Source organism: Capra hircus, chromosome 9 (genome assembly GCF_001704415.2).
Source record: "Capra hircus breed San Clemente chromosome 9, ASM170441v1, whole genome shotgun sequence".
Taxonomy (NCBI): domain Eukaryota; kingdom Metazoa; phylum Chordata; class Mammalia; order Artiodactyla; family Bovidae; genus Capra; species Capra hircus.
In genome coordinates this window covers 15,935,992-16,080,170 of record NC_030816.1, presented here as the reverse complement: position 1 = coordinate 16,080,170, position 144,179 = coordinate 15,935,992, and the positions used below count along the sequence as shown (strand labels likewise).

Below are 144,179 nucleotides of genomic sequence, written 5' to 3'. Positions count from 1 at the left end.
CCAAACTGGTTTCTATCATGAAATTTTTTTTTGGTCTCTTCCTTTCACTTTTAGCCTTGAAAAGCAGTGGATCTACTTAGAGAACTTTATCTGAACTAATAATATTTTTCTTTCTAAAAGACATAACAGCTCACTAGAAAAGATTCTCAAAGGAAAACAGTCTCACAATAACTATGCTATAAAGAAATACTAAGAGAAACAGGACATTTTAAATGTCATTCAGCCAACTGCGTGATTCTCATTCATTCAACATTTCATTCGAGCTCTGTATCTTCATGCATATTCTTTCCAAAAACATGTTTGATATGTAAACTAAAAATCCAAATCAATGAATACTCAGCTACAGGGTTTGATAAGAATTTTTGTTATATACAAATTAGGAAAGCAGCTAATCATATTTGACATTAAAACAATACAAAAGTTTAAAAACAAAGGAATAAACTGTGAACAGAATACTACTGCTTTATGGTAGGCATTAAATATATCCAGAATAATTTATACCAGGTAAGAAGTCAAGAATGTTGATTTTATTTTTTCCAAGATTATGTGGTCTATACCATTTACTGTATGTATTGAAAACTCTAATTTAGAGATTGTCTTAGATACTGCTTTTTGTACCGTTATTTTACTCTTTATTTTTCATGAAAAAAATATTCTAGGGACTTGCATATATGGCCTTTTTTTTTCCTTCATACACTGAGCTTCATCACTTCTCTTCTAAATATAATCTCTTATCCCTCCTGAGTAAATCAGGAATCAAGAAAAAAATTATTTTATTCCTTTAGCTGCTCCCATTGTCTATAGGATAATGTTCAGATTCTTCCCTTCCTCCATTTGAAGTCATGCCCCTTGTTTTCTTTTACTTTCCTGCGTATCTTTTCACTCAGGTAGAAAAGCCTCACTCATTCAACTCTCCATTTTGCTCATATTCAGATCTGTATCATCCTTCAGTAGAAGATTGTGGTAGTCCAAGTGTAAGCTGATAGAATCAATGAATAAGACAGAATAGACACTCAGAGGTTGTTTGAAGGTAGAAACCAATTAAATTTCTTTCTTGCAAAGTCCTAAGTTATAGAGGCGAAGAATAGGCAGGGAGAGGAGAAGGAAATCTGAAAAATGAAAATAACACTGTCTTGTACTACTGTTTGAAGGCTTCAGTTTTATGTATCCTAAAATCTCCTTAGAGTGAAAACTTTTTTCATATTTTTTCTTTATACTTACACGTTTTTCATAGCTGTAGGCATTCAACAACACTTGTTAAATGAATGAACAACATCAATTTTTCCTTGATTGCCACTTTATTACTATTTCCTTTGGTCTAAAAAAAATCTATGAATGTTCACATGTAAGAATTAAAGATTTTAAAATTTAAAAAATAAAAAAATAAATAAAATTTAAAAAAAAACACTTTATTTATGATAATTTGAATGGAAAAAGTTGCAATGCTTGGTAATATCAAGCATTAGAGAAGATAATGATCAGATGCAACATTTGCATGAGGGCTAGGGTAAGCTGAAACAACCACCATGGAAAACAGTTGGGCATTGCTTTATAGAGACAGAATGTGTATGGCCCATAACCTAGAATTTCCACTCCTAGAGAAATTTTTACATAAACACAAGAGAAACTCTCACACATGTCTTCCAAAAAGCTCACAGTGGCAATGTTTATAGTAATAAAACAGAATTTAAAAAATCCAATGGTCATCTAAAAGAAGCTAGATAAACTGTAGTGTGCTCACACAAGGAAAATAAAACAGTATAGATACATCAACTACAATTTGCAACAATATGGATGGCCTCTTACATATAGTAATTACAGTATGATGTTATAGCTCAAAACAAGCAAAATCTAATACTATAGCAGCTAGGCATAGTACACTTTTTAAAATTTAAGACAGAATGACATATCTCTGTGTTGATTCTCAGGGTGCAGAGAAGAGGACGGAAGCAGCTGGTTCCGATGTAAAACGTTGGTAGCATTTTTAAAAATTCAATGAGTTCCTTGGTGTCTACGGTATAATGATACTTTAGAATTCACATATAAGTTATATCTATTCTTGTTATGTAGCTGCTGCTGGTGCTAAGTCACTTCAGTCGTGTCCGACTCCGTGCGACCCCATAAACGGCAGCCCACCAGGCTCTGCCGTCCCTGGGATTCTCCAGGCAAGAACACTGGAGTGCGTAGCAAGTACCATATTTTTTAACTGATAATAAAAAAAAGTTAAAAAATGGCATCCTAAAAAAAGATTTTGTTTTTAGGAAAAAACTTGTTACAGTTAAACGTGAACATAATTTGAAGGTCCTACCCTAGTGAAATGGCGATGTAATAACAGCTAACAGCGACATCTGACAGTGCGAGATGGGATTATACTGAATTTACTGGATCCATTATTTGGGTTTACTTCATTAACTTATTTGCTCCATCAAAGTACTCTAAACAATAAACTTAGTTTTTCCAACATATGGGAAGAATTAGACAGAAAAATCTTTTATTCACATTGTCATGCCCAGAACAATCTCTTTGTTTAAGCAGAATACTGGCTTTTTCCTCGAATCTATCAGGAACAAGGAGGAGGGGAAAAGTTATGACAAACATCAGTTCAAGTAATTTGGTTCGGTTTTTCTTTGCATTTTTAGGGCAACTTTGTTACAAAGAGCTTTCCCAGAACTTTATGTTGTCTGATTGTGATACAACACCTTTACATTCTGATTTAATATGAAGTTTAGCAGAAACTGCAGTGTACCTTGAAAATCTTGAGCCCATACTTTCTTGTTTTCTACCAAGAGATTCTGTCACTATTCTTTCATCTCCTTGGCTATTCTAGCATACTAGCATCATACCTGCCAGTCTCTTTTTCCGTCTCCCTTAGGAAATCATTCTAGTCCAGAAAAAATGTTGGCGCTCTAAGGTCATATCAAAAGTAGAGCATACCCTTGAATAACAACACAACACTTCTAATGGAGGTGATCTTTATATCACTTTATATCAGGAATTTTAAATATCCACTTTTCTATAATAAGTTTTGTGACCCCCATGTTTTGGGGGATTATGTCTTAATTTTTTTATTCGTGAAAGTAAAAGATATGAGTGAACGCCTCAGCAAAAAGTTGTCAAGCAACACAAATCTACTACTACAATGACCAGGAATTAGAACAAACCCAGGAAAGTCTGCTTCATTTGCATCTCTAAATTTTATACTTACTGTAGGAGAGAAATCAATAAGAGGATTGCACAGAAATTAAGCAACCAAGGGTTAGAAATTTCTGAATCTCCTAAATGTCTTGAAGAGTTCTATTCCTTCTTATTTCTTATGCACCGTAGCCTTTCCCTTTGTCTCATTCAAATTTACAGATGCAAACTAAAGAGATACTAACCCCATAAAAGTTAACAAGTGTCAAATCAATAAACATTTCCTGAACAGTATAGTAGATCAAAAATAAAAGTCTGCAGCCCATGCCCTAGTGTGTTTGAGAATCAGAAGTCTTGTTTTAAGGCATCCTTCCATACCCAAAATCTCTGACCAGTGGTCATACAGCCTCTGGTGACAGGCAAAGCATCACCATTAAGGGGGCCCATTCCATCACCGGACAGCCTTGTTAGAAAATTCCCACATTAAATTGTAATTTATAGCTTTATAATTTTCCTACTTTTGCTCTTTACCAACCTATTATAATAACAAACCTGTCCTCATGTTTCTATAAAGGTTTCAAAATAATGACTATTTAAAATGCCCTCTTTCTTGCTTTCCTCCCACTGTAACATTCCCCTTAAGGATGTTTTTCTTCAACAGGGTTCTCATTTTGTTCTCCTGCATAGCATTTTTTCAATATAACTCTAAAAACATGATACCCAGAGCAGATGTACTATTGTGGGTGTAAATTATCTTACACCACAGACTCTAGACTTGTATTATTACAACCAAACCTAATGCTAGCTTTTATGTAATTCAGTAATTATTCATTCACCAAACATTTACCAAGTAACTAAATGCCATGCTTTAGGCTAGGCCTTGGGGATTCAAAATCAAATAGTCTCTGCCCTCAGATAATTATACTATAAGCACATGGGAACTTTATGATCATTTAGAACCCTACTTCTTTTTCATCGGTACTTCTACAAGCAGATCACCACATTTGTCTACTAATAAAGTAAAAAAATTTTCTCCAGCACTGATGAAGTTCTGACTTCAATCACAGCATTCCCTTTAAGAATGACAATTTTTAATTCTGGTTCCCTTTTCTGCATAATCTATTTATTATCCCTTTAAACTTTTAAATCAACTATTAGGAAAAAAATCACTCTTTCACCTTCTTAAATGGCTTTTATAAAAATGAGTAGCTTGGAGTCAAGGACAGACACCTATTTCTACCTCTCTGCTTTATGTAAATCACCAGGCAACACACCTTGGGTACAATGTTTTTAAATGATCAGAATGTATCACTTCCGTCACCAAGCATATCAAGTGCTCTCAAGTTTCGCTGTGCACATGCTTTCCTGATTTATCACATTAGTAACTCTAATACAGAAGGATATAAAATAAATTATGGCTTGTTTCCAATGAACTTATTTTGAAGCCTTATGATGTCACAGCCTCTAAAATTCTCCAAAGTGCTCACAGTTTTTTTTGTTTGTTTCTGCATTCTAAACTTTTGCTAGAGATTATGTTCCTAAGTCTTATTCCCAAGATTTAGGAAACTTCCATTTTTTCAGTATATATGCTGACATATTTATTAAAGCATAAAGATATAACAAAAATAATTTATAATAATACATATAGTTGAGTCACATGGAAAACATTAAAACTCAGTAAACTTTAATAAAGTTATATATAAGAATGGCATATTAAATTGAGACTGAAAAAAGACACTTTAAAATGGATACATTGTGCCAAAAAGAGTCTGACAGAAAACCAATATATTAGCAAGAGACAGATAATAAAGTTGAATCTGCTCAGTGTGTCACTCAACAGAGCTGGATTCTAAATCCTTATACTGGACTTAAACATCTCTTTTCATCTTCTGGAAATTTAACAATTAGCTGTCTACAGTTTTCGGTCACTTTTCACCTCCCACCCCTTCCCAGTCACCACCCCCCATAAGGAAACTGTGTACTTGAAGGAGGTCAGTAACGCCAGATGAAGACAGGGACTTGTGGTGGGAAAAGAAATGTCTGAGAAGAGGACGCCTCTGCAGCCTGTGCAGCCGAGATTGTCCAACTTTTCTTTCAGTTCCCCACTTCAAGAGAAAACTTAGTAGCCCAATAACCAAAGCACATACAACTGAAGTTTCTCTGCTTGAAGGAACGGAACCCCTCTTCTAGGAGCTTGCCTCTCACACTTTCATATGCATATGAATCTCACCTGAGAATTTTGCTAAACTGCAGTTCCCAAATCAGTAGGTCTGTGGTGGAGGTCCAAGATACTGTATTCTAACAAAGTCCAAGGTGATGCCCATGTTCCGACCCATGGACCAGACCTTGCAGAGCAAGACCCTGGGCCATCTTCACAGTATTACCAAGTTTCCCCCAAAGAATTATATTTCACGTAGCCCTAGCATTTCCACTTGTTTTCTCATAGCTGCCATCATCTCTGTTTATGGTAAGCACAACTATGCCCCCAACAATGACAAGTGCTAATATTTATAACTTGTGAGTATGTTAGGTTTACAGGGTAAAGGGGAATTAAGTCTGCAAATGGAATTAATGTTGTTAATCAGCTGATCTTAAAATAGGGAGGTTATCCAGGTATATCCAATGTAGTTGCAAAGTCCTTAAAAATGGAAGAGTAAGTCAGAGGAAGAAAGAGACCTGAGTCTTGAAAAACCATCATGGTGATACAGCATTGCTGCTTTTGAAAATGGAGAAAGGGGGCCAGGAGCTAAGGAATGTGAACAATCTCTAGAAGCTAAAAAAGGCAAGGAAGCAGATTTTTCCCTAGAGCTTCCAAAAAGGAACATAGTCCAGCTAATACCTTGATTTAGCCCAGCAACCGGTGTCAGACTTCTATCCTACGGAATTGTAAGGCTGTTTTAAGCCCCTAAATTTGTAATGATTTGTCATAGAAGCAATAGAAAAACCAGTATACATGCCTCATGATGTTTTTCACTGAGAAACCAAAGAGCCAACTCTAATGATCTGTTATAATATCATGGCTCTCTCTCTCTCTTGCAGCCAAAGATGGAGAAGCTCTATACAGTCAGCAAAAACAAGACTGGGAGCTGACTGGCTCAGATCATGAACTTCTTATTGCGAAATGCAGACTTAAATTGAAAAAAGTAGGGAAAACTGCTAGACCATTCAGGTATGACCTAAATCAAATCCCTTATGATTGTACAGTGGAACTGCAAACTAGATTTAAGGGACTAGATCTGATAGACAGAGTGCCTGATGAACTATAGACAAAGGTTTGTGACATTGTACAGGAGAGAGGGATCAAGACCATTCCCATGGAAAAAAAAAATGCAAAAAAGCAAAATGGCTGTCTGAGGAGGCCTTACAAATAGCTGTGAAAAGAGAAACAAAAAGCAAAGGAGAAAAGGAAAGATATTCACATTTGATGGCAGAGTTCCGAAGAATAGCAAGGAGAGATAAGAAAACCTTCCTCAGTGATCAACGCAAAGAAATAGAGGAAAACAACAGAATGGAAAAGACTCGAGATCTCTTCAAGAAATTAAAGATACCAAGGGAATATTTCATGCAAAGACGGGCTCGATAAAGGACAGAAATGATATTGACCTAACAGAAGCAGAAGATATTAAGAAGATGTGGCAAGAATACACAGGAGAATTGTACAAAAAACATCTTCAAGACCAAGATAATCATGATGGTGTGATCACTCATCTAGAGCCAGACATCCTGGAATGAGAAGTCAAGTGGGCCTTAGAAAGCATCACTACGAACAAAGCTAGTGGAGGTGATGGAATTCCAGTTGAGCTATTTCAAATCCTGAAAGATGATGCTGTGAAAGTGCTGCACTCAATATGCCAGCAAATTTGCAAAACTCAGCAGTAGCCACAGGACTGGAAAAGGTCAGTTTTCATTCCAATCCCAAAGAAAGGCAAAGCCAAAGTATGTTCAAACTACAGCACAGTTGCACTCATCTCACATGCTAGTAAAGTAATACTCAAAATTCTCCAAGCCAGGCTTCAGCAATACGTGAACCATGAACTTCCAGATGTTAAAGCTGGATTTAGAAAAGGCAGAGGAACCAGAGACCAAATTGCCAACATCTGCTGGATCATGGAAAAAGCAAGAGAGTTCCAGAAAAACGTCTATGTCTGCTTTATTGACTATGCCAAAGCCTTTGACTGTGTGGATCACAATAAACTGTGGACAATTCTGAAAGAGATGGGAATACCAGAGCACCTGACCTGCCTCTTAGCAACAGTTAGAACTGGACATGGAACAACAGACTGGTTCCAAATAGGAAAAGGAGTACATCAAGGCTGTATATTGTCACCCTGCTTATTTAACTTCTATGCAAAGTACGTCATGAGAAACACTGGGTTGGAAGACCCACAAGCTGGAATCAAGATTGCCAGGAGAAACAACAATCACCTCAGATATGCAGATGACACCACCCTTATGGCAGAAAGTGAAGAGGAACTAAAAAGCCTCTTGATGAAAGCTAAAGAGGAGAGTGAAAAAGTTGGCTTAAAGCTCAAAATTCAGCAAACTAAGATCATGGCATCTGGTCCCATCACTTCACGGGAAATAGATGGGGAAACAGTGGAAACAGTGTCAGACTTTATTTTGGGGGGCTCCAAAATCACTGCAAATGATTATTGCAGCCATGAAATTAAAAGCTGCTTACTCCTTGGAAGGAAAGTTATGACCAACCTAGATAGCATATTCCAAAGCAGAGACATTACTTTACCAACAAAGGTCCATCTAGTCAAGGCTATGGTTTTTCCAGTTGTCATGTATGGATGTGAGAGTTGGACTGTGAAGAAAGCTGAGTGCCAAAGAATTGATGCTTTTGAACTGTGGTGCTGGAGAAGACTCTTGAGAGTCCCTTGGACTGCATGGAGAGCCAACCAGTCCACTCTAAAGGAGATCAGTCCTGGGTGTTCATTGGAAGGACGGATGCTGAGGCTGAAACTCCAATACTTTGGCCACCTCATGCGAAGAGTTGACTCATTGGAAAAGACTCTGATGCTGGGAGGGATTGGGGGCAGGAGGAGAAGGGGACGACAGAGGATGAGATGGCTGGATGGCATCACCGACTCGATAGACACGAGTTTGAGTGAACTCCGGGAGCTGGTGATGGACAGGGAGGCCTGGCGTGCTGCGATTCATGGGGTCGCAAAGAGTTGAAGATAACTGAGTGACTGAACTGAACTGAACTGAGACAGTATTTGAGTGACACTTTTCCCTGAATTGCTACTTCATTGTAATCTATGAGTTGTGTGTTCACTGCAGGGGTCTCTCTATAGAAGTCAGTGATTCCTGCATATAACAGTACAGTATACTTTATTGTACTAACTCAGCATCTGGATTTTTTTTAGCCCAATTGTTTTGCTGGTTTTAGAATAAAATTTTCTACTCAAACTAATTGCCTTGAGTCTGACTTTAAATATAACATTTCATTGTTTTTTAGTGTTCAAAAATGTATCACCATTACTGGTTTAAAACAATTTTTTGAAAAACCATAAAATGATTTTTGTTAGTATTCTTCTTCATGGAATTTAAAGAGACATTTGCCACATTTACCACCAAATTAGTTTAAATATCAGCATAATAAGCTTTCCATGATTCTAAGATAGTTAGAATTTTGGTTGAAAAGAACCAGTACAAGAATAGAAATTGAAAGCATCAGGAATTGGGCCTCTTACATGAACAATCTTTAACTTCCTAGAGATCAGGGGTGGGAGGGTCAGATGATAGTTACCATTTTTTAGCAATAACATATTTTCACTTAAGGTATATACTTTTTTTAGACATAATACTATTGCACACTTAATAGACTACAATATAACGTTAACATAACTTTTATATGCACTGGGAAACCAAAACATTAATGATTTGGTTTACTCAATATTCACTTTATTGCAACGGTCTGAAACTGAACCCACAGTATCTCTGAGGTGTGCCTGTACATGAGTAAGGAGTCCATGAGGTCACAAATTCTCTATAAATAATTCTAACTCCAATCTAACTAAATTTGAGGACATTACAACTGTTTTCCTCCAGATCTCTTGAGCCCCAGTTTAAATATCCTGCTCCTTCTGTTACATTACATTTAAACAAGTATTTTAAAATAGGTAATATTTTGACAAATGCCTGTATATTACTGCCTCAAGAGCAAATTATTAGTTAAACAAGCAATTAGATCAAATACAACAGTCAAGAAACACAATCAACTAAGTATTTGCTAAACAATCTTGCCTGAGATTAAACAAATATATACGCCAGCTGACATCTGTTTGATTCTGTCCTCCTAAGTAAAAATTGGTACTTTTGACCTGATATTTTTGTCCTATTAACTGTGATCAAAGCATCCTATGGCAAATTGTACATGGATCATCGGAAAAAAGAAAGTCTGCTGAAAACTAGTTAGATCAAATCACGGGAAGGAAAGATTTATTTATTTTAAGCATAAAATTAGTAATGTTGAAAGGTTTTGTGTTTTCTGAGTTTGTTACATCTGTAGTGAAAACAATATGTTTAGCACCATATATTGAATTTTGTTACTTTCAATGATCTTATGTTGCCTTTTTTCTATAGGGCAATATAATTAATATTTTATCATGTTTATCATTAAAAACAAAAGAATTTATCATTAGTCTTTTTCAACCTGTGACTTCATTTTTTCTTGTTAAGTAACAAAATTTTAACTAGTTAAGTGTCATTTCCAATTTAATCATGAAAGCAAGCAGAAAAACATAAACAAACTCACCTAAAGATTTGGATTGCAAAGTTTTCTTTTCCATGAAGGGAAGGCTAAGTAAGGTAAGTGGCTATGTGTAACTCAAACTGTGAAACACCTCTAGTTAAAGAAATGCTTATTTATACATAGCTACAGAAAACTGAAGCATATTAAAAAAGAATCAGAAGTACTCTCAACAAAGAATTTCTTTAATTTTTGATACAGGCCAAGCTCTTCGTCTTTGAGAAATAGTTTGTACAGAGAAGTGTCCCAAATTCTTCCAACAGTGCAGTTCTAGCTGCTCCAAGTAATACATCTTGTCCTTTGTACATGAGAAAGTGTTTAGTAAAACCAGATGGCCAACTGTTTTGCTGTTCTGAAGCACTTAAAACTGGCAAGAAGATATTTGAGGTCAAAAGCCTTACAGATCATAATGACAGGAACAGATACTTGAAAACTCTGGTTCATCCATAATTAGATTATTTCCATTATTCTCCACCCAACTCTTATTAAACCACAGTTTGTTATCTGAAAAATATTATTCTAACACACATAGAGCTCAAATCTCCTCCATCTCCACCTTTGTGAAAGTCTATACAAGACCTACACCATCATTCGAAGCACTCAGGAACCAGTGAGGAATTAAAACTAGATTTCAACTCAGCATTTAATCAACGTACCTTTATTACTGGATATACTGAAGGTCATCCATGAATATTTAACTCAGAGAGGTGCACCCATGTGACAGGACCCAGCTTGACTATAAAATCTATATGCAAAGACAAATGGATATTTTAAGCCAGGGCTTCCCAAAGGAATCGCTTGCTGCTGCTGCTGCTGCTGCTGCTGCTGCTGCTGCTGCTGCTGCTGCTGCTGCTGCTGCTGCTGCTAAGTCGCTTCAGTCGTGTCCAACTCTGCGCAACCCCAGAGACAGCAGCCCACCAGGCTCCCTCATCCCTGGAATTCTCCAGGCAAGAACACTGGAGTGGGTTGCCATTTCCTTCTCCAATGCATGAAAGTGAAAAGTGAAAGTGAAGTCGCTCAGTCGTGTCCGACTCCTAGCGACCCCATGGACTGCAGCCCACCAGGCTCCTCCGTCCGTGGGATTTTCCAGGCGAGAGTACTGGAGTGGGGTGCCATTGCCTTCTCCCAAAGGAATCGCTTAGTGATCTTATTAATAAAATGACTCTAAGTCAGCAGCTCTAAAACAGGGACTGAAGATATGCATTTCTAATAAGCTCTTGAGTGATACCAGTGCTTCTGGAATGTGGCACATTTTGAATAACTAATTTCCTGGGCTAGACAATGTTCAGAATTCTATTGCTGCGCTGCTCCTAACTTTTCCCATGATTCCTCCCCAGCCCACTTATTCTCTTCTCCATGACCCACTTTTATGACACCACATCCCAACACCCCTTTTATTAACTACTGGTGCAGCCATTCAGTTTGTCACTTTATCTCTCCAGCTGCCATGTTCTTCATCTTAGTGGAAGAAACATTTCATCTTATCTTTTATACTCTCTTGCCTCTGATTCTGTTCCTTCATTTTGACATCACCTCCAGAGCTTCTTGTCCAGATAATAAGAGTGAAGAGAAAGAATAAAAGAAGACACTGATATACCAAAAGGAAGGATAAGTTAAGAAAGATGCCTTTGCAGAATCTGAAATCCATTTAAGAGTTATCAGATAGTTAAACCTAAAAAATCTGGTTTCAGAGAAAGCTTACATGTGATCAACCAGTGATTAGAGAAGGGAAAGTAATACCAGCAGACTAAATTAGGGGGCTTTGTCAGAAATAGGAGGGATAAACTCTGCTTTAAAATTTGTATAAGAATTAGATTGGTGACGTGGTGTGAGGATAACATTCAAAGGAGAGAAAACAGTGTTAGCAAAGGTGCAAGGGTGGAAAAGTTTAAGCAAAAGATTTGAGGAGATCAGTGAGTACACCCATCAGAGAGATACAAAAGGGTAATATAAAGTTACTGAATGCCAAGTTAAAAAAATTAATTCTATTCATTGGTTATGGAAGGCAGTGAGGTTATAGCTCAGAGTGACATGTCTGGAATAATCTCCCCACATTGCCGGGGACAGTTCTAGTTTACACCACTGACCGGACATAATTATCATAATTATTAATATCCTCCCTTTCATTGTTCAAAGTGATCCGGTTTGAACAGTAAATTACATAGTTGCCCTAGACATAATGAAATTAGTATTTCACTCAAAGGGATTAGAATAGTGGTGGAAATGGCAACCCACTCCAGTATCCTTGCCTGGAGAATCCTGTGGACAGAGGAGCTTGGTGGGCTTCTGTCTGTCCATAAGGGCTGCTGTCCATAGGGTCGCATAGAGTCGGACACGACTGCAGCGACTTAGCGTGCATAGCACAGCATACAGTGAATAAGCCCAAAACGTGTGGTTCACAAGTGGAGAACTGTACGCAATGCTAAGAGTGTATTTTCTTGGTGTGGTTATGCTGACTGTTACATGTGGATCAAACTTTTATTGTAGTTACATATATGTCTTGGATTTATAAAATATAGATAAATTAACCAAAGTTGTTAGTCTCTCAGTCGTGCCCAACTCTTTGGAACCCCATGGACTCTAGCCCACCAGGCTCCTCTGTCCATGGGATTCTCCAGGCAAGAATACTGGAGTAAGTTGCCATCCCCTCCTCCAGGAGATCTTCCCAACCCAGGGATCAAACCTGGGTCTCCCACATTGCAGACAGATTCTTTACCATCTGAGCCACAAGGGAAACCCCAAATTAACAAAGTACCATGCCAATTTATAGATTCCGTTTATTTCATGAACTTTCAAAACTTGTGTTTTGAATTTTTCAAAATACAAAATTCAGAACGAGAAGATCAATGAAGGGTTGTACAGAAGTAACCTCTGAATTAGAACATATTGAGAAAAATTAAGAAGGCAATGGTAGTTTGGGAGACGTGCATGAAAAGAAAAAAGTCGAATGAAGAATCAACAGGCCTTAGAACTTATCTGGTTACAACAGGCCAGAGACAGGAAAACATGAAGAATAATTCTGAGCTTTAGGCTTAGATGTCTGACAATAAGAAACATAAAAGGGATTAAGAGAAGGGAGGAGAGTTCAGAAGATGAGTTGATGGCATGACCTTCAAATGGATATATCCAATAGGCACTTTAATTTTTGCCTAGGAACTGGATCCTTCCCATTCATTTTTCACTTATAAAAGTCATATTTAAATTGTCTGTTATCGCTTACATATTTTTGATCTAGAGAAAACTCAGTAAAATGACCCCTCGTGCTTCTGTGGAAATATCAGATTTCTGGTTTATAGGCCCAACTTCAGAGACATGGAGGGTCAAAATATTTATGTGATTAACTTGACATTGCTTTTTCAAAATAAAATCATCAACACCAGGAAAATTATGAATTTCAAGGAATGGTTCACAATATGTCATCTTAGATATAAAAGCCATGTCTGAATTCTATAAAAGAAAGCAATTTTCATTAAAAATTGTAAATGGAAAAGAAAAATGGCTTGATGTATGCATGCAAGGATTAGTTTGTCTTCTTTTTTACCTAGATTCAGTTTACATCAGCAATATATTCTTGCTTTCTTCTCTCTTCTTCCAGTTTCCAAGCCAGATATAATTGGGGTTTGCTATTATCTGAACAGGAAACGTATGAGGGATTGGGGGTGGCAAAGTCTACCCTTATGGCTCTTGTCAGTTCCCTAAGTTCAGACTGATCAGACTGCAAATCCTCTAGTGGGCCATATATTTCCTCTTGAGTCTGACCAGAGACCTGACGTCCATACTCAAGACCACCCTCACCCTTGTTTTCCATCCTAAGTTCTAATGGCATTTCAAACTAAATCTTTTGTACTCTTGGATGCTTCTGGGCTTCTTACCACCCAAATCATGATGTTAAAGCAGGAAAAATAGCTTAGGGAGCACACACTCAGTTTATAGATGAGAAAACTAAGCCCGGATAGTTTAAATAAGCAAAATCATATAGCAAATTGGTGGCAGAATTGAATCTAAAGTCAAATGTTGTGTCTTCTAGTTCAAGGATTTGTTTACCACAAAAAATGTTTTCCTTAGCTGTGGTCTCAGCACTGAGACCAAATTTAACAATAATTGTATTTTGATCTTTACCATTTATATATATATATTTCATCCTATCATTCGTATCTTCTCTGTATGTTTCATTTACAAGATACTGGTCATTCATTTTCACCTGAGATACTCGTATGGTAAAATGTAACAGCTACTGAAGCAAATCACTAAAAACAAATTAAATTCAAGTGACAGAGAAATAATATATTACCAATTTGAAAGGACATGGGAAACCTAAATGATGCTCAGTAACTATTAGAATGAAAAATCAGAAATGGCTCAAATACGCTGTCACCTTAGTAATGTTCTTGGAGAACTGCTACCATCAAGGAAAAGTTTCATGCAGTTTTTACAAGAAGTCAGAACTTTAAGATTTCCCAGGAGCACAGAACTAATTCAGTTGTAAAATACTGATTCAGAACTGTTTTCAAAGAATAATTCCTTATTCTAAGTTGCCAACGCTGATGCTCCAACAAGCTGAAACCCATTCTGTGTATAGACTTCAATTCCATGTAAAGATAAATTAAACAAGCAACAACACAAATGCTATAACCCAACCATGATCATTGCTACCAAAAAAGAAAAAAAAAAATCATAGAATTCCAGAGTCTCAAATGTACATCTTGTTCCAGCAATAACCCACATGAATTTTGTCCTTTCCCACTGAAAACCAAAACACTAATTTAAGTGCTTCAAAGCTAGTATGGTTTTTGTGCAAAAGACTTCTTGGATGCCTGACAGGGAAATAAATCAAGAGATGGTGAAAAAAAAAATGTTTTGCACAAAAGAGTAAGGATTTAGAATCCAGGTCAATGTATTCTTTCCCTCGCCTTTTTCTACTTTCCGTAGCGAGTCCCAGCGGAGAAGACTAGGCATAAATAATGAGACAGGAAGAATGAAAATTTGAACATCTAACCTCTCAAAGCCTCAGTAGAAATATATCAATAGAAAACAAAGATAAAAGCGGAGGCTTGCTTGATCTCCCAGTTACTCTCAGGAGTGGGTGCTGGGTTTTGGTAAAAACTTTTTTTATGTGTGCATCTTTAAATAGAGAAAATAGAAATAAAATAAAATATAAAAATAACAAGGCTTCTTATAAAATGCCTTTATAAAATTAACAAAATCAACCTCAATCAGAAGAATTATTAGTTTTTGGGGGGTTTTTTTGCATTGAGGAATATACTATATAGACTTCTGAGCTAATGAAAGGTAAGAAGATATTTCACATTTATGTCCAACGTCAGGAATTACTATATCTCTGTTGGATGTTTTCTCCATCAGTAAATTTAGAGTGGCTTGGATGATCTTTTTTCTGACAGTTTTAATCCTGCAAATATTCATTGTAATGGCAAAAAGCCCAAATGTAGATGAATCCCCCTTGCTACACTTCCGAAAAAAATCTCAGGATGAAAAGTAACCCAATTCATTGAAAAGCTATTGTGTTCCTGGTTTTGATGCTGAGGGCATTAAATACAATATTTATAGCAACCTTAGGAAGCAGATATTATTGACGTTCTGTTAGAGACTATCATGACTCAACTGAGCCAATGAGGAGTATGAGAATTCAAACCTAAGTGTGCTGCCGCTAGTAACTGCAGGTAATCAAACAAGTGTGTGAATTAGACAATGATTTATTCCATTTACTCAAAAGACCATATAAGCTCATTTAATTGCATTGGCTGATAACTACAGAAAAACTGCTTATGTAATAACTTTAATAGGTAGGCTATTCTGAGACGGCATCATGATTATTTTTTCCTTAAAACATCACTGATGACACACAAGTAATAAATTCTTCTAAGTAACTTAGCAAAATCCCCATGCTATTCAGTGCATCATATTTGTGAAATGCATTTAATTGCTCTCTTCTTTCCCCCTACATTTCCTTATTAGAATGAATAGTTGGCGATAAGATGATTTCACAGATGAGATTCCGAAGAACTGTTACAAGATGAAACTTGAAGTTGATTTCTGTTAATAGATGTGTTTGCTCCAACCTGCAGTTTTACACAAGCATGTAAGGAACAGCCAACCAGAAACTCAAATACAGCCTGTGACCAAGGAACAGTGTGTGTCTCTTCATGACACTCTCAGCACATAGAGAGAGCTAAGTTATGTTAACCTGATTGAAATCAAGCTGTCATCAAGTGAACTGTCTGGACAGAATGATCTATGAACTCTTGATGGCCTCTCCAAAAACCCAAGAGTTCTCTGTATGCATTAGTTCCAAATATAGTCATATATTCAGTTACCAAAAACCTCAGACATGCATGAAAATGTTAGAGAAGGGCTTCAAATCTACTTTCAATCCAGAATCACTTTCTGACTTATTGGAAGAGGATGACAGTGTTGGTTACTCGTTTATCTTGCTGAGAAGGCAATAATCCACATAATATTCAATAATCGGAATCTCTTAAAATAAGATATTCCTCTCCTTTAAGACCCTGAACTTTACTTTCTTCAGAAAGAAGCGTTTGGTGTTAGATTCCTCTTGCTCAAAGGACGTTACTGCTGAGTGAAATAAGAAAACTATATTATTTAAGCATGGCAGCCTGCTAGGCAGCACATTTCTGAGGGGTTATCACAGACTATACTTTAGGTGACTCTTGTAAGGCCCGAGGTCAAAAGCAAAATGACTCACAACAACTGTATAAGTCAACTAGAAATTATTTTGTTTGGCTTTCATATTGCTGTTGTAAAATGAAATTAATATAGACTAATACAGAAAAAATCTAGTAGGTACTTTCTCCTCATGTTCGCAATGCTTGGTTAAAAGTACCACAAGGTAGAAACCATAAATATAATGCTCCAGCTTAAACAGAAATTCTGTAGCTTGTACTTGGTTTATGGCCACATACTAAGTAAATTGGCCACTGATACCAAGAACATTGTCAAAGTCACTAATGTGACAAGTGACTTCGCCACTAATGAGGCAAAAAGACCTTGTGTACAGTGAGGCAATGGAGAAAAACATGGCAACCCACTCCAGTATTCTTGCCTAGAGAATCCCATGGACAGAGGAGCCTGGCGGGCTACAGTCCATGGGGTCACAAAGAGTCAGACACGACTGAGTGACTAACCACAGCAGTGAGGCAAAGAAAGGGAAAGTGTTTTCAACACATTCAGAAGAAAAATGTTAGCTTCTGAGAACGTTTAGAGAAGATTTCTAATCAATTTCCAGTGGGTAATTTTGAGTTACCTGCTTGGGTATCTCCAGAAAGCTACTCATGAAAACTAAACCTGTTGCCAAGGAACCCTCTACCTGTTCTACCTGGAATTTAGTAAATTTCAACACAGAAAGTGAAAAGGCCTAGTCATAGATTAAAAACATGTATACTACTAGTAGTAATAAGTACCATTTCATGAGTACGTGTTACGTTTCAAGAACTTATCATTCATTACCTCATTAAGTCACTTACCTTTGTTTTAGGAAAACTCCACTTTAGAGATGAGAAAACTAGAGTTTTGACATCAAATAATGTCTTCAATCACTTGAATATTATCTCCATCAGGACCTATATTGTATAATTTACTAATGTATCCTCAGGGTTTCTCAGGCAGGAGACATAAGAGATGCGGGTTCAATCCCTGGGTCAGGTGGGGAAGATGCCCTGGAGAAGGGAGTGGCAATCCACTCCAGCATTCCTGCCTGGAAAACCCCATGGACAGAGGAGCCTGGTGAGCTACAGTCGATAGGGTCACAATGAGTCAAACACGACTGAAGCAACTTACCAGGCACGCACCTTCAGCTCCAGAAACAGTGCCAGGCACACACATGTGTACGATCGATAATTGTTGATGGACAGTCTGAACAATTCCAAAGTTGAAGGCACTTTCTCCTGTGTGCCATGCTACTTCTCCAGACATGTAGGAAGATAAGGAAGGAAGGAAAGCAGGAAAAAAAAAAGAAAGAAGGCAAAAAAGGAAGAAGAAAAAGTATTATTTTCTTAGTGGGGAAAAACTTCTATATTTTTAACTGTTTAAACAAATGGGAAATTTTTTAATTAAAATGATTTATAGTATTATGTTAGTTTCAGGTGTACTACACAGTACTTGATATTTGCACACATTCTGAGATGATCACCAGAATAAGCATAGGAACGATCTGTTTCCATACAAAGCATTATAATATTACTGACCACATTCCTTATGCTGTGTTATTGAAATACATCCCATAGTTCCTCACCTTTACAACTTATAGTTTGCACCTCTTAACCCCCTTCACCTATCTCTCCCCACCACATCACTTCCCCTCTGGCAATCACTTGTTTGTTCTCTGTATCTGTGAGTCTGATTTTGCTTTGCTTGTCTGTCTTGTTCTTTAGATTCCACATATAAGAGAAATCATAGGATATTTATCTCTCTCTGTCTGACTTATTTCATTAGCTTAATACTCTCTAGATCCTTTCATGAGGTTCCCCCCACATGGCAAAGTTCCAAATTTTTATGGCTGAGGAATATTCTCAGGTGGCACTAGTAGTAAAGAACCTGCCTGGCAATGCAGAAAACATAAAAGCGCAGGTTCAGTCCCTGGGCTGGGAAGATCCCCTGGAGGAGGGCATGGCAACTCACTCCAGTATTCTTGCCTGGATAATCCCACGGACAGAGGAGCCTGGTGGGCCACGGTCCACAGGGTCACAGAGAGTCAGACACGACTGAAGCAACTTAGAAGCAACACAATATTACAAAATTAACTTTCCCGCAAAGAAAACTCTATTTCATTGTGGCTCTCTTTCTCAGCTACATCTAATCAATAATCCATGCTTATCGATTTTTTCTTTAAAACTTCTTCTTGTGTCAATCTCTGTCTTCCAAAACCACCTAGTCAAAGCCTTTTTCAGGTTTTGCCTGAATTAGTGTTGGGGGGGCGGGGCTTCCCTGGTGACTCAGACAGTAAAGAATCCACCTGCAGTGTGGGAGACCTGGGTTCAATCCCTGGGTTGAGAAGACTCTCTGAAGGAGGGCATGACAACCCACTCCAGTATTCTTGCCTGGAGAATTCCCATGGACAGAGGAGTTTGGCAAGCTATAGTCCCTGGGGCCGGAAAAAATTGAACATGACTGAGCAACTAAGCATAGCGCAGCACAGCACCTAGGAAAATCCTGAATTAGTATGATAGCTTTTAAGTTGTGAGTCTGCTTTCTTTCTTTCACACTTAAATATGTTATTTAAGGAATTTCTTTTATTCATTTGCTTAAAACAATTTCAGGATTCATCTTTGTCAATAGATGAGGTCTCAGCTCTGTTGAGAGTCCATTTTCCTCAGGTCTACCACAGGTTTATCCCATGAAGCAAAGCACTGACTACCTTTCCATATTATCCCTTCAAAGATGTTTCTGTAGAAGATAGAAATAACATTTCTTTCCCTGGAGCAAAGTGTAGGCATGCTACTTTCTAATGTAAAATATTCAGGTCCCCTAAACTTAGGAATCCTCTTCTGTAATGAAACATACTACGTGTAAAGGTGTCATTTGGCCCTCTCTGCATCACCCTATGGGAATAACAGCTCAAGGAACTAGCACCCAAAATACCGATATTTCTATGAGTAATAGCTGATATTTCTTTGAGTAATATACTAATATTTCTATGAATAATAAGTTGTCCTTTATCTCTAACTAAGGAATTTCATGTCTTAGGCCAGCATCCTTGAAACTGTAGCAGACTAAGATTTTAGTTAGCAAATAGAGTAAAGTTTCAGATTCTTCACTGTTCTTGAGAATTAAAGTCATCTAGGGAGACATTTAAAAACACCATGTCTAGTTGCCATCAAATCAATTAACTCAAAATCTCTGGAAATGAGCCCTAGATTCTGTCTCGTTTAAAACTCCTAAAGTAATTCCCGCGTGCAGCCACATTACGGTGATCTATAGGATAGAATTTGCATTCAATGTCTTCTAACTCAAGTTTGCCTTTTCAAACTCATTTTCCAAGTAGAAAATAGGACACCAATAGAAGAGGAGACTAAGCTAGAGAAAGAGAGACATCTTCACAAGGGAAAACTGAAATATGGAAGAAGGGCTAAACAAATACAATGGAGAGATTCTGAGGGCAGAGAGAGAAACACATAAAAAAGAAAGAGGTGCACCCAGTATTGTCTGCTGTTGAAGAAGTCATTAGAAAAGGAAGAGATATCTGATGATTACTAGAGCCCAACAACAACTGAAAGAGGAAAACAGAAGTGAAATCTCAGAAAAGAACAAAGGAATGATTCCCCGAAGGAGGCCGGGATCCTGGAAACTATTAAGAAGTGGTTTCTTAAGCTACAAATACTGACCCCATTGTAAATGTAATTGGGAAACAAACTCTTGAGGACAACAATACTAAATTGTTAAAGAACATAAAAATCCACACAGATTTGAGAGGAGAACATAGGGATTTATCACAGTAAAATACTCCGAGAATTATTAGGTGAGTTTCAGAGTGGTACAGTGCCCTGAAAGCGCATGCCAGAACTATGGGTGAAATTACGACTCTGGGGATGGCAAAGCCAAGAAGGGGCACATTAAAGTGGAGTCAGGCAGGACCAAAGCAGACGAAGTCTGAGTTAGATGTTGTTCTGATGAAGAGTAGCTCCTGGGTAGGATTAATCAAGCCAAAACATATTGGAGAAGAAATATTTGGCAACCTAGGTTTTGGCAGTCCTGTAATCTCACTATACCACTGTTAGCAGCTACAAATAATCTGGATGAATAGGGTAGAAATAAAAAGAATAAATTAAAAAGAAAAAAAGTGAACAGATCAAGCAAACAGTATTAGAAAAAAGGCAAATAAATGCTTAAGAAATTGATTAAAAATTCAGTTGAGATTCTCTGAAGATGCAACCAAACAGTAGAGATAAGTGAAACTAGAGACAAATATTCTACAACTACAGAAAAAGATTCATGGGAAAATAATGTTACGTGAGATCTGGAACATTTAAATACTAAGTACAATGTCCTAAAGAATAGGCCCCAAGAGGTACAGGTTTCAGAATTATCAGAAGGGTCTTCAGTTGAGAAATCTATTAAAAGTGATTCTCAGGCAGGTACCAGGCAAATCTTCCCTAGCAACAAGTCTCTGGAATTAGGGAGTTCATATTAAAAGGAAAAAACAGGTACAGGTCTGAAAATGCCTGCTGACAAGACATCAGATGACTGTAGCTCTGAACAGAGTCCACACTCATTAAGCTCTGGAGTACCAGAAGCATATGATTCAAAAAGAAAATGAAAATTGAAAGAGTTTAAATACTCAGAAGGTAAGGAAAAACACCTCAAATGAGAACTATGGGTCAAGGTTGCCACCATAATAGCTTCTAAGCTTGGAGAAAAAAATACAGAGTACATGGATACATGTGTAGGCATGTGTGCTAAGCCGCTCTGTTATGTCCAGCTCTTTGCAACCCCACAGACTATATAGCCTGCCAGGCTCCTCTGTCCATGGGACTCTCCAGGCAAGAGTACCGGTGTGGGTCACCATGCCCTCCTCCAGGGGATCTTCCCAACCCAGGGATAAAACCCGTTTCTCTTAAGTCTCCTGCATTGGCAGATGGGTTCTCTACCACCAGCACCACCTGGGAAGCCCACATGTATACATTCCACTCCCCAATTCTGGCCATGGGACTGTGACAAAATTACAATATTGTCTCTTGCTAGAAGAGATCTTAGGCTTTCATGTTTCCCATTTGAGGATTTGAAAGAACTAAGGGTGGACAGGAACTGCAGGAAGTCCAAACAGAGTAAAATGTAACTTTCTTCTCTCAAATACTACTTAGACTTTGGCAACACTAAGTGAAAGGCCCTGGAGACACACTTTTGCTTGGGATCATGCTCTAGGAGATGGGAGTTGGCCCATTTTCTAAACTGAGTGAATGAGGGCTTGGTGCTCAGATGATTTTTTATTCTGTTAACTATTTGAACACTTATGGAGACTTAACTCTTACAACGCTTACATGTTTTTTGGTGAAGAAAAACTAGCCACAGATGCTAAAGAAAACCTGACTCAACCCAGGAACCAGAGAGAGAATAAAAAATTGGGGGAGACTTAAGGTCCTTTGATTTTACACTAACTTCAGCAATATAATTTGACCCAAAACTTTATGTCTCCAGAATCTCCCTGAAAATGTTATGCAGAGAAGGCAATCATATTCAATTTGGGGACATCTGTGTTGATAACACTCATTGTAGTTGCCAGAGTATCTTTTATTTATTAATTTTTTTTTTTACTTTTTAGCTATATTGCACAGCATCCAGAATCTTAGCTCCCCAATCAGAGATCAAACCCGCACCCCTAGCAGTGGAAGCATGGAATCTTAACCACCAGGCTGCCAGCGAAATCTCGACCATAGTCTTAATGGTTAAGACATTAAAACTTAATGATTTTAACCCAATGGGTTAAAAACAACAAAAACAGTACCTCCATGAGTTCAGTTCAGTTCAGTTCAGTTGCTCAGTCGTGTCCGACTCTTTGCGACCCCTTGAATTGCAGCATGCCAGGCCTCCCTGTCCATCACCAACTCCCGGAGTTTATTCAAACTCATGTGCATCGAGTCAGTGATGCCATCCAGCCATCTCATCCTCTGTCGTCCCCTTCTCCTCCTGCCCCCAATCCCTCCCAGTGTCAGAGTCTTTTCCAATGAGTTAACTCTTTGCATGAGGTGGCCAAAATATCGGAGTTTCAGCTTTAGCATCAGTCCTTCCAAAGAACACCCAGGACTGATCTCCTTTAGAATGGACTGGTTGGATCTCCCTGCAGTCCAAGGGACTCTCAAGAGTCTTCTCCAACACCACAGTTCAAAAGCATAAATTCTTCGGCACTCAGCTTTCTTCACAGTCCAACTCTCACATCCATACATGACTACTGGAAAAACCATAGCCTTGACTAGACAGACCTTAGTTGGCAAAGTAATGTCTCTGCTTTTCAATATGCTATCTAGGTTGGTCATAACTTTCCTGCCAAGGAGTAAGCGTCTTTTTAATTTCATAGCTGCAGTCATCATCTGCAGTGATTTTGGAGCCCCCAAAAATAAAGTCTGACACTGTTTCCACTGTTTCCCCATCTATTTCCCCTGAAGTGATGGGACCAGAAGCCATAATCTTCGTTTTTTGAATGTTGAGCTTTAAGCCAACTTTTTCACTCTCCTCTTTCACTTTCATCAAGAGGCTTTTTAGCTCCTCTTCACTTTCTGCCATAAGGGTGGTGTCATCTGCATATCTGAGGTTACTGATATTTCTCCCAGCAATCTTCATGGAATGTGGCAAATAGAGAATGGGGAGAACTTAGTATACCCGACTGACACGTTTGGGAACAAGAACCAGACAAAGAGAGCTGAGATCCTTCTCCTCCTCGCCTCCTTTTTGGGAACAATTTATTTACAAAGAGTACACATTATCCTCTCTCCTTAACACAACTGAACCATTACATCTCTGCCCCAGGGGAGGAGGCCTGCCAGAGTCCAGACAAGCCTGTGGGTTGGAAAGTTTGGATATTTACGGGATTCAATATTTATGGGGTTCAGTATTTTTGCTACATACCCAAGATGAGTGTCCCAGCAGCTCTGGCAATAATAAAACATTTAGATTCTCCCTGGCTAGACTTCTTTGTCTGTCCCAACTGAATCAGAGTTAAAAGGAAAGACTCAGATGGAGGTTACACACTGCTTGCCTCCAAATTCTAGATCTCTCTGATTCTAAATGTTGAACCAGCATCGTAATGCCTCACATCAGACAGGTCTGGTATTCATCTGACCCAAGTAGGTATTTCAATGTGACCCTTGAAACAGCATAATCACAGCAGCAATAGGGAAAAGTTACTGTATAAGCATGGATAAGATTTAGTGATAGGTTGGCGCCATTTTACTATAATTACGATTGGATAAAATTGTATAAGCCTCCCAGGTGGTGCTTAGTAGTAAAGAATCCGCCGGCAAATATAGGCGATGCAGGTTCAATCCCTGGATTCGGAAGATCCCATGGAAGAAGGCATGGCAACCCACTACAGTATTCTTGCCTGGAGAATACCAAGGATAAAGGAGCCTGGCCAGCTGCAGTCTATGGGGTCGCAAAGAGTCAGACAAGACTAAGTAACTAAGCAGTAGCAGCAAAATTGCATAACTGAGATATGTGATCGTGACCCCTAGAACAGCATAATCATAGCAGCAATAAGGAAAGTTACTGTGTAAACATGGATGGGTTTAGTGATAGGTTGGTACCAGTTGGACCCAACCAAACTCCTGCCTGGCCACACCACTATCAGCATCAGTGGCACATGACTATGGACAGAGAATGTAAGCTTTCTGATTCAAACCCTTTGCTTACATTCATCAAAGAACATAAAAAGGACATCTAAATGCATGGTCCACAAAAACAGAGTAGAATTTCTGTTTCCTGAATTCTCTCACTCCCCCCAAGGTTTCCAGAAACTCTCAGTCACTAAATTCCCAATGTTTTAACCCAAAGATTTTTTTTTTTTCTGCCTCCTCTTGTGTCTAGTTCTTCTTCTCTATCTGGATGCGGGGCTTCCCGCATGCATCAGTGGTAAGGAATCGGCCTGCAAATGCTAGACACCCAGGTTCAATCCCTGGGTTGGGAAGATCCCCTGGAGAAGGAAATGGCAACCCTGTCCAGTATTCTTGCCTGGGAAATCTCATGGCTAGAGGAGCCTGTAGGGCTCTAGTCCATGGGATAGCAAGAGTCAGGCATGACTGAGTGACGAAACAACATCTGATGCTCCTGAAATTTTTCAACAGACTTTGACATCCTGAAGGATGTCATCTTAAATGTCCATGACTTTTCTCCTTAAGAATCAGCCCACCGATTTTATCCTTTCCATTTCTGCTCCTGTTCTCATTACTTGGCTTCACAAACAACCTAAAATCCTTACTGGAAATGCCAGGATCTCTTTGGCAAGTGGTTGAGGGGAAGAGGCTAAGTGAACAAGGCAGAATCCTCTTCAGGGGAAATTAAAGAGGTATAACTGAAAACACAATTTTTCTGCTGCTGCTTAGTCACTCAGTTGTGTCCAACTCTTTGCAACCCTATGGACTGTAGCCCACCAGGCTCCTCTGTCCATGGGAGACAGAAGTAAGAATACTGGAGTGGGTTGCTATGTCCTCCTCTAGGTGGTCTTCTCAACTCAGGGATCGAACCCATGTCTCTTGCATCTCCTGCATTAGCAAGCAGATTCTTTACTACTAGCACCACCTGGGAAACTTATACAATTTTATCCAATCATAATTGCAATAACAAACATAATTAAGGTTTATTATATGCAAGAACCACTATTACATGGACTATTTCTCTTGATGTACCAGTTCTTTGAGACAGTTGCTAATACTATTTCTGTTTTTGAGAGAAGGGTACTAAGTCTTAAGGGTACTAAGGATATGAAGGTTTGGGCATTAAGCACTGCCCAGGGTCATGAAGCTAAAAAAAAGAGAAGCCAAACCTGTAAGCTGGGTCTGCTGACCTGGGGACCCTTAACCTTCTCACATCTTGCATAATCCCTGACAGCTTTTCTCTTCTCTTCCCATTACCTTCCCCATGAATTCCAATTTTTTTCAACATTTTCAGTGCAAAATAACAGGAGTCTGAAAGTGTTTGGAGCAACACACGGTATATGAAAGCATGGACATGGTGCCAGCACGTTGTCTGCCCTGGAGTAATATTTGCTCATTAGATTTATAATGTGTGTGTCAGTTGCTCAGTCATGTCCAGCTCTTTGTGACCCCATGGACTACAACCTCCCAGGCTCCTCTGTCCATGGATTTCCCCAGGCAAGAATACTGGAGTGGAGTGCCATTCCCTTCTTCAGAGGATCTTCCAAACCCAGGGATGGAACTCTGATCTCCTGCATTGCAGGCAGACTTTAACGTCTGAGCCACCAGGGAAGTCTTTGACTTAAAATATTTAAAGCAAAAGCAAATACCTCCATCCAGTTCTTAAACTCCAAATCAGTTGCCTCCAGTTTTCTTTCTGCTATAAAGTACATCATTTCCCAATCCTTCTATCCCAAGGTCATGACATCAATCTGGAGTCCACTCTCACAGAATCTGTTGTTGGTGTTTCCTACTGATTTTTTTTTTAAGAATGCGCCTCTTATCAATCTTTTCAGGACCCCCTAGTCATGCCTAGTCTAGACTCCCATCAATTTAGATCAAGAAGCACCATGGTAGCACCTTAATTGGATTCCTGTTTCTAGTTTCCCAGTTACAATAGATTTGACACATTACATTATCAGCTTTACACCAACACTTCAATGGCTCACCATCGCCTTTAGACTAAATTTTTCATCATTTTGTCACAATCTGGCACCTACATCTCAAATCTAATATCCTACTGACCCCCAGATCAAAGACTCAGCTACAAGCTGCCTTGCTCATATTTCTCTGAAGGTATGCTTATATTTCTTTCTCCTAAGTGAAATGCACATTATCGTTAATAAACAAAAATGGGTATATCCTTACTCACAATTAGAGATACATTAGTTAAAACAATGAAATACAATTTTAAGCCAGCAGATAGACAAAGACAAAATTAAAAGGTTGATAACATTCAGTGTTAATAAGGAGGTGAGGAAAAAGGCACTCTAATTCACTGACAACACAAATTACTTCAGTGTTTGGAGGCTATTACTAGCCTCAAAACTTAAGGGCATTCACAAAATGCCCTTAAAGGGCACTCTCTCAAAAACTTAAAAGGCATCTGTTATAATTCTTGTGCTATAAATCTAACACAATTAGATTATATGCCTATATATATATATTATATATATATATATAGGCACACACAAACACACAAAAAGAGGGCATCAGAGGGCAGACACACTGAAACCATACTCACAGAAAACTAGTCAATCTAATCACACTAGAACCACAGCCTTGTCTAACTCAATGAAACTGAGCCATGCCTGCGGGGCAACCCAAGATGGGCGGGTCATGGTGGAGAGGTCTGACAGAATGTGGTCCACTGGAGAAGGGAATGGCAAACCACTTCAGTATTCTTGCCTTGAGAACCCCATGAACAGTATGAAAAGGCAAAATAATAGGATACTGAAAGAGGAACTCCCAGGTCAGCAGGTGCCCAATACGCTACTGGAGATCAGCGGAGAAATAACTCCAAAAAGAATGAAGAGATGGAGCCAAAGCAAAAACAGTACCTAGCTGTGGATGTGACTGGTGATAGAAGCAAGGTCCGATGCTGTAAAGAGAAATATTGCATAGGAACCTGGAATGTCAGGTCCATGAATCAAGGCAAATTGGAAGTGGTCAAACAAGAGATAGCAAGAGTGACTGTCGACAGTCTAGGAATCAGCGAACTAAAATGGACTGGAATGGGTGAATTTAACTCAGATGACCGTTATATCCACTACTGCGGGCAGGAATCCCTCAGAAGAAATGGAGCAGCCATCATGGTCAACAAAAGAGTCTGAAATGCAGTACTTGGATGCAATCTCAAAAATGACAGATTGATCTCTGTTCGTCTCCAAGGCAAACCATTCAGTATCACAGTAATCCAAGTCTATGCCCCAACCAGTAATGCTGAAGAAGCTGAAGCTGAACGGTTCTATGAAGACCTACAAGACAGGAAGCCAAAAAAGATGTCCTTTTCATTATAGAGGACTGGAATGCAAAAGTAAGAAGTCAAGAAACACCTGGAGTAACAGGCAAATTTGGCCTTGGAATACGGAATGAAGCAGGGCAAAGACTGATAGAGTTTTGCCAAGAAAATGCACTGGTCATAGCAAACACCCTCTTCCAACAACACAAGAGAAGACTCTACACATGGACATCATCAGATGGTCAACACTGAAATCAGATTGATTATATTCTTTGCAGCCAAAGATGGAGAAGCTCTATACAGTCAACAAAAACAAGACCAGGAGCTGACTGTGGCTCCGATCAGAAACTTCTTATTACCAAATTCAAACTTAAATTGAAGAAAGTAGGGAAAACCGCTAGACCATTCAAGAATGACCGAAATCAAATCCCTTATGATTATACAGTGGAAGTGAGAAATAGATTTAAGGGCCTAGATCTGATAGATAGAGTGCCTGATGAGCTATGGAATGAGGTTTGTGACACTGTACAGGAGACAAGGATCAAGACCATCCCCATGGAAAAGAAATGCAAAAAAGCAAAATGGCTGTCTGGGGAGGCCTTACAAATAGCTGTGAAAAGAAGAGAGGTGAAAAGCAAAGGAGAAAAGGAAAGATATAAGCATCTGAATGCAGAGTTCCAAAGAATAGCAAGAAAAGATAAGAAAGTCTTCCTCAGCGATCAATGCAAAGAAATAGAGGAAAACAACAGAATGGGAAAAACTAGAGATCTCTTCAAGAAAATTAGAGATACCAAGGGAACATTTCATGCAAAGATGGGCTCGATAAAGGACAGAAATGGTATGGACCTAACAGAAGCAGAAGATATTAAGAAGAGGTAGCAAGAATACATGGAAGAACTGTACAAAAAAGATCTTCATGATCCAGATAACCACGATGGTGTGATCACTCATCTAGAGCCAGACATCCTGGAATGAGAAGTCAAGTGGGCCTTAGAAAGCATCACTATGAACAAAGCTAGTGGAGGTGATGGAATTCCAGTTGAGCTATTTCAAATCCTGAAAGATGATGCTGTGAAAGTGCTGCACTCAATATGCCAGCAAATTTGGAAAACTCAGCAGTGGCCACAGGACTGGAAAAGGTCAGTTTTCATTCCAATCCCAAAGAAAGGCAATGCCAAAGAATGCCCAGACTACTGCACAACTGCACTCATCTAACATGCTAGTAAAGTAATGCTCAAAATTCTCCAAGCCAGACTTCAGCAATATGTGAACTGTGAACTTCCAGATGTTCAAGCTGGTTTTAGAAAAGGCAGAGGAACCAGACATCAAATTGCCAACATCCACTGGCTCATGGAAAAAGCAAGAGAGTTCCAGAAAAACATCTATTTCTGCTTTATTGACTATGCCAAAGCCTTGATCCACTGTGTGGATCACAATCAACTGTGGAAATTTCAGAAAGAGATGGGAATACCAGACCACCTGATCTGCCTCTTGAGAAATCTGTATGCAGGTCAGGAAGCAACAGTTAGAACTGGACATGGAACAACAGACTGGTTCCAAATAGGAAAAGGAGTATGTCAAGGCTGTATATTGTCACCCTGCTTATTTAACTTCCATGCAGAGTACATCATGAGAAACGCTGGACTGGAAGAAACACAAGCTGGAATCAAGATTTCTGGGAGAAATATCAATAACCTCAAATATCCAGAAGATACCACCCTTATGGCAGAAAGTGAAGAGGAACTAAAAAGCCTCTTGATGAAAGTGAAAGAGGAGAGTGAAAAAGCTGGCTTAAATCTCAACATTCAGAAAACTAAGATCATGGTATCCGGTCCCATCACTTCATGGGAAATAGATGGGAAACAGTGGAAACAGTGCCAGACTTTATTTTTGGGGGGCTCCAAAATCACTGCAGATGGTGACTACAGCCATGAAATTAAAAGACGCTTACTCCTTGGAAGGAAAGTTATGACCAGCCTAGATAGCATATTGAAAAGCAGAGACATTACTTTGCCAACTAAGGTCTGTCTAGTCAAGGCTATAGTTTTTCCTGTGGTCACGTGTGGATGTGAGAGTTGGACTGTGAAGAAGGCTGAGCACCGAAGAATTGATGCTTTGGAACTGTGGTGTTGGAGAAGACTCTTGAGAGACCCTTGGACTGCAAGGAGATCCAGCCAATCCATTCTGAAGGAGATCACCCTGGGATTTCTTTGGAAGGAATGATGCTAAAGCTGAAACTCCACTACTTTGACTCATTGGAAAAGACTCTGATGCTGGGAGGGATTGGGGGCAGGAGGAGAAGGGGACGACAGAGGATGAGATGGCTGGATGGCACCACCGACTCGATGGACATGAGTCTGAGTGAACTCTGGGAGTTGGTGATGGACAGGGAGGCCTAGCATGCTGCGATTCATGAGATCACAAAGAGTCAGAAACGACTGAGCGACTGAACTGAACACAAACACACGAAAGTGAACGTGAAGTCACTCAGTCGTGTCTGACTCTTTGTGACCCCATGGACTGGAGCCTACCAGGCTCCTCTGTCCATGGAATTTTCCAGGCAAGAGTACTGGAGTGGGTTGCCATTTCCTTCTCCAAGGGAATCTTCCTGACCCAGGGATCAAATCCAGGTCGCCTGCATTGCAGGCAGACACTTTACCATCTGAGCCACCTGGGAAGCCTGCACACATACATATATACAAATTTACTTACTATTAAAAATATTACCTAGGAAACAATCCAGAGGTCAAATAACAAATAAGTTACCAGTTAAATGGGGTTTCTCTAGTAGCTCAGCTGGTAAAAAATCTGTCTGCAATGCAGGAGACCCTGGTTCAATTCATGGATTGGAAAGATCCCCTGGAGAAGGGATAGGCTACCCAATGCAGTATTCTTGCCTGGAAAATTCCATAGACAGAGGAGCCTGGCAGACTACAGTCCATGGGGTCACAAAGAGTCGGACACAACTAAGAGACTTTCACTTCACTCACCAACTAAATAAACTGTGATGCATCTACACAATGGTACACTGCACTTTTGGAAACTAACAAATACATATAATTGACCTATATGTGCTAATATGGGAAATTATTTATGATGCATGGTTAAGTAAAAAGAAAAAGTTGCTGCAATACCATCAATGAATCCCAAGGGAATTATGCGACATTAAAAAAAAATCGCAAAAGTTTAAAACTATCAGTCAATTCAGTTCAGTTCAGTCACTCAGTCGTGTCTGACTCTTTGCAATTCCATGAACTACAGCATGCCAGGCCTCCCTGTCCATCACCAACTCCCAGAGTTCACTCAGACTCATGTGCATCGAGTCAGTGATGCCATCCAGCCATCTCATCCTCTGTCGTCCCCTTCTCCTCCTGCCCTCAATCCCTCCCAGCATCATAGTATTTTCCAATAAGTCAACTCTTCGCATGAGGAGGCCAAAGTAGTGGAGTTTCAGCTTTAGCATCATTCCTTCCAAAGAAATCCCAGGGCTGATCTCCTTCAGAATGGACTGGTTGGATCTCCTTGCAGCCCACTATATACAACTCTATTTATAGAACATTTATTAAATAACAAAATTATAGAGATGAGCAGGTTAGTGATTGCCAAAGATGAGAGACTGAGGTTGCAAGTGTAACGGGACATGGGAGCCTTGTGGTGACAGAAAGTTCTGTACTATGTTTCTGGTGGTAACTACAAGTAGCTGCATTTGTGATTGAATTGCATTGAAGTACACATCCAAACACACTCACACGTAAATGGTTGCATATACAGCTAGCAAAGTCTGAATAAACTCTGCAGACGGTACCAATATCAATTTTCTGGTTTTGACACTGTACTACAGATGATAACATCGGGGAGGAGTAAGTGAAGGGTGCATGGGACCTTCATGTACATATCTTTGCCATTTCTTGTGAATATATAATTATGCCAAAATATAAAAAATTTTAATAAATATGCAGGCACTCTTTCTGTGCTCACAGCTGTGCAAGTCTTACTAGAATGGAAGGCTGAATATTGTTAGTACATTAAGAGGGAGATCATTTTTTATGTAAAGACCGTTAGAATTGTAGAGCTTACTAATATAATCTTCTAATCTCTTAATAAATTTTTTGTAAACAAAAATAAAAAGAACGATTTGCAAATAGATGAGTGGTTATATCTCATTGGTGTAAAATATATGAATATTTATGTATAAAAATATCAGGGAATACCCTCAGCTAGGTCTTAACACTGGCTACCTCTAGGCAATGTGTGAGGAAGAGCTGGGAATAAGAAGGGGGAATTTTTTTATGTTATCCACTTCTGTATTATTTAACTTTCTTTTGTATTACCATGTATTTCTTCTATGATCTGAATATCATGAATTTCTTCTATTGATCAGGAGGATAATGGTTAGGAAGAAACTTAAAGGGAAAAGTAAGGGGAAAGAAGGAATTTCTTCCTCGGAACCTTTGTTCATCCCATTTCTTCAAGGCTCAACAGAGGGCCTGAGGTCTCAACAGAACTCTGAACTCCAGAAGTATTTTAGTTATTGTCTACGCTATGGATTTGGGATTTAGAAAAGTCTTGCTGAAAATATTAGACCCTGGAATAGGTAGGTCTCAAGAAATATTTATCATGGCAATAGTAATACTTCATATTTCCTAAAAATGGATTGCTCACAAATTACCTGCACCACATTATCTACCATAGAGAGAACAACAAAGAAGATACTAATTTGAAAAACATGGACCTTACTTAAGTAATGAGTTTTATATTAAGTTTTAGTCTTAAACTTCTGAGTCTATTAGTCATTCAAAAGAAAACAAAATGCAATCTTAAAGAATTATTCAGGTGTAATACAGAAACATTTTAGGGTTATTTGAACACTGCTGCTTCTTTTAGGAAAACAATGCTGTTTTAAAAATTAAAACCCAGATTAACACCTAAAAAGGGACTCTTGTCTAGCCATACCAATCCACTTACCTTATGATTTCTTGCAAAAGCCTGCCCTGCACTCTTGTGGTAGCTTCTGTCCTATGCAACAAACAGAGGAAAATTAATCCAAACCGTGTAGATCAGGCATTCAGGCGTCCTGTATCTTTCACTGATGTTAGGGAAGAGATGGGACTGGCTTAATGTCAGTAGCAGTACACACCTCCAAGAGCTAGTCTGAAGTACCTGAATCTAGACCTAGTTTGCATTCTATGTTGATAGTTGTACGCTTAATGATGTCACGTGATAATATTTGGATACTTATCATTCACTTGGAAAAGCTGAAAGAAATGGATAAGATATATTAATTTTTTTTTCATTGAGGGCTAGAAATTAATTTTATAAAAATACCAAGAAAAAATGTATACATACCTGCATTTTAGTATACTCCAAACAGTTATTATATACATGCCACTATCTCAAAGATATGACAAAATGTCATCTCAGTTATTAGAGTATATAGATAGAGAAGATTTGGTTTTATTCAGATGCAAGATAAAATCAAGAAAAGCTTTAGGGATTTTCTGTTGATTTTCCAACAACAAAAGAAGCTGTGTTTTGTGCACCATCTAGAGGAAATATGTAAAATTTATAATGAACATAGTATTGGTAATAGAAGCTGAGTGAACAATGTCATCATTGAAATTATACATAGATAATATTTTCATCTACCTGAGATGATTTTCAGGTATTCCTACGGAAATATGACTTCCAATCTTATCAAGATGAAGTAGATGCCAGTTGAAGTCTAGCATAGTCATTTTTGCAGTTACTAAAAATGTTTTCTTGAACATAATTTAAACTAATTTCCCTTACATGTGTGTCTGCTCTGTTGCTCAGTCATGTCCAACTCTTTGCAACCCCCTGGACTATAGCTCGCTGGGCTCCTCCGTCCATGGGGTTATTCAGGCAAGAATACTGCAGTAGGTTGCCATTTCCTACTCCAAGGGATCTTCCCACCCCAGGAATCAAACCCGCGTCTCTTGCATCTTGTGCACTGGCAGATTCTTTACCCCTGAACCACCTAGGCAAATTCCTAGTTTCCCTTAATAAATTGGAAAGCCGACAGCTAGATTTTCTTCGAACATTAAACCAAAGTCTATTATTTATTTAAAATTAAATGGGAGGGGGGTTCAGGATTGGGAACTCATGTACAACCGTGGCTGAGTCATGTCAATGTATGGCAAAACCAACACCAGTATTGTAAAGCAAAATAAACTAAAAATAAAAATTTAAAAAAAAAAACAAGAAAAGAAAAATTTTAATGTAACACTTATGTTACCAACAAAAAGTTTAAAATACAAGGAAAAACCTTCCTCTCTTTTATTCTCCATACCAAAAAAGAGAAGGAAAAAGAATTTAATTTCATCACCAAACATTTTTATCAAATATCTTTCTGGGTCTCATAGCCTCTATATAGCAGAATTTGTTAAATTAAAAATTAAATAATAAACTAAATAAATTGTCTAATTATAATATTTATATAAATTAATTATATTATATTAATATATTTAACTAATTAAATATATACTATATATTTTATAAAATAAATTATTTAATTATAAATTACAAATTTATTATAAATTAAATAATAAATTAAAATTAATTAAAATTAATGTTACATTACTTTCTATGGGTAAACAGTTTAAATATTCAACTGTGTCTTTCTGGCATATATTCAACTTATTTTTTAGGAAAAATTAATATTACTTATAAACACTTTTTTTTAATGAGAAAACGCTCCTTACTCTTACTATGTTATACTGAAAATACTTTATCAAGACTAAAACTCTATGTCTTCATCTCTTCTCACCATATACTCTCTCCCTAATTAGTCTCATTCAAAACTAAAAGTCTCAGTTAGTAGTTATATGCCACCCACTTCAGATTAATATCTGTAATATAGATCTTGGGCTTCCCTGGTGGTTCAGATAATAAAGAATCTGCCTGCAATGTGGGAGATCCCAGTTCAATCTCTGGGTCAGGAAAATCCCCTGGAGAAGGAAATGTTAACCATTCCAATATTCTTGCCTGGAGATTTCCATGGATAGAGGACTCTGGAGAGTTGGACACGACTGAGCGACTAACACTTTCACCTTTCCTTTCAATACAGAGCTTATATAATACATCTACATACTCAAAAACCAATTCGGCGATATTCCCTTGTATAAATGTACCGCATCTTTATCCATTTCACTGTGGATGGCTGCGCCCATGTCCTAGCTACTGAAAATAGTGCTGCGGTGAACACTAGGTGGCATTTGTCTTTTTGAACTATCATGTTCTTTGGATATAAGCCTAGGAGTGGATTGTTGGATCACGTTAGCTCTATTTTTAGTTTTGTAGGGAACCTCCATCCTGTTCTCCATAGTGCCTGTGCAAGAGTTCCCTTTTCTCCACACCCTCCCCAGCGTTTATGGTTTGCACATGGCCAGTAGGGACCTGTTGCATAGTGCAGGGAACGCAGCTCAGTGCTCTGTAGTGACCTAGGCGGCGGGAAGTGGGCGAGGGGAGGGCCACGAGGGAGGAGATACACGTATACATATAGATGATTCACCTTATTGTACAGCAGAAAGTAACACAACACTGTAAAGCAACCATACCCCAATTAAAAAAAAAAAAAAAAAGCCAGCTCAGCGTCTCTCTTTGCATATCTCAAGGACACTTCAACTCAACATGTTCGGAACCGCCACGTTCTTTCCCGCAAGCCTGCTTCTTTCGCAGCTCCCGTTTATTTAGGCTACTACAACGTGAAACTTGAAAGTCATCCTTAAAAACTACCTCTTCCCTGCTCTTCACTGCATTGTCCAGACCACTAAATAACTCTCAACTGCTGTCCATTTCCGCTTCTGCAGTCCTAGCTCAGAAAACCAACAGTTCTGAACTGGGCGACTGTCCTAACATCCGAATTTATCTCCCTTTGTAAATACTTTTGCTTCTTCTAGAACATACTTCCTCCTACTCCATTTTAATACAATCACCTCATTCTCAGCTATCCTCAGAATTTAACTCAAATTCACTTTCTCAGGGAACCTGCCCTTTAAGATTAGGCCACATCCTGGCTCTTATCTGCCTGCTTTGGCATCCTTACCAGCATAGAAAAACTCTCTGGTTCTGCTTATCATTATATTTTCAGTGCATGGAATAGAGTTAGTAAGCCCTCAATAATATTTCTTCAATGAACAAATAAACAAATGAAAAAAGCCATTTTTGTCTTCAGTCCAAAAAAAAAAATCAAGATGAAAGATAAGAGTACCTACATTTATCTCCTCTTTTTCCCAAGACTCAGTAAAAATAACACAGAGGTATACTTAAAAATAACTATACATGAACAATGAAAAAGAGGTCGAAAGCAGTGCACTCAACAAATGATTGCAACAAATTCTGGGGGGGGAGCAAATGGTGATGAACTAGTGAGTAATGAAGCAAATGAAGATGCTACAAGTATGCACACACAGTGGGCTGCAGTAGAAAGCTAATCTGCCCAGTGGAATCTAGATGCCTGAGTACACTGTATCAACTACAGTGGAAAGTAGAAGTGAGGCCTGGCCAAAAAAGTGAAGCAATTCATTGAAAGTCTTTAAGGAAAACATGTTATGTCCCCGCACACCCTCCTCTCTCATCGAATGTCTTTCTCAAAAGGTCCAATGACCTAGCATTCACACTCATCCCAAAGGTGGGTAAAAAAAGAGAGAAAGAAAGGAGGAAGAGAATGAAAGGAGGAGGGACGAAAGGAAAGGAGAGGGAGGGAGGAAGGGAGGAAAAGAGAAACAATGAACAGGAAGAAGGGAAGTAGAGGGTGAGGGAGGGTGAGCAGGCAAGAAAAGAAGGAGTAAAGTAACCACTCCTCTCCATACAAATAGAATACAATGCTTGAGAAGAAGTAGGGCAGCTTGTGTGGGAGTTGCAACTCTGACATTTGAGTCCCAAATTATAACCTGCAGCTCCCCACCCACACACCTGAAAACAAAGCTTGTCAGGGCAGTGACCGCCTTTGACAAAAACTCACTCAGCTGCTATAAATGGACAAGCAAGAACCACCAAATATCTGAAGGAAAAAAAAACCCTGTACTATGAATGAGAAAGATCAAAATAAGCAAAAAATGACTCTAGGAAAAACAGGGGCAATTCATCAACAAGTGGATTAAAACAAAAAAAAACTTCTTATTACATCCTAAGAAACATTCGATAAGATATCATATCTATTGCATTTTTAACAAATAAAAAACAAAGACAGGATGCTATTAAAACTCAAATAAAAGAAAGCAAATGTGTTACAATATACGTCAAGTTAAAATGCAAATACTAAAACTCTCCCAGTGTAGTTGAACTAAAAGACAAAAAATCAAAAAATGTAAAACAAAACAGATAATTATTCCCAAATGCCCAACATTAGAAAGAAAGAACAGAGATCATAGAAGAGATGTGATAATAATAAATACTAAAAATCATCCTAGAAGAGATCTCCTACAGCTCAAGTATTTCAGTGAAAGTCTGCAGAATGAAACACCCCATAATAGGGCTTCCTTGGTGCCTCAAATGGAAAAGACTCTTCCTCCAATGCAGAAGACCTGGATTTGATCACTGGGTTGGGAAAATCCCCTGGAGGAGGGCATGGCAATTCACTTCAGTATTCTTGCCTGAATCCCCATGGACAGAGGACCCTGGTGGGCTACAGTCCATGGGGTCACAAAGAGTCAGACACAACTGAGCGACAAAGCACATAATATGTCTGGCTCAATGACTAAAAGGAAGACGTTCAGAGTCATTTCATTTTGAAACCTCAAAGCAATAAATCAAGAGAATATACTTAAAACTCCCAGTGTGGAAATAAAAATAAGTTCCTTAAAAAGGGAACAAAACACAGACTGTCATCAATATTATCAGCCATACTAGATGATAGAAAACAGTGGATGAATGTTTAAAATTCTGAGGGAAAATGATTTTCCACCTAGAAGCTTATGTACAGCAAAATCATCCATGATACGTGAGGGCGGGAACAAGAAACACTTTCAGACGTGTATGCAATCAGAAAGGTTAGCCACCATGGTATTTTCTGATGAAATTCCTTTTAGGATATACATCAAGAAAAAAAAAAAGAAGAAGAAGAAGAAGGGATAAGCCAAGAAAAAGTAAAATGCCAGCAAAGAGCAGCTCCTACTCAGAAGGGCAATGACCGTAAACTGCAAGGCAACAGGGCACCAGAACAGCAAGTCATACTGGCTAGGCCCGGAGGATGATGGGAATCTCCAAGCAGGAGAATTTGGTGGGGGAAAAAAGCCCACAGCATCATAGAAAATATGATGGGCAGTCTCAACAGAATGTAAAATGTAATAAAGGCAAATGATTCAAGGGAAAAAAAATAATCAACTAGAAACTCTACAAGAAAGAAACAACTGTAAAAGGCAAGCTAAATACAAGACACTTCTTGACTCTTCAGTCAACAATATTTATATTTTACACAATCATTAATAACATTGTCTATTGACTTTTCTATTTCAGAATCAACTTATGGACAAAGTAGGAAAATACTGTGGTTATAGAGTACGATGTAAGGGGTGTGAACCTTGAAAAAAAATATAAGTTCAGTATCCAAAAGTGAAGGTGGAAGAGAAAGTAGAAAAACTTACTGTCCATGTTTACTGAGAGGAGTCAAAAGATACTCAGGATATACCTTGTAGATACTCTATATAGTTAGACAAACAAAAAATCAAGGTAGTGAAAAATCATACTACCTAAAAAACTAAGACCTTCCCAGGTGGCACTAGGGCGGAACCCGCCCGCCAATGCAGAAGACATTAAGAAATGTAGGTTCAATCCCTGGGTTAGGAAGATCCCCTGGAGGAAGGCATGGCAACCCACTCCAGTCTTCTTGCTTAGGGAATTTCATGGACAGAAGGGCCTGGCGGGCTACATACAGTCCATAGGGTCGCAAAGAGTCAGACACAACTGAAGTGACTTAGCATGCATGCATGCAAACTAAACTAAATATAACACAGTAAATTAGGCTTTTTTGAGAAAAATATATTGAGAAGCAGGGGAATACTGGAAAGCCTGCTAAAAACAAGCTAAATCCTAATGTATCATAGCAAGAAGTCAATAAAGAATAAGATGGATAAATCTAGCAATAGATATATAAGCAGATTTTAGACATATCTTAGAGAAGATGTATTAACTTTGTGAGGGCTAAAACAACCACAATACCTGTTTCCTCATCTGTAAAATAAGAACAATAATAGTACGTACTATTGTGAGGTGTTTATTGTGAAGATTAAATGAGTTAATACACATAAATCTCTTATCATCCCTTGGTGTCTTCAAGGTATTAGTTCTATAGCTTCCTCAGATACCAAAATCTGTGGATACCCAAGTCCCTTATGTAAAATAATGTGATTTTTGCGTATAACCTACCTCATCCTCATTTACACTTTAACTCAACTCTAGATTACTTAAAATATCTGATACAATGTGAAGGCCATGTGAATAGTTAAATGTGCATAACAAATTCAAATTTTGTTTTTTGGAGATTTTTGGAATTTTCTCTGAATATTTTGGATGTAGAATTGACTGAATCCATGGATCTTAACACACGAGTACAGAAAGACAACTGTATTGCCTAATATATTGTAAGCACCACATACAAATGTGTGTATGTATATTTGAGGCCTCTTGATGAGTAATACTGATGAATATGTGGAAGAGAGTCACAGGGCTTTTAATTACTTACCCTTCACATTATTTTAATTCTTTAAAAAAGAATTAGTAGTGCTCTGATAACAGAAAAAGTATTTGTTTATAATAACTTTCAAAATCATGATTTACCATTGATTAAGGTTAATTCCAAAGCTTAAAGGTGCCAAATTTGGATTTATATGAATTTTTAAGCTGTGCTGTAACAGTAGTAACTGCTGCTGCTGCTGCTAAGTCGCTTCAGTCGTGTCCGACTCTGTGCGACCCCATAGACGGCAGCCCAACAGGCTCCCCCATCCCTAGGATTTTCCAGGCCAGAACACTAGAGTGGGTTGCCATTTCCTTCTCCAGTGCATGCAAGTGAAAAGTGAAAGTGAAGTCTCTCAGTCGTGTCCAACTCTTTGCGACCCCATGGACTGTAGCCCACCATGCTCCTCCATCCATGGGATTTTCCAGGCAAGAGTACTGGAGTGGGTTGCTAGTGCCTTCTCCGTAACAGTAGTAAAGATCTCTATAAAGTCAAATCGAATTAAGGATCAACATGAGTGCAACTAACCCAAATTCTCATCCTTCTATGTATGATCTCCATGTAAAAATGTTTAGTTGCTCTCTTCCTCCTTGCTATGCACATGGACTGTTCCTTTCTTTTTCCCCTTCATTTCCTTTCATTCCTCCGCACCCCAAACCCCGCACCCCAAACCCCGCCCCCCGCCCCGCAACCTACCTACCCCTTTTTCTCTTTCATTGTCTTTGTCCTCTCTGTACTGGTGGCCCTGCCTCAGTTTTAGGATGTTAATGGCCTGTCTTATGGTGCTTACTTATTCCTCTTGGGATTATTTAATACTCAGTGGATTGGTGACCGTGGAAATAGTTATTTCAGAAATTAAAATGTATCCATCTCTATAATATAGTTATTGTAATACCTATTATAAATGCGATTTATTCTATATTATAACTCTGGAATGGTTTCTTGGCATCTCAGAAATGACCACACTTTTAAAATTTAAGAAAATAGCCTTTAAAAAGTGCTTAAATAAATTTGAACCACACTCTAAGAGTATTACAAAACTCTGTGAGTCATTGAAATATTCAGAGAAAGCATGTGACTTTAACATCATCTGCTGCAGCTGCTGAGTCACTTCAGTCGTGTCTGACTCTGTGCGACCCCATGGACGGCAGCCCACCAGGCTCCCCCGTCCCTGGGATTCTCCAAGCAAGAACACTGGAGTGGGTTGCCATTTTCTTCTCCAATGCATGAAAGTGAAAAGTGAAAGTGAAGTCGCTCAGTCGTGTCTGACTCTCAGCGACCCCATGGACTGCAGCCTACGAGGCTCCTCCACCCATGGGATTTTCCAGGCAAGAGTACTGGAGTGGAGTGCCATTGCCTTCTCCATTATCTAGACACTTAAAAAAATACCTACAAATAGAACCACTTGCTATGTATTCATGTTTTACCAATAGTTAATATAAAACTGATACTAACCAAGGGGAGAAAAATCTGATCCTAAGGAACACAACTCTCTGAAGCACTGTATTCAAAGAGGTAGTTTATTTTAAGAATGGGCAATTCTAGTGCTGTGATTGTGGAATTTAGGAAATTAATCATATTAAACACCATTTGGAGCTTTTGACAATGATATTCAGCTTTCTTTAATAGAAAATTTTTTTCTTACAAGAGAAAAACTAACAGGTGCATTTCCCGATCTCAGCAGTAACGCATTGTGAACAGCAGAGGGAGTCGAGGGCACAGGCGAGGCTGTGAGTGTCGGTGAGTGTAGTATCTCACCACCACAGCTGGTACTCTTGGCAGGCGTGCATAGGCAAAGCTTCTCACTGTGAGGGAGGATAAAGTATACTGACGGAAATAATCAAGAGATTTCCTTATTCTCAAAACTAGAATGAGAAATGCTAACTACTTTCAATGAAGTGCGTTTTTGCCAAATATTATTTCTTGGTAAAATATAGTTAGGAAAATATTTTGTCAATTTATTTTTTTTAATATTTTGGAAATACCACTTGCAAATTTCTCACCACCTCAATGACAGTCATCGTGTCATCAACCAGTGCAGAGTCTGGAATCCTCATATGAAGTCTTGCAACCCTTGGTGGGAAGTTCAGTTCAGTTCAGTCACTCAGCCGGGTCCAACTCTTTGCAACCCCATGGACTGCAGGACGTGAGGCCTCCCTGTCCATCACCAACTCCCGAAGTTTATTCAAACTCATGACCATTGAGTCAGTGATGCCATCCAACCATCTCATCCTCTGCCTTCCCTTTCTCCTCCTGCCTTCACTCTTTCCCAGCATCAGGGTCTTTTCAAATGAGTCAGTTCTTTGCCTCAGGTGGCCAAAGTATTGGAGATTCAGCTTCAGCATCAGTCCTTCCAATGAATATTCAGGACTGATGTCCTTTAGGATGGACTGGTTGGATCTCCTTGCAGTCCAAGGGATTCTCAAGAGTCTTCTTCAACAATGCAGTTCAAAAGCATCAGTTCTTCAGCTCTCAGCTCTCTTTATAGTCCAACTCTCACATCCATACATGACCACTGGAAAATCCATAGCTTTGACTATGTGGACCTTTGTGGGCAAAGTAATGTCTCTGCTTTTTAATATGCTATTTAGGTTGGTCATAATTTTTCTTTCAAGGAGCAAGCATCTTTTAATTTCTTGGCTGCAATCACCATCTGTAGTGATTTTGGAGCCCCAAAAAATAAAGTCTGACACTGTTTCCATTCCTTCCCCATCTATTTGCCATAAACTGATGGGACCAGATGCCATGATCTTAGTTTTCTGAATGTTGAGTTTTAAGCCAACATTTTCACTCTCCTCTTTCACTTTCATTAAGAGGCCCTTTAGTTCTTCTTCACTTTCTGCCATAAGGGTGGTGTCATCTGCATATCTGAGGTTATTGATATTTCTACTTGCAATCTTGATTTCAGCTTGTGCTTCATCCAGCCCAGCGTTTCTCATGATGTACTCTGCATAGAAGTTAAATAACCAGGGTGACAATATACAGCCTTGACGTACTCCTTTCCCAATTTGGAACCAATCTCTTGTTCCATGTCCAGTTCTAACTGTTGCTTCCTGACCTACATACAAATTTCTCAGGAGGCAGATCAGGCAGTCTGGTATTCCCATCTCTTTCAGAATTTTCCACAGTTTGCTGTGATCCACACAGTCAAAGGCTTTGGCATAATCAACAAAGCAGAAGTAGATGTTTTTCTGGAACTCTCTTGCTTTTCTGATGATCCAATAGATGTTGGCAATTTGATCTCTGGTTCCTCTGCCTTTTCTAAAACCAGCTTGAACATCTGGAAGTTCATGGTTCACATATTGCTGAAGCCTGGCTTGGAGAATTTTGAGCATTACTTTACTCGCATGTGAGATGAGTGCCATTGTGCGGTAGCCTGAGCATTCTTTCATATTGCCTTTCTTTGGGTTCGAAAACTGACCTTTTCCAGTCCTGTGGCCACTGTTGAGTTTTCCAAATTTGCTTGCATATTGTAGTATAGCACTTTCACAGCATCATCTTTCAGGATTTGAAATAGCTCGACTGGAATTCCAGCACCTCCACTAGCTTTGTTCATAGTGGTGCTTCCTAATGCCCACTTGACTTCTCATTCCAGGATGTCTGGCTCAAGGTGAGTGATCACACCATTGTGATTATCTGGGTCATTAAGATCTTTTTTTTGTATAGTTTTTTAATGTATTCTTACCACCTCTTCTTAATATCTTCTGCTTCTGTTAGGTCCATACCATTTATGTCCTTTATTAAGCCCATCTTTGCATGAAATGGTCCCTTGGTATCTCTGATTTTCTTGAAGAGATCTCTAGTCTTTCCTACTCTATTGTTTTCTTCTATTTCTTTCCATTGATCACTGAGGAAGTCTTTCTTATCTCTCCTTGCTGTTCTTTGGAACTCTGCATTCAAATGGGTATATCTTTCCTTTTCTCCTTTGCCTTTCACTTCTCTTCTTTTCACAGCTATTTGTAAGGCCTCCTCCGACAACCATTTTGTCTTTTTGCCTTTCTTTTCCTTGGGGATGGTCTTGATCCCTGTCTCCTGTACAATGTCATAGTTCATCAGGTACTCTATCAGATCTAATCCCTTGAATCTGTTTCTCACTTCCACTGTATAATCATAAGGGATTTGATTTAGGTCACACCTGAATGGTCTAGTGGTTTTCCCTACTTTCTTCAATTTAAGTCTGAATTTGGCAATAAGGAGTTCATGATCTGAGCCACAGTCAGCTCCTGGTCTTGTTTTTGCTGACTGTATACAGCTTCTCCATCTTTGGCTGCAAAGAATATAATCAATCTGATTTCAGTATTGACCTTCTGGTGATGTCCTTGTGTAGAGTCTTCTCTTGTGCTGTTGGAAGAGGTTGTTTGCTATGATCAGTGTGTTCTCTTGGCAAAACTCTATTAGCCTTTGCCATCTCATTCTGTACTCCAGGCCAAATTTGCCTGTTACTCCAGGTATTTCTTGACTTCCTACTTTTGCATTCCAGTCCCCTATAATGAAAAGGACATCTCTTCTGAGTGTTAGCTCTAGAAGGTCTTGTAGGTCTTCATAGAACCATTCAACTTCAGTTTCTTCAGCATTCCTGGTCAGGGCATAGACTTGGATTACCGTAATATTGAATGGTTTGCCTTGCAAACAAACAGAGATCAGTCATTTTTGAAACTGCATCCAAGTACTGCATTTTGGACTCTTTTGTTGACTATGAGGGCTAGTTCATTTTTTCTAAGGGATTCTTGCCCACAGTAGTAGATATAATGGTCATCTGAGTTAAATTCACCTATTTCAGTCCATTTTAGTTTACTGATTCTTAAAGTGTTGATGTTCACTCTTGCCATTTCCTGTTTGACCACTTCCAATTTGCCTTGATTCATGAGACCTACATTCCAGGTTCCTGTGCAATATCGCTCTTTACAGCCTCAGACTTTACTTCCATCACCAGTCACATTGACAACTGGGTGGTATTGTTGCTTTGGCTCCTTCTCTTCATTCTGGAGTTATTTCTCCACTAATCTCCAGTAGCATATTGGGCACCTACCAACCTGGGGAGTTCATCTTTCAGTGTCCTATCATTTTGCCTTTTCATCTTGTTCATGGGGTTCTCAAGGAAAGAATACTGAAGTGGTTTGCCGTTCCTTTCTCCAGTGGACCACGTTTTGTCAGAACTCTCCACCATGACCCGTCTGTCTTGGGTGGCCCTAACAGGGCACGGCTCATAGTTTCACTGAGTTAATCAAGGCTATAGTCCATGTGATTAGATTGTTTTCTGTGATTGTGGTTTTCAATCTGTCTGCCCTCTGATGGAGAAGGATAAGAGGCTTATGGAAGCTTCCTGATGGGAGAGATTGACTGAGGGGAAAACTGGGTCTTGATCTGATGGGTGGGGCCATGCTCAGTTCAGTTCAGTTGCTCAGTCATGTCTGACTCCTTGCGACCCCATGAATCGCAGCACGCCAGGCCTCCCTGTCCATCACCAACTCCCGGAGTTCACTCAGATTCATGTCCATCGAGTCTGTGATGCCATCCAGCCATCTCATCCTCAGTCGTCCCCTTCTCCTCCTGTCCCCAATCCCTCCCAGCATCAAAGTCTTTTCCAATGAGTCAACTCTTCACATGAGGTGGCCAAAGTACTGGAGTTTCAGCTTTAGCATCATTCCTTCCAAAGAAATCCCAGGGTTGATCTCCTTCAGAACGGACTGGTTGGATCTCCTTGCAGTCCAAGAGACTCTCAAGAGTCCTCTCCAACACCACAGTTCAAAAGCATCAATTCTTCGGCGCTCAGTCTTCTTCACAGTCCAACTCTCACATCCATACATGACTACTAGAAAAACCATAGCCTTGACTAGACGGACCTTAGTCGGCAAAGTAATGTCTCTGCTTTTGAATATGCTCTCTAGGTTGATCATAGCTTCCAGTAAATTTTTAATCCAACTTGCTGTTGAAGGGTGGGGCTGTGTTCCCTCCCTGTTATTTGACCTCAGGCCAAACTATGGTGGAGGTAATGAAGACAGTGGGGACCTCCTTCAAAAGGTCCCATGCACGCACTGCTACATTCAGTGTCACCGACCCTGCAGCAGACCACCGCCGGCTACGCCTCTGCCGGAGACTCCTGGACACTAACGGGCAAGTCTGGGTCAGTCTCTTGTGGTGTCACTGCTCCTTTTCTCCTGGGTCCTGGTGCACACAGGGTTCTGTTTGTGCCCTCCAAGAATCTGTTTCCCAGTCCTGTGTAAGTTCTGGCAGCTCTATGGTGGGGTTAATGGCGACCTCCTCCAAGAGGGCTTATGCCACACCCAGGTCTGCTGCACCCAGAGCCCCTGGCCCTGTGGCAGGCCACTGCTGACCTGCACCTCCACAGGAGATGCTCAAACATAGTTCTGGCTCAGTCTCTGTGGGGTCTCTGGGTCCTGGTGTGCACAAGCTTTGTTTGAGCCCTCTGAGCGTCTCTGGCAGGTATGGGGTTTGATTCTAAATGTTATTTGCCCCTCCTACCATCTCGCTGGTGGGAAGTGAAGCCAAATCAAATTATTTAACTCAGGACTTCTATTAAGAAAGACTTGTGAGGGTACAAACTTACTCCCACAATTGAGACATTTTAAAATTCCTGTCCACTTCTCTTTTCTCTATTGTCTCATGTTTTTCTCACATTCTTTTTATATATTTCTTTTCCTTTGTATTTTACTTTTAATTTTTCTTTCATTTCCACAACTTTTTCTCCAAATGAAGCCCATGTGCTCTTTTCTATTTTTATGTTTTCTTCCAGTCACATTTTATTTCAACCTCTGTTTTTTATTGCTCTTTAATTTCTTTTTTATAATTTATTCCTTTTTTTCATTCATCATATTCTTCCATCTGTAAGTTTCTTCTTTTATAATTAGCAATCTTTTTTAATAATTAGCAATTGTTTAGATTTTTTTCCTTCTTTTCACATTTATTTAACATGCTACCTCTTTTCCACTTTTGTGAAGTGGAAAGAACAAAATCAGCTGCTATAATCACTAATTTACTTTAATTTTTATAAATGCTTAAGGCATGCCTACAGTACAAAAAATAGGTACCAGGCAAGAGGGTTGGGGGTAGCAACAAGGGATGAATGAAGAAAAGAAAAAATAAAAAGACATTATTCATTTCCTCTGTTATTTATAATACAGTAAGAAATAGACACAAATAGGGCTTCCCTGGTGTGGTTCAGTGATTAAATACTCTCCTTTTCCACTAAGGCATGGGTTTGATGCTTGGTTGTGTAAGTTCCGCATGCCATGATGTGATAAAAAAAAATAGACATAAACAATTATGAAGGCAAAGAAACAGATGCAAATAAATACCAAGGTGGTTTAATATCAGTACTATCAGAAAAATGTAATCTTTCTGCGGGATATTGAGGATTAACATGAAAACTCTTTCTAAAGACACAACCTTTGTGAAGAATCTTGAGGGATGGAGGAATATGGATGAATGTAAATAGAAAGCAAAGCGGACAATGCTGCTGCTGCTGCTGCTGCTGCTAAGTCGCTTCAGTCGGGTCCGTCTCTGTGCGACCCCATAGACAGCAGCCTACCAGGCTCTGCCGTCCCTGGGATTCTCCAGGCAAGAACTCTGGAGTGGGTTGCCATTTCCTTCTCCAATGCATGAAAGTGAAAAGTGAAAGTGAAGTCGCTCAGTCTTGTCTGACTCTTCCTGACCCCGTGGCTGTGAACAATACCATGAAGTAAAAGAGGGGAAAATGCAATCGTGTTAAAGTATGGGGTTCAGGTGGAAGAATACCAGGGAGGTTGTATGTTTTGTCACACAATGAGGATGGTCCATCTGCAATACTTACAGTAGACTCTGCCTTTCAGTTAACCTCTTCCACTTCTGTAGATTTGGTAGGAAAGACTGAGTATCACAACCACTAATTCTCATCCTTTCTTTGCCTCTTTACCTCTAGGTAAAATGGAATAAATAGTACTTAATTCATGAGGGTTTTTTGAGAATTAAGTGAGTTAATAAAAGTGCTGTTCCCAGAGGGTTTCCCTTGTGGCTCAGGGGTAAAGAATACTCCTGCCAATGCTGAAGACTCAGGTACGATCCCTGGGTCAGGAAGATCCCGTGGAGAAGGAAATAGCAACCCACTCCAGTATTCTTGCCTAGAAAATTCCACTGACTAGAAGAACCTGGTCAGCTACAGTCCATGGGGTCACAAAGAAGTCAGACACAACTTAGCAACTAAGCAACAACGGTCCCCAAAACATATTAAGAGCTATCATACTATCTCTTACTTCTGGCGTTTTTGTTATATGAAGGGTTAATTGAGGTCAATTCAAATAGTGCTCTACACTCTTTCCATGAAATTTTTTCTAATCCAACTCATTCTGACTTTAATTTCACTGTGCTGCTAGACAGTGATACCTAGTTAATATTTATTTTCTTAATTATGTATTTTCATTTTGTATCTTCATTGGATCACATATTCTTTTTGGCACATCCCACAAAGTATTGTATACTTGACTGATTTGTCCATGAAACTAATATAATTGAGGATACTTGAGAAACACTGGAAGAAACATCAGCTAAACTGATCAATGTATTCCACGTCTTAGAAGTGAGTAAGTGACTAGGATGACATGTAAGTCTGCACACTTGTTAGTGGAAACTGAAAATTATAAATAAGCTCTGAAGAAATCTGAGAACTGCTCAAATAAATAAATAGCTGTCTCAGGGTTACTTGACAGTATCCGGGAACATTTGTCAGATATTTACTGTTACATATCTATCCACAATGAATTCATTATTTGATTGAAATTTTCACAACAACCTTATGAGATTTTGGGAGTTAGGCTCAGACAGTCACTCTGTCAATAATGACAAAGCTGGGGTTCAAATCCGTGTCTACCAAACTTTTAATATGTGCTATTCTATAGCATCTTCCATTAATAGAAGTAAGATGAATTGAAGAAATAATTTTTTGGAATAAACATTTATATTACACAGGCAAAATGATTATGGAAATACATACAAAGGGGGAATAAAAATCAAAAGGCATATGTCTAGAGTTATCCAATGAAATTTAGCAAGAATTATCAAATGTAAAAAATTAACTAATATAAAATATTAGAACTCTGTAGTTTTATTATAAAGTCTGAAATCATTACACTGAAATTTTTCAAAGGTGAAATAAATGATTTTTTTAATGGGTGGTGTGGAAAATCTTAGACACATGTTTATTGAGGGAACAAATAATAACAATAAAGTTCTTTGATTTTTAAAGGTCAACCTAAACTTTTTATTGACCCCTTAGTGGATCATTTCTTTGATAACTTGGAGTAGGGTTAATAAAGTGTTTTCTTTTTACATAACAAGTACTGCTTATTCATTAAATCTTTTCAAGCTAATGACAAATATTACAGAGTAAATTTTAATTTTGTTATCAAGAAATAAGTTTCTATTCACCTAGGCTTACAACAATGCCATAATATGTCACCATAAGCCTTTGGTTATTAAAATGAAAATATTAACAGCCATTGACCAGAACACCTGACCTGCCTATTGGGAAATCTGTATGCAGGTCAAGAAGCAACAGTTAGACTGGACATTGAACAAGAGACTGGTTCTAAATTGGGAAAGGAGTTCGTCAAGGCTGTATATTGTCACCCTGCTTATTTAACTTATATGCAGAGTACATCATGAGAAACGCTGGGCTGGAAGAAGCACAAGCTGGAATCAAGATTGCTGGGAGAAATATCAATAACCTCAGATATGCAGATGACACCACCCTTATGGCAGAAAGCGAAGAAGAACTAAAGGGCCTCTTGATGAAAATGAAAGAGGAGAGTAAAAATGTTGGCTTAAAACTCAACGTTCAAAAAACGAAGATCATGGCATCTGGTCTCTTTGCTTCATGGGAAATAGATGAGGAAACAGTGGAAACAGTGTCAGACTTTATTTTTTGGTCTCCAAAATCACTGCAGATGGTGACTGCAGCCATGAAATTAAAAGACACTTGCTCCTTGGAAGTTAAGACCAACCTAGACAGCATATTAAAAAGCAGACACATTACTTTGCCAACAAAGGTTCACATACTTAAGGCTATGGTTTGTCCAGTAGTCATGTATGGATGTGAGGGTTGGACTATAAAGAAGGCTGAGTGCCAAAGAATTGATGCTTTTGAACTGTGGTGTTAGAGAAGACTCTTGAGAGTCCCTTGGACTGCAAGGAGATCCAACCAGTCTATCCTAAAGGACATCAGTCCTGAATATTCACTGGAAAGACTGATGCTGAAGCTGAATCTCCAATACTTTGGCCACCTGAGGCAAAGAACTGACTCATCTGAAAAGACCCTGACGCTGGGAAAGATTGAAGGCAGGAGAAGGGGAAGACAGAGGATGAGATGGTTTGATGGCATCACTGACTCAATGGACATGAGTTTGAATAAACTCCGGGAGTTGATGATGGACAGGGAAGCCTGGCATGCTGCAATCCATGAAGGGTCAAAGAATTGGACACGACTGAGCGACTGAACTGAACTGATAATGCATTTATCAGTTTGTCCAATCAGTATAAATCAACTAGGTTAGTAAATATTTTGATTAAAGTTGCTTTGATATGATAAGTGGTTGGACTTTTGGCGAGAGCTCAAGTTTTGGTATAGTTGAAGGTCACAGACTTCCTGCAGAAAATAGATTAGCACTCTCAGAAGCAGGGCTTCCAGCAATAACAGTACGCAGGGGAGGAAGAGTGAATACAAAGAACCAAAGGAGCAGAGGGAGCTGGCTGCAGACCTGATGGGAGTGGATGGCCAGCAGATCCATCGCAGTGTTCAGTGGGTGGAGGGAACTTCTTCCTTACTGGGGCCAGTACTGTTGCCCAAGAAAGGGAACCCAGGGAGTAGTTGGGCTGCTGTAATGCTCACCAAAGGTATAGCCTGCTAAAACTGCCATAACGAAATATTTATTAATAATAAGATTAATAAATAAAGGTTTAATAATAACCCAACTATCACAAAATAGTTATCTTCAACAACAGAAATCTTTTTCTCATTCTTCTGGAAGCTAGAAGTCCAAGATCAATGTGTTGGCTGTTTCGGTTTCTTCCAAGGCCTCTCTCCTTGGGTTGCAGATGGTCGCCTTCTCATCATGTCCTCGCATGCTTGGGCCTTGGTCAGTGTGTTGTCTGTGTCCTAATCTCCTCTTCTTATAAGGATACCAGTTATACTGGATCAGGGTCCATCCATCTGACCTCATTAATTAGCTCTTTAAGTGCTCTGCCTCCCAACAGTCACTTTCTGATGTCCTAATAATTAGAATTTCAACAGAGAAATCTGGGGAGGTGGGGGACACAATCCAGCCCCTAACACCTAGCAAGATCTGAATCATCTGTCTGGTTGAAGCAAAACTCAAAATGCAGCATCCAGTTTCCTAACTGAGCACTAGGCAAAACAGGAGAATTAAAACATGATTTCATTTGTGTTTGGGGTTTGTTTGTTTTTGCAGATTTTGATATTTTCAGAAAGCATCAAAGCAGTCATCACGGAAAAAGCAGAAATTTATTTTACTTATTATACTAGTCCCATTAATTATCCTCCGAGGGTCTAAGCTGGTCTGAGGCCATCCTAGCTAAGGACTGGGATGGGTAGCCAAGGCAGGGCTCTGGCCTAACATGGGAATTAGAATACAAGTCATAAGACTATCAGTGAATTTCAGTTATAGGGTCCAGAGGAGTAAAAAGAGTTGAAAGAGAAGATTGCCACTGTGGACAGGGAAAACCACACACTCACTCCTGGCACAACAGATAGGAGACCTGGGACACCAGGCTTGGTTTGGATTCCTGTAGAGTTCTAGAAGGGTAGATCCTAAGCAAAGTGGTGGAAAGACATCAGCTTTAAAGTGAAAAAGTTCTGAATCAAAACACTAAATAGGTGTCATACTGATTGTGAATCTGTCAGAATATGATCACACCTCTTTGGGTCTCAAATTCAATAAGTGAAAAAAACGAAAGTGTTAGTCATTCAGTGGTGTTTAACTATTTGTGACCCCATGGACTGTAGCCTGCCAAGCTCCTTTGTCCATGGGGTTTTCCAGGCAAGAATACTGGAGTGGGTTGTCATGCCCTCCTCCAGGGGCTCCTCCCCATCCAGGGATGAAACCCGGGTTTCCTGCATTGCAGGCGGATTCTTTACCATCTGAACCACCAGGAAAGCCCTCAAATTCAGTAAACATCTCTGTAAACATTAATTCTTTTTTTTTACTCTTTTTGCATAGCTGAGTTGGACTGGAGGAGATAATTACCAATTTAAATTTAATCTAGTGAAAAATGAACCAGAATTAAACAGGGTCAGTAGTAACATGGAATGTATCTTCAGCCACCTGTGCTCACAAAATCACATGTAATAAATCTATATTTTCCTGGCTTTGCATTAATATATTATGCAAATATCTAAGAACAAAGGTATCTCCTTTAATTTCTGTCTAATAGTCAAAACTTCCCTGAACACCACATATTAGAGTATTCTCTGTCAAGCTTAAACATTTGCTTATTGCCATAGAAACGTGGTGTTGATATTTCTGGTTGCTAGGAGAGTCATAGCATTGCGTACGTATACAATAGCATTCTGTCAGCTTAGATGTGGGGCTTTTTAATCAGCAGGACTTTCTCTTTCTATGCCGGTACAATAATAGGACGTATAGATTTGCCATGCAAATTTTACATGGATATCTGAACTCACTAATCCAGAGAAATAAAAGCACGAGTATTTAATAACTTATGTTTAGGGGTTTTTTTTTTGCAGCAGCAGCTTCCAGAGTGAATAAATAGATAAAAGCCTTGAAACAAAGCAGATGCCCACCAGTAACAGAATGGCTGAATATATTGTGCTGCACACATATCACAGATATCACGGAGTCATTAAAAGAAATAAATTACAACTATGCCAGATGACGAAAGAATTTCCACCCTGTGTTGTCAAGTGAGAAAAGCAAAATGCATAAAACTATGTTTCTATAGCAATGTTCATAGCAACATTATTCACAATAGCCAAAAGGTAGAAGCGTTTAAAATTCGATTACATAACTCATAATATTTTGTAACTTAAAAACATTAATATAACCTTAATTTTAAATCTTTTACATTTACTTAAGAATACATTTTATAAAATATGTTCAAATTTGGATTTTAAATGCAATCATGCTTGGAATACAATTACATTTTTTAATTCTATCATCATTATCGTTAGAACACAGATTATGTAAAAATCTTGATAACAACCTAATGATTTTTCTGAAATAAAGGCAAGAAAGAAAGTTCATAGAATAAACACATAATGATTTATGAGTTATATATAATTTTATTAGTCATCTAAAACACTTCCTATTCAACAGTCACCGGACAGTAATAATTAAATTTAGTCTTTTGGGTATTTTGCCAACTTAGTGACTTTATAAAACTATAGTTTTACAGTTATCTTTCAAATGTCATTATGAAGCTATATTTGTCAGGGTAGGAAGAATTCTACCTTGGTTTTACAGTTTGTTAATTTGATTTGTGATCTTCAAAGGTTTTAAAATATGTATGTGAGCCTCTCCTTTTCCTTTTGATCTAGGCTACCGGAATATTCTGAACAAGTCTGAAAAGTACCCTGAATACAGGATTTCAAAGAGTCCTAAGGTTAGAGCCCCTACCCAAAGGCAGAGGCTGCTGGCTCACTATACCTTGTTGCCCAGTATAGTTCAAAGCAGAGAGCCTACTGGCTTTCTGTTTCTAATCGACACCTGAAGTTCAGTCATTTCACGAAGGAAAAATCATTTCCACATCCATTTTTCTAATTAACAAAACTTTTGGTGTTGGTTAATTTTTTTTTTTAATAAAATTAGGATAAAGACTTTGGAGAGTGAGCTTTGCTTTATCTTTCAAGTGCTAACTAACCACCCCTGAAGTCTGCATACCTAATTAGTGTAATTCAAATGTTAACTAAGTGCCCTTCAGTTCAGTTCAGTTCAGTCACTCAGTTGCGTCTGACTCTGCGACTCCATGAATTGCAGCATGCCAAGCCTCCCTGTCCATCACCAACTCCTGGAGTTCACCCAAACTCATGTGCATCGAGTCAGTGATGCCATCCAGCCATCTCATCCTCTGTTGTCCCCTTCTCCTCCTGCCCCCAATCCCTCCCAGCATAAGAGTCTTTTCCAATGAGTCAATGCTTCGCATGAGGTGGCCAAAGTATTGGAGTTTCAGCTTTAGCATCAGTCCTTCCAGTGAACATCCAGGACTGATCTCCTTCAGAATGGACTGATTAGATCTCCTTGCAGTCCAAGGGACTCTGAAGAGTCTTCTCCAACACCATAGTTCAAACTGCCCTTAGGTTGTAAATTACACCAAACTATCATACTATATTGGAGAAGGAAATGGCAACCCACTCCAGCGTTCTTCCCTGGAGAATCCCAGGGATGGCAGAGCCTGGTGGGCTGCCGTCTATGGGGTCGCACAGAGTCGGACACGACAGCAGTATTTTCAAGTATATTATAGCAAGTGTAACAATCACCAGATATAAGGGATTTCTAGTCATGAATTCTGCCACTAATTAGTAGCTCTTTAATGTGATTCTGCATTCAAACATTACAAAACTTTTCTCTGAAAGGTCAGAAGTCATTCAACTCTATCTTCCGTTCTGTTCTGTTCAGTCGCTCAGTTGTGTCCAACTCTTTGCAACTCCATGGACTGCAGCATGCCAGGCCTCCCTGTCCATCACCACTTCTCGGAGTTTACTCAAACTCTTGTCCGTTGAGTCGGTGATGCCATCCAACCATCTCATCCTCTGTCATCCCCTTCTCCTCCTGCCTTCAATCTTTCCCAGCATCAGGGTCTTTTCAAATGAGTCAGTTCTTCGCATCAGCTGGCCAGAGTATTGGAGTTTCAGCTTCAGCATAGTCCTTCCAATGAATATTCAGGACTAATTTCCTTTAGGACTAACTGGTTGGATCTCCTTGCTGTCCAAGGGACTCTCAAGAGTCTTCTCCAACACCACAGTTCAAAAGCATCAATTCTTCGGCACTCAGCTTTCTTTATAGTCCAATTCTCACATCCATACATGACCACTGGAAAAACCATAGCCTTGACTAGACAGACCTTTGTTGACAAAGTAATGTGTCTGCTTTTTAATATACTGTCTAGGTTGGTCATAACTTTTCTTCCAAGGAGCAAGTGTCTTTTAATTTCATGGCTGCAATCACCATCTGCAGTGATTTTGGAGCCCAGAAAAATAAAGTCAGCCACTGTTTCCACTGTTTCCCCATCTATTTGCCATGAAATGATGGGGCCAAATGTCATGAGCTTAGTTTTCTGAATGTTGAGCTTTAAGCCAACTTTTTCACTCTCCTCTTTCATCAAGAAGCTCTTTAGTTCCTTGCTTTCTGCCATAAGGGTGGTGTCATCTACATATCTGAGATTCTTGATATTTCTCCTGGCAATCTTGATTCCTTGATTCAACTCTATCCTAATTTGATCTTTACTGTTCGGAACCTGCACTGTTAGCTCAGAGACTAGAAAGGACATTTCCCTTTCCAGTTCGTCCCTCAATGCTGCTCATAGTACTCAGCTTCAAATTAAACAGATAACAAACATTTGCTACCTCTTCCTACACACCCTTCAGATCACCACACACATCTCTGAGAGTGGCTACCTCCTCACTGAAAACAGATTTCTCCCATTCAGTCTTATGTTCAAGGTATGGGTACATTTCTGTACACAAGCCCTATGTGTGTGCTTAGTCTCTCAGTCGTGTCCAGCTCTTTGCGACCCCATGGACTGCAGCTTGCCAGGCTCCTCTGTCCATGGGGATTCTCCAGCCAAGAATACTGGAGTGGGTTGCCATGCCTTCCTCCAGGGGATCTTCCCAACCCAGGGATTGAAGCCAGATCTCCCACATTGCGGGCGGATTCTTAACCATCTGAGCTACCAGTGAAGCCCAAGGATACTGAAAAGGGTAGCTTATCCCTTCTCCAGGAGATTTTTCCAACCCAGGAATTGAACCAGGGTCTCCTGCATTGCAGGCAGATTCTTTACCAGATGAGCTACTAGGGAAGCCCCCACAAGCCATAAAACCCAACTCATTTAATCATTGAGGGGGCTCAGATCCCCACCATCAGATGATTTGAATAAAATGAATAAAACCCCACTGTCTAAAATGAATAAAGTCCCACTATTTATTTGAATAAAACCACACTGTATATCTGCCTGCAATGCAGGAGACCTGGGTTCAATCCCTGGGTGAGGAAGATCCCTTGGAGAAGGAAATGGCAACCCACTGCAGGATTCTTGCCTGGAGAATTCCATGGACACAGGAGCCTGGTGGGCCACACTCCGTGGGGTCACAAGGAGTAGGACATGACTGAATGACTAACACACACAGTATCTAGAAAGATGAAGTCGAAACACCTTCTATCCTGGCTACCACTTTCACTGGGAGCGAAACCAGTCCCAGGTGAACAGAAACTAGAACCTTTTTTTCCTACTGCTTGCAGTCCCTTTATATTCTTTCTTATCACCTTTCAGCATGGTTTTGGGCCTCCACCAGGATATTGGCTTGTGGGGTTCATATATTCCTTCTATTTATCAGCTGCCTATTGGGGTTCTGAGGAAAAGTAACTTGCATCCAGAAAGGCTAAGAAATGCATTAAAGTTGCAGATCTTTCATTTCTGCTAGCTGCTATATGGGCTTCCCAGGTAGCGCGACTGGTAAAGAACCTGCCTGGCAATTCAGGAGATGTCAGAGATGCAGGCTCAATCCTTGGGTGGGGAAGATCCCTGGAGGAGGGCATGGCAACCCATTCCTGTACTCTTGCCTGGACAATTCCATGGACAGAAGAGCCTGGCAGGCTATGGTCCTTAGGATCGCACAGAGTCAGATCCGACTGAAGTGACTTAGCACGCAGCACACACCAGCTGCTATACAAGTCACCTGGCTTAGTTTGATGAGTTCCTGCTTCCTGTAAAACACCAGTAGCTTGAAGAGGCTGGAGTTAGGGTGACCCACCATCCAGGTTTGCCTAGGGGTAAAGTAGTATCTGGGGCTTAGGATTTGCAGTACTTAAATGGTCAAGTCCTGGGCAAATCTGGACCAGGTTGTCACTGTTGTTGGGTGACTGGTTAGATTCTATCATAGGTGGCACACAATGGAACTTTCACGTGGAGTGGCACCAGCACAAGGCTGGTACCTACACATCTCCGACTTAAAAAACTCCTCCAGCCAGTCCCTTTTACATTCAAGTTGCAGTCCTAGAAAAAAAAAAAAAAAAAAGAAGGCTCTTCTTTGACCTTCTTTAAAATTTTAAGAAATTAACTTTCATAATGTGCTGGCCCTGTACTTATTTGAAAACTTATTAAAGGGTCTTTAAGCACTCTTGAGAGTTCCTTGGACTGGAAGGAGATCTAACCAGTCCATTCTAAAGGAGATCAGTCTTGGTTGTACTTTGGAAGGACTGATGCTAAAGCTGAAACTCCAATACTTTGGCCACCTCATGTGAAGAGCTGACTCATTGGAAAAGACTCTGATGCTGGGAGGGATTGGGGGCAGGAGGAGAAGGGGAAGACAGAGGATGAGATGGCTGGATGGCATCACGGACTCGATGGACTTGAATTTGAGTGAACTCCGGGAGTTGGTGGACAGGGAGGCTTGGCGTGCTGCGATTCATGGGGTCACAAAGAGTCGGACACGACTGAGCGACTGAACTAAACTGAACTGAAGCACTCTGCCGCTATCACCAAAGGTTTGCTTGTTTCAAAGGCAGATGACCTGAAGCCTGGGACTCTATGACATTCCATTTCGTTCTGACATTTCCAAGATTCTGATATTTATTCCACTAAGTGCTCCTCAATCACATGCCTTTCAGCTGAGCTATCCTTAAGTTCCTCTTCTCTTCATTCTCTTCTCCTAAAAACTGAAAATTTGTATAGACTGAGCCCTGCTAATAGGGTGTTTCCTTATTATTGGGTAGAGTATATTTTATGCAAAAGGTATCAGAAACTAAAATTATTCATTAACAAATATTTATTGAGCTGTTCCTATATTATAGCACTGTGTTTACTACTAAACATATAAGACTGAACAACGTAAGCACAATCTATCAACCTAGCAAGCATTGCTGGGAAAGATATACCATGAAGGTCAAGCTCCTCATGCTATGTGGGCACAGCAGAGGAACAAGTCATCCAAATTTGGGGGTCATGGAAGATTAAAAGGAGGGTTAGCACTCATCTGTTGATGCATTCACTGATTAATCCAACAAATACTTGCTGAGAGTCTTATGTGTACCAGCACTGTGATAGCCATTGTAGATGAGAATGAATGTAATCTTGTAGTCTTTATGTTGGAAATGTTCCTGGTTTAGTATGACAAAAGTACATATAAATAAATACTACAATATGATGTAATCAGGGAGAGTTTGACTCAGAAAGGCAACTTCTCTGTGGAATTGTACTTGACCTTGAAGGTTAGGAATAATAGGGAAGAAGATGACTCTCCACACAGAGGCAACAGCTCATGGAAATATTGGGTTGGCTAAGAAGTTCATTCGGGTTTTTCCATAAGATGTTACAGAAAAAATCGGATGAACTTCTTGACCAACCCAGTATGTGGAGGTGTGAAAGCACATGATCAGTAAGGTAACTGCAAGAACTGGGTGTGGTTAAGGGTAAGATGTTTGTGAAGACTGGTTGATAATGACTGGAATGGTAGGTGGCACCAGATCACAGAAGGTCATTTTATGCCTTCTCAAGGGATTTGGATTTATTCTGAAAATTATAAGAAGCCTCAGAACAGTTTTAAGTCAGAAAGTGACCTTTTAAGATTTGTGTCTTAGAAAGAGGAGGGTGGACTAGAGGAAGAAGTAATTTATCTGATTCGCAAAACTACTCTGTGAAGTGAATATATCAGGTATTTTTACTCACATTTTATATATAAGAATCTAAGACTGAGAGGTGTCGTGTAATTTGTTTAGGGCCCATAAGCCATTTCAAAATTGATAAATAATAATTTCAGACAGGAATGTAGATGGAAGCCTCTATGCAGTTTACCTTTGGCTCCTATCTTGCTTTTCTTGAAAATAATAATTGCAAGCTAGTTCTGGTTGCACTGCTGACTCCAACTAGTTTTCTATAACGAATTAGATATAATTTTTACAATTTGAATCAGACACTTTGAAGCATCAAAGCATATCACAATATGTTTTTCTATTTCCTAGGCAAAGGCCTGGGTCACTCATATTTTCTAATGTTATTCTGCATCTTCTAAATCTTACACTCCAGGTTGCAAATGAACCACAGGAACTTTCCAACTTCTCTAATTTTTAGTCAACAGGAGGTAATTCCCTTTAAGAAAGTGACATTTTTATCCTCTGATATTGTAAACATCTCAAAACTGTTGACACCGGTTGAAATATGTTTCTTCTGCCATCTGTGGGATGTTGTAGGTGTCAAATAATTGTGGTTTGGTTTTCTTCTCTTCTCAGTTTTATATTTAAGTGAAATTAAGCCAATAATGATTTTCTTTTCCCCCAAACATCTCTAAAGTTTTCAGAGTTTATTAATTATAATAAATATTAAAGACTATGTTCATAGAAAAAGAAAACATATTACTTAAAACTATTCCTGGAAATTCTTGATTTCGTTGAGGTGAAAGGTGAATAGCAATAAGTCTGTAATATTAGCAAGGGAAAGTCAGCTTCCTTATTTTTCCTCTATAACACTGGTTCTCAAACTGTGATCCCATGGCCAACGCCATGTGCATTACCTAGGAACTTGTTAGAAATACAGATTCTTATCCTGAACCCCAGATCTACTGAGCCGAGCAAGGTGTGGAGTAGAGCAGGGGAACGGATTTTTTTTTCAGATGCCCTCAGTGATTTTGATGTAGGCTAAAGTACAAGGTACATCAGTATAAAAGAAAAAAGCATGTATATTTCAGACTATAAAATACATGGTTTCCGTTCAAACTGCAGACATTTGATTTTAGACACATTATCTATTTCCTAGTGCTCTCATCACATTATCTGGTTAATAACTTAATCCCATAGCCGGCCTCATGAACATTATAAGTGATACTTGATTATTTGCTCTATTGACAATCTCCCACCTCCAAGTGATTTGGATACATGCTTAAATTTGAGAACCACTGGTCTATAAGTGTAATATATTGGAAGCAGACCAGTTAACGTAATTTGAGAGGCCTGATACAACATGAAAATGCAGGGTCCTTTGTTCAAAATATAAGAATTTCAAGATGGTGACAGGAGGAGCATTAAATGAAGTATGAGGTCCTATTAAACATGGGCCTACAACTACACAGGTGGAACACCCGAAGAGGAGTCTTTGCTTGTGTCTAACCACACCATTTTGTTTTGTTTTCGAATGGAAGTGTACAGTGCCATGAAAGAGGGCCTCAGACATTACCTCCTGCGCTGTCAATCTCCACAGACAGACCATGCTGTCTGGCTTCCCATCTTCGCTCAGTGTTGTCTTCTTTTTAGCAGGCCCACTGCATTTGTACTTCAAAGCCCAATTTAAGGTCCCCATCCTCTGAGAAGTCTTCCTTTATTTAACTCACTCAACTCTGTCTTTCTAAACTTGTCATTAATGGTTTTATTACAAATATAGCTCTTTTTAAAATGTTAATGATGATCATCGTGTTCCTCTTGTTTCTTACATCAGAATATAAACATCTTGAGTTGTGAGATGGTGTCATCATCATACAATGGAAAGAACATGGGATTTCGAACTCTATAAAGCCTGGGTGTAAATACCCTCTCTTGTACACTAGCTGTGATACAGGTAAATTTGCTTTTGAGTCTCAGAATCTTCATTGGAAAAATGGGATAATAAGACCTACTGCACTGGGTTGTTGTGAGGACTAAATGATATATGTAAATCCCTGGGCGTATATGCGCTGTGCTAAGTTGCTTCAGTCGTGTGCGACTCTTTGCAACCTATGGACACAAGCCTGCCAGGCTCTTCTGTCCATGGGATTCTCCTGGCAAGGATACTGGAGTGGGCTGCCATTCCCTCCTCGAGGGATCCTAACAACCCAGGGATCGAATCTGCATCAGTTATGTCTCCTGCGTTGGCAGGCAGATTCTTTACCGCTGGTGCCACCTAGAAAGTTCTCTTATATAAATGATCATAAAGTATTATTTCATTTATTGGATATCTCCCTCCACACATCTGATTTTGTTTTAGCAAACAGATAGTTGCTAAACACAAAAACAAATTTCAATAAATATATGCTTGTTGGAAATTATATGTATTTTTTCTTGTATTAAACTACATGTATCCAGGAAGTAAAACAATTCCACATTGAATTACTTATAAAATGTTCATTATCTCCAACTTGTTTGTACATTCTTATATTCAAATTTTGACTTTTATAAAAAATTTTTAATACTCTGTACAATTCTTTATATTTTCAAAGTATTTTCACACCTATTATGTTATTGATGTTAACTTACAGGGGTGAAAAGGGAGTTTTATTCCCGATGAGAATAAGGGAAAGATTGGAACAGAGTAAGAGATTGCTTAAATTACACACACCATCAGTGTAATTAAATATCCACTGATGTGTCCTTGAAACTGGGTCTACACTCACATGCTGACTCCTTGCCTAATATTTTTTCCACCATACCAAATCTGTAAAGGACATACAGGAACAATTGTTTTAAGAACGTATCTGTCAAGTACCTACAGGAACAATTATTTTAAATGATTAAAAGAGAATAAATGATGGGCATTTCCACTGGGCATTCTGTGTCTGTTGAAGTAAATATGTTAGCTGCCTATTACAGTTCTTGGATCACTGCAGTACATGCGGAGTGTGTTATTTAAATTTCTATTTTTGATAAGCGTATTTTAAAGGAATGGTTTTTTTCCTTGATGAGAATTTAAGGAAAAGGGTCATTATTTTTAAGACAGTTTCAATTTGGGGCCTAGCAAGTCATGCTTGAAAGCTGTTTTTTTCACCACGTGAATTATTACACTTCCTCCTGCCTGACTAGCGCAGCTTACAACCTTGCCTACCAAACTTATGACTCAAAGGCTCCTGACGACTTTTTGTAGCCTTCCAGCCATAGCCCAAACACCCAAAGATGCTCCCACGTGAAACAACCAAACACAATCTCCCAAGCCCAAGGTCCGCTAAGGCGAGAGCTCCCACATAAAAGGCGAATGAGAGGGCAGCGCCCCCACCCCGCTTTGCTCCCACCCCTCCCCGTCTACAGCATCCAATCGCTTTTCTCTGTTGTGCGGTCGGCTCCTGGCATTGGCCGAGAACGGGACCCGCGCGGGACCAGTGCGCACGGGCCGAACTGGAGCCTTGTCCGTCACGTGCGGCTGCCCGGCCACCCCGCCTCACAGCGCGCCTGGCTGGGCCGGGGAGGGGGGCGGGGCCCGGGAGCTGCTGCGCCTGCGTTGTGGGCGTTCTCGGGCAGCAGCTGCCGCCGCCGCCGCCTCCGCCGCTACCGCCGCGTTTGGGTGTAGAATCTGGAATTCCTGCGCCTCGTTAACAATGAAGCAGAGTTCGAATGTGCCGGCTTTCCTCAGCAAGCTGTGGACGCTTGTGGAGGAAACGCACACCAACGAGTTTATCACCTGGAGTCAGGTAAGGGTGAGGGCACCGCGGCCTCCGAACCCCCTGACTAACGTCCTCCTCTCGCTCTCTCCCGCGGGGCTGTCTCTCGCGGCCTGCGGCTCGACGCCCTCTGCGAGGGCCCGCGGCGCGGGGGCGGCGGGGTGGCGCGGGCCTCAGCGTGCGGCCTCGCGGGGGACCCCGGTATTGTTCGCGCGGGGAGCCGCGGGGGTCCCGGCCGGCGCCGCGGGCTCAGGCCGCGGTGGGGGAGGGGCGGCCCGCGCGGGGCTCCGCGGCCCGGGAGACCCCGTAACGGTCCGACCCGGGCGGCGTTCGGAACCAGCCCGGCGGAGCCGGGGCGGCCGACGAGCCCAGGGCGCGGGAGCCACGTTACTGCACACTCATCCTCCGTCCTCCCGCCCGGCTCGCGGGCTGCGGCTCGCTGGGGGCCGGGCAGCCCGGCCGGGATCTTCGACGCGGGGTTTTTGCGAGGCAGTGTTCACCTCCGCGACCTGATTCTCGTCCCTGAAAACAGACACACAGCCCGCCTCGCATCTGAGATCATTGTGAGGACGGCATTGCTTATCAGTAGGTTTTAAAAATACCGTGTAATAGAAAATGACACATTATTCTTTGACGATATTGAGCCATTTGTGTAAATGGATTTTTTAATGATTATTTTAATAAAAGTGCGAATGGACAGGTGCTGAGTAACATAGTGAAGAGCAAAAACGAATCACTAAATTTCCCTAAACACTTGCCGGCAGTGTAGTGTATAGATAGATGCCTTGATAATTGGTTTGATCCCAGTTCTGACACTAAACAGGCTTCTTATCTCATCTGGCCCAAGTGGCTGATGAATGGTTTACGTAGTTACTCCAAGACCCCCCTCTAGTTCCACATACTGATTTTGATTAGAATGATCATTACATAAACAGAGCGTTTGCGTTAGAATATTAAGCTATGGAATCATTTTGTGAAGGGGGGTGGAGTTCTCTTATCGTAGATACTCATCTGTTTTGGATATTATCTTGTTTTAGAGGTCTGGAAAAAAAGTAAGTGAAAACTGCTTGCACAGTGCCTGACACCTGTTAGGTGTTGAGTAAATGTTGTCTTACCTCTTGCTCCCTTCTTTATTTCTTTCCTCTATTTTCAGTTTTATTATTTACTTTCATATTGACAGAGGGCAGTATATTGAGTTTTGGGTACTCAATATACCATACTCTGCCTTTCATGTTGTCATTTGTTCATTTTCTTTACCTCTCTATAGGACTTAATTTTCCTCAAGGTCAGTATCATGAACTGGATGTTGTATTTAAAACATTTGATGAATTCTGTGCAATGGTAAAAAGAAGGGGTGAAAATAAGGAAGCCAGCCGCCAGTATACACTTAAAAATAAACATATGTCTCATGCTTTTCATCAGTCATAAGGATTAAAAGTTGACAAGGATGGATCAACACGGACTGCTGTTACTCAGCCTTGTGCATGTAAGAGATTGAACTGAGAGTCTGTCCACTCTCGGCTGACTTTATCACACCTATTTGTCTTGGATGTGCCTTGTTTTTATTGCCAAGAAATGGTACCTAAATATATTGGTAATTGGTCTTAATTAAGGCGTATGTCAGTGGCAGGTCTAATAGATTTGCATTAGTCAGAATATTTTAATAATGTTTTTGGAGGGCAGTGTCAAATACGTAGAGTTTAATGCTGCTGGTACTCAGTCGCTCAGTCATGTCCAACTGTTTGTGACACCATGGACTGCAGCCCTTCAGGCTCCTCTGTCCATTGGAATTTTCCAGGCAAGAATACTGAATCGGGTTGCCACTTCCTACTCCAGGGGATCTTCCTGATTTGACCCAGAGATCAAATCCATGTCTCCTACATTGGCAGGCAGATTCTTTACCACTACTCCACCTGGGAAGCCCCTGTAGAGTTTCATACTAATCCATAAAAGCATCGTTTTATGAATTCTAAGCCAAATAAACAAGCCACTTAAAAATCATTCTCAGTTTTTCCTTTAAGTCGAAGCTTCTTTTTTAGCCACTCATTTTTTAATACGTGGTGGGACAATTAAAACATAAATTCAGTGAGGAAAGGGAACAGTATCTGTGCCAAGGGACACAGTAGGTACTTAATGTTTGACGAAGCAGTGAAATCCATGGACTATGTAGTGGAAGTGGTAGGAAAGAATAAGGTAGAATGATGCTTGAAGAGAATCTTAAAAGATCATCTGATTTAGTCTCATTATATAGATGAGGATTGAGACTTAGGTAGGTTAGATTATTTATCTGTAAATACAAAGCCAACCATTATTGGAGGTAGGGTTCTAATACAGATTTCTGATCTGCCAGATCATTTTCCATCAATAGCACTGCACGTAATACAAGTTGTTAGAATATTTAGTCTTATATCAAAATGTTACTTCCGCAAGTTAGTGAACAATTCTGGATTAATGCTGTCTAGGGCTAAGCTTAGGAAAGCTGTCTTACACTCCCACAGATTTTTCCAAAAACACTGTTAACAATGAAAGGTAAAACTTTAATTGAACAATGATGCTAGATGGAAAAACCAAAATAATTTACTCTCATCTTTCAAAAGTTGCTATTTATGGTTGTTTCTGGTTTCCTTCAAACTTGTTTTGCTGGACTTCTATTGAGGTAATTTAGCATTTATACTATCTGAGTGAAAATCATATTAGGACTTTTTAGAAATAGCAGATGTTTTGGAAACCAGGCTGTCTTTTATGCAATTGTTTTCACTTGTGGAAAATAATTTACTCCTGTAGCTTGAGTATAAGGCAAGAGGAGAAAACTCTTAGCAACTGCAGTTTGAAAAGTTTGGCTTAATATTCCTGAAGACTTACATAGCTTTAATTTTCCTTGAAATTTGTAATATAACAAAAATGAAATATCCCCATTCATGTCATTAAAAAAATATAATATTCTCACCAATCAAAATTATACTGTTATAGACTCAGTAGAAATTGTACATCCCCCAAAGTTCCTCATTGATATTTCTTTTTCCTTTCTTTTTTGTTTGTTCTTAAATTTCCTATAACTTCAAAGTTTTATGTAGCTGTTTTGGCTCTGATAGGAAGTCTTTTATTAGAATCAAGGACAGAGATAGTACTGTTGGACAAATTAAAGCTGTTTTAAATGTAACAGAGCCCTAAACAGAAAGCGCAGGTTTAGCTTGGTAGCAACTGGGGAAACTTGATATTCAGGGACAAGAGGCTGTGGAAGCTGAATGGAAGTTCTTGCCATTGATAGTGAGGAACAGCCTTTACTGTTACTGATACATGATACTCAGTGTGTGTTGAAGTGAAGCAGTATTAGAAGGAAAGAACTGGAGGTCATTGTTTTACCAGGGTTGTTAGCTTTGTCTCAATTCTTCAGGTTGCTTGACAATACCAAGAAGTGATTTCCGCCAAAGACTTCTTACTCATTTGCTTCCCCTTTTGGGGCCCTATGGCAGTTTCTATTTCCCTATCCATCTCAAGTCAGCAGAAACAAATCAAGGAAATAGGAGGGAAATGAAGCAAAACTAAAATTTGTCCAGTGTCTCCTACTTGTTTCAGATGAATTCGAACAATAGATCCTTAGATTTACCAGTGTTATGGTATTGTTCTGAACTTCCCAGCAAACATTGTATTATTACAGTATTCTCCAGTGAAAACAAGAAAGGCCACAAATAGAGCAGAATAGAGCTTAAATCCACTTTAAATGAGCCTACAGAAAAGTTGACCGATTCATTGGCAAGTGCTTTTTTATTGTATACGTAAGAGAGAATGGGACTTCCCAGGTGATGCTAGTGGTGAAGAACCCACCTGCCAATGCAGGAGACAAAAGAGACATGGGTTCAATCGCTGGGGTTGGGGAGATCCCCTGGAGAAGGGCATGGCAACCCACTCCAGTATTCTTGCCTGGAGAATCCCATTGTCAGAGGAGCCTGGCAGGCTGAAGCCCATAGGATCACAGAGTCGGACACAACTGAAGCAACTTAGCATGCACGTACGCAAGAGAGAATGAGCTAGAGACTCACAAGGAATGATTGGTAAACATTGAGAAATTATAGAGTGGTTGTTTAAAAAATAATACCAATTTTTGTTTTGAAAACTGTTTTAAAATAATGGGGCTGAAGTATTATTAAAAGTATTTTGGACATTTTTAACCAAGAGTACCAATCTTAGCTGAAACAGTTATTACTACTCTTTGGAAACTTTAGGTAAGGCCTAAAGAGAGGCTACCATCCTTCTCACTCTTCTGAGATACTTGTAAAATGTATCAGGAGAGTTCTGTTTTATAGTACTTAAATTTCATGAGTTTAAATAGCCGTAAGGTGGAATTTTTGTGTTCAAAGAGCTTATTTACTAATTTTGAAGTAGAGACTGAAGGAATAACATAAATAGAGACACAGAACAATATGAGTGAGTTAGGGTGTGTGTGTTTGAGAGAGCAGATATAAACAAGAGGCATTCATTTTTTCCATTTGTTATATATAATCCAAGAGTTGAAATTATAAAAATACAATTTGGTCCACTGTGACCAAAGACTCATCATTCAGTCACTCCCAAGTAGTAGTTGTGAATCTCTTATGACAAGACAGTGTGCCTAGGTAGTAGGAATTCATTCAGTAGTGAAAAAACTAGCAGTCTTTATGGAGCTTACATTTTAATGAAGGACACTGATAATTAAAAAGTAAGCAAACGCAAATAATATAATTTCAGTTAGTGATAAATAACAAAATAAAGCAGCATAAGGAGAATGTATCAGTTTAATTAGGAGACAGAAGTCACAAGTATTTTGAACAGAGGAAAGTTTAATAGGATTAACTAACTATATCAGGAGAATTAGACTAAAGAAAACTCTAAAGAATATAAGAACAGTAGTTTTAAGAAGCAGCCATCACTGGTAGGCTTAAGATCCAGTGCCCAAGAAAGAGCCTTTGCCCCCAACTTCTGAGACCTTGTTGGAGAGAGACTATCTCCATATGATATCTCACTGAATGGCAGAGAAGTCACTGATACCACACTCGTGGAACTTACCAGAAATCCATCCTTCAGAACTTGTGAGAAATATGCCTTTTAGGGCAGGGGTTGGCAGATTATGGTCTGTGAGCCAACCATCTGTTTTATAAGTAAAGTTTATTTGGAATACAGCCAAGCTCCCTGGATTTACTTACTGACCGTAGTTGCTTTCTTGTTACAGGGGCAGAGTTCTGACTTTATGACCTGCAAGCCTAAAATATTTATTACCTGAACCTTTAAGAATATGCTTATCTGTCTGTGCTCTAGAGTACTGAGGAAAGCTGTTCATGGGGAGATGTCTGGCCAGAACTACTCCAATTTGAAGCTTCCTGAAGGAAAGGGAGTGTTGGGGGAAGCTGGCCTTAGGGTGCTTCTGCTGCCCATGCACTGCGAGAGCTATGTGCTGGAGAACCTACACAGCAGGAACATGCTAAGTTCACACTGGAACCAGGAGGGGAAGCCCCTTCCTCTTATAATATCTGTATAGTATCTTCTATGACAAAGTTTAACATCTTGACAAAAAATAAAGAGACTTAAGACTCAGCTCCATGTTTGTAGAGCAGACACTAAAGAATGAATTTGGAGCAGGAAGTTCATGACTAACCTGTAAAATGACTGGAATTTATTATATTTTAAATAGAGTGATGAGGAAAGCCTCTTTGGGGAGGTGACATTTGAGCAGAGATCTGAATGATTAGAAAAGATAGGTCAGATAGACAAAAGGGAATGGCAAATGTAAAGACCTTGGGCATGGCATGTTTGTACAATTGCAGAAGGCACATGTGGTTGGATTATCTTTAGATATCATGGAGAGAGAGGTAGGCAGAAGCAGATGTTAAAGGGCCTTAGGGCATGGTGGAAATGAGGAAACTAAATAGAAGACATAGTTTTCCTCTATGTTTCAAAAATAGTGTGGCTGAGACTAGGATAATAGCAGTGGAGGTGGTGAGAAACTTTTGGATATAATATCTATGTTAAAAGCAAAGTCACAGAACTTACTGATAAATTTGTCTGGAGCTGAGGGATAGAAAAGAATTAGAATGACTCATATATATGGTCTGAGCAAAGGATAGATGATGGCACCATTTGCTGAGATGTGGAAAGATTCAGAGAAGTACAGGTGGGATTCTCTTTGGCCACGTTAACTTTGAGATTACAAATAGATAACTAGTATTACCTTAAGAGAGTTCTGTTTTGCTTGCATTTTACTGACCATACTCGGTCATATGGTCACATCTTATTTCAAAGTAGGTAGGGAACTGCGGTGTTGGAAAGGAGAACAACATGAATGACTTCTATACTCCAAGACCTTTGAGTGGCAATGTTGAATAGGTTATTTAGATAATGTAAAACTCTGGCAATTCCAGGTGGAGTTTGGAGGATGCAGGTGGTAAAGCCATGGGACTGGATGAGATCATTCAGCAAGACAAGTGAAGATCGAAGGACCTGAAAGATAGGGTATTCCAATATTTAGAGAGTATAAAGACAAAAAAAAACAACAGCAAAAGAGATGGAGAAGGAATGGTAAGAAAGGAGGAAACACAAGGGGGTGATGTCATATCAGTTAATGGAAGAAAATAGTTTCAAGAAAGAGGTGATCAATGATTTCAAATGCTGAAATGAATAGTGATGTCTCTCTTCTGGTGTATATAGGCAAACATTTCTCTAAGGTAGTTTAAAGAGTGGAATTTATGGAAAATAAGATATGAAATGTTCAACTTCAAGATCAAATTATTTTCCAAAGTTAGATCATCCTGTACTCCTATGAGCCATGCATGAGATTTTCCATTAATTTGTCTCTTCAAAACTTGATATTCTAATTTTTCTGAATTTTTACCTATCTAGTGAGTATAAAATATTATTTCAGTAAGGTTATATTTCCCTGATAATTAATGTGTTCAAACATCTTTTCATATTTATTGACCATCTGTGTTTCCTGTTGTATGAAATGTTTGACCATTTTTCTGTTGGGTGGTTTATCTATTATTATTTGTAGAAATTTCTTGTAATTCTTGTGTATTTTTTGAATGTATGTGTTGCCTGTGCCTTCTCCTGGGTGTGGCTTGTCTTTTTTTTTTTTCCTTTATTTTCATGAGTATAAGTTCTTACTTTAAGTATGATATATCTGCCTTTTTGTGGTCCACAGTTTTCATTTTTTCAGGATGTTTTTGCTTACTTACCCCAAAGAGAGAGAGATACTTTTCCATCTCTTTTTTTTTTCCTTCTGAAAGTTTTAAAGGTTTGCATCTTGTACCTAAATCTCTAATTCACCTGGAATTGATTTTTGTTTGATCCATTTCATTGTTTTCCACATAAATATTTTGTAGTTCTAACCCCCTTATTGAATAGTTTCTTCTTCCTCTAGTGATTTGTGTTGCTACCTGTCTTACAAGCAAAATTATATGTAGATAAACTGTGTTTGGGGGATCTAAGTTCTCTATTTGGTTCCGTTGGGTAATTTATCCTATTTCCCATGTCATATGTCTTATTTACTGTAGCTCTGTTAAAAGTCTTGCTTTGGGGAGGGCAACCTAGTCTTAGGAGTGTCTTGACTACTCTTGCTCTTCCATATATGTTTTAAAATCATCTTCTATTAAAAAAAGTCTATTAGGAGTTTTAATTGAAATTATACTGAGAAGTATAGATCAGATTAGGGAAAATAGATATATTTATGATATTGAGTATTCCCATGAACAGGGCGTGTTTCTAAATTCATTTATTGCTTAATAAAGTTTAATGTTTTTTGCAGTTAGGTCTCGTACATCATAGTTAGACTTTATAGATGTTTTATACTCAAAATATAGATATTTTATGATATAATATATAATTATATATACTAATAGGTATAGATAACATATAACATAATGAGTGAGTGAAGTCGCTCAGTTGTGTCTGACTCTTTGTGGCCCCATGGACTATAGCAGCCTACCACGCTCCTCTGTCCATGGGATTTTCCAGGCAAGAGTACTGGAGTGGGTTGGCATTTCCTTCTCAATATAACATAATAGATAATATAGAATAGATATTTCATAATATCATTTATAATATATCTAAATAAAGCTAAAAATAAAATATAGGTATTTTATATTCAATTGATTTAAAATAAATTGAACTATCACTGGTAATTAGAAATACAAGTAACATTTATATATTGATAATAAAACAGTGAGCTAATTGTTTTACTGATTTGGATTCTGTAAGATATCCATAGGCATCTGAATATGACAGTTTTATTCTTTAAATTATTAGCTGTTACAATTGAGGGGTTTTAATTTACCATATTGGTATTGATAACAAAATTAACTGAGTAATTTCGAGGGCACAGGGCATGCCAGGATGGAAAAGACAGGAAAAAGTTGATGTTGGGGGAATGGGATGATAGGTTTGAAATAGACAATAGGTTGAGAACATTGCCTCAATTTTAAAGAATATTGAGTTCTGTAACTCAGTAAGTTGAAGAACGTGATGTATAAATGTTGAACATGGTGTATAAATGTTAACGATTGATAATTCAAGGGGGAAATTTGATATGGTTCAGGGGCAGAGGCATAGATGTGATAATTATTATATGTAATAAGGTTAGTAATTAGATACACTGGTGTGGCTGAGATTGCCTAAGGAAAGAGTATAAAGGTATCATGATAAAAGATAGAAACCTAAAAAAAAAAACTTCCTCTAGACAGGTGGAAGACAAATGAAATATGAGAGATAGGAAACCCAATGTATAGTTTCAAAGCCATAAGAGCAGAGCATTTAAGGAGGGGAGTGTCTATAGTGCCAAATGAAATGCTACAGAGAGGTGTAGGAAGTTGAGAACTGAAAAGAGGGTATTGAACTTGATGTTTGACATTTTAGAAAAAAGTTTCAGTAAACTGAGAAAAACTGAAAGCAGTTTTTAGTGAGAGTAAGTATCTGGGCCTGAATTGGAGAAGGAAGTTTTAAGTAGTGAATAAAAAGACAAATGGGGTGGTTAAGAAGAAGTCAAAGGTAGAGAAAAGTCCTTTTAAGAAAGAGAAAGATGAATGCACTTTAAAATTTTAATAGCTACTTCCTAAAGAGACATTACTTTGCCAACTAAGGTCCGTCTAGTAAGGCTATGGTTTTTCCTGTGGTCATGTATGGATGTGAGAGTTGGACTGAGAAGAAAGCTGAGCGCTGAAGAATTGATGGTTTTGAACTGTGGTGCTGGAGAAGACTCTTGAGAGTCCCTTGGACTGCAAGGAGATCCAACCAGTCCCTTCTGACGGAGATCAGTCCTGGGATTTCTTTGGAAGGAATGATGCTAAAGCTGAAACTCCAGTACTTTGGCCACCTCATATGAAGAGTTGACTCACTGGAAAAGACTCTGATGCTGGGAGGGATTGGGGGCAGGAGGAGAGGGGGACGACAGAGGACGAGATGGCTGGATGGCATCACTGACTCGATGGACATGAGTCTGAGTGAACTCCGGGAGTTGGTGATGGACAGGGAGGCCTGGCGTGCTGCGATTCATGGGGTTGCAAAGAGTCGGACGCAACTGAGCGACTGAACTGAACTGAATAACAGAGCCACACAAAGATGGGCTCAATAAAGGACAGAAATGGTATGGATCTCACATAAGCAGAAGATATTAAGAAGAGGTGGCAAGAATACACAGAAGAACTGTAAAAAAAGATCTTCAAGACCAAGATAATCACGATGGTGTGATCACTCATCTAGAGCCAGACATCCTGGAATGTGAAGTCAAGTGGGCCTTAGAAAGCATCACTACGAACAAAGCTAGTGGAGATAATGGAATTCCAGTTGAGCTGTTTCAAATCCTGAAAGATGATGCTGTGAAAGTGCTGCACTCAGTATGCCAGCAAATTTGGAAAACTCAGCAGTGGCCACAGGACTGGAAAAGGTCAGTTTTCATTCCAATCTCAAAGAAAAGCAATGCCAAAGAATGCTCAAACTACTGCACAATTGCACTCATCTCACAGGCTAGTAGAGTAATGCTCAAAATTCTCCAAGCCAGGCTTCAGAGGTACGTGAACCTTGAACTTCCAGATCTTCAAGCTGGTTTTAGAAAAGGCAGAGGAACCAGAGATCAAATTGCCAACATCTGCTGGATCATGGAAAAAGCAAGAGAGTTCCAGAAAAACATCTATTTCTGCTTTATTGACTATGCCAAAGCCTTTGACTGTGTGGATCACAATCAACTGTGGAAAATTCTTAAAGAGATGGGAATACCAGACCACCTGACCTGCCTCTTGAGGAACCTGTATGCAGGTCAGGGAGCAACAGTTAAAACTGGACATGGAACAACAGACTGGTTCCAAATAGGAAAAGGAGTACATCAAGGCTGTATATTGTCACCCTGCTTATTTAACTTCTGTGCAGAGTACATCATGAGAAACGGTGGGCTGGAAGAAGCACAAACTGGAATTAAGATTGCTGGGAGAATCAATAACCTCAAATATCCAGATGACACCACCCTTATGGCAGAAAGTGAAAAGGAACTAAAAAGCTTCTTGATGAAAGTGGAGAGTGAAAAAGTTGGCTTAAAGCTCCACATTCAGAAAACGAAGATCATGGCATCTGGTCCCATCACTCATGGGAAATAGATGGGGAAACAGTGGAAACAGTGTCAGACTTTATTTTTGGGGGGCTCCAAAATCACTGCAGATGGTGACTGCAGCCATGAAATTAAAAGACGCTTACTCCTTGGAAGAAAAGTTTTCACCAACCTAGATAGCATATTGAAAAGCAGAGACATTACTTTGTCAACAAAGGTCCGTCTAGTCAAGGCTATGGTTTTTCCAGTGGTCATGTATGGATGTGAGAGTTGGACTGTGAAGAAAGCTGAGCGCTGAAGAATTGATACTTTTGAACTGTGGTGTTGCATATATAATATATATATATATATATATCTCACAGTTTCTTTATCCATTCTTCCTTTGATGGACACTTAGGTTGTTTTGTGAGGTTATTGTGAGTAATGCTGCAGTGAACACAGGAGCACACATCTCTCTTAAACGTACTGATTTCATTTCCTTTAGGTGTATACTCAGAAAGGGCCCCTGGATCATATAGTACTTCTGGTACTACGAAATATATAGTACCATTTTCCATAATGACATTACCAATTTACATACCCACCAACAGTGCACAAGTGCTCTGTTTTTTCTACATTTCTCACCAACACTTGTTGTTTTTTTTTAATCTTTTTTTAGTAGTAGCCATTCTGACAAGTGTATATCACAACAGACTGTGGAAAATTCTTAGAGGTGGGACTACCAGACCACCTGACCTGCCTCCTGAGAACCTGTATGCAGGTCAAGAAAGAACAGTTATAACTGGACATGAAACAATGGACTGGCTCCAAATTTAGAAAGGAATACATCAAGGCTGTATGTTGTCACCTTGCTTATTTAACATATATGCACAGTACATCATGTGAAATGCTGGGCTGGATGAAGCACAAGTTAGAATCAGGATTGTGGAGAGAAATATCAATAACCTCAGATATGCAGATACCACTTTTATGGCAGAAAGCAAAGAGGAATTAAAGATCCTGTTGATGAAGGTGAAAGAGGAGAGTGAAAAAGCTGGCTTAAAACTCTCAACATTCAAAAGACGAAGATCATGACATCTGGCAAATAGATGGGGAAACAATGGAAACAGTGACAGACTTTATTTTCTTGGACTCCAAAATTACTGTGGATAGTGACTGCAGCCTTGAAATGAAAAGACTCTTGCTCCATGGAAGAAAAACAATGACAAACCTAGACAGCATATTTAAAAGCAGAGGTATTACTTTGCTTTCAAAGGTCTGTATAGTGAAAGCTATGGTTTTTCCGGTAGTCATGTATGGATGTGAGTGCTGGACAATGAAAAAGGCTAAGCGCTGAAGAATTGATGCCTTCAGACTGTGGTGCTGGAGAGGACTCTGGAGAGTCCCTTGGACTGCAAGGAGATCAAACCAGTTAGTCCTAAAGGAAATCAACCGTGAATATTCACTGGAAGGGCTGATGCTGAAGCTCCGCTAAGTTTGATCGTCTGATGAGAAGAGCCAGCTCATTGGAAAAGACCCTGCTGCTGAGAAAGATTGAGGGCAGGAGGATAAGGGGATGACAGAAGATGAGATGGTTGGATGGCGTCACCAACTCATTGGACATGAGTTGAGCAAACTCCGGGAGATGGTGATGTATAGGGAGGCCTGGCATGCTGCAGTCCACGGGGTTGCAAAGAGTTGAACGTGACTGAGCGACTGAACAATAACAACAACAATCCTGAGAAGTATAGGGTAATACCTCATTGTGGTTTTGATTTGCATTTCCCCGATAATCAGTGTGTGCTAAGTTGCTTCAGTCATGTCTGACTCTTTGTGAGTCTGTGGACTGTAACCCATCAGGCTTCTCTGTCCATGGGATTCTCTAGGCAAGAATACTGGAGTGGGTTATGATACCGTCGTCCTTCAGGGGATTTTCCTGACCCAGGGATCAAACCCATGTTACTTACATCTCCTGCATTGGCAGATGGATTCTTTACCACTAACCTGGGAAGCCTGCTCATCAGTGATTTTGAGTATCTTCCACATACTTGCTCCCCTTTTGTATGTCTTCTTTGGAAAAATGTATGATCAAAATCTTTGCCTGTTTTTTAATTGGGTGTTTCTTTTTAGTGTTGTGAGAGTTCTTTTTTATGTTTTGTGTATTAACCTTTTATCAGATATGTATTTGTAAATATTTCCACTCATTCCATTAAGTTGCCATCTTATTCTGTTGATTATTCTTTGCTGTGCAGAAGCTTTTCAGGTTGTTTAATTAGCTTGGCTGTAATAGTTATTTCACCATGTGTGAGAATATATGTCAGATCATCATATACACCTTGCTAAATCATGCCTGACTCTTTTGTGATCCCATGGACTGTAGCCCACCAGACTTCTCTGTCCATGGGATTCTCCAGACAAGAGTACTGGAGTTGGTTGCCATTTCCTACTTCAGGGGATTGAACCCGTGTCTCCTGCATTGGCAGATGGATTCTTTACCATTGAGCCACCAGGGAAGCCCACTCATGTACACCTTAAATATATACAATTTTAGTTTTAAAAATAAGAAAGTAGAGAAATCTGAAGGTAGGGTAGGCAGCTAGCAGTCTCCGTGAATAAATTTTTAAATTTTTACCTTTATGACTTCTGTTTTTTTTTTTTTTTTTAATGGTACTTTCAGAAGCTTGGTTATAAAAAGTGAGGTGGCTTTCAGTTATCAGTGAGCTTCTGTTTTTTTTCCTTCCAAATGGAAAGTGTATTAACTAGTCCTTTTCCTCCTAATTTTTCCTCGTGGTTTGAATGCTACCCTTAATTATTACTTACCAAATCCTCAGATTTGTTGCTGCTTCTGTTCTCTCTAGTCTGTCCATTCAGCTGTTCCAACTTTAGTATCCATCTTTGGTATCAAATTTTGTAAACACTATAATTCTGTTACCTGTGTAGGATAGGATTAACATCTCTCTCCATTGTTTTCAGTATTTTCTTGCCTATTTGTTACATAATTGTCTTTATGAAATGAACTTTAGTGCCTAGTGTTTGGTCATGGTAGCACTTCTTCATCTTGTCTCTGAAACTTTTTTTAAAATTGAGACAGAATTTAATGTATTGGTTAACTTAAGGAGACTTGACATCTTTATAACACTATTTGAACCTCTGTAATTTTTTCTTAAAGGTCCTGTGGTGTTTTTTATTTTGTTTTGTTTTGTTTTGAAGTATTTATTTATTTGGCTGTGTTGGGTCTTAGTTGCAGCCTTGGGATCTCTCTTTGTGGTACAGATTCTGTAGTTGTGGCATGAGGGCCCAGTGGTTGACACATGTGGGCTTAGTTGCTCCTTGGCATGGGGGATCTTAGTTCCCTGTCTTGGGATCCATCCCCTGAATCGCAAGGTGAATTCCTAACCACTGGACCACCACAGAAGTCCCAGTCTTGTGTATTTTTAAAATTTATTTTTAAATTCTTGAATTTTTATACTGTTGGAATCTTTATTCCATTTTAGTTTAAAATTAACCATTTTTACCATTTGTAACCATTTTAACCATTTTTAAATGTACAGTTCAGTGACATTAAGTATATTCACTGGTTATGTGATCATCACTACCATCCATTTCCATAATGTTTTTCGTTTTCCCAGACTGAAACTTTGTACTCATTGGATAATAATTTCTAGTACCCTCCTTCTTAGCCCCTGGTAACCATTCTTCTTTTTGTCTCTATGAAATTGAGTACTCCAGATACCTGAGGTAAGTGGAATGATACAGTATTTGTCCTCTTGTGACCAGTTTAACTCAGCATAGTGTCTTCAGGTTCATTCATATTGTGGCATGTGTCCTTCCTTTTTAAAGATGAGTAATAGTCCGTTGTACAATGTATGTGGGTACCACATTTTGTTAATCTGTTCGTCTGTCAGTGGACATTTGGGTTTCTTCTACCTTTTGACCATTGTGAATAATGCTACTATGAACATATGTGTACAAGTACCTTTTTTGAGTCCCTGCTTTTAATTCTTTTGGATATATTGGTCATTAATACCAACAAAAAATGTTTAATTTTTTTGAGGAACCGCCATACTGTTTTCCACAGTGGCTGCACTATTTTATATTCCCACTAGAAGTACACAAGGGTTCCAGTTTCTCCACATCCTCACCAACAATTATTTTCTAGGTTTTTGTATTTTTTTTTAATAGCCATTCTAATGAATGAAATGGTATTGCATTGTGGCTTTGGTTTTTATTTCCCTGATGATGAGTGATGCTAGGCATCTTTTCTGTGTTTATTGGCCATTTGTATATATTTTTTGAAAACAGTGTCTATTCAAGTCGTTTGTTGTTGTTGTTTAGTGGCTAAGTCATGTCCAACTCGTCGTGTCCATGGACTGTAGCCCACCAGGCTCTTCTGGTTCATGGGATTTCCCAGGCAGAAATGTTTTAGTGGGTTGCCATTTCCTTCTCCAGGGGGTCTTCCTGACTCGAAGGACTGAACCCAAGTGTCTTGCATTGGCAGGTGGATTTTTTACCTCTGAGCCACCAGGGAAGCCCATTCAAGTCCTTGCCCATTCCTAATCAGGTAGTTTATTTTTTGTTGTTGAGTTATAGGAGTTTTTTTAAAAAATAATTGTTACAGATATTAAACTCTTGTCAGATACATGATTTGCAAATCATTTTTCTGATTTTGTGGGTTGTGCTTTCACTCTCTTAATAGTGTTCTTTACATAGAAGTTTGTAAGTTTGAAATAGCCCCATTTGTCTGTTTTTGCTTTTGGTCCCTGTGCTTTTGGTGTTACCTAAGAAATTATTACCAGATACATTGTCATGAAGCTTTTCCCTCTTGTGTTCTCTTGTATTTTTTCTTAAGATTTTGTAGCCTTTTAGCTGTCATGTTTAAGCCTTTGATCTGTTTTGAGTTGATTTTTATATGTGGTATAAGGTGAGGAGTCAGCTTTATTATTTTGCATGTGAGGATCTAGTTTTACTGATGATGTTTGTTGAAAAGGCTCTTTCTCTGTTGAATTATCTTGGCACCCTTGTCAGAAATTTTTGGGCTGTATGTATATATGAGGGTTTATTTCTAGGCTCTTTATTCTCTTTCATTGGTCAGTCTGTCTTTATGCCAGTATCATACTGTTTTTGGTTATTTAGGAGGAAGTTTCAAATTGTTTATTTTTATATAGAAAAACACTAGTGATTTTATTTTATTTTTAATTTTTATTTTAAATTAGAACATAGTTGATTAACAATGTCCTGTTAGTTTCAGGTGTACAGAAAGTGATTCAGTCATGCACGTATTTATTGTTCAGGTTTTTTTTCCCATTTAGGTTGTTACATTGACTCAGATGGTAAAGATCTGCCTGCAGTGCATAAAGACCTGCATTTGATCCCTGGGTGGGGAAGATCCTCTGGAGAAGGGAATGGCAACCCACTCCAGGATTCTTGCCTGGAGAATGCCATGGACAGGGGAGCCTGGTGGGCTACAGTCCATGGGGTTTCAAAGAGTTGGACACTGAGCAACTAAGCACACACATGCATTCTTCTTCAGATTCTTTTCCCATTTAGGTTGTTATGTAATATTGAGTATAGTTCCTTGCACTATACAGTAAGTTCTTGTTGGTTATCTATTTTTAATATAGTAGTGTGTACATGTCAATCCCCAAATCCCAATCTGTTCCTCCCTCTTACCCCATAACCGTAAATTCATTTTCTTAAGTTTGTGAGTTTGCTTCTGTTTTAAAAATAAGTTCATTGTACCGTTTTTTTTTTTTTTAGATCCCGCATATAAGTGGTATCATATAGTAATTATCTTTCCTTGTCTGACTGACTTAGTGTAGTAATCTCTAGGTCCATCCATGTTGCTGCAGATGGTGTTATTTCATTGTTTCAATGGCTAAGTAATAGCCATTTTATATAGGTACCACATCTTTATCCATTAATTTGTTATGGACATTTAGGTTGTTTCCATATCTTAGCTATTGTAAATAGTGCTGCAGTGAATATTACTTGCTATTTATTTTATATTTATTTTAGGCTCTAGAAATGCTGTTAGACAAAAAGCAAATTTGAGCAATTTTTTAATTCAAGTTCAGAATGTGTCATAAAGCAGCAGAGACAGCTCACAACATAAACAACACATTTGGCCTAGGAACTGCTAACAAAGGAAATGGCAACCCACTCCAGTACTCTTGCCTGCAAAATTCCATGGATGGGGGAGCCTGGTAGGCTACAGTCCATGGGGTCATAAAGAGTCGGACACGACTGAGCAACTTCACTTTCTTTATGTAATTCTTTTGGAGAAGAAAATGGCAACCCACTCCAGTGTTCTTGCCTGGAGAATCCCATGGATGGAGGGGACTGATGGGCTGCGGCCTTTGGAGTTGCAGAGTCGGACACGGCTAAGCAACTAACACACACACATACAGTGCAGTGGTGGTTCAAGAACTTTTGTAAAGGAGACAAGAGCTTTGAAGGTGAGGAGCGTAGTGGCTGGCCATTGGAAGTTGACAGTGACCAATTGAGAGCCGTCATCAAAGTTGATCCTCTTATAGCCACACAAGAAATTGTCTAAGGACTCCACATCGATCATCTTTGTGGTCATTCGGCATTTGAAACAAATTGGAATGGTGAGAAAGGCCAATAAATGGGTGCTTCATGAGCTGACCACAAATCAAAAAAATCATTTTAAAGTATTTTTGTCCTTCATCCTAAGCAACAACCGTGAACCATTTCTTGATCGGATTATGAGGTGCAACAAAAGGTGGTTTATATACAACAACCAGAAGAAGCTCCAAAATCCTTCTCATAGCCAAACTTGCACCTAAAAAAGGTCATGGTTACTGTTTGGTGGTCTACTGCCCATCTAATCCACTACAGCTTTTTGCATCCTGGCGAAATCATTACATCTGAGAAGTGTGCTCAGCAAATTGATGCAATTCACGGAACACTGCAATGCCTGCAGCTGGCATTGGTCAACAGAATGGGCCCAGTTCTTCTCCAGGATCACGCCTGACCACACATCACACAACCAGCACTTCAAAAGTTGAACAAATTGGGCTATGAAGTTTTGCTTCATCCTCCATATTTACCTGACCTCTTGCCAACTGACTACTACTTCTTCAAGCATCTCAACAACTTTTTGCTGGGAAAACACTCCCACAGCCAGCAGGAGGCAGAAAATGCCAGTTGTGAAGCATGGTTTTTTATGCTACAGGAATAAAGTTATTTCTTGTTGGCAAAAATGTGTTGATTGTAATCTTGTAATGGTTAATATTTTGATTAAAGATGTATTTGAGTCTAGTTATAATGATTTAAAATTCATAGTCTGAAACCACAGTTAGCTTTTTCATCAACTTAATATTTCCATTACTCTAGGAGAGGGCTCAAAAAATATATTGTTTTGATTTCTGTCGAGTTTTATAGTATCCAGCCTTACATTTATGTCTCTAATCCATTTTGAATTTATTTTTGTGTATGATATTAAAGAATGTTTGTTTCATTTTTTTACATGTAGCTGTCCAGTTTTTCCAGCACCATTGAAGAAACTGTCTTTTCTCTGCTGTATAATCCTGCTTCCTGTGTTGTAGATTAATTGACTATAGGTTCATTGTTTTATTTCTGGGGTTTTTATTTTGTCCATTGATCCAGATTTCTGTTTTTGTGCCAGTACCATGCTGTTTTGATGACTATAGCTTTGTAATATGGCCTGAAATCAGGGAGCCTGATTTCCTCTAGCTCCATTTTTCTTTCTCAATATTGCTTTGGCTGTTCAGAGCCTTCAATGTCTCCATATAAATTTTAAGATTTTATTTTGTTTTGTTTTGTTTCAATTCTGTGACTAACACCATTGGTGATTAGATAGGGATTGCATTGAATCTGTAGATTGCCTTGGGTCCTGTGGTCATTTTGACAGTATTGATTCTTCTAATCCAAGAACATGGTATATCTTTTCATCTGTGTAATCTTCGATTTCTTTCATCATTGTCTTACAGCTTTTGGAGTGCAGGCTTTTTGTTTCCTTAGATAGATTCATTCCTTGATGTTTCATTGTTTTTGATACAAAGGTGAATGAGATTGTTTCTGTAATTTCTCATCTGACCCTTTTGTTGTTAATGTATTAATTAGTAGCCAGATATCCTGCTGAATTCTCCTGTGGATTTTCCTTTGATTGTATAAAGATATAATTATGTTTAACCAATAAAATATGGCATCTATCTCATCTTTGCCTTAATTCCATTGACTTTAAAACAGTGTTACGTAATTATACTGGCTACATAATGTATTTCTTTGTTTTTGTATAGATGAAGGAAGTCTTTTTAATATTTAGCTATAGAGTCTGATGCATTTTTTGATTTGAGATGTACTCCTAAACTTCTGAGATTGACATCAAAATGCTCCGTTGCAGTTTGGAGCTTAATTGAAATTTAGAACTTCATTTCATTTTGTTTCTGTTGCTGTTAACAGGAACAGAATGATGGTCTGAGGTGTGTGGAAGGGCTGCTGAGTTGTGAGGCTGATGTGTGGCACCTACTTTTGGAGGATCTTAACATTGATATTTTCAAATTTTTTCAGAATGGCCAGAGTTTTCTGGTTTTGGATGAACAAAGATTTGCAAAAGAAATTCTTCCCAAATACTTCAAGCACAATAACATGGCAAGCTTTGTGAGGCAATTGAATATGTGTAAGTAAGAACAACAGTTTAATTGGAGTACTGTCATCAGTCACTGATTAAACCATTTTCCTCCCATTGGGATGATAAAGGAAAATTTATTCATAGAAGCACCATTAATTTTTAAGTTTTTTACTTTTGTCTGTTTCACTTACCTGAATTTTGAATGTATTTCAGATGGTTTTCGTAAAGTAGTACATATTGATTCTGGAATTGTTAAGCAGGAACGAGATGGTCCTGTTGAATTTCAACATCCTTACTTCAAACAAGGCCAGGATGATTTACTGGAGAACATTAAAAGAAAGGTGAGTTATTGTTAACGTGATTTAATTAGGGCATTAATGTGTATTATACTTGGTCAAGACATATTTCATTTGTTGAAAGTAAAAATGTACTGAAATAGACAGATTTTGTTGGGGACAATTTAGCCTAATAATGCTTTAAGTATGCCCTCTGTGTATTTTCTGATTTTTCCTCTGTGTTCAGCTGTACAGGGCTCAGTCTTTAAATACTTTTTTAGAGGGAAGGAAATATTTACATTCTGACTTGAGTCAACTGTATTATGATGGCTCACTCCTTATAATTTAGCTTAAAAAACATACGTTCCTACTAGAAAGTCAGCTGCTTAGAGGGCCTTTTTCTGTAATTCACTGCTTAATATCCTGTGCCCAAGGTTAAGTCCCATATATATAGTAGGTATTTAATAATAACATTTTTGAATGTATGATATCTTTTGCTGAAATGAGATATTTTGACTAAATCCACAAAGGGAGGTGGGGATAAAAGTGTAGTGAACCATGAAAAAACATGGCCTTAGTGTGCAGCTATTCTGTGTAAATTTAATTAAAAGTGGAATGTGATAATAAAGAGGCTTGGGGGAATTACAGGAAATTTTGCAGAAGGAAATTAAAAAAAAAAAAGCCCTTAAGTTGCTTCTGTTCGTGGAAACTTTCCACATTGAAAATAAATAGATAGATTATTCCTCATCCTCTCTTTGAGCCATGAATGCTGCTATTTTCCTGGGCTTTTGGAACTGGATCCTACCTTCTTGACAGGCTACAAAACCGTTTATAACAAGAAAACTTTGAGTTATAACCACAGTGTTTAGTATTTGTTTAATTTCCTACATCTACTTTTTGAAAGGTTTCATCTTCAAAACCAGAAGAAAATAAAATTCGTCAGGAAGATTTAACAAAAATTATAAGTAGTGCTCAAAAGGTTCAAATAAAACAAGAAACAATTGAGTCCAGGCTTTCTGAATTAAAAAGGTAAAGTATTTCCAAATATAATCATCATAACAGGGGTTGGTGTTTGAGAGTGTGTGTGTGTGTGTGTGTGTGTGTGTTGAGGTTTGGAGGTTGGTTCTTTAGGTAACTAGATGATGTTGTTGGAGCCAAGATCAAAAACCATTTTTTTAAAGTATTAATTCCCTCTATTTTTATTGGTAGCCATAGACTTTACCCCAATATTATGTTTTCATAATGGTGGTGAAAAGAATATATATATAAACTTGGGCAATCAAAACAATTTGATGCATAGTCTTAGTGATGAAATAATAGATCATTAAGTTGGTGTAGGAAATTATAATTCTGTTTAGGTTGACTTTCATTTGTTCACGCACATGTGAGGACCACAAGCCATAAAAACTACATATGTCGCCTGTCCTTTCTTCTATAGAAATTTCTTAAGACATTTTCTGTGTGGCCTATCTTTTAGGAAAAAGTAGGACACAAAAAATAGGGGAAAAAGGTCACAAGAGACTTGCCCTACTTGATACTTTACATAGACTTGAGAAGGTCATAGTCATACTTTTTATCTACAGAAAAATTTTTTTTTTTTTAACTGGAATTTTTGGCACCATTATTCTAATGCCACATTAACAACTTGTATATAAAGTAGACCTATATTTCTGTTCTTAGTAAGTAGCTAGAATTCTTCTCAATGTAAATAGGCACCAAGGTCTTAAAGAGCAGTTATTTTATGTATTGTCTCTCCCATTTGTAACATGGGTCATTAGTTTAGCTATTCTTAAGTATTTTCATTGAGAGTAACCTTGAACTTTGAGTCCCTTTGTGAATAAGCATTAATTTTAAGCTTACTCATTCTGCATGTTTTATTTAAACTCTTATGTTGGTTTACTGTGTGTATCTTGTGTCTACTAAAGTGTCCTTTGACTCAGTTCCTTGAATCTCAGGTTTAGCTTTTAAGCCTTGGGATCCCAAATTTATCCTGTAAATCTTCATGGTAACCATTCTCCTACTTATTTTTAGTAGGCAAATGACAGTATATTTATATTTCTGAGTCAGAGAAAGTACAGTTATTATTCAGTAAGTATTAAAATCTTATTTTCTATACTTCAGTATTTAAATTCAGTATCTTTTGTAGTAGTCTGGATTGAGGAAGATTGCTTTTGTGGAAGTTAATTAACAAAAGAGCAAAAATTAAAGCATTTAATAGATGAATTCTTCATGTCTTACTCAAAATTATCATTGCTATTAACATTTAATAACTGCATTTTCCATAGAAGATGATGAGTGAGGGAAAAAATAAAGCTATTGCTACTGGACATGTAATTGGTTTGTAATGTATTTGTGTGTGTGTGTGCTTGCTTGTATCTGACACTTTGCAACCCCATGGGAGTAGCCCCACCAGGCTCCTCTGTCCATGGAATTTTCCAAGCAAGAATACTAGAGTGGGTTGCCATTTCCTTCTCCTGGGGATCTTCCCGACCCAGGGATTGAACCTCTGTCTCTTGCGTCTCCTGGATTGCAGGCAGATGCTTTACCACAGCGTCACCTGGAAAGTCTCTGTCATTATTCGGGTATGCCTTAAAACAAAACAGAACACATTTTTAATATGCTTTAAAAAACCCAAACATTTATATGATTGTATTTGAGACAGATCTTTAGACTGTTTTATAGTCTTGATAGTATTCACTGATCATTGATCTTGGTAATCAACACTTAGCAAATTGTTTGTATGATCTTGAGTAAGTCTTCTTAATTAGCTGAGTCTCAGTCTTCTCACCTATAAAAAAAGAGATGATTCTTTTCTTGACAGATTTTAGAAAAGTTTAAGTAATACACATAAAATGTTTAGAATAGTGCCTGGCATAACAAGTGTTGAGTAAATGTCACTTTTTTTTAAGAATTGTTTCCTAAGCACAAGTCCAGAATTCTCATGGTAACCATATTTGAAAAGTTAATTTTTAAAACAAGAAACAATTTACCAGATTGTCAGAGGAGTAAATGGCCTATTTTATGGATGTAGGTGTGTGTCTTAGTTTTTGAATATATGTATTGCCACGAGTACAGGGTAGTACTGTTAACAAAGTAAAGATTCTGTGTTGTGTCAAGGTTAGTTGCCATTCTGTGTAATTGAACCAAAATTTTCCTACTCTAACGAAGATACATAGTAAAAACTAGTTCATTTTTCTGGTGTTCTTAATTAAAGATATTGAGATCTGGCTTTTCTGACTGAATTTTTAAAATTTTTATTTTTGATGAATGGTAACAGTGAGAATGAGTCCCTTTGGAAGGAGGTGTCTGAATTACGAGCAAAACATGCACAACAGCAACAAGTTATTCGAAAGGTGAGTGTTTTTCTCTATCATCTGAATTTAATGAGTATCATTTTTGACCCTCAAAAAACCCTCTGTTGAATAGTCAGTGATTGATCTTAGTTTCTTATATATATTGAGTACACAGAAGTAAAACTATGAAGTCAAGCCAAGTGTTACATGTTCTTTTGAATAAAAAAAATTTCTCATTAGCTAAATATAATCATACTGTACTTCAAGCTAATGTTTCTTTAGCTTTTAGTAAGATCTTTTGCCTGATATGACAGCTTTAATATACTTCATTCTTAGAAACATAGTTAATACACTACTAATTTTTTAACATATAAAAGACTGAGTCAAATTTTTTGGTTTTGTTTTACTGTTTTTTACTCTAAAAGGCAAAGATACGGTCATGAAAGATAAATGACGAATATTTTCAAAGCAACCAAACAAAAAAATTATCAACGTATGTCATTATTAGCCTGTGCAGAAAGGCAGTTAAGGTAGTGGTGTACTATAAATCCTAAATTTTAGTATCTGAGCTGAAAATTACTGGGGGAACTGAAAATCTCCTTGCTGCATTGTGTCCTTGTGATTTAATCTTCTCATATCAGCTTTCATATGTTAATAAGAGGTGAAACATAAAAGTAATTAAGGCAGCTATTTTTTGCTCATGAGTAAACTGTACTCTTAAGTTTAAGCAACAGGTTTTATGGGGGGAGGGAGGGTGGGAGAGCTTCAGTTTGTTCCTACTCAGAGGCCATTAGCTAAAAATAGGAGTATGACTGAAAGGATCTGGATGTAGTGGAGAGGTTTAGAATACAGAGATGAATGGTAGCTACACCCTTTGGCCTATAGTCAGAATAGATACACTGATTTTTAAAAATAAGTTTCAGGGGAAGGTTGAATGTAAGATTCAGTTTTTATTGTTTAGTCCAAGTACATGTATTTTTAAAATTTCCATAGTTGATTCCAACCTGAAGTCTTATTTAGGAATACCTAATTTTAAATGATAGATGTATCTTAACCTATGCTTTATTTTAAAAAAATTTGTGTATCTTTTTCAGATACACAGTACAAAATAATGTTTTGGTTAAATGTTAACTCATATAATACTTCATAATTTGTTGTTGTTTTTTCCTTGAAAGCAAGAATAGTTGGTAAAATACTTAGTATTTCATTTTTTTCATGAAAGCAAACATTCTGTCTCCTCAAATTTGAGTTTGAACCTATGTGTTTTATTGGGGTTAGGAAGTTTCCATAATGCATGATAGATTGCTGATAATTTTTTCCCTATTCCTGGAATTTGTTTCTAACTCTGCCATTTCCTCTTTAGCCTTGGATTAACTGGAATAATATATTGGAGGTATCTGTTAGAGAACTTGTCAGGTACAGAAGTCCAGTGATATAAATGTTAAATGCCTCATCTTCTTCAGGAAACAGACTCTGTACAACATAGTGCCAAAGTGTCAAAAGAGAGCTGAAGCTTACAACAGATTTCAGGAGAAATTTAACCAGCATTTCATGTTCTTATAAATTCCGCTAACTAATGCTTTTGGAATTTTCCCTAACAGTTTTTTATAAATTAACGAAAATAATTAAACTGTTTCGTACATATCTTTAAGGTTAAATGTTGTCTTTTCATCAGCTGTCAGCATTTCCTTTTAAACAAGTAAAATTAGTGGCTAACCTTCTTTGCATAGACTCTGTTGTTAAGTCACTAAGTTGTGTCCCATTCTTCGTGACCCCCATGCCAAGGGGACATCATGCCAGGCTCCCCTGTGCCTCACTGTCTCCCGGAATTTGCTCAGGTTCGTGTCCATTGAACTGGTGATGCTGTCCAACCGTCTCATCCTCTGTCGCCCCCTTCTTCTCCTGCCTTCAATCTTTCCCAGCGTCAGAGGCTTTCCACTGAGTCTGCTCTTCACATCAGGTGGCTAAAGTATTGGAGCTTTAGCTTCAGCGTCAGTCCTTTCAATAAATATTCATTTTGACTTATCTGTAGACACCACAGTTCGAAAGCATCATAGACTAATGCTGTCTAACTCTTCAATTAAAATATTTGTATTTTCTCTGTGGAAAAGTTAATATTGATTGTAAGGCAAGCTATTTAGTAGCCTCATTTGGGGGAGAGTGTTCAGTATTAAAGCTATACATTATGTGTTTTCAGTTGTCAATTCTCTTTAATCATGTAATTATATTTTATAAGCTTGTGCAAGGAACTCTTCTGCAAAGGTTCTAGATAGTTGTCAGTCTTTATTCATAGCATCTCAGTGATACACTGATATACTGATGCTTTGTTCATAGCATCTCAATGATATACTGATTTTCATAGTTTACTTCTTTAACTCCTTTAGGCAGTACAATTCCAAGGCATACCCTGAACCAGTGATTCTCACATTCACATCAGTATCACCTGGAGCTCTTGCTAGTGAACAACACACATCGCTGGACCCTATCCTCAGAATTTTAGAGCATTTCTGGAGTAGGATAGATAATTTGAATGTCTAAAAAGCTCCTAGGCCAATGCTGCTGGTCCATGGACCATATTTTAAGAAACACTGTCATAAAATATAAAAAATTGATTGTATGTCTGGATCTGTTTAATAGTTTTTTCTAAATTTAATGAGACTGAAGATCAGCTTCCTGTGATTGTCATCTGGAAGCTTTGACAGATGTTCAGTGTCTCAATAATTTTCTAGAATTAGCCAATAACTTTTATAATTTGGAAACATGATCTGAGAGAGTTGGCAATCTCTTTTGTTCCTAATTGTGTTACCCGGTATAAGAAAAATATCTGTCAAACATCAGTTTTCTTTTTTGCATCATAATCTTCTTGAAAGAATTTTAAAAGTAAGGATCTATATCCAGGCATGCTTAGTACTTATCACCAAGACAAATAATTGAACTGAATATCGGAGAGATAGATAGGTGGATGGCAGGGGAGGAAGCTAGATATAGATATATATGGGAAGATGGATGTCCTGAAAGTGAAAGTGAAGTCGCTCAGTCGTGTCCGACTCTTTCCGACCCCATGGACTGAACTACCAGGCTCTTCCGTCCATGGGATTTTCCAGGCAAGAATACTGGAGTGGGTTGCCATTTCCTTCTCCAGGAGATCTTCCGACCCAGGGGTTGAACCCGGGTCTCCCGCATTTTAGGCAGACACTTTACCATCTGAGCCACCAGGGGTACCTTTATATCTTAAGTAGCAGCAACTTTATCACAGGTTATTCTCCCTGGAAGCTGGTATTTTTTTTTAAGTATCATTATAAGATGCATCCAAATTTAAAGTGTTATTAAATGTGAAAGCTTATGTGACTAAGAATAGAGGACATACAGTACCTGAATTAACTTTATAAGACTTGTAATGTAGATGGAAGAATTAGGAATCTATGATGGGATATTTCCTGTATTTTCCTTTTAGATTGTCCAGTTTATTGTTACATTGGTTCAGAATAACCAACTTGTGAGTTTAAAACGTAAAAGGTAAGTTTTTTTGATAATTCATTTTCACCTATCTGTAGACAACCAAACATGTTAGAGTTTAATCATGAATGGCCTTTATTTGCTTAATATGCCTGTTGTCCCAGATGAACGGTCCTCCCTAGTTTATTATCTTTAAACATTTCAAGAGTGGCGTTGTTTCTACCGTTGTCATCTTGCTGTTTTTGAGAGATCAGGATAGCCTGAATGGTCATTTTACGTACATATGGTTGATAAAGAATTCATTTTTCATTTACATTAGCAAATTATTGTAGTATTAGAAGACCTCATGAGAGAAACTGTTAAAAGAGGATACATGCCGAAGAAAACAAAAAATTTTTACTTGTTTAAATTTTTATCTCATGTTTAATCCATTCATAAGGGTCTTTAAAAACCTGTGTATTGACGATGGGTTGTAATACCTATAAATATGAATAACTACATTTGTCACAATTAAAACAAGAAAAACAGTGGACAAAGGAATAGGAGTAGGAGAAAAAGATTTAAAAAATTATCTTATAAGGCTGAGGATTTTAGCAGACCTTGTTTATCCTTACAACTTATGCTGTGGAAATAACTGCTTCTACTAATTTTTTGTGATACTACCTTTTTTTTTTTTTTAAACTATGTAAGTACTGTAAAGAGTTATGTAGTTCAGTCACAATGAAGTGTATTTGGGGAGAGTAATTTATTATGTTTATTATAACAGATAGTACAGAAGAATGGAGAAATAAAAGTCCTAGGCACACTCATCCCCCAGTTTCTATTCTTAAGATGTAATCTTTTTCAAGAATTTCTTTGACCCTTATTGAAATTTTTTATTCATTGTTAAAGTGAATATGTTTATATGTGGGTAAATTATTAGAAGCAACCTAAACTTGTATGTTTGCTTCACCAAACTTCATATATATCCTCTGATTTTCAGGCCTCTACTTCTGAACACTAATGGAGCCCAAAAGAAGAATTTGTTTCAGCACATAGTAAAAGAACCAGCTGATAATCATCATCATAAAGTAATTTTTCAAATTCTGTTTTCTATTTATTATCTCAAACTAAATTTTATACAGCTGTATCTCATGCATTTAAAAAAGTTTACTGAATAATCTTAACTGCTCACCTCCAGCTTTTAAAAATTGTGACTTTTTTTTATTATTTAGATTATTTTAAGAAGTAAACTGTTATACATACAGTTATCTCTGCCTATTTCCAAGTTCGTTTTTCTTTCCCTCTCACTCTCGCCTCTCATCCAGAGATGAATCACTATCTTGAATTAGTATTTATTATTCCCATGACTTCTTGATGTGTGAATCCATGAACAGTATTTGGTATTAGGTTGTATACCTCTGTTGTGAAAGTCTGCTTAGTCGTGTCCAACTCTTGTGACCCAGTGGACTGTAGCTCTCTAGGCTCCTCTGTCCCAGACAAGAATACTGGAGTATGTTGTCCTTTCCTTCTCCAGGGGATCTTCCCGACCCAGGGACCTCAAACCCGAGTCTCCTGCATTGTAGTTGCAGGCATATTCTTCACCATCTGAGCCACCAAGGAAAGCCTGTATATGTCTAAACTTTATACAAATATTATTTTGTACATATCCATTTGCAGTGTGGCTTTTTTCACTTGGTCTTTTGTGATTTATTAAACATAGAGATTTAGTTCATCTTAACTACTCTGTGGGATTAATTGAATATTATGATAATGTAATTATGTACTTGTCCATTGGTTATTTTAAGTTTTTTCCAGCTTTTACCATAAATATACACAGACTAGACTCCTTTGGTATAGCAACTGCAAAATATATTTTTGTTTACTTTAATTTTTATTACAAACTCTCTGGATAAATTATCAAACTTATACCCAGTTGAAGATTAGTTGAATCCAGACTTATTAATATCTGATTATCATTGTAACTTTAAAGTCCTAGAATTCTGAATACTGTTTTAGATTTATTATTAGGGTGTTGAGATTTTTGTTCTCAGGCAAGTTAGAGTCACCCAGACATCTGGTTCCTCTTCCCAGTGTTTCTAAATAATCAGTGATACCTGTTTTTACGATTTAAGATTAATGTAAATGAATGAAGATTTCATTATTTAATTTGATTTATATTTTATGCTTCCCTATTATCTAGTGCTGAAATTGATATAATTTTGCATTATAATGATTACTAAAGTTTGCTCTGAAAAAATGAATGCTTTTTTATTAATGTACCTATGGTCTGAATATCTCTGTAGCTGAATTTAAACAAACAAATCATTGCTAAAAAGCCAAACTGACATCTAGCTGTAGGATAGTTGAAGTGGTTTTTTTTCCCCTGTTAAAGAAACCATCTAATGAGTCAGAATAAAACGTGTCTAACGAGAGTAGCTGAAGATGATATAATTTCCATCAGCACAGTGGGCCGTCTGGTTATGCTTGAGATTTCTGAAGTCCTAAGCTTTTTAACTCTTTGGGTATAAGAAATACTTTAAAATTTGAAGATCTTTTCTTAGAAACATTCTGAGGTATATCATCTTTACGGTCCCTTACAGTGAAAGAAATAGTTAAGTAGCATGCAGATAATACACTTGACACCTTTGTGAATTGGTACTTCTAATACCAATTTAGTGTATAAGTCCCATAAGGGCAGAGAAAATATGTTTTGCTTACCATTGTATCTCAAAGCCCAGGTACCATTTTTTAAATGATACGTTGTTTGGTAGTCAAAATAACTTGTTTTCTGATATATTTTCTACCTGATTTTTTTAGGTTCCACACAGTAGGACTGAAGGTTTGAAGTCAAGGGAGCGGATTTCAGATGATATCATCATTTATGACGTTACTGATGATAATGCAGATGAAGAAAATATCCCAGTTATTCCAGAAACTAATGAGGATGTTATATCTGATCCCTCCAAGTAAGGAGATTGTGAAGTAACATTTATGAAAATAATACTTTTCTTAACAGATCTAAATTTAAAACTACATTATTCTTTGATGAACTAATATGTCACCCATATTTTAATTGTTGAACTGAAAAATTAAGCCAAATTATTCGACCAAGTACCTCCCTCCTTCCAGTGAAAAGACTCTCAGCAAAAAGTAATGAGAATTCTCATTTTTAAGGTTTGGAGTTTAAGACCTTTAATTGAGTCTTTGTTCTCTTACATTGCATGAAGTATCAATATTTGTCATTAAATTACACACAAGAAAATCAAACCTTTTGTCAGGTGCTTTTCGGGGGATAGGGGGAGAGTTTCCCTAGAGAATGACTGGATAGGGTGAATTTATTGAAATAGTCTGAAAATGCAATTGGTTATTTCTCACATTGCTAATCTAGCTGTAGCCAGTACCCTGATATTGTCATTGTTGAAGATGACAATGAGGATGAATATGCACCTGTCATCCAGAGTGGAGATCAAAGTGAGCCAGCCAGAGAACCCCTAAGCTCAGACAGTGATGGCTCCAGCCCTCTCATGTCTAGTGCCGTCCAGCTAAATGGCTCATCTAGTCTGACCACAGAAGATCCCGTGACCATGATGGATTCCATTTTAAATGATAACATCAATCTTTTAGGAAAGTGAGTACTCATCTGGATGCTGTTTAAATTTATTTGCATTCTGTTTTACTTCACATGTTCTTTTTCTCTTTGAATGATTTTACTTTCAGGTTATGAACCCAGGTAGTCAACCTTCTATTTTGGTCTGGACTGAACTCTGCAAATGTTATTTTGAGAAAGCTTTAATTATTCCAAGAGCAGTCTTGGGATTTTCTTGTCATTTTATTAGATTTATTTAATGAAATACTTGTTTTTGAATGTCTTCAAAGTGTGTGTGTGTTTGTGTATTTATGTTTTTGTCAGGACTATGGAATAACACAGTCTCTATTAAGGAGCTTGTTTATAGTATAAGAAAACAAGAAGTTAGTAACAAAGACCAGTAATAAGAGGTGAAACATTTTATAATTTATAATACAGAGGAAAAAGATAAAGTCAGACTGTGTTATTGCAGAATTTTTTTCTTTAAAAACTTAAGTTTTATATAAAGGCTATAGGTTCTCAATTAACTGAATTTTTGAATCTGAATTTTTGAATCCTAAGTTCTGAATAGGATCTCCTAAGGTTAAGAATTGGTAAGGATTCAGCAGTTGCTAGGAATATTTTGCCTAGCAAGTTTTCAGTGTGATTATAAACATAAAAGCCAGGAAACCTATATTTGATTTTTTTTTTTGGATATCTTTTCCTTAGGGTTGAGCTGTTGGATTATCTTGACAGTATTGATTGCAGTTTAGAGGACTTCCAAGCCATGCTGTCAGGAAGACAGTTCAGCATAGACCCAGATCTCCTGGTTGATGTAGGTACTTTGAATATTCTTTGTTGTACTGTCAGTTTGTGTAAATGTGAATATTATTTATAAATCAGTGCATCATTTTCTTGAATTCTACACTGTTTTTGCATTTCATTTATTTTAAATGAAATGGTTTTGTTAGAATGGACAGATGGTTTCAGGACAGTGAAGGAGGGTGATCACTATTTGTCTCTGAGTAGAAGTTCAGTTAATCCCTCTGTAACAACATACCAACTCTTTTCAAAAGTACTGTTAAATCCAGGTCTTGTCTGGACTTGTTGCTGTGTTACATTTTGCTCTGGAATAAATTGTCATTGAATAGAAATTAGTAGAAGTTTGTAGAAAAGATCATGGAGACACTTCTCAATATTTGGGAATTAATTTTTCAGTCAAATGTACTTTATGTTGTCATATTTGCTGTTTTTAAACATTTTTTATATTTTGAGTCCCAAGATTCCCCCATTCCAGTCCTCACAAGCACCTGTATGAACTTGATTCCAGTGTTGTCTGGACTTTGAATCCTTGTCTATCATTTTTAGCACTAACCACCTTCCTTGCTTTCTTTTCTCTTGTTCCTACCACTCCTGTCTTCCTTAGCTAAAGCTTCCTATGTGGCCTGGTCTTATCCAGAAGAATCTTGCTCTTTCCTCTATTTCCATGTTCTGTTGTGTTTTTTTCTTGAAAACTTTTGTTCCTTTTTTTTGGTATGTTTTTCCCTTAAAATGCAGCTTCTCTCACATCAGAAGATTCTGTACCTCTGAGCCACCTGGAAAGCCTTGTCAGTGTCAGATGACTGTTATTTTTCCTAAATGATTAGTGCCTCACAGGATGGATTTCACCTTTTTAGAAGATTCCCTTTCCATGTTACTCTCTAGTAAATTTAACATTCATACTAATGACCTACTTCGACTTGTTAACAATAACTTGACAGCCCTTCTTGATTCTACGGTCTTTGTTCCCAGTCTGAATTTAGAGACCTTTTAGAGTATCTGTCCCTTACATCACGTAGAAGGAAATAAAATCCTATAATTCTTACTCTCTACAAATCCTCTGTCTTCAACTAGGTCATTTAACTTTGGAAAAGTTAGCACATTCTTTTGTCCTCACAACCTTATCTAGCCAATTCTTCCCTATTCACAGAGCATAATTCACCATAATTCACCATGCCCTAGTCCTCTCATCAGCTGTACAGCCTCATATACTTAATTCTTAGAAAGTAAGTACCTGTTTCCTCTTTAAAGCCAGTTTGTACACCTGCCCTCTGCCACTCTATTTTTCTGTCTCTAACCTTGATCTTTCCCAGCTGCCTTCAGTAGGTACAGGTAATCTCCATCTTATAAAACGTTTTGATGTGGTGTTCTGCTCGTTTACCATTCTGCTCCTCTAATCCTTATACTCCAAAATTGTACAAATGAGTGGTTGTGTTTGTTATTTTTTTTATTCCATATTTTCTTTTGAAGTTCTGGATTATCTTGACAGATATATATATATCTGTCAAGTAAATCTGACAGTAAATATCTTTATTTACTCAAATTCTATGTTGCCTTGGTTTACCTATTGTAAACAGGCTGCAACTTTTTTTTCACCCTAAATTAGGCCACTGGGCTAGTGGAAGAAGGTTTGTTTTGAATCAGACAGATTTGGGTTCCATTTTTGGCTCATGTTAATTACTAGCTATGTTATTAATCTTGGAAAAATTAACCTCCCTTGCTCAGTTTCCCCATTTATTAAATATGGCTAATGCCTGACATGAAGGGCTTTTGTAAAGATTATAAATAATTGACACTTACTATTTAACACTAATGATTTTCTTCCATAGAACTTTTTATGTTGATTTTAAAGGCACTGGACCTCTTTGTTCTCTTCCTGTGTCCCTAACCATCCTGTTTCTTCTAAGAGCTTTTCTTTTTCTTGCTGTCTTATACTTGTGGTTATTCCTCAAGGTACCCAATCTTTTATCCTGTTTTTTTCTGCCTCTTCTTTTTTCTGTCTTGCCTCTCAAGGGATTTTGGCTTGTAGGATTGCTCTCAAAATGTATCTCCAGCTCTTAATATTTTTTAAAGTAAACTTCGCTTGAATTCCAATTCCATGCCTTTGGGATCATCAGTTACATCTTGCCTTAAATTATTTGTGTTTAACACCAAAATTTTGTTTATTCTCTAAAGTAGCTACCTTTTAGTTTTATTTTCTGTAGTGGTATCAGACTTCTCTTTACTGACACAGGATAATAATCTCCCCATTTACCAAGTGGTGTGTATTTTCCAAAATAGCATTCACAAACCGCGCCTGCTTTCTGTTTCCACTGTTGCCTTCCTCATCTAATACCTTCATTGTTTCATTCTTGAATTATGAGGTGTTGTTATAAATGAAAAATTACTCATAAGTTGCATTGTTTTCTGAAATGGAAAAGATAAGTGTATGTGTGAATAAGTATACTGAGAAGTCCATGGGTTCTTGCTGCAGAGTTCAGTACTAAGTGACACAATGTAGAATCAGTAGGAGAGACTTGACCTTGGAATTGAACTGTGTCAGTTCCTCATATATGATCTACTTTTTCCTACTTAAGACCATGCGTCTGCTAGGAATACATGAAGGTGTCCCGAGTCAGTGTATAGGGGGGTTGGGGCAAAGGAGGAGAGAGCAGTTTATACTGCTGGTCCTCCTCAGGTGCTACTGTCAGTAGGGACAAAATCTGGTCAGGCCTCCAAGGCATGTGCAAGCTGAACTGGTAGATTGGCAGTAATGTGTATAGTTACCTACCTATAGTTAAGAAACTGAGTTTCTTCTTCCTGGATCAGTAGGTGGTATGAAAGTAGGAAAAGTGAATGAAAGGAAAGGAAGAGCTGAGGATATTTTTAGGGCTACAGTGAATGTGGGACTTTAAAGGAGAGGAATGAGTGTCTATAGAGGGTGAAGGAGCCTCTGCATTTCATTCTGTCCTGCAAACCATTTGGTGTGCTCATTCTCTTAAAATGCTTTAGTCAGTATATTTCATTACTCAGGCCACTCCCAAGACGCTTATTGTGGACAGAATGTCCTGTCCATTGGTCTTGCCTTATTTTTTAAAACCTTATGTATACAACTTAAACTATTCAGGTCAGAACTTCTGTGTCATTTGGACTAGTCATTTCATTTGTAGAACTTACGTCACAACCATTTCTTCTCTATTGTTGCTAATGTTGTATGACATCCTCTCTTTTCTAGGTCCTAACCATTTTCCAGGAACTGATACATGTCATATAGTTTTGTCAATACTTTTTGTTTCATCCTGTGTGTCTCTATTTTATTTTCTCTTTTTCTTAGCTCCTTAGTACTTTTGAGCCCCACCATCCATTAATTATAATACTGGATTGTATCTGATCATATGTTGCTATTTGATGTTGTTCTTATCTTGCCTTTTAGATTGTAAGCTCCTGGAGAGCAGATACAGTGTCATCTTGTATTCTTCATGATGTCAAATATTTCTTAGATGCTCAGTAAATCCCTGTGGAAGGGATGACTTTGAAGCTTTTGACATAAACAAAAATTATGTTTGTAAAGTGGCTGGTCTCAGGAGTGCAGTAAGCAGTGGTCTTAGCATCTGTGGCTTCCCTTGCTATGTGGCTTCCCTTGCTATGTGAAATAATCAACGTGGAGTTCTACCATTTGATTAGAGCACTCCACCTGAGGTGTAATTTAGGAACCATTCTCATAGAGCAGATTCTGTACAATTATCACATAATTAGTAGGTAGTCAGTCAGTGAAGGATCATTGTAAGGGCAAGGAATTCAGCCCTGGTTGCCATTTAAGGCTAAAGGCATTTAGGGAGGAAAAAATAAATGAAGGAGAGGGGAGGTGGGAAAACCACCGTTTGTCTCAAGTGATTTACCCTACTACTATTATAGGTTAGAAATTCTTAAAACATCTAATGCATGGGCTAGCTTGCTCTGCTTTTGTTTGTTTTTCTTTCTGCTTTCCTGCTTTTCTCTTCCAAACTTGTTTTACTATATGGAAACTTCCTAGTGCAGGAACTACATCTCTTCACCCTACATAGCTGTATAAAATTTTGAACACACAGTTAAATTTTTTTAAATACTTTTTAAACTTATCATCTTTCTTGTTTGGTCTTTCAGCTTTTCACTAGTTCTGTGCAGATGAATCCCACAGATTACATCAATAATACAAAAGTAAGTTTTAATTCATGTTGCTCAGGACCCATAGCTGTAAGAATTTGAAGAAAAAAGTCCTAGGAAATAGAGAGCAGTGTCACTCCCAGTTACAAAAAGCATTTTATATTCTTACCTAATACATGTAATCGAGATAATAAAATTCTAGATAAAAAACTCGCTTTTGGTTATGGGGTGAATCGTTGCCCAATTCTTCTGTGCCTTGTGCTGTTAAATGTGAATGTGAAATTAGCATTCAACGTGCTGGAAGATAAACTGACTAAATTTGGCATACTTAGGTATATTGCTGAAAGAAATTATTAAAATACGATTTCATGTTTTGATGTCTTCATTTTACATTTTTATTCCATCTATAAATAACATCTCAGCATTTTTGTTGAAATTTAAGGGTATTCATATTGAAAACAAGTTCCTTCATTTTATTAACATATAGTAAAAACATGTATTATTTGTAGGTAAGCATTTGTATTATTTGTAGGGAAGGCGAGTTGAATCAGTGAAGTATGGATTTGGGACTTTTTTAAGGGGAGTTTTTATTTTCTTAAACATAGTAACTATAGTTGGAATTAGCACTAGTTAACAGATTCTTTAGAACTGGTTTTCAGTGAGTAATAAGGATAATATCAAGTTATTAGAGTGGACATTTAGAAATCAGTCTGTTACTTTGTATGACTTATTGTCTTGAGTAGGTGTATACTTCATTTATCTTGTTTATACCAAATCATTTCATAATTCCTGTTTTTCATTGAATAAAAAGGTAAATCAGTTCCCCTGAAATTTGTACAAATTTTTTAGATTAGTAGAATCAAAATTTAATTTTTATTTTTGTTTTCAATAAAAAATGAACATGTATCTAATAAATACGAGGTATTAGACTGAGGAGGTGGAATTTTTCTATTGTCATGTGTGAGGATAGCCTCACCACATTTTCAAAGTTATAGCTTGGGTAACTTAAAAGTTGAAGGTACTTGTGAATTTTTGAACTAGGAAGTTGGTTATATATTCGGTATTTGGATGGTTTATATCAGGGGTTGGCATACTTTTTCTCTGAAGACTAAATATTTTTGGCTTTCCAGGAAGCCAGGTATTCTCTTTCACAACTACTAAGGTCTGCAGAATCAACTGTAGTAGACAACACGTAAAAGAATACGTGTGGCTGTGCTTCTGTAAAACTTCTTAAGAAACAGGTAGAATGCTGAATTTGGCATGTGGGTTATAGTTTGTCTAGGTTTATATTATAAGAATCTATGGACCGCAATCCGATTGTGTTTTAGTAAGACAGTATTACTGAATGTTAGACCTTAGGTTGAGTGAACAAGGACCATGCATATGTTTAGTGACTGTGCTGTATTGTTTGTTCATTGTTAGACATTAAGGCATTCTCTGTTCTTGGGTCGTCATCTTGTTCCCCAAAGCTTTCAGGAATAACAGTTAAATGGCAAGTTTGCATATTCTCTACAATACTGTTAGTTCAGTTGCTGAGTCATGTATGACTCTTTTTGCAACGCTATGGACTGTAGCCCACCAGACTCTTCTGTCCATGTGATTTTCCAGGCAGGAATACTGGAGAGGGTTGCCATTTCCTTCTCCAGGGGATCTTCCCGACCCAGGGATTGAACCATGTCTCCTGCACTGCAGGTGGATTCTTCACCACTGAGCCACTTGGGAAGCCCAAATTCTATAGTATTCTACAATACTATAGAAAAATTAAAATTGAGAGTGACTTTTTATCATGTTTTAGAATTCCGATTAATTTTAAATAATTAGCACATCAGCTTTCATTCCCTTGCCGGTGACAAGTATTGTACGATGTGTATTAAAGCACTCTTTGCTAATGAATCAGTATGCAGTATAGCAATCTCAGTATAGCAGTCTCGGTGGCTGCTAGGAATAAGCAAAAATTTGCTTGGGAGATGAAACCCATTTGTTTTCCTGGTTCTCATATTAGAATAACAACAGTGGCATCCTTGAAACATACATATTTAGGGATTCCCAGGTGGTGCTAATGGTAAAGAACCCACCTGCCAATGCAGGAGACATAAGAGACCTGGGTGTGATCCCTAGGCAGGAAGATCCCCTGGTGGAGGAAATGGCAACCCACTCCAGTATTCTTGCCTGAAGAATCCCATTGACAGAGGAGCTTGGCAAGCTACAGTCTGTAGGGTTGCAAAGAGTCAGATACAACTGAAGCAACTTGGCACAGGAAGTAGAAACACAAAGGAAATAATACTGCATTAATGCTTTTTTAATTGTGAATGCTAAATGAGAAATAATTTGGGGGGAAGTTTTAAGTAGTTTTTATTATGTCATGAAGTTATTATCTGTAAATTTTGGAAATTTGTACTGCTTAATTTTATGTTGATACCAGGGAAATTATAGGAATTAGTATGTTTGTTACACCGTATATAATTTACAAGCAGGCAGATATCTGGGACTTAACAGCTATTTAGGAAAAATTGTGAACGTCAGCACCTCAGTTTGAACATGATTGAAAAGAGCACTGAAGAACTTAACGTTAAAGATTTAATTCCCTTACAGTCAGGTGTAAGGAGAGAAGACAGTGTCAAAAGAAGTAATTTAAATGACAGAAAAGAACTGAAAGAGCCACAAAAAGGAAATGAAGAAATATCACCTCATATTTGAGGCTTCCAAATATAAATAGTTTTAAGGATGTCATCATGTCATCCTGGACTACTATAAATATGTTTACTTATGCTAAATATTCTGTTTGTGAGAGAAAAGAAATGTGTAATACATTTTAAGTCAAAACTGTTTAAAATTGTTTAAAGAATCAGCTCTTCATTAGCAATTTGAAACTAGCCATCTTTGATTCATTACCATCTTCCACTCTTGACAAATTCTGTCTATTCTACTGTTGAAATGCCCCTCCTTTTTTGTACTTACTGGCATCCTAGTTCAAGTTCTTTGTTTCATCCACTTGGTGACAGCAGTAGTTTTCTTAGCCAATTTGATTGCATCTCTCTCTCTCTCTCTCTAGTTCATCTCTCCTGATGCTCCCCTTTCCCATGTATTTCAGAGAACATACCAGTATTCATATACTGTACCAATTTTAAATGTTTTGCTGTTTTTCAGGAACATAAAAAATATGAGACAAGGATTTTTATACTATTTTTTTCTCTTTTAGTCTGAGAATAAAGGATTAGAAACCAAGAACAATGTAGTTCAGCCAGTTTCAGAAGAGGGGAGAAAATCTAAACCTAAAACAGGTAGGTATAAATGTAGTATTCGTTTTTTAAAATTAAGGTTTCTATGTAGAAACTAACGTGAGCAAAGGAAGATTTTGCCATGCTTAATTATTGAACATGGGTATGTATTAGTCTTTGTTTTATTCATAACAAATCAAGGTTCCAGCATATAAAGGAAATTGGTGTGGTGATAGTTCTTAAAGTTTGTAATTTTCCACCCTATTTAACTTCAGAAGAACTGAAAGAACCCTCATTTCTTAATTAGTGAAGACTACATTTTCTGACTTAAATGTTTTCAAATTTACTGACACAAAGTATCATGTTTAACTGTATATAAGGGTAATGATTGCACATATGCACATCTACTTCTGTTTTTTCCACCTTCAGCTTGAACTCTGTATAAGCTGGTGGTAAAAAAGCATTTTTCTTATCTTCATTATAGATAAGCAGCTTATCCAGTACACTGCTTTTCCACTTCTTGCATTCCTCGATGGGAACCCTGCTTCTTCTGTTGAACAGGGGAGTACCGCATCATCAGAAGTTATGTCCTCTGTAGATAAACCCATAGAAGTTGATGAGCTTCTGGATAGCAGCTTGGACCCAGAACCAACCCAAAGTAAGCTTGTTCGCCTGGAGCCATTGACTGAAGCTGAAGCTAGTGAAGCCACACTGTTTTATTTATGTGAACTTGCTCCTGCACCTCTGGATAGTGACATGCCACTTTTAGATAGCTAAATCCCCAAGAAGTGGACTCTATGTGTATATATTCATCAAAATGATGAACTATTTATTTTAAAGTATCATTTGGTACTTTTTTTTGTAAATTTCTTTGTTTCATTTTATCAGATAACTGTGGAATCAAAAGCACCTTTTGCTTTTCTCACTAACCACCCACTCTTGCAAAGCTTTCAGGTGTTACTCAATTATGTAGGTACATAAAGATTTGATGTGTTAAACCACATTATTGGCATATCTTTAAGTTGGATTCAAATGGCCATTTTTCTCCTAAATTGGATTTCTTTTTTACGTATATGTTCATTAACCCCAGTTAAACTTTTCGTTTGTTTGTTTTACTTGTTTGATGCTGTCTTGTTTGCATTGAGTGTAAGTCACTATAACTAATGGTAGAACTCCTAAAGCTTTCTCTGTTCCAGTTGCTTTTATTGAGTATTTTTCACATGGCTTCTTTATAAAACTGGGAACATAAAGTGCCTGTATCTTGTAAAACTTCATTTGTCTCTCTTGGTTCAGAGAAGTTCATTCATGTTCAAAAGGAAGGCAACATATACTTGAGTGCTTGCTGTCTGATACAGTTTCAGCTGCATATATTATAGACAGAAGGGGATGGGATGGTGTCAACCCATCCAGCTCACTGGACTAGTTTTAAGTAAAAGTTTTCTGGTTTGTTTTGTGTTTTTTTGAAGCATACTATTTAGTAAAATAAATATTATGAATGTTGCGTATCTAGTGTCTGTTACGTGTCTTCTTTGGAGTGACATCCACATGTGAGTCTTTCCTTTTCATATGAAGTAGGTAGATGTAGACTGTGAGCTTTGTCTGTTGTCCATTATTCTAAACATGAAGCATAGGAAGTTCTGTGTGCCTCATCTCAGAGGATAGGTTGTCTTTGCAACAAGGAGGAAAATATAATGACTCCAGATTTAATGTGTTTTGTTCTTTGTTTAAAAATTATACTGGCTTACTTTCTATGTTTCTAATAAAGAAGTGAGAAAAGTATGCTTCCAGCTGTCCAAATTAGGTACGAACATTATCACTGGATGCAAAGTGCCTTTAATTTTCACCTTGAGAGAAAAAAGAGAAACAGTTAAATCACTTTTTTCCCTTTGAAACATTTGCTCAGAAGGATTAGAGAGACTTAATGCAAGGCCAGAGAACTATCACCTGAAGAATTCTACCTTCGAGCAGAGAACTGGAAGCAGTAAGCTAGTATCTGAACGCTTTTTTAAATAGGGCTGTTTGATGAGAAATTAAGAGATGGCTTTCCTTATTGGCTATAGACTCTCTCTTAGTATCTTGGAATTTCTCATACATAATATAAAAATTCAAATAAAGCCTAGCACAGAGGGGTAAGAAACCCTTCCTTAGCAGATCCTAAAATACTTGGCTCTGACTGTGGGACCTTGGTGAACAAATTCAAGAACTCAAAACAGTGTTCTGCATAAAGTGCCAAGAGTTAGAGGAGAGATAGCTTCAGAGACTTTTTCTTTTTCCCTTCATCACTGGGGGATATGATTAAGTTTCTTCTCTTTTAAGGATAACTCTAGAAGTATTTTAAAAATAATTTTGAAAACCTTGTATCTCCTAGTACTTTTTAAGGTGACATTTAAACTTTTTCATCTTAAGTATGGTAAAGCATCTGCCTACAATGCAGGAGACCCAGGTTTGATTCCTGGGCTGGGAACATCCCCTGGAGAAGGAAATGGCAACCCACTCCAGTATTCTTGCCTGGAAAATCCCATGGACGGAGGAGCCTGGTAGGCTACAGTCCATGGGGTCGCGAAGAGTCGGACACGACTGAGCGACTTCACTTTCACCTTAAGTAGCCAGGAGGAATTTAGGATACTGTTAATACTGCCATTTTTAAAAAGTTACATGCTTTTAAATGTATATCTAAATACCATGGTGATTTGGTGTTCATCATTATCCATTCTACTTCCTCCAAAGAATTTTATACTACTTTTATTATGCATGATAGTCATACATTGACAGTAACTGTTGCACTTCTCTGCAACTAAATTTGAAATTACTTCCTGTAACCTTAAAATTCCAAGCATTAAAGTTTGTCTCCAATTATAAATACACAGTTGATCACAACAGTATATAGGTATATGGCAGATACTGTTAACTGATTGCTGAACCATTTCATATCATGCAGTTATGTTATCTCCATCTTTATAAACAGGGTAGCTATGTAACTGAATTCTAATAAATCAGGAAAAGCAGTGTTCAGAACTTACAGGTCTGGTCTGAAAATTTCCCCCATGCAACCCTCCTCACCTTTTACTCATCTGCTAGCTTGATGCAGAGGAGTATGTGGCTTCTGAGTATACACACAAGAAGGAGGAAACTTGGCTTCCTGGATCACCACTTAGAGGAGAGCCATCCATCAATCCTGGATATTCCTTTAGATTTCAGGTGAGGGGGGAGCAAACCTTTATTATGTTCTACCTCTGAATTTTGGGGGGATTGATCTGTTAAAGAGATTTCACTGTTCACTAAGGTAGTTTAAATTTTGAGCTGTTAACATAAAAAGCAAAAATTTATCAGAAATACATCTTTTTGTGGGGTGAACAGATCTCGGACTTTTTTCCCCAAATGTTTTATTATCTGGCGGTAGGTTTATAATATTAATATATTAAGAGCATCAATTTGTTTTTATCAAGTCCTAAGAAACCTTTTTAACACACACAAAAAAAGAGATTAAAATAGAAGGAATTTTGTTACAGCAATGTCACCAAATACGAAGTCCTTCAAATTTCATTCAAGTACTTTAAAAATTGTATTAGCTGGTAATTTAATTAGATCATCCTGATTATTTCAGTGAAAGAAAAGAAATATAAATCACCTGAATTGCAAAGGATTTTTTAAATAAGTGTCATTCTCTTACCAGTATTTAAAATTGTCTCTACTTGGGTGTTTAGCAAGTTTATCTGAAGTGCCTTGGTATTAAGATTCAGGATGAATTAAGAGGAGTAATTATTTGATTTGTTTCAAGTGTGGAGAGAGTAATTGTTAAAAGGGATGATGCCTTGTCCTGAGACATCTTTTCAAGCACATCACTTTAGGAAAATGTACACATGGAAATTGAAGACCTGGAAACTGCTTCCTTTAAAAGTAACATAAACTTGTGTTTATTGCAAAAAGTCTCTGTGTGTTATGTGGAAAACAGCACAGTACAGTTTACAGATATGTGCCCCCTCATCTTCATACCACCTCCAAGTTTCTTTTGCCTCAGTTGGGATACAAGTAAGCCTATAAGAGAGCTAGTCACTTAGAGATAAATGTTCTTTTAGGGTGTTTCACTATGTGCTTCTGGCTCCCCTGATAGCTCAGTTGGTAAAGAATCCCCCTGCAATGCTGGGTTCAATCCCTGGGTTGGGAAGATCTCCTGGAGAAGGGAATGGCTACCCACTCCAGTATTCTGGCCTGGAGAATTCCTTGGACCATATAATCCATGGGGTCACAAAGAGTCATACACGACTGAGTGACTTTCATTAAGTGCTTCATAGGGTTGATATACTCAGTTTAGAAGCTGAAGTGTGAGAACAGAAGGTCCACAGGCTGGGAAGATGACCAGATGACACTCACGGTAAACATACATAAAATGCTACATTTGAGAATTAGCACCTACATGAAACAACAAGCATAGGTAAAAATATTTTGAGAATCAATTGCAGATTAGGTCATAAAGTAAATTTCAAGAAATTGGTTTCAGACAAACTACAATACACATAAGCTAGACCTTGACAGTTGTGAGGAGTACTGGCTTGATACTTTGTAATGTCCCTCAATTTGGGGTCACTCTGTTTCTTGCCATAACTAGATGGGATTATGAGTTTTGGGGAAGATCAGGTTAAGTGCCATTTTCCGTGTATGAACCTGATTTTTCATTGTTGATACTAACTACAACTTAGACTGAGCCCCAAACTTCTGGAATATCTACCACACAGTCTCAAAACCAACCCAAGCAGCCCAGTTTTGGATTTGTCAGCCTCTAATTGGTGAGCCAGTTCCACATAAATGTGTATTATAAATACACATTTCCATATGTACAAGCTAGATTTAGAAAAGAGGAACCAGAGCTGAAATTGCCAACATCCATTGGATCACAGAAAAAGCCAGAGAATTCCAGAAAAACTAAAGCCTTTGGCTGTGTGGATCACAACAAACTGGAAGATTCTTAGAAGATGGGAATACCAGATCAATTTACCTGCCTCCTGAGAAACCTGTATGCAGGTCAGGAAGCAACAGTTCGAACTGGACATGGAAACAACAGACTGGTTCAAAATCGGGAAAAGGAACGTTAAGGCTGTGTATTGCCACCCTGCTTATTTAACTTATATGCAGAGTAGTACATCACGAGAAAGGCTGGGCTGGATGAAACACAAACTGGAATCAAAGATTGCTGGGAGAAATAGCAACATCAGATATGCAGATGACACCACCCTTACGGCAAGCGAAGAGGCATTAAAGAGCCTCCTGAGAGAATGAAGCTGGCTTAAAACTGAACATTCAAAAAATTAAGGTCATGGCATCTGGTCCCATCACGTACTTCATGGCAAACAGATGGGGAAACAATGGAAACAGTGACAGACTTTATTCAGTGCAGATAGCGACTACAGCTATGAAATTAAGATGCTCCTTGGAAGAAAAGCAATGACAAACCTAGACAGTGTATTAAAAAGCAGAGACATCACTTTGCTGATAAATGTCCACATGTCACATAGCTACGGTTTTTGCAGTAGTCAAGGTATGGATTTCACAGTTGGACCATAAAGGCTGAGTGCTGAAGGATTGATGCTTTTGAACTGTGGTGCTGGAGAAGACTCGAGTCCCTTGGACTGCAAGATCGAACCAGTCACTCCTAAAGGAAATCAACCCTGTAGATTCACTGGGGATGAATGAGCATCTTCACTGAAGATGCTGGGGAAGACTGAGGGTAGAAGGGGGTGACAGAGGACAAGATGGTTGAGTGGCATCACTGATTCAACAGACATGAGTGTGAACAAGTTCCAGGAGATGGGGAAGGACAGGGAATCCTGGCATGCATATATATATATATATATATATATATAGTCCATGGGACTGCAGTTGGACATGACTGAGTGACTGAACAATTACTGTCACAGGACAGAACTAAAAAGGGTGTAACACTGGCCACATAGTGACAAGATGTCTTAAAAAATATTAGGCTGCATGAGCTGTATTACTTGGAAATTAATCTCATCGGTAGCATCATTTGCAAGTATCTCCTCCCGTTTTGTAGTTTGTCTTGCTTATGGTTTCCTTTGCTGTGCAAAAACTTTAATTAGGTCACAACAGTTTACTTTTGTTATTTGCATTATTCTGGGAGACTGATCTTTTCCCCAGAATCACTTACTGAAGAGACTGTGTATTCCATTGTGTATTCTTGCATCCTTTGTAGTAGATTGTCCATCAGAAGCATTTGGGTTTATTTTTGGTATTTCTAACCTGGTCCATTGATGTGTTTTTGTGTCAGTCCTGTACTGCTTTGATTAGCTTTGTAGTAGTTTGAAATCAGGGAACATGATTCCTCCAGCTTCACTTTTCTTTCTCAAAACTGTTTTGGCTATTTGGGGTCTGTTGTGTTTCCATACAAATTTAAAACATTTTTGTTACAGTTCTTTTAAAAATGCCATTGATAATTTCACAGGGATTGCACTGAATCTGTAAACTGCCATGGGTAGTATAATAATTCTACAATGTTGATTTTATCTGTCTTAAAACATGGTATATCTTTCCATCTGTTTTTGTCTTCATTCCCTTCATCAGTGTCATAAGGTTTCAGAGTACAGGTCTCTTGCTTCCTTAGGTGTTTTATTCTTTCTGATATGAACGTAAGTGGGATTATTTCTCTAATTTTTCTTTCTGGTATTTTGCTGCTATGGGATAGAACATTTTTTTAATAAGTTTTTTTTTTTTTTTTTAATACTGAAGTGTCAGAAAAAAGCAGCATCAATTGGCATCTCAGGAAAAAAGGCCTGGAGGACACAGAAGTCTAGAATATCTATCAAATGAATTAAAATTATTCTCCAGACTTAACTGGTCTAGTTCTTCTAGGAGAATAACACTTACATTACCTTTGAGATCCACTTCAGGGGTTATTAACAGAACCAAAAGGGTGGCTCAGAGGTTAAAGCGTCTGCCTCCAATGCGGGAGACCCAGGTTCGATCTCTGGGTCGGGAAGATCCCCTGGAGAAGGAAAAGGCAACCCACTCCAGTATTCTTGACTGGAGAATCCCATGGATTGAGGAGCCTGGTGGGCTGTAGTCCACAGGGTCACAAAGAGTCGGACACGACTGAGTGACTTTACTTACTAAAAGGGTAAAGACCACCTTAAAAACAATTCAGTTTTTTCAAGACAGAAAATGGTCACTAAACCCTCCAATGTCAGTTTTTGGTTTTTTTTTTAATATACACAGGAAGAAAGTAGTTTGGAGTATTACACCACCTAAATTTGCTAAAATTATATTCTCCAGAATTTAAAAGAATATACTACACATTTTCTCTGAATTCATTTATTTAAAGATAAAACAGCCATTTGAGATCATGGAATACAATACCAACACAATAAAAGGTGAGGAATTGTTATATTTTGCTTACATTAATAAATATCTTAAAAGAAGCAAATGTAGATTTTAAGATTTAAGACACTAATGACACAACTGAGAGTTTCTATCTAAGTTAACAGTGATACTGCTTGATTTTCAAGTTGAAAGATTTTTAATAACCTATATATTTCAATTAGGTGGCAGCAAATAGAAAAGCATCTTTTGAGCCGAACAGTATACTGTTAAGCAGGAGTTTATTTTACAGCAGTCCATCATTCTCCTGGCCTCAGTTTGTGTAGAAGGCATACTAGACATCAGCAATTCACATCACATAAATGATCTACCACTCACAATGGTGCAAAATCTATTATGCATGTATTTGAATAGAAATTATTTTTGAATTCCAGAAAAAATGCCATTTGTGTTTGACAGATGTGGGATTTCCCAGTTTTGCCACTGATTAGCTATCTGAGCTTCAGTTTCTTCACTGTTAAACTTTTGACAGAACAGGAAGAAACTGAAAAATAGGCTTTTAATAGCCTTCGGTTTATCAGCTCTGATTTTCAAAACAAACTTTCAAAGTGATTTTCAACCTCCTTCTAACCTATGATTATCCTTTTCAAAATCTTTGTCCAAATCCTTCTCAGAGTTCCTAACTTCTCCACTGAACACATTTTAACACATCTGCATGTGTTTATAATGACCAAAACAAAGTTCATTATGTTAGTATGAAAGACTACCTGTACTCAGGGTACATTACAACCTACCTGGGTATTCAATTTAGTACCCACCACTAGCAAATCTCTGAAATTTCTGTGTCTCCGTCTCCACCATAACCTACACTGTTGTCAATCAAATACTCCATACCTGTGTATGTTCCTTACCTTCATATCAAGGGAAAAATCTGAAAAGTTTTTAGAAAATTGGCATTTGTGACTTGTTTATACAATTTTTACAATTTTAGGACAGCCATGTTCTTTGCAGTATCCTGTAGGACAAGGCATCAAATATTTCAAAAGGCAGCCATACATTTTTTTGTATTTTTCTAAAACAGCTTATGTTCTAACACAATTTAAAAATCAAACTGCCAAGCAGTTTTGTTTTTACTCTTTTCACAGGTACAGAGCAGAGACTAAACCTAACAAGGTCCACTTCTCCTAACTTACCACCAACATACTCAAACAACTCTTGATTCATTCTAGAACGCATACTGATGCGCTTGGCAAGACTACGATGAATAAAATGGCAAGCGGTAAATCCGATTCATGCCAGAAGCCTGGAGAAGTTACATGGGAAGCACACACACACACAACTTCACAAAAGCCGGGGATACTGCTGCCTTCAGATAAATGATGGTCAAGTGAGACTTTCACGCCTCAAGTCCCTTTCAGTCAAAATCACGATTTGTAAGAACAAGTGGTGCCACCAGTGTCCAAACATACAGCACAATGCCAATCCAGCTAGAAGAGATTTTCACCCAGACAGCTGTCCACTGACTTTTCATCTCACGAGAGGGCTCATACCTAATATTTAAGGAAAACAGAAAGCAGAGAGAAGTTGGATTATTGGTCATCAAGCCAGCAGTTTTCATTATTTTAGAAGTATTCTTTGTATATAGTCTGTGATAACAGATATGTAGTTGCTGGATTATCTCTGTTGCCTTGTTTTCCATACCAATTTGACAGTTAATACGAAGGTTAAAAAAAAAAAATCTCCTTTAAGGGAGCAGAAGACATAGGCCTGTGAAGTAGTTCCTTTACATAATGCTCAGAGAATCTGTATGTATCTCTGGCTCACTAATTAATGGAATAGCAGAGAAAGGGAGTCTGACCTCTGGATAAATGAAACATTATTTAACAAAGACTTATCAATTCTAAACTGTACAAAGAACATAATTTGTTCAAAGTATATACACGAGCTCCCTCCAGTATATACAGGAGCTCCCTCCACCTTCTCAGATTTAAGAAACTGGGAAGGAAATATATCCCAAATTTAGCTGATTTTTATGTTGATGAAATGTAACAAAAATACTTTTTATCTTTAAAATTTACTATTATTACCTGACAGCCAAAGCTGTGAATTACTGAGGATTATTTGGAATAGTTCTTGTACCTTAATATGCTGCAGTGTAGGAATTTTTAAGTATATATATATTTTTTTTTTCAATAATAAATGCCAGCAGAGGCTGATCTCAAACAAATGAATCTTTTTTTTTAACATCTTTTGCTGGTATTCAAAGTTTTCTTACAAATTGTTAAGGACATTATGCATTAAAGAGTATTAAAAATAGAACTACCCTAACTATACAGTTCAACTTGAATCTTCAATCTTTCAGCAATCCTTTGAACTAAATCAGAATTTTTAGACAAAATATAAACCACTACCTTCCTCTTAACAAAAAGAGGTTTATCAGTTTTGAAGTGATATAAAGGCAAAAATTAGTTGGATTCTAAGAATCCATCTGTGTTAACGTATTCACACTTCAATTTTGAAATCCTCAAAGCTTTTAATGACAAAGTTTGAACAAAAACAGTTAAAAAAAGGTATCTTTTTCTACACTATGTTGGGAACTAGTTAGTCCGTATTAGAAATCACTGTGTTTGATCCCTGTCAACATGTACTTCCCTAAGCAATGTGGTAGCTTTGTGAAACTTTATTTCAATCTTTTAAGATCTGGAACTATTTTAATGATTGTTATTGCTAAAGCAAGGAAATAAAGTCTGCATTTCTCATACTGATCTCACTATTCATTTAAATTCTGAAATATATTGGAGGATAAAAAGTACTCAATACCACGTTTTTACAATGGAATCACAAAAAAAGCCACCCAAATTTCCACATGGAAAGTTTTCATAAAACCTAAGTACCTGTACCAGTTGGTAAGGGTCATCATGATATAAAGGGAAGCCAGGAACAGCATGAAGTGAAAGAAGGAGTAACTGTAAGTGACGCCATCCCTCTCATTATCTACGGCTCGGTGAACATCATCACCATCCTCAAGTGATCCCTCATTTCTGGCTCCACCATCTTCTATTAGTGTTGATTCATCACTTGTGAGAGTCAGTTTATTAACCTGACTGTTGTTTGAAGTACGGATGCTACATGAAAGACAGTTTAAAAAGAAAGGAAAAAAAAAAAAAAGGAATTTAAACACAACGTTCATATATGAATAATAGCTGGACTTCGCTTCAAAAAAATAAAACCCATAATTTTTCCTACCTTGAATAAAATACACACAGTAAAAAGAGGATTAGTCCAATAATTCCTTGAGTATGCCACCACTGTACAGACTGCCCCTCCTTTGGGACAGTGCTTGTTGTGTTATATCCAATTATGTTCAGTAGACTTGGGTTACATTCTGTTTCTATAATGTAAATTAGGATCAAATTAAAATGTTAGAAAAGTACAAAAAATTTCTCAGAGGACAGTGTAGTTCCTTTTAACTCTTTATACACTGGCAAACTCAAAAAACTGTTAGAAAAAGGCACAAACAAAATAAGACAACTTGTATTTATTAATAATGAGACCTTTTACATTATATAATGCTAGTTTTATCGAACTGGTTGAAAAGCAATTTCATTTTCAACCTCATGCAGGAATTGAGACATTTAAGCTTTTTACTAATCAGGAAATTGGTGAAATTAGAAAATTTTTTACTTTATAGTAAAGCTCAAGCAGAGTTAAGAATAAAATTCAGATATCCTAAACTAAGATGCACTGCATTTTCTGTTATATACTATGAAATAACAACCGTGATTTTATGAAGTTTATCAACTTGTCAAACTACATTGTTATATAAGCAAGATAGTTTACACATAAAATCAGTTACTAGAGTTTTAGCAAATAGTTTGTGGAAATGAGTACATAAATCATAGTGACCTAATGCTTCTTCAGCCTCTCAACTCTTGTAAGAAAGAATTAAAACGGGGTTGGTATTCACTTAAGTGTCCCAAATATGTTTTTTACCTCCCACAATGCCAGATATGTCAATTGCCACCTTATCACTGAAAAATGATTTTTATCTTGAAGCCACTTGTATAAGGATAATCCCTAAAGCAAATTCCTATTAATTTTTTTCTAGACACTTACTGGACAAAAATAAGGAATCTTTCTCTAGTACACTAAAAAAACTTTTTCTCCAACTAGTGATAAAACACCTATGAAATTTATAAATGGAATGAAATCTAAGAGTCAGAAAACTTTTTTCTGTCAAAAATTCTGTAATTTTTCTGAGGAAACGAGACCATTTTTTCCCTTTTCAAAAAATGGTATAGCTGACCCTTGAACAAGCAGATTAGCAGTAGCAACCCACAACACAATTGAAAATCTGCATGTTACTTTATGGCTGGCCTCTATATTCCAACCTTTCATACTAGCAGTTTTTATCTATGGATTCAACCAAATGCAGACTGTACTGCAGTACATTTATTTTCCAATTTGTTTCACCCCAAATAACATATATGGGCTTATACTTCCACAAAATGCAGTAAAACTGGCCTATAAAAAGATTACAAAGACCAATTACATTCACCTGTAAGGTAATCGCAGACAAAAAGAACTTTAAAAAATCTATACTAATTAAAACAGACTCAACAAACATTTTAATAGTTTTTAATTTTACATATACTATCACATGTACCATACAAATCAGGCATATTTCTAATTTTCCTATAATTTCTTATAGATTTGTTAGTGAAGGAAGAAACTAAGGGAAAAAATATAGCAGTACATCAAAGATGAAAATGGTATTATATGAGAATGAAACATGAGAATGGAAATAATATTTCCATTCTCTTCATTCCTCTATGAGCTTAATTTTACAAAACGACAATCTCTGAAAACAAAGCTTGTGGGATTCATGAAAAGAAGCAAATCCAAGCCAACAAAACATACCCGGTTCATTGGTCATAGCAGACCATGTCAAATACATTGTGTAGACTGTAATCACTGAAGACTGTAACAAACCAGATCTTGGTTGTGATTCCTACAAAAAAATAATTAAGCAAAACAGAAAAACATTGCAATCATTCAAGATTTAGGAAACCTTAGAAAAACAGAAGCTTCATAAAGAATGAACTAATCCAAGCTTACTTGGATTTTTGGCAGTATGGACATTATAGAAGCACCAAGGCAGAGGAGCATGTTGACACTGATGAATGCTTTATTTTCTGCACAACTGGCTGGATGAGTATAGTAAACAAAAAACAGGACGATAGCAACTAAAGACAGCAGATAATTCAGGGCTGTAGCTGATAACAAAGCTGTGAAAGAAAGACATTTTGACAGTTAGATTTTCTCACTAATGTTAGGAATGAGGCATATGGCTTGCTTTAAAAACAATCTTATTTTATTCAAAAATATTATTTTAAACAACATTTTATCAGCATTACACAGCCTATAAAAGCAGTTAAAGATTTAATTCTGGCCTCTACCACATTAAGACTTTCGTAGCCTTTACACGTGTGCGTGCAAGCTCCGTCATGTCTGCCTCTCTGCAACCCCATGGACTATAGCCCATCAGGCTCCTCTGTCCATGGAATTTTCCAGGCAAGAATACTGGAATGGGTTGCCATTTCCTACTCCAGCCTTTACACACAGCTCACTATTATGATGCATTTTAAGGGTAATAAAATAATATGACCTTCATTTAAAGAAATATTTACATACAGAGTGTCTAAAACACATTCAGATACATTAGCCATTATTTTCAAAATACAGAAAATTAACTAGGAGACTATTACTCAAGGTTTTTAAGTTATATCATTCAATTGTAAGCAGCGCATTAAGAAAATTATTTTGTTAATGCTAAGCCCACAGAACAATGCTTTGCTTTATCAACTAAAATCTTAAAAAAAAAACTATTCAAGTTGTCATTATTTAATAAGACAACCTAAGCTGCTTCTATCACACACACACTTTTAATTTTCACGTCAATGTATGCTTAATATGAATGTATTCATGTAGATATGACTCACTAACAAATACTCTATCAGACAAATATTTATTGAATACCTACAAAGGCCCTGGGGATACAGCAGGCAAGAGCCAGAGACTCTTACATTAGATTTAACATTAAAAAATGAAACATTCTGTGTAAGTAAATTTTCCAAATGATTAAAGCTTATTTTTTTAATATCAAATTCTTTAACCACTGAGATCAAATATCACAAACTAGTTGTATGAAAGAAAATATGAATATAGCAGATATGCTGACTTAGTTTTCACTGATTTAAAAATATTTTTTAAATATTTTTTAAATATTTACAATATTTTTTAGCTGACGCTCAGACTATTTCACATAAAAATCCAGATCCATGGGTTCTTTTGAAAAACTTCAGAAAAATTAAGCAACACTGGGCTCACATTTCCACAAGGCAATTACTGGATGAAGCTAAGCAGTGTAATGGCCTTCACACTCTAATTCACCACAGTCCCTTTCATTTGCAAAAGGACTGAAAATGCAGTTTCTCCTCCCTCATTTGTGTCACCAGTTGTAAGCACCCGGATTTTGATTCTTGTTTTAGAGTAAACCACAGGACTCAACCTCATCATTATAAACACACATTACATACACTACGATAATAAACTCCCTAAGGTGTCACACACAAAGGCATTCTTTGCACTTATATATAAAATGCTTCAGAGTTGTTTCTTTTTCCGGCTTGCTGATGTTTCAGAATTGTACCACTGTTTGTTAGATCATCTATTTCTACTAGTCCTCATCTCTTTAATATTTTACTTTTTACCCTTTTACTTAGAAGCCTCCCAGGAAATCAGGCTATAAAATATACATACACTCAGCAATATGCTTTGGAAATTCTATTTTAGCCATTCCCAGTCTTTTGGATGATTGCCTCGTTCTTGGGTATGTTCCTAGTTGACATGCAACATACAATGTGACAGGATGCCACTCACAAACTTAAACTAAAAAACCTCTTCACAGTAAATTCTACCATAAAAATCATGACTTCCCCACAGTCTACTACCTGCTTTCACTTTTAAAGTTCAACTATCTTGAAGATGTTGTATAAGACAAAAAACTTACCCGCATACCAACATCTGGAGTTCCCCTCTTCCATTTTTTCAACCCATGATTCATTCCACGAATGGGCAAAATCAATGAGTAAGACTAGCTGTATGAGAATGAAGCAAAAGGCACCTGCCATGCCTACATAAAACCACACTGAAAGGAGAAAAAAATTTGAAAAAATCACAAGTGAGTGACTGCTTCACTTTTTATTGTTTCCACAATCAATACACTGAAAGAAAAATAAAATTTTACATAGATGTCTTGACTGAGGAAGGAAAACACAAAACAAACAGTTACAGTTCCAGGCAACAATTATTTTTAATTTCCTTATAAAATATCAACATCACACAAAGAAAAAAAAGATTTCTTACCAGTTGTAAAAGTTCCTTCTGGAATGAAGAAGGCCCCAATAATAATTGCAATTGCTGCAGCAAATTTAAAGAACCAGAATCTAAAACAAATTATTTTTTATTAGTAAATAATTCATTCAACAAGTGGTTTTGTATATGAAATCTTTTGAGAGCTGCTCTTAAAAAATAGCTACACTTTATTGTGACTACTCTATTCCACCTGAGGATATCCTGAAAACGAGAAGACACCACATGTCAGTTATCTTGTTGTGTTGTTGTTGTCTGGTCACTCAGTGTCCAGCTCTTTCTACAACCCTATGGACTGCAGCCTACCAGACACCTCTGTTCATGGCATTTTCCAGGCAAGAATATGCAAGGGGTTGCCATTTCCTTCCCCAGGGGATCCTCCTCATCCAGGGATCAAACCCACATCTCCTACACTAGCAGGCAGATTCTTTACCACTGAGAAGAGTAATAAACCCTTGCATTTTGGATCAACTAATATTTGACAAGGGAGTCAAGAATATTCAGTAGGAAAGGACAGTTTCTCCAACAGTTTCGGGAAAGCCATTAATAACCACATACAGAAAAATGAAACCAGACTCCTTTCTTACACCATTCACAGAATCGACTCAAACTGAATGGAAGACACTTAACACATTATTGGAGAAGGCAATGGCACCCCACTCCAGTACTCTTGCCTGGAAAATCCCATGGATGGAGGAGCCTGGAAGGCTGCAGTCCATGGGGGTCGCTAAGGGTTGGACACAACTGAGCGACTTCACTTTCACTTTCATGCACTGGAGAAGGAAATGGCAACCCACTCCGGTGCTCCTGCCTGGAGAATCCCAGGGACAGGGGAGCCTGGTGGGCTGCTGTCTATGCGGTCGCACAGAGTCGGACACGACTGAAGTGACTTAGCAGCATTAGCAACACATTATTGACTGGAGATGTATTAACATGTCTTTTGTTACCTGAGTGTTATTGACTAGGAGATGAATCATATGCTTTTAGACAGCCATACAATTAACATCACAGTGTTTAGTTAGAGCTTAAAACTGATAAAGGCTCATTACAGACTTATGATTGTTGTTTTCATTCACATTTCCCTGTTAGGGTTCTGCTCCAATTTTGTGTATGTTACAAACACAAGCTTATGACCAAAAATTTTTCAAAAATGATGCATAACAAAATTTTGAACAAAGAAGAATTTTTTGGTGACTTTTATGCAGATACTTTCTCTGACTGTCCAAGCAACATAAATACTAGAATCTCAGAAGATGACAGTTCTTCAGAATATAGTTCTGACTCAGACAATATGAATATTAGACCAACAAAAAGACAAAATAAACCTTAGTGATTGATTCTGACATGCGAAGTGAAAATGAAATGCATGATGCTTTTTTACAGGTCAGGTGTAACTACTGAATGTAATAATCTGCAAAATGTTAATTAAATAACAGAACTATCAGGTCAACAAAAATAAAAATTGCCAGGCACAGGCCTATGTTTCCAGCAAAAATCCCCTAGTCAGTGAGTTAAGATCTGATACCATAAAAGTTACTTGGAAGATACTGATACTGGGAAGAAGGAAATAAGGAAGAAACTCCCTGACATTAGTCTGGGCAATGAGTTTCTGGGGGAGACAACAAAAGTACAAACAACAAGGGTAAAAATCAAACCAGTGGGAATACTTCAGACAAAAAACCTTCCACAGAAAAAACGGAACAATCAACAAAATGAAGAGACAACCTATAGGAGAAAATATTTGCAAACCAAGTATCAAAATGTGGTTAATATCAAATTAACTATATAAAGAACCCATACAACTCAGTAATTTACAAAAAACAATTAAAAAATGGACAAAACTAAATATTTTTCCAAAGAAGGCATACAAATGGCAAACATGCATATGAAAAGGTGCTAAACATCATTAATCATCAGAGAAATGTAAATCAAAACCACAGAATGGCCACCAAGATGGTAAGAAACAACAAACGTTGGTGACAGCGTGGTGAAACAGGAATTCTTAGGCACTGCTAATGGGCATGAACACTAATTCAGCCACTATGGAAAACAGTATGAAGGTTCCTGAAAAAATACAAAAATGGAACTGCCATACAGTCTGGCAATCCTACTTCTAGGTATATATCCAAAGAAAGGGAAAACAGGGCACTGAAAAGGTATCTGCTCATCCATGTTTACGGCAGAATATTCCTAACTCGCAGATAAAGAAACAACCTAAGTGTGCATCAACAGACGAATAGAGAGACCATAGTATAGAGACACAATGGAATATTATTCAGCCACGAAAAAGAAGGAAATCCTATCATTTGCAACAACATGATCCTGATGGACCTTCAGGGAATTATGCTAAAATGAGATAATCCAAATTAAAAAAAAATTATATTACCAAAATGTGGACTCTGAAAACAAAAATGTACTTTAAAGTTGCTGAGGTCTTAATTGTTCTCATCACAACTAAGAAATATATGTGACGTGACAGAAGTGTTAGCTAATATATGATGGTAATCATATTGTAATATACAATACATATGAAATTAACATTTTGTACACTTTAAACCTAACACAATATCATCAATTATATTGCAAAAAAAAAAAAAACCATTAGCATGATGTAAGAGTGCTTAGTACATACTTTGAGAAGAATGTTATCACAGGAAATGATTGTGATAGTCATCCTGTAATGTATTTTGAGAGTTGTTTAAAAATACATTTAATAAAGATGTTTTAACAGTGCAAAAAAATTAAAATTAAAAATCAAAACAACCTATGACTAAGAGAATTAAAAAAAAAAAATCAACCTGGCACAAAACATCATTTTTCATTAATATTTTATTTGATTCTTCCCATCTTTGATAGTGTATGTTAACAGATAAGCAATATCAGATACTTAAAGCTATTTTTATTTATGGGGTGGAACAGTGATAAAATTCAAAACATTCAATACTGACTATGAGATGCATTGCTCTGTATTAAAGGCGACTGACAAAAAGGAACCTTGAAGTGTCTAGGTTGTCCAGTATAACCGTTTAGAAAATCAACCACCTTGTTTCAAAGCAATAAAGTTTTTCACTTTGGCTGCACTGCACATGTAAAGAACTGAGTTCAGTTTTACGTAGTGAGATTGGCCTACAGAAGGCTAAGAGGAGGAAGAATAAGCTCATTAGTCACAGATGTGATAAATCTTCTTTTCAGGATGAAAACATGGTTGAACCTTGAACAATGCTAGGGTTAGGGACTCCAACTCTCTGCATGGCTGAAAATCCACCTCTAACTTACAGTCAGCCCTCTGTATCAGAGGTTCCTCATTTGTGAATTCAGTCAATCAGAGATCATGGAGTGTGTTAATACCATAGTTATTAACTGTTGGGAAAAAATCTCTAAGTGGACCTGCACAGTTTACACCTGTTTGTTCACAAGGGTAAACTTTACTAAATATTATGCACAGCAATAAGTGACTCAAATCCACTATTTAGTATTTATATTTCTAAATTCTGACATTCTCTGATAGAGACAAGAGGATTTTCTTACTTTGTCATTCATGAACAAAATAGTTCTGCAGATTGTTCAAGTTTATTTTAAACTTTCTTTAGACAGACTCAAAATTACTGAGAAAAGACTACCCAGACTTTAAAATGAAGTCATTCATGAACAAAATAGTTCTGCAGATTGTTCAAGTTTATTTTAAACTTTCTTTAGACAGACTCAAAATTACTGAGAAAAGACTACCCAGACTTTAAAATGAAGGTTATTAAAATCCTTACCCATTGTGTACTGCAGCTCTAGGGTCACTGCTGCTCTTCACTTTGATCATTAAGAGAGAGAGAAGAAGGTAGAACATAGCCAAGCCAAAGCACAGACGGTATACAGCTTTATAGCCAACCAGAATACTACAAGGGACCATTCCTTTCTCATTCTCACAAAATCCAGGAATCTGAAAAAACAAGAATTTCTAATCTAGAATTTTTTCAAGGAAAAATGACAATTCTGTGTAATTAAATAGCTTAAGGTTCAGAAAATTGACGTTTGCTTTTTACAGTTTATGCTGAAATGTAATCATGGTAAGTCTACACACTTTCATAAACAGAAGTTTAACCCTTTTTTCACTTTATATGCACACAGGATAAAGTACAAATGCCAATCCTAAAGTGAATGCTTATTTTAACTTGCAGACTTATTCAAGTTTATTCTAAGTTTTTTTAGAACTTACATTTCACTGTGATACGCTGAATCACATATACAAAAGAAAAACACAATCAATAAAAGTTTAAAGAATTACAGAGTAATTCAATCAGTTTCTAAATACTAAAGAAACAATGATGGCTTTTCAAAGCCAATGCTATTAAATCCATTCTGAGATCTGGTCCCTGATTCTACAAATATTATTTTTGATAATGGATAGATCTGAAAGTAAAGTGAAAGTCGCTCAGTTGTGTCCGACTCTTCGTGACCCCACAGACTGTCCATGGAATTCTCTAGACCAGCATACTGGAGTGGGTAGCCTTTCCCTTCTCCAGGGGATCTTCCCAACCCAGGGCTAGAACCCAGGTCTCCAACACTACAGACGGATTCTTTACCAGCTGAGCCACAGGGAAGCCTAAGAATACTGGAGTGGGTAGCCTATCCCTTCTCCAGTGAATCTTCCAGACCCAGGAACTGAACCAGGGTCTCCTGCACTGCAGGTGGATTCTTTACCAACTGAGCTATCAGAGATAGAATTGGATTAACAGCAAAAGGGTTGGCTGTATTTTTATTTTTCTAACTTAAAATCTTGATAAAGACTGAAGACCATTTCAGAAAATCACACTGAAAACAGAGTACAAGGAAGTATTTTCAAAATATTTTTAAGTGAAATAAATGAGTGAAACAAACTAATAGTTTCAACTAAAACCATTCATAAGAAGTCAACTGGTTCCATGACAAAACCATTTTGCTTATACCCAGGACTTAAGTAAAATTAACTGAGCATCTATTTATGGCATGTACAATGCTACGTTCACAACTGTGATAAGCTCATTTTCCAAACTTGCATGATTTTTCTTTACCCCAAAGTCAAAAGCAGATAATCATGGTTTAAAATGCAAGTTATCTAACATAAATACTTTCTCAATCTCAAATTTTCTATTGTCATTCATCTTTCCTTGGAGGAAAACTAACTTTTATATGCTGTCTCTGGATCACATTCTCTCTCATCTCTTACGAGTTAGATCCCTTATGACTTCTCAAAAAGCAAATGATTAAATCTCTCCATTCTAAAAATGTTTTAAACTCAGCCTCCCTCTAACACTTCCCATCTTCATCACAAAGATCCTCAAATTAGCAGTTTATACTCACTGGATATGTTTCCTCACAGCCATATAACTTTCCCTCCCAAACCTCCTAGGTCCAGCATTCTTAAAACTACAGCTTTTTTAAGACACCAGACATATACTGGTTGTCAAATCCAATGGCTACTACTTAATCCTCACACTCCTTTACACCATTTTTACAGACATTATTATCCTGTCATTCTCAAAGCTCTGTTCCTAAGATCTACAAAACATGTTTTTGGTTCGCTTCTTTCACTGTTCCTTTAGAGCTTCCCGTTCTCCACCAACCCCCTTCTGTCAAAGTTCTAGCTCTGCTCACTCCAAATCGTCCTCCTCTTCAGCATACGCTGCCACAGTTTGAACTTCATCTCTATCCCTGGTTTGACTGACACACTCGAATTTTTCGCTTCCTGTTGGACACATACAGAGTTACAAATGTAGTGACCTACCGCCAAGACAACATACTATGAACTGAACTAGAGTATATTCTCCCCATCTTCTTTCACAACCTGACTCCCTGGTGCGGGGGCGCAGGAGGAGGGCGGAGGGCAGGGCAGGTGATAAGTTTAATAAAATACCTTTTTCTTCTTTTTCTTAGTTAACAGCAACAGTTTCCTCTCAGTTATCTAGGATCAGAACCTCGTTTATTATTCTATCACTGCCTATATTTAAATCCAGATCCAGTCAATTCTATGTTCAAGGAATCTATTTCAGGCGCTCTATGTCCTTCTTGATTACATCATTTTAACAGCCTCTACACTTAACTGCTTGCCTTTTATCCTAATTATCGAATAAATCTTCCTAAGGCATACATACTTGGCTCAAAAAGCTTTTATCCTCATTCTGCTTCCTGTTTTTCAATTTCTGTATATAAAAATTTCTTGATTCTTAGAATGCCACTTTTTCCACGAGACCCACAGCAATTCTGACATTTCCCTGGCTGGAAATTATCTATTTCCACTTATTATCACAGCACACTTTTCCGCACCACCATCACAATCTCATAAACCACTTTTAGTGTTTGTCTTTCCTAAATAATTATGAACTACTAAAACTGGGATTAAGTATCATTTTCCTTTTTGCAGTATTCTGTTTCCAACACACTGGAAGCAATTTTATGCATAAACATACTGAAGGTTCAAGCTTCCCAGGTGGCACTAGCAGTAAAGAATCTGCCTGCCAATGCAGGAGACCTAAGAGAGGCAGGTCGGCAAGATCCCCTGGAGGAGGGCAGGCCGCCCACTCCAGTATTCTTGCCCAGAGAATCCCCTGGGCAGAAGGCCTGACAGATCACGGTCCATAGCATCACACAACTGAAGTGACTTAGTAGGCACACACACTAAAGGTTCAGTTAATCATTTAAAAAAAAAAAAAAAGGACTTACCTTATTCAGCTGTTCTTCCATTCCAGGTATCAGCATTACACAAGCTACACACACTCCAACAAGCAAGAAAAGCGCATAGATCAACCTGGTTACAGTGGAGTTATTTCCACTAGGACAGCATCGGCACAGCAAACACGGGGCGCTGCCACACAAACACGGTATCTGGAAAAAGAAGGCTACAAGTCAGTACAGTTTAAAGGATACAGTGAACATTTACATTCTATCTACTCAAAAAAGGATGAAGTTAAATTGATTAAAAAGCGATCTGGTTCATAAGTTATAAACTATAAACCTTGGTAACTTCTGGGTAAAAATGAAGCAAAATAAAGCAAAAAAAAAAAAGTGCCCTTTATATCAAGCAAAATGAGTAAATTCAGTTAAAAAGGGAAAAAAAAATAGCAACAAGACCCAAAGTTTAGCTGAGAAAAGAAATGGAATATTCATTAATTATAAGTGGATCTCCAACTCCTACCTTTTAACCCCCAGAAATCAGGCTGAATTCACAAAAGTCTGAGGTTTCTCAGATAGTTAAGAGAAGGAAAAGAAGTAAATTGGTATTTTCACCTTTTCCCTCTTCTGACTTGGTGGTGGTGATAACCACCAAGTAAAAGTTCCTATTAGAATCAGGCAAAATAGGATTAAAAGAACAAGTTGGGTGAGCTAGCGTTCTCTAACAGAATTCCATACTGAACTAGTAGTAGATCCCGGGGGAAAAGGTATCTTCCCGAACACGTGAGGCAAATACAGGTAAAGGACTTTAACAATATCTCAGAAAGGCAAAGTGAAAGTATTCTAGTAACAACTGACCTTAATCTAGGGTGAGCTCCACCACCCACCAGGTAACACAGGAAGGGAGTACTGTAGAAGTCAGACACACTACAGTAACCCATATAAGGTAGGATCAGTATTTATACAAAACTTCAAAAATAAATGGCATGGCAACAACACAAACACACTTTAGCAAAAAATAAACAAACATGCCCCAACCAAAAAAAAAATAAAAAGCATTTGAAAAATCCAATCTGAAATAAAACATAAGTCAGTAAGAAAAGGAAATTCCTGAAAATTGGTTCACCTGAAGCAAAAAGGAGAGTTCAAACAGAAAAGAACAGAACAAGCTGAAAAAGAGGACTGCAGGGCTGAGGAGAAATGAGAAGGGGAAAAGCCTGCTTAAAAAAATAATTAACAAAACAAAACTGGAACAAAACAAAAATGCTGAAAATAAAAATCAGTTCAGTTCATTTGCTCAGTCATGTCCAACTCTTTGTGACTCTATGAACCACAGCATGCCAGGCCTCCCTGCCCATCACCAACTCCCGGAGTCCATCCAAAATATGTCCACTGAGTTGGTGATGTCGTCCAACCATCTCATCCTGTCGTCCCCTTTTCCTCCCGCCTTCAATCTTTCCCAGCATCAGAGTCTTTTCAAATGTCAAATGAGTCAGCTCTTCCTATCAGGTGGCCAAAGTATTGGAGTTTCAGCTTTAGCATCAGTCCTTCCAATGAACACCCAGGACTGATCTCCTTTAGGATGGACTGGTTGGATCTCCTTGCAGTCCAAGGGACTCACACAGTCTTCTCCAACAGCACAGTTCAAGAGCATCAATTCTTTGGCACTCAGCTTTCTTTACAGTCCAACTCTCACATCCATACACGACTACTGGAAAAAGCATAGCCTTGATTAGACAGACCTTTGTTGGCAAAGTAATGTCTCTGCTGAAAATAAAAATACTGACAGATAAATTTTGGATTAAGTACCATAAACTCAGGCCAAGACACAGTAACAGTGACCAGACTTACCCTACTGCCTTAATCCCTGGGGAAAAATAAGATGAAACAATGGTTTTCCAGACAGTTTAACAACAGGCAATTTAGGATACTTAATTTCTAAGAAAGATGAAACAATGTGAAGTCTAGGACTGGCCCAGTTTTTCTGCCTGGGAAGAGTTTCCAGTGTAGGCCAGCAGAGGCCAGCAGTCTACTGAACTGGAGACACAGCTGGGGCAGAGTTGAGAGTTTAGGGAAGTGAAGGCACATAAGAGTTCACAGGACATAAAAAAATAAAGGAGAAAGCTATACTGAGATTGAACTCTGGAGATCTGCAGAGGTTTGCTTCCATTTCTGTCTTCAGCAGAGCACTGATCAGCACATGTATTTGATTAAATTCCTCTAGGGGGCAGGGTGGGGTGCTATTACTACCAATCGTGCGGAAGAAACATTATAATCCTTGAGTAAAATTATAAGATTTTTACTACACAGTATGGGGGGGGGGGTGGTGCGGAAGCTGGCCATAAGGCTAAAAAAGCCATTCTAATCTCACAAACAAAGCCTAAAAGCAAACTTTGAAAAGCTTCTCTTCAAATAACTCACCTATGTCTAAGAATAGCAAGAATAAAAAAAAAAAAAAAAATACAACATATCCAGCTCCCATCAAGGTAAAATTTACAATATCTAACAGCTAATAAGAAATTGGCAGGCATGCCAGTATGGTAAATACAGCTTGTAATGAAGAGCAAAGTCAACAAATAAAAACCAGCCTGAAAATTACACAGATAACTAAATTTAATTATAAAAATGGCATTCCAAAATCACTGAGGACGGTGACTGCAGCCACAAAATTAAAAGACACTTGCCCCTTGGAAGAAAAGCTATGACAAACGTAGACAGCATATTAAAAAGCTGAAACATCACTTTGCCAACAAAGGTCCATATGGTCAAACTATGGTTTTTCTAGTAGTCATGTATGGATGCGAGAGTTGGACCATAAAAAAGACTGGAGTGTCAAAAAATTGTTGCTTTCGAATGTGATGCTGGAGCAGACTCTCGAGAGTCCCTTGGATTGTAAGGAGATCAAACCAGCCAATTAAAGGAAATCAACCCTGAACATTCACTGAAAGGAATGTTGATGAAGCTGAAGCTCTAATACTTTGACCATGTGATATGAAGAGCTATCTCACTGGAAAAGACTGATGCTAGGAAAGATGGAGGGCAGGAGGAGAGAAGGGCGGCAGAGGATGTGATGGTTAGATGGCATCACTGATTCAGTGGACATGAATGTGGGCAAACTCTGAGAGACAGTGAAGGAGAGGGAAACCTGGTGTGCTGTAGTCCATGGGGTTGCAAAGAGCTGAACACGACTTGGTGACTATGTTGCTGTAACGATACTTCATTTGCTCAAGTAGAGTAGAACACAGCATGTCAAAGAGAGACATGGAAGGTTACGTCCATATCAAACTTCTGAAAATGAAAAGTAAAGTATCTGAACCAAAAAGTACACTGCAGAAAAGGCAAATGAACTTGAAGATATAGCAAAAGAAACAATCCAAAATGAAAAAATGATAAAAAGACTAGAACAAAAACAACAGAGAATCAGTGCTGTCAGACAACTTCAAATAGCCTAATACACGTCAAACTGGGGCTTCTGAAAAATAGAGACATGAGAGTCCTTTTGAGGAAGTAATTGCCAAAATGTTCTTAATGAAAACTATAAACTCACAGATCCAAGAAACTAAACGAAAACGCAATGAAAACTACACACCAAGTTACATCATAAACTGTTTAGGGCTTCCTCTGTGGCTCAGTGGTAAAGAATTCACCTGCCAATTCAGGAGACACAGGTTTGATCCCTGGGCAGGGAAGATCCCAGGTGCCGCGGAGCAACTAAGCCCAGGCACGACCACAACTTGTAAGCCTGAGCTTCAGAGCCTGGAAACTGCCACTACTGAGCCTGTGTGCTGCACCTACCGAGGCCAGGGCGTCCCAGAGCCCCGTCACTACAAGAGAAGCCGCCACAGTGAGAAGCTAGTGCACTACAGTGAAGAGCAGCCCCGCTCTCCCAACTGGAGACAAGCCTGTGCAGCAACAAAGGCCAGCGCAGCCAAACAGAAATAAACGGAGTTAAAAGAAGAAAATGGTTTAAAAAAATAAATTGCTTAAAAACAATGATAAACAGAAAAAAATCTTAAAAGCAGTCAGAAAATGAAGGAACCTTATATAAAGAAGAAGAAAGATATTAGACTTCCAGTAAGAAATATTGCAATGCAAAAATCAGTACTGAATGAAGAAAACTATAAGTACAGAAGTTCATACTCAGCAAAGATATCTTTGTAAAGACATTTTTAGGCACAGAAAAAAACCCCAAAATAACAAATCTAAACTATCAGAAATGTGGAAAGAAAGTTACACCAGAAATGTGGATCTACATAAAAGAAATGAACAACAACAAAAAAGAAATGGTCAACTGTGTATTTTTTTTTTTTACATATAAAAGGTTACTTAGAAAAGATTATTACCTTTTTAAAGCAAAACAGCAAAGTATTCTGGGTGGTAATAGCCAAGATGGCAGTACAGTTATTGGATGTGACAGTTACAAACAGGCTATAAAAGGAGACATTCAACTCTGCTACTGTATAAATTAGAAACAGAATGGCTATGACACAAAGGCAGTGTAATAAGTTAAAGATAAATACTATAAACCCTACAGTGACCCTACAGTCTAAAAATGCTAAACAAAGCAATACAGCTAGTAAGCCAAAAGAAAAAAAAAACCACTGAGATACTGCCAATTAATCCAAAATAAGGCAAAAACTAGGGAAAAGAGACCATGAACAGGTAGGATAAACAAAAAACAAATAGAAAGATGGTTGATTTAAGCCCAAACATAATCAATACTCACATTAAGTATGAAGAAACTAAACACTACTAAATAAAAAGCATACTGTCAGATTAAAGAGTTAAGATCCAACCCTATCTTTTCTACAAGAAACCCACTTAAACCAACAGAACTGGTGGAAATTTTTATATATATACACGTATGGGTATATATGTGTCTGTGTATGTATGTATATACACACATATACACATAAACACACATACCAGTATCAGACAAAGTTGATTTCAGAGCAGAGAATTTCATCAGGAACAAAGAGGGCCATTTTATAATAAAAGACATACATGGAGATATAGGATATTCATTAAGGAGACATACAACATATAATCCTAAATATTTCTGCATGTAAAAAAGAACTTCAAAATGCATCAAAGAAAAATTATTAAAACTGAAAGAGTAATAACAAGTCCACATCTATGCTCTTTCATTAACTGAAGTAGGAAAAAACCTCAATATCCATATAGAAAACCTTAAATAATATCATTAATTGTCTCGGACATTCAAGGAATATTCCATCTAACCAAAGCAGAATAAAAATTATTTTCAAAAACACAGAGAACACTTAACCAAAAAAGAGCGTATTCTGGGCCATAAAACAAATCTCAAATCTCAAATATAATCATACATGTTTTCTTGGCCCACAATGGAATTAAATACTGTTCAGTAACCGAAGGATTTATTTCTCCAGAAACTAAATAACACAGTCGAACTCACAAGCAGAAGAGGTCAAAAAGAAACAGAATGAAAATAAGGTATCAGATTTTTGGAATGTACCAAAAGCCATGTTTAAAAGAAACCTACAGTTTTAAGTGGCTATGTTAGACAAAAATAAATAAATCAATGACCAGAGCTTTCATCTTAAGTTATTAAATGAGCAAATTATAGCCAAAATAGACAGAATAAAAGAAATGATAAAGATAAATCCATGAGGTAAAAAACAGAAAAGAAGAAAGACAGTGAAGCTAGTTTTAGAAGACCATTATAATTTAGAAACCTAGTCAGACTGATCAGGTTAAAAAAAATAGCAAGAAAGTGAACATACAAATCCTCAGAACCAGAAATGAGAGAGAAGGTATTACTATCAATCCTGTGAGCATCAAAGGATTATAAGAGAAAACTATGAGCGATTTTACTGAATAATTCAACAGCTTAGATAAAACAGATAAGCTCCATGAAAAATCCAAACTACCAAAAATCATTCGATGAGAAATATATAAGATGAATGGTCCTGTTTCTATTCAAGGAACTGAATTTGTAGTTAAAAACCTTCACAGGCAAAGATAGCCTCACTAGTGAATTCCACTGAACATTTAAAGAATAAATCAAACCAACTCTACCCAGATTCTTCCGGAAAACTAAAGAGGCACAAAACTGATATAAAATCAAGGAAACAACATACTGATATCCTTTATGAACATTACAAAAAAAAAAAATAATAATCCCTAATATCCTGTCAAGTGAATAATACAAAAAGTATACAAAGATCTCCTGTTCCATTTTCACGAATAAGGAGACTGGAAACCATGACTCCATCCTAAAGAAAAGAAAACAGCAAAGAGATTCAAAAAATCAACAGTTCTAAGATCCATAAGTTATGTGAGGACACAGGGTAAGTCTCTGCCCCCTAGACTGAAAGACAGGGAATCACCGCTTATTAGTGTCCACAAGTGGAAACTGACTTGGGAACCAGTGTGCAGGAAGGAAATCCTGAAAGATAATTGAAGATCTGCTGGAGCCTCATAGTGGACAAGTCTGAGTTAAAAAAACCGGGAAAACCCAGTTAAAGGGCCCTACAGATTTGTGAATTTTACTACTAGTTCAATCAGGTTCTCATAGTAAACATGAGAGAAAAATTCCTTCCAGCTTCTTGTAGGAAAGGAGAGATCCATTTTAAAATATATTAGAACACTTTTTTTCTGAACACCTGACCTTAAGAGAAACTAGTTAAATAGAGTCTAACTTATTTAGAGGATAAATAACCTAGGGGAAGAGAAGTACTCAACTCTAGCTATTCAAGCCATCCTCTCCCATTTATAGGGGGACGGAGGGGAGACTGAGAAACATTAGGAAGTTCACAATCCAGAGGCATAAGCTTGCTAAAAGACCAAAATCTAATCAGAGAATAATGGAATGTTTCTCTTTCACCCACACCCCACCAGGACACAATCAAGTTCCTTTTACCTGGTACATAGTGTCTGGCTATCAGGAAAATTACTGACATTACAAAAGGCAAAAAACACAATCTGAAGAGACACAGCAAGCGTCAAAACCAGACGTAGCAGAGATGTTAAGTTTATTAAACCAAAAATATAAAATAACATACGTTAAGGGTTCTACTGAATAAAGTAGATAGCATACAAGAAGCAAAAATGAAATCCTTCAAAAAAAAATTTGCTAGAAACAAAAAACAGTAGCAGAAATGAAAAATGCAGACATGGTTGAGGATATAATTTCTGAGAGTAAGGCTGTATCAATAGAAATTTTCCAAACTGAAAAGCCAAGAGAGTAAATACTGACATTATGTTCAACAAAATATCCAAGAACTGTCAGATAACTGCAAATGGTAAAACATAATGTGAATATCACAAGGAAAAGAAATATTTTTTTAAATGACAGACTTCCCCTAAATTAACATCAGACATACATACCCCACCCTCCACACACACACACACACAAACAAAAAACAAACAAACACAAAAACACCACCACCAACAAAAACCCCTACACCTAGATAAATCGCTTTGAAGCAACAGAAAATACAATATCCTGGAAGAAGCCAGAGGAAAAACACCTTACCTACAGAGAAACAAAGATGAATTATCAATATATTCAAGTTTTCCTCAGACACCACGCAAACAAGAGTAAAGTGAAATATTTTAGTGTTGAGAGAAAACAACCCGCCAACCTGTAGTTCTATACTCTGCAAATTATCCTTCAAAAGAAGAAGAAATACTTTCTCAAATAAAATGGAATCTGTTGCCAAACTGTAGCCTTGCTTGCAAGAAATGTTCAAAATTCTCTAGAGGAGGAAAATAATATAATTCAGAAACTCTACATATAAAATTACTTTTATAAATAAATGTAAAATTAAAACTTACTTTTCTTATTCTTAGTTGAGCTAACTTGTTTGCTCAAAATAAGAGCAACAATGTACTGTTACAGATGCACATGTATGTTATGCCTATACACATACTTCTGCATACATGTGTGCAGATACATAGGCGTGTGTGTGCGTTTCATGAATGACAGTAATGCAGAAGGGACAGGAGACAGGAATTAGGATTGTTTTCCTATTATAAGGTATTAACACTAGCTGTAAAGTGGTATAGCATTATACTGAAGTGTGTAGTGTCGTAGTACGCTGTTACTTCAAAGTGGATAAGCTGTAAATGTTAATTTCAAATTCTGGAGTGCTACAGACCGAAAATCATATGACGAAAATCTAATGCACAAGGTGATGCTGTTATGAGATGGGGCCTTTGGGAAGAATTAGGTCCAAAGGGCAGAGCCCTCATGAATGAGGTTAGTGCTCTCATAAAGGAGGCAGAGAGAGCGCCTCACCTCTTCAACTAAATGTGGACACATCAGCAAGCTGGCATCTGCAACCCTGAAGAGGCCTTCACCAGGTACAAAAGATAGGCATGCGGGCGCCCTAATCTTGGACTGCCAACCTCCAGCACTGTGAGAAACAAATTTCTGTTGTTCACATGCCACCCAGCCTGTGGTATTGTTACAATAGCCCAAATGGACTAATAAATTGGGCAACAACCGAAAAAGAAGTAACACTTCATAAAAGTTAAAAGATGTTTAACTGATATGCTAAAAAGGGAGAGAAAATGGAATCATACACAGTGCTTAATTTAAACACCCTTCTCCCTCAACACACAACAGGAAAAACAAGAGCAACAAACAGAAAACAGTAACAAATACGGTAAATACCAGTCCAAATCTATCAGTAATCACCTTGGAGTTCAGAGGCCTAAATTTATTCAATTAAGACAGACTGTCAGAGTGTTCGAAAAACAAGACCCAGTTATACTGTCTACAAGAAAGTCACTTTAAATATAAAGACACACAGAATAAAAGCAAACGGAAGGGGGAAAAATATAACATGTGAACACTAAATGAGAGGAAGTGTAGCTGCACTAGTTCCAGGTAGAGCAGACTTCAAAACAAGGAAAGTTACCTGGAAGAAAGAAAGACACTACGTAATGATAAAGGGACCCAATTCTCCAGGAAGATGTTATCAATTCTAAATATTTATGCACCTAATGACAGAGCATCAAACTGTGAATGCAAAAACCGCTAAAACTGCAAGCAGACACAGATGACTCCACTGTCACAGCTTAAAGAGACTCCAGTATCTCTCAGAGATGGACAGGCTGAGCTAGCCGAAAATCAGTGAGGAGAGGGCGCTCGCCACCAATCAAATGGGTGCCTGACGTCTACAGACCACTCTACCCTACAACCAGAGAACACACGTTCTTCTCCAAGATGACATGGAATATTAACCGAAACCACACTGTTGACAATAAAACACACTATCAAACTTGGAAGAGCACTGACTGCTCTCAGACTACAAATCAACTAGGAATCAACAGCACAATGGTAACTGGAAAATCCCCCAAATTCTTAAAGCAATGTACGTATCTAAAATAAACACAGAAGTCAAAGAAGTCTCAAGAGAAATTTTTAAAAATCTGAATTAAAATAATAACACAGTTTACAGAAACTTATGGGATGTAGTGAAAGCAGTGCTTTTAGGCAAATTTACAGCACTGAATGCATTTACCAGAAAAGAAAATCTAAAATCAATCATCTAAGCTTCCATCTTAGGAAACTAGAAAAAGAAATGCAAACTAAACTGAAAGAAAATAGAAAAAAAGAACTAGACGAGACACCAATGCAATCAAAGACAGAAAATAGAGAAAAACCAGTGAAAACAAAACGCGGTTCTTTCATCAATAGAAATAAGCCCCCAGCCAGGCTAACTAACAAAAAAGGTAACACAGATCACTAACGTTAGAAATGAAAGAGAGGTCACTGTAGGTCCTGTGGACATGAAAAGGATAATGAAAGAATACAATGAACAATTCTATGCCCACAAATTTGAGAACCTACATAAATGGAAAAAACTCTTGAAAGATACAAGCTGCTAAAACTCACACACAAGAAACAATCTGAATAGACCTCTATTACAGAAATGTAATCAATAATTACCAGCCTTCCAAAACAGCACTAGGCACAGGGAGGGTCACCGGTGAATTTACATCAATTCCCTACAATCTCAGAGAACACAAGGAGAGGGAATACCTTCTAACTTATTCTATAAAATAAGCATCATTCTAATAACAAACCCTGACAAACACATTATAATAAAAGATTAGCCTTTCTCATGAATAAAGGCATAAATTCTCAATAAAATATTAGCAAATTAAATCCAACAATATAAGAAAAAGAATTACACACCACAACCAAGTGGGATTTATCCCAAAAGGCAAGACTGGCTCACATTCAAATAGTTAGGACTCATGTAAATTACAGACTTTGGGAGATGATGATGAGTTAGTGTAGGCTTAGTAACTAACAAATGCACCTCTCTGGTGGGCAATGTTTGCAACAAGGGAGGCTATGCATATCGGGACACAGGGCATATATGGGAAATCTCTATCTTCCTCTCAATTTTTCTGTAAAGCTAAACCTGATTTTTAAAAATAGTTTTAAAAAAGCATACAAAAGGTTAATACACTGTAATCAGGTGCGGTTGAGCTCGGAGAAAGCAAATTTGGTTAAGCTTTTGAAATTCAATCAAATTAGTTTACCACATTAACAGACTGAAGAAGAAAATTACCACCAGGGCCATCTCACACAATGCAAAAAAGTAATTTGAAAAATTCAATACCCATTCATTATAAAACAAATTTAAAAACTCACCTAGAACCAGACATCTGGGAGTGTGAGGTCAACTGGGCCTTAGGAAGCATTACTAAGGACAAAGTGGAGGTGATGGAATTCCAGCTAAGCTATTTCAAATCCTAAAAGGTGATGCTGTGAAAGTGCTGCACTCAATATGCCAGCATATTTGGAAAATTGAGCAGTGGCCACAGGACTGGAAAAGGTCAGTTTTCATTCCAATCCCAAAAAAGGGCAATGACAAAGAATGTTCACTACCACACAACTGCACTCATTTCACATGCTAGCAAGGGCATGCTCAAAATCTTCCAAGCTAGGCTTCAACAGTACGTGAACTGAGAACTCCAGATGGACAAGCTAGATTTAGAAAAGGCAGAGGGACCAGAGATCAAATGGCCAACATCTGCTGATCACAGAAAAAGCAAGAAAATTCCAGAAAAACATTTCCTGCTCCACTGACTACACTAACGTTTTTGACTGTGTGGATCACTACAAACTGTGGACAATTCTTAAACAGAAGGGAATACCAGACCACCCGACCTGCCTTCTGAGAAATCTGTATGCAGGTCAAGAAGCAACAGTTACAACCAGACTGGAACAGACTGGTTCCAAATTGGGAAGAAGTGTGTCAAGGCTATATATTGTCACCCTGCTTATTTAACTTATATGCAGACTGTATCACGTGAAATGCCAGGCTAGATGAAACACAAGCTGGAATCAAGACTGCAGGGAGAAATATCAATAACCTCAGATAGGCAGATGACTCCACTCTTAGGGTAGGAAGCAAAGAGGAACTAAAGAGCCTCTTGATGAAGATGAAGGAGGAGAGGGAAAAAGCAGGCTTAAAACTTAACATTCAAAAAGCAAAGATCATGGCATCCAGTCCCATCACTTCATGGCAAATAGGTGGGGAAACAGTGGAAACAGTGACAGATTTAATTTTCTTGGGCTCCAAAATCACTGTGGACAGTGACTGCAGCCATGAAATTAAAAGATGCTTGGTCTCTGACATCACTTTGCTGACAAAGGTCCATATAGTCAAAGCTATGGTTTTTCCAGTAGTCATGTATGGATGTGAGAGTTGGACCATAAAGAAGGCTGAGTGCCCAAGATTTGATGTTTTCGAACTGAGTTGTTAGAGAAGACTCTTGAGAGTGCAAGGCGACCGAACCAGTCAATCCTAAAGGAAATCAGTCCTGGATATTCATTGGAAGGATTGATGTTGAAGCTGAAGCTCCAATACTCTGGCCACCTGATTTGAAGTGCCGCCTCATCGGAATAGACCCTAACGCTGGGAAAGGCTGAAGGCAGGAGAAGGGAATGACAGAAGATGAGATGGCATTACTGACTCAATGGACATGAGTTTGAGCAAGGTCCAGGAGATGGTGAAGGACAGGAAAGCCTGGTGTGCTGCAGTCCATGGGGTCACAAAGCATGAGACATGACTGAGCAACTGAAGAACAGAAAAAACTTTCAGCAAACAAACAGAATATGCTTGACTTGAGGATACCTTTAATTATCTTGTAGATGCTATGATAAAAGGCATTTACAAAACAAAAAATAAAGTAAGACAAGAAAAATAAAGAAAAGTACATACTTTGGAAAGGAAGAGATAAAGCTGCTTTCCTTCACACATAATTGTCAACATGAAAAATCCCAAAGAACTTACAAAATGCTACCAGAACTACAAGGAAGTTTAATAAGGTCACAGGACACAAGGTCAGTATATACGTATCAATTATACTTCTGCACACTAACAACAAACAACTGGAAAGTGAAACTAAACAAAAATACTTATAAACCTAGTAAAATATACACCAGCTTTCAAATGATGAAAATTAAAAAAAAAACTGATGAAAGAAATCAAATATTTAAGTTAATGGCATGATAAACTGAGTTCATGGATTGGAAGACTCCTCATTTAGGTAACAATTCTTTCCAAACTGACCTATAAATTTAACCCAAGCCCAGTCATAATTCCAGCAGGTGTTTGGTAGCAACAAACTGCTGCTTCTAAAACTTTTAGAGAAAGGCAAAAGAACTAGAAGAGCCCAAAGAATGTTGAAAGAGTAGGAAGAATCACACTACCTGATTTCAAGATTAACTTGAAAGCAACACTAATCAAACTAGGGTAATTTACACAAAACTATGGACACAAATAACAGAACAACAGTTAAGAAAAACAAATATGGTAAAGAGGCTTTTGCTAAAAGTGCCAAAGCAGATCAATACAGAAAGCACAATCATTTCTACTCTTTGAAAGCCATCACTATGAGAATGAAAAGACAAGCCACAGACTTGAAGGACATATCTGCTGGTGGGAATACAACCTGGTATGACCATCTTGGAGATAAATTTGAAAATTTCTTATAAGTCAAATGTACATTTACCATATGATTTAGCAATCCCACTGCAAGATAGTTAGGTAAATAAAATAATAAGTTATAGACACACAAGAGAACTTTATAGGAACGCTAACAGCTACTTCATTTCCAAAATCTGGAAATGACCCTCAGCTGTTGGAGACAAGCTGTGGAGCAATGGAATCCAAGCAATGGTATACTATGTAATGATAAAAAGGAAGAAATTACGAACAGACACCATAATATGAATGAATCTTAAATGAATTATACTAATTCACTGAGTAAAAGAAGCCACACTCTGAAGGCTATATGCTGTATGATTCCATTTACAGGACATTCTGGAAAGGCAAAACTGTAAAAAAAACCCAGGGATTGTCCAGAATGCAGATGGCATAACTTTTTAAGGTGACAAATGTTCTTTAGTGGCTACACAACTACATGATTTGTCAAAGCTCACAGAACCACACACTACAAAGTATGAATTTTATATAAATTAAATCAACTAAAGAAAAATGACAAAAATATAGGAAAAATAATATGGAAGAAAAAAGAAGACAACGTAACAGAATTAACTCATGTCTTTAAAATGGAGAATCCTTTAAATAAATGTAACAAAAAGGACATTCAAAGATACAATAAGAACTTCTTTAAAGAAATAAATCTGTATCTTCAGAAAAATCCACTATTTTCTAGAAGAATAAAAAGTGATAAAAGATTTAAAGTCAGACATATTCGGTTAATTTTAAAGATAAATAAAACTCTTCAGACACCCAGGCAGAAGCTGCTGATGCTGTGTATATGAGACATGTTAAAAGGAAATGGCTACCAGGGCAGGGTAAGACAGAACACAATCCATAGAAATATCTCAAGTCCTGAAAGAACAGGTATACTATTATACCAGTCCACAATGTTTCTCAAGAAAGCAAGAGGCATTTTTAAATATGAAAAAATTCAGGGATTTCAACATTCATGAATTCTTTTTGAAAAAAATCTATTAGATGACCCGATTTGGTCAATTAGGAGATGACACATAAAAAAAGAAACAAAACTGAGAGAAGCTATGGTTAAAAAAATTAAGAAAGAATGCTCTGAACTATGAATCCACTTAAGAGTAGAACAGTGGTTTTCCATCAGAATCACTGGAGAGAATATTAAACCACAATGCTGGGACCCAGTCAGCATTTCCAGTAAGTTTAGTCCAGGATATTCTTTAAGAATGACTGGTTTAGTTCTAAGATTAAACAACTGAGGGAATTATGGTTATAAAACAAAACAGTCATATAAAAAATAATACAAAGAAATTCTAGTTACAGTTGGCAAAATGAATATATGAATTACTTTAGAAACACCAATAAAATGAAAAATAAAAGATTCTTAACAGAAGGAATAAAATTAAAAGGTAAACAAATTAAAAAAAACAGAATAATACTGAGTTAACAGGTCAGAAAGTTAAATTCTAAATCATCAAAGGAAAAAAGTTAAGAAACAAAATTTGTACAGGATCCTCAAACCGATCAGGGATAGGTGGTACCACGTAACTCCATAAGAGAGGCTGAAGGTAGAGGTGAAAATAAAATGCTTAGTTGAAGTCATTTTTTAAAGTGCAGTTAAGACCCTTAGATTTCATTTCATTTCTTATACTGGCCAACTGAAGAGGATAAGGCAGGATTTTTCAACTATGGCACTATTGACATCTGGGGCCAAATAAGTCTTTGCTGTTGAGGGCTACCCTGTGTATGGTAAAACATTTCGCAGGATTCCTGTCTTCTATCCACCTGACACTCTTAGCACCTTATCCCAAGTTGTGACAATGAAAAGTATCTTCAGGCATTGTCCAATGTTCCCTCGGGGACAGCTGAGAACCACTGCTCTAGAAACATCTCTTGAGAGAACTCTTTCATAACCTCTCCTGATGAAGTATTCAACACTCAGCAATTCCTTTACTTTTCCATTCTTCTGTTAAATTCAGAAAAAAATATGTTCAGCACGCTACCACTCCTTAAAAAAATATTTGTTTATTCATCCATGTGTATGCATGCATTGAGAGAGCAGAAATGTGGTGGGATTTTGTTGGTGACATTTACATTTTGTACTCTGCACTGCTTGGCTATTTATAGCAACTATGAATCATTTCTACAAAATCAAGTCATTGTACTAAAAAATAAAAATCTAGCAAGAGACTGCACAAAATAAGCAGGCAGGAATCACAAGCTTCTTCTCAATTACTTAACATCTTGGGCAAAAAATGATAGTTATTGTATACAAAATACAGTGATTCAAAAAGTCAACCCTACTCACTGCTGCTGCTGCTGCTGCTGCTGCTAAGTCGCTTCAGTCGTGTCCGACTCTGTGCGACCCCATAGACGGCATCCCACCAGGCTCCCCCGTCCCTGGGATCCTCCAGGCAAGAACACTGGAGTGGGTTGCCGTGTCCTTCTCCAATGCATGAAAGTGAAAAGTGAAACTGATGTCGCTCAGTCATGTCCGACTCTTAGCGACCCCATGGACTGCAGCCCACCAGGCTCCTCTGCCCATGGGATTCCCCAGGCAAGGGTACTGGAGTGGGTTGCCGCTGCCTTCTCCGACGCTACTCACTAGCATCATTTTAAGACTGGGATGGGGTAAGCACTTAAGTAAGCATCAATTGCTGGTGATGCTGTAGTTACAGGATTAGGTGGCAGGTCCATTTGTGTTTATAAAAATGCTTAATCACCAATCAGATAGATAGCCATGCCTGAACCAAGGATTACGATCAATCTAATTCTAGACCACTCAACAGCAAAAACACAAAACAAAAACCCCCACAAAATGAAATTTAAAATATTAAACACTCCAATCTCTGTGATACACAATAGTATCACAAGTAATTTTTTACACTTTTTTCCATAGTTCAGACATTTTCTACCATTTTCTGAAACAAACAAAAAAATCTCTGTAAAAACTGATTAAGTCTAAAGAAACTTGAGCAAAGAAAGAATGAGGTTCATTTTCATTCTGGCTTAACTGATCTAAGTTAATGATCTGAACACTTGAATATTTGACTAAATTTCAGTATGTTAAAACCTCTAAGTAAATGAGCATATTGACTGTTAAGATCATGGAAGAAAGGGATCTGTAAAATACAAGGCATATTCTCTTTTAATTGCTACTGAACTGCACTAAAATTGAACAATTCAGAAATAAAGAGACAGAGACACCCGGAAAGAAAGGGGAAAAAATCACCAGAATTGCCTAGAACCATGATGAGCAGCCTTAGCCACCTAGCCTCTCTAACCACCAGAGACCTAATTACTGGAAGGTAAGAAAGTGTTTCCTTGTTACCATCTTTCCAATGCACCTTCACGTTAACAGTAACTAAACAGTACTAACAGTACTAACAGCTACTGTTAGTAGCTAACAGTAACTAAAAGGCTGTGTCTGTAGAACTGTGACTAAGTGGAGAACTAAGTTGTAAAAATTTTAATAGGAATGTAATTTTCCCCACATTGTTCACTAAAACGATTTAAAACACATGTTTTTATTAATCCCCCAAATCTTTTTTTAACCATAATCGTCCTCAAGGCAAAAAAGACTGCTCATCACAGGTCTAGAAATTGAAAACAAAATGGAAAACATGTATCCCTACTATATAAAGAACATGCCCATTTGCTAACTGGACAAAATCTGACTTTACAAATAGAATTACACAACATCTCACCCTCCTCAATTAAAACAATTCTATAATCATTTTGCAATACATTATTACCCTAAATATGCCTCTTATAAGATACTCAATGGTTTCAAGTAGATTCTCTACTTTCAGACTGAGATAAAAATATACCAGCTTTGAAAGAAAGAAAAATATACCAGTTTTCTATGCCCAGCTACAAGGAAAAAAAAAAAAAATGTGTATGTGTGTAAAACCAAGACAATGACCTGGGTTGGAGTAACCTCTATGTAGCATTTTACTAAAATTTAACATTTATAGTTCAAGCCACATTGAAAACTTTTTAAAAAGAGATATGCAAAAACAACAGAAATGCTACCTAATGTATATAATGGAGTCATCTGGGCAGTCAGACAAGCAATTATTAGAAATAGAATTTAGAAACCATGGGTTAAAGAACTAAGATTTGAACCCTAATATCTCGCCCCATATTACAAATACCTTTATTAACTGTAAAGTCAATTTTTGTCTATTGGGGGATGGGGGAGTGTTTATATCAAACTCAAATTTATTTGTACCACCCGAATCAAACAAATCCTGCCACTATAATGAAGAATGGTTTTTCACTCTAACAACGCTATCTAATCAAAATGCAACGTACACCAAATTAAAAGTGAGATGTCCAATTACACAAGCATCTTTCTGTCAAAAAACAGGTATCTGATAACCACAGAACTGACCAGCTTTTTCAAACACATATTTGAGAAATACATAGTTTTCTCATATCATTAAGCTCGAGGATTCACTTGCAGAGCTGGGACTATTTAAAAAGGCTGTAACTATATCAGTATTACTGCCGGGCTGCCCCACATATCCGTCATTTAACTGCAGTCTGCGCGACAGAACAAAGAGGCCTCCGGGGATGACAGTGCTGCAGTCTGAGGTCGCTGGGAGGAGATAACGAGAAGAGATGGGGTACTCCACCAAACGAAGCGGCCTAAGGCCTTTGCAGAAAGGGCCCAGGCAGACAGAAGACATAAAGGACAAAAAGGGGCCTGGAAGAATAGGGAATCGCCTTCACGAAAAGCGGGTGGGGAGGAAAAACTACCAGCTCTCAGCTCGGAACCTCCCCTCCGGGTCACTCACTCATGGCCACTGCTCCTCGTGGCTACCCGGCTCGGCTCTTCCAAAGAATCAGGGCCGCGAAGCTGTGGCGGAGTGGCCAAGGGAGACAGGGAGAAAACGGGGAAGAAAGGCCTCCCTGTTGGGTGGGGTAGCACGGTCCCGCCGGGCCTCACCCAGGCCTGCTCGGGGGCTTTTCTCTTTCATCTCTGACGCCAGCACCCCTCAGGCCGCTACCAGCCAACTTACCCAGCTCGCCATGGAGCACAGCCCCAACACGCTCCCCATCTCCGCAACGTCGCAGGAGCAGCGTATGCCAACAAGATGGAGACACCACCTTCTCTCGCCTTTCCCAGCTTATTTACTAACTACAACCCACTTCCGGCGCAGAGCCCACCCCGCCCCTCAGCCTGCGTCACTTCCTTCGCGGCCTGGGCCGGCAGGGGCAGGGCATCGTGCTGGGTTCCGCACGCGCCGCCCTGGATTCCTGGCCTCTGTCGTTCCGCGATAACTCTGCTAATTCAGCTGGCAAAAAGCGTCTTGTTTTCCCACTTTCGCACTTATGTTCTCGATTTATTCCTGAAGCCCACTTATTTCTATTCATTTGGGTGCTTCCAATTCTATCACTGTTTGCGGTTTTAACATTTTAATACCTTGTCCTATTAAGATGTTACAAGAAGTTTGCACATTTAAAATGTGTAAATTAGTTAGATAAGACTTACAAATAACAACGGAAACATGTTATTGATTTATTGAATGTCACGAGCTGTCGAGGAGACATTCATCACCCAATAAGCTATAAACATCTTTAAAATTATTTTGACCTACAAAAAAGGTAAAGTGAAAAACGTTGTAATTGTGAACTTTCCTGTCTTCAAGAAATAACATTTCAAACCATTGCTCCCGATTGCATCGCTCCTTATCCTCCACCAAAAGATGGTCATAATGAATGAAGGTCAGAGCCGAACCGGCAATCTGTGCTAGGATGTCTTCAATTTACTGATTTGCAAATTGCTCTTCAAAGTGGTTTTAACCAATGTAAACTTTCTCCAGCAGTGAGAATTGTGTGTCACATTTTTATCAGCCTGGGGTTTCTCACACTCTAATTTAACTAATAAAGAGAAGTGAAATGTCTCATTATATTGTCAACCGGCATTTCCCTGATAACTAGTAAGGTTAAGAACTTGTAATTTACCATTGGGGCATCCTCTTCTGAATAAAATGCCTTTTCAAGTATTTTGCCCATTCATCAATTGGGTTATCTATCTATTCTTTACTGATTTGTAGATGGTTTTAATGTATTTTTGGATACAAATTCTTTGTTATGTGTGGAGCAATATACATCCCCCAATCTGGACTTCCTTTTTCTTTTTGTGGTATCCTCTGAAGATTTGGCAACCCACTCCAGTATTCCTGCCTGGAAAATGCTGTGGACAGAGGAGCTTGGCAGGCTACAGTCCATGGAGTTTCAAAGAGTCGAACACGACTGAGCGACTTAACACTTTTTGAGGACACCTTAACAAGTTTTAAAATTTCTTATAACATAGTCAAATGTAACAAACTTGATCCTAAAGTTACATGATTTTGTTGTTTAGAACTCCTCACTAGTATCAAGATTTTAAAGACATTTTCCTCCATATATTTTCTTCTACTTTTAAAGTTTTGCTCTTAAATGCTTAGGTTTTAATCCACTTAAAGAACTGATTTTGGGGTATGGTAGGAGGTGAAATCCAATCAATGATGTGATGGTAAACTGGCTCTCCGGGGGGAAAAATAGCCCTGATACATAGCATTTGCAGATTTCTAGTATAAATACTCCCACTATGGCAATTCCCATCAATCAGTGTTTTAAGAAGACACTTGTGAAATTCCTGACCATTTAGGAATGGTTTGATCTAGTGCCAACATACTACCAAGTCCGACTGTATTCTAGTTTTTCTTATAGACAACCAGTTGTCCTAGTATAAACAAGAGAATAATAATCCTTTCTCTCTCATCTGTAATACCATTGCTGTCATACATCAATTCCCATACCCATATTTCTGAACTTTATGGATTGGGTTGTCTATACATAGTTTACTAACACATAGATTTAATTACAGTTGTCTCCCTAATAAATAGTTTTAATTATGGTTGCTTTAAAACAAATCTTGATAATCAGTCCTGAATATTCATTGGAGGGACTGATGTTGAAGCTGAAACCCCAATACTTTGGCCACCTCAGGTGAAGAGTTGACTCATTGGATAAGACCTTGATACTGGGAGGGATTGGGGGCAGGAGGAGAAGGGGACGACAGAGGATGAGATGGCTGGATGGCATCACCAACTCGATGGACATGAGTTTGGGTGAACTCCAGGACTTGGTGATGGACAGGGAGGCCTGGCGTGCTGTGATTCATGGGGTCGCAAAGAGTCGGACACGACTGAGCAACTGAATTGAACTAAACTGAAGGAACAATATATCCATTCGTTGTAAATCAATAGTAAGGTAAATAATTATTAGCTATAAAATAATTATTATAATTATTATTATAAGGTAAATAATTAACAAATTGTCTACTTGCCGACTGTATGCTATGCTATATATATGCTAAGTCGCTTCAGTCGTGTCCAACTCTGTGTGACCCCATCGACGGCAGCCTACCAGGCTCCCCCATCCCTGGGATTCTCCAGGCAAGAACACTGGAGTGGGTTGCCATTTCCTTCTCCAATGCATGAAAGTGAAAAGTGAAAGGGAAGTCAGTTGCTCAGTCGTGTCCGACTCTTAGCGACCCCATGGACTGAAGCCTACCAGGCTCCGCCATCGGGATTTTCCACTTGCCGACTGTGAGAGAGTTAAAAAGATGGCTTTTTAAGATTTGTATTCAAACACAATCCAATACATGTTTTCAGTACAAACCAGCAATTCAGGAGGAGCAGTTTCCCCAGGCTACTTTTTATAGCACATCAAAGTCATAATGCCAAAGCACAAATTACTAAAGGTAAGTAAATTAGGAGTTTTAAAAGATGCTAATTGCTTAGTTCTCTTATGGTGTGACCTGATTCAGGAGTCGAATTTAAAATATCTCAAATGGGCAGTTTTCAAAAATATTAGAATAATAATTTTTTGAGGTGGTATTAGGTAGCCACCCTCAGAAAGATTTCAAGTAAGTTTGGGTAAGTTTCAAGTAAGTTTTCCAATGCCTGGGAAATCCCATGGACAGAGGAGCCTGGTAGGCTGCAGTCCACGGGGTCGCTAAGAGTCGGACACGACTGAGCGACTTCACTTTCACTTTTCACTTTCATGCATTGGAGAAGGAAATGGCAACCCACTCTAGTGTTCTTGCCTGGAGAATCCTGGGGATAGGGGAGCCTGGTGGGCTGCCGTCTATGGGGTTGCACAGAGTCGGACATGACTGAAGCGACTTACCACCAGCAGCACACTATATTCTTGTGATTAATGTTGCACATTAACATTGGAAACTTATTTGACTTTTAAAAACCTTTTTTTTCCTCCATGAATTATGTGTTAATATCTCTCATGAAGGATGGACTGCCTAGACTCCTGGCCATCCTCCTAAAATATAACTTTCCATAATTGAGCTTTTTGATCATTAGATCAAAAGACTAGATCTTTCTGAGCACTAGAGAGCTCAAGGTTATATTCTTTGCCAAGAATGTGAGCAGGCTCTATGTTGCCAATTAAGGACAAGATATAAATTTTGACATTAAAACAAATGGAATTGAAAATTAATAGTCTCCTGGGGAAATTCAGGAGTAAGAACAAGACACAGGTCAGAACAGACATGGAAAAGAAGTGGGGTGAGAAAATTCTGGAATACGACAGTCAGGGTTAAGGTTTTCCTCAGGAAACATTCTGGGTTCATTGTCATATATGGATGAACAAAGAATCAAAGCTCCCAAGTAGAGGATGATTGTGATAATTGTAACCTGAGAAAAATGGAGAGCAGGGTTACCAAGGTTATCCTGGTAATAGTAAAAGTTTCAATAATACATTAATAAAAGTCAACTTAGGCCAATGTAATACCCAGGATGAACTGGGCGCAAAATTTACCCTAATGTAACCAAGTAAGTAAGTTACTCTGAAATCTAGACCTACTGACTATCAGTCATTAAATATTTATGAGAGTATCTACCCAAGTAATAATTTTGCTTTCAGAATGTACCTTCGTGGGAATAAAACCATATCTTCAGTGTAAAGGAAAATACTTAGTTTTATGTTTTCTATGGCAATCTATGCCTAGTTTCAAGTCAGAATAGGATCAAAATACATCTTTGCTCTTTAATATTCTGGACATTTACTATCTGATATGTAAGGGGACCATTTTTATTATCCCTAATTCTCAGATTATATTAAAATACAAGTTTAAGAAAAACAAGAGTAGGCCATGCTTCAGATTAAATTCATACAGCATAGTCCATGACTGATTTTTTCCTCCAGAATAAGTGTAAATAATGATGTGCATGCGTGCTAAGTCGCTTCAGTGATGTCCAACTCTTTACAACCCTGTGGATTGTAGCCTGCCAGACTCCTCTGTCCATGGATTTCCCAGGCAAGAATACTGAGGTGGGTTACCATGCCCTCCTCCAGGGGATCTTCCCAACTCAGGTATCAAACCCATATCTCTTAAGTTTCCTGGATTGGCAGGTGGGTTCTTTACCACTAGTACCACCTGTTGAATAATGACAGATCTTTTTAAAAATTAGTTATGGATGCCTTATAGTCACACACTCCTCCTTCTTAAGGGTTCATTACAGCAATATGGAACTGACATTCTGGGTTTCCTGACATTGTACCTTTTGGAACTACCCTGCACCAACTCCTGGGCTGCTGCAGTTCTTGATCCCTGAAAATTAGCACTGCTGAAACTCTTAAGAGGTTGAGATTTTCCCTTTCTTACTATCTCTGCAAAGCATAGATTGTGAAGAAATTGGTTTAGTATCTCATTCAGGGACTGGCAATTTTCGGAAGCATATGGAATGTACAGAGTTCCAGTTGCAGATTATCAGTAATGACCTAAAGGACAATTTCCACTGTTATCTTGGCTGGTTGCTGCTGCTACGGTCCACTCTATGTTTTTTAGTGGTCATCCACAGATAATTCTTCCCCCACTACTTGTTGCTGGAGATGCCCATGTCCAGAAACCAGCAGTCTATAGCCTCCTGTAATTCCTCATCTATACCCATAAGGAAATAGTATGGTATCTTGCACATCACTTTAAAAGTTCCCAGTTTAACCTGGAATTAGTGTCCCTCTGCCAAGGTTAACTGAAGTCAGACTTACCTTTGGTCCCAAGGTTTTCCTGCCTTTGTACAAATTTCTGCATAAACTTTAAAGATAATTTCTTAATGGGCTATA

The 144,179-nt window shown here is 37.9% G+C and overlaps 2 protein-coding genes and 1 long non-coding RNA gene across 4 annotated transcripts; 2 read left to right on the top strand and 1 right to left on the bottom strand.

Moving 5' to 3' along the window:
• On the top strand, positions 61,521-101,159 carry HSF2 (heat shock transcription factor 2). 2 transcript variants are annotated; one of them, XM_005684512.3, is made up of 13 exons: positions 61,521-61,800; positions 80,864-80,972; positions 81,138-81,265; positions 82,104-82,228; positions 84,477-84,552; positions 87,947-88,008; positions 88,931-89,018; positions 90,748-90,896; positions 91,319-91,558; positions 92,225-92,330; positions 96,437-96,490; positions 99,636-99,717; positions 100,139-101,159. In XM_005684512.3, exons 1-13 carry the CDS (start codon positions 61,708-61,710, stop codon positions 100,429-100,431), a joined length of 1,605 nt encoding a protein of 534 aa, XP_005684569.1. In that variant the 5' UTR covers positions 61,521-61,707; the 3' UTR covers positions 100,432-101,159. The 2 variants fall into 2 exon arrangements, with proteins under 2 accessions (XP_005684569.1, XP_017908492.1); XM_018053003.1 differs by lacking the exon at positions 96,437-96,490.
• Positions 102,159-107,906, top strand: LOC106502464. Its single transcript, XR_001296060.2, has 2 exons — positions 102,159-102,852; positions 106,396-107,906. It is a non-coding gene; the product is annotated as an uncharacterized LOC106502464 (long non-coding RNA).
• SERINC1 (serine incorporator 1) lies at positions 106,962-139,251 on the bottom strand. The gene is made up of 10 exons (XM_005684515.2): positions 139,070-139,251; positions 121,108-121,269; positions 118,179-118,348; positions 114,412-114,491; positions 114,056-114,193; positions 112,102-112,271; positions 111,904-111,994; positions 110,230-110,374; positions 109,878-110,108; positions 106,962-108,533 (listed from the first exon to the last, which is right to left on the bottom strand). Exons 1-10 carry the CDS (start codon positions 139,106-139,108, stop codon positions 108,398-108,400), a joined length of 1,362 nt encoding a protein of 453 aa, XP_005684572.1. The 5' UTR covers positions 139,109-139,251; the 3' UTR covers positions 106,962-108,397.

Coding starts and splice junctions, on each gene's coding strand:
- SERINC1 (XM_005684515.2), bottom strand. CDS start 139,108: ATGGGGAGCGTGTTGGGGCTGTGCTCCATGGCGAGCTGG. Junction 110,109..110,229: donor CTGTGTGTATTTTATTCAAG/GTAGGAAAAATT, acceptor TCTTTCATGTAG/CATCCGTACTTCAAACAACA. Junction 108,534..109,877: donor ACCCTTACCAACTGGTACAG/GTACTTAGGTTT, acceptor CTTAAATATTAG/GTATGAGCCCTCTCGTGAGA.
- HSF2 (XM_005684512.3), top strand. CDS start 61,708: ATGAAGCAGAGTTCGAATGTGCCGGCTTTCCTCAGCAAGCTGTGGACG. Junction 96,491..99,635: donor ATTACATCAATAATACAAAA/GTAAGTTTTAAT, acceptor TTTCTCTTTTAG/TCTGAGAATAAAGGATTAGA. Junction 99,718..100,138: donor AAAATCTAAACCTAAAACAG/GTAGGTATAAAT, acceptor TCTTCATTATAG/ATAAGCAGCTTATCCAGTAC.